Below are 144,179 nucleotides of genomic sequence, written 5' to 3' on the forward strand. Positions count from 1 at the left end.
GCAACATTTTTAGTTAGTCAGCACAAAATTTCAAAATGAAATTTAAATGTAACTCTGGACAAAGTTCAACTTTGTGCAAATTCATGTTGCTCAGCAACTTCTACAACATTCGATCCGGCCATTTTCACCAATATCGGACTAATACCGATAACGAATATCGGATCGGCCCACCCCTAGTACCAACACGTACACTGTACAATGTGCACTCCTTAGGTACAAAAAATCTGCTCATTTTCCAGCTCCCCTAGAGTTAAACATTTGATTTTGAGCATTTTGGAATTCATTCAGCTGATCTCTGGGTCTGGCGGTACCACTTTTAGCCTGGCTTAGCATAATCCATTGAATCTGATTAGACCATTAGCATCGCGCAAAAAATAACCAAAGAGTTTCATAATTTTTTCTATTTAAAACTCGACTCTTCATTAATTACATGATGTACTAAGACTAACAGAAAATTTTAAAGTTGCGATTTTCTAGGCAGATATGGCTAGGATCTATACTCTCATTCTGGCGTAATAATCAAGAACTTTGCTGCCAAAACATGGCTGCAGGAGGCGCAAAGATATTACACAGCACCCGAAAATACTTTTAATTTTCTGTCAGTCTTAGTTCACCATGTACCTACAGAAGAGACAGAAGTTTTAAATAGAAAAAATAATGAAACTATTTGGTTATTTTTAGCATGATGCTAATGGTCTAATCAGATTCAATGGATTATGCTAAGCTATGCTAAAAGTGGAACCGCCAGACCCGAAAATCAGCTGAATGGATTCCAAAATGCTAAAAATCTAATATTTAACCCTAGGGCGCTGGAAAATGAGCATATTTTCAAAAAAGTGGAGTGTCCCTTTAAAAGAATACAGGTTTTGTACCTGAGAGTGTAGATTTGCCAGAATTGCATTTAATTCTCCCCCATAAATAGTGAAATTCCTTTAGTTATTGTGTTATTGCTGCAGCACATTTATGGAGATTATTAATGATCTGTTGTGGTCAATGTTTTGTTTGTATTTCACCAGCAAAGTGCATTCAGCCTCGCCTGTCTCTTCAAAGTTGCTCTATTGAATGCACCTTTTTGCTTTTATGCCAGCTTGTATTTGATCTAAATTGAGCTTGTTTAGGTCAATTATTGAAATGGATGTTAAACCAGTCTGAAAAGTACGACACAAACAGGTCCTATCCAAGTTTGAAGCCAACCACATTGGGTCAAGCCACATTAACTTGAGACAAACTGGATTACAGAACTGGGCAGTGCCTCCCACTGTAACTCATAGCCAATTTAAACACTATTATGCACCTGCGTACGGTTATCCAGGAGGTTGTTGTAGCATACGGCATTACGTAACACGAAAACACCACTATGACTGAAAGCACTTTTCCAAATGTACAGAAATGTTGTTAGAAGGGAATGCCTGCCTTGCTTGATGTACAGCTCGGTGTACACCAACAGGGATGTATTCATGAGCTCTATATGAAGTGCTTATGTTCCAAACTTCATCATTCAAAGCAATAGCTGTAATTTCTTGTCTGACTGCCCTCTACTCATTTTCAACCATTTGCGTCAACTTTAAGCAATTATTGTTTTGATGGATGGTCGGATAGACCAGGGTAAAGAGCCTTAGATGTGCAAGGAAACGTCTTTTGTCAACCCGTGCGGAAAGGGACTTGATCATTGGTTCAAAGCAGGTCGAGTTTTGCCGGGAGAAGTGCCAAGAAAATGACTTTGTTTGACCAAACTGTCAATCAAACTCCTTTACAAGTGCCAGAATAAACATGGTCAGTTTTTAGCAGGACATGCTGGCGACAGTATCTGATTTTAAAGCTGTGGGCAGAAGGTCTGAGGGGAAAAGTTGGGGTCCTTTTCGGGGAGCTACATACAGAAATGGTAAACACGTGCTGACACAAATCCAAGTGTCCAGAATACACTCTTAAAATAGAGCTGCAAGATGCACATAGGAACCAATTTGTCTTTATGTATCCATAAGGAATCACATTAAACATTTAGAAGTATAAATGAAATTGCAGTGTTTCCCACAGATCTGAAATTTACTTGTGGTGGTAGCTGGTGAAAAGGGCAATCATTATTATCCACCGACAAAAAATGGTCTACTATACATGTAACAAAGAACTAATAATGTGTGACACAACACAATACTTTGATTTATAAAACATTCATATTAATTTCACATTATAGTTCATTAATCTAACCACCCCAAACTTTTTTTGCCATAAACAAAGCTGACACTGTTTGTCAAAGCACCACGAAAACACTTTATGTTTTTGCACTGATATATGAAGCAATTTGATGACCCCTTTTATCAAACTCAATTATATACAATACTATGTATACTATAGCCTATATAGACAGTGCAGGTCTATAGATTATAAATGTGACTGATGTTATAATGTTAATAACTTCTATAAGATGCACTTTTACTGCTTCTGCTTTCTATTTCTCTTTTGCCGATTAAAAAAAGCTTAATCCACTAATTATTTCAGATTTAAAAGTCTACTTGCTGTGCTGTCCCGATGACAGACTTTACATTACAGCTTTGCGTTTTTTATATCCTGAGTCAGCTAGAGCTTTGCTCATTCAGTATTAGCACTGCTTTTTGCTACAATCTCTGTGCAAACTGTTTAGATTTTAGTAAAGATATTGTCTATTAATAGTAAGACTATTAAAAAATGGGATAAAGAAAATGAAGCGGCGCGTGGTCGTGACAAGAGCCAGTTGCTATCGCCATAGAAACCGGAGGCACGCTAAAACAGCACTCGAGCTTTAGCGCGGTAGCGCTCACGGCCGTTCTCCGATCGACTCGGGTTTTACACACAATATTAATCAGACTTGGGACCCGAAGTAATGAACTAGGACCGACCCGGACCCATCTGACCATTTAAAATATAAACCCGGAACCGTACGGGTCCCGCGTCCTCAGTGAAGAAAGACCTCTAATGGTAAAACTCTGCTCAAGTTCAGAAACATGAAAGGATACAATGTGACACTGAGGTTGCTTCGCGTCGCGCCCAATTCATTGAGAAACAGAGAGCACGTCAACGGACACTCAACCGGAGAGACACAACGTGCTTGCACGCAAAATGAAGCCAACTTAGATGCTATAAACACATATGCACATAAGCACATGCGACCATTGTGGTCGCAGTGTGTTCCCTGGCTGCTCCGTATGTGCTGCTGCAGTTGATCCAGTTTGCCGCGCTGGATGATGAGTTTATGACGCGTGCATCATCTTCACGGTCACCCGACCCCCACCTCTCTCTCGCGCTCTCTCTCTCTCTCTCTCTCTCTCTCTCTCTCTCTCTCTCTCTCTCTCTCTCTCTCTCTCGCTCTCTCTCTCTCTCTCTCTCTCTCTCTCTCTCTCTCTCTCTCTCTCTCTCTCTCTCTCTCTCCAAAACACGGGTCATCCAGTCGAGTTCAGAAATACGGAAATTCGTAAAGTGATTTTTTTTTACTTGGGCGGGTCGCAATTTAACTGGGCCTATGTATGGGAAACGTCTCGGTTACGTATGTAACCCTCGTTCCCTGAAGGAGGGAACGGAGACGTCACGTCGTGACCGACGAATTGGGAACTCGCTTAGAGAGACCAATCTGCTTCGAATACTACTAAAACGCCAATGAACTTGGCATTGAGATATTTGCATAATGCTGGCGCCGCCCCGCCAGGTGCGTATATAAGCCACAGGTGCAAATATGGAAATTAGCTTCTTTTTCGCTGAGAAAGCCGGAAAGTGTGACCGGCCAATAAACAGCAGGGAGCAGCCCTGTGGCGACGGGACGTGACGTCTCCGTTCCCTCCTTCAGGGAACGAGGGTTACATACGTAACCGAGACGTTCCCTTTCAGTCGGTCACTACGACGTCACGTCGTGACCGACGAATTGGGAATCCCTACCAAAACGCCACTGAGGGCTGACCTCTTCCAGTGTCTGCGTAAAGCCCTCCGGTTCCACTTAAGGATAAGGAGAATTAGGTTTTAAGGCAGAAGGCCGGGCACTAGATGTTCCTTTAACCCCACAGTAGTGCCAGCGACTGGGAAGCGCCCTATCTGAGCGGTATAGGGACGCTGCGGAAGCCACCGCCCCGTTAAGGGCTATTGGTGGGCGAAGTCAACCGTAGTTGAGGTATAAATGACAGCCGTGGCTGTGTAAGCAAAGCAGTTCTCTGCTGAGGGAAACGTGGGCTAGTAGGATTAACCCCACGGAAAAATACTCACAAAGGAACCCGGTGGGACGCAATGTGGATGCCCGAGCCAAACACAGGTTCGCGAGGATGCAGCTAGTGAGAGGCTGGCAGCGGATGCTCCGCAACATCAGGCTGCCAAGGCAGCGGAGGAAGGCAAAACAATTTATTACGCGTTTTTGCCTCGAAGGCCTTCCATACTGAGCTCAGTTTGGAGCAGCAGTCGGAGGCTGCAAGCCGACCTGCGAGCCTGTTCTCTGTGCTTCCCCTAACGAGGAAAGAACACGAGAGGAGACAGGCTCGACACGAACACTGTAAAATCTAATGAACGTATTAGGTGTCGCCCAACCAGCAGCTCTGCAGATGTCTGTTAGCGAGGAACCACGAGCGAATGCCCAAAATGAGGCTACACTTCTAGTAGAGTGAGCTCTCAAATTAAATGGACAAGGAATGCCCTGCAGATTATAAGCAAGGGCGATAGTATCAACTATCCAATGAGACATCCTCTGCTTAGTGACAGCTTTCCCTCTCTGCTGGCCACCATAACAAACAAGAGCTGGTCTGAGGTCCTGAGGCTTTGTGTGCGATCCACGTAGCTGCGTAACGCTCGTACGGGGCATAATAAAGCCATGGTTGGGTCTGCCCTCCTCCGGGGAGCAGCGCTTGCAAGCTCACCACCTTATCTCTGAAGGGAGTGGTGGGAACTTTGGGCACGTAGCCTGGTCTGGGTCTCAGTGAGACAGCAGGACCAAACTGAAGGCACGAATCGTCAACAGAGAATGCATGTAAATTCCTTACTCTCTTACGGAGACCAATGCTAGCAGGGTCAGAGTTTTCATTGACAAAAACTTCAGACTCGCAGACTGCAAAGGCTCGAACGCGGAACCTGTAGTAGGGCTTCAGCACCATGGACAGGTCTCAGGAGGAATAGAGGGAGGGCGCGAGGGGTTTAGCCTGCGAGCGCCTCTTAAAATCTAATAACCAAATCATGCTGCCAACTGATCTGCCATTAATAAGCGAGTGATGAGCAGAAATAGCGGCGATATCAACTTTAATGGTGGAGGGTGACAGCCTACCATCTAACCTGTGTTGAAGATATATAAAAGCACAATGTTAAGCATTCTCTGGGGTCCTCGCGTTGCGAAGAGCACCAGGTGACGAAAAAGGGTTTCATTTAAGCGCGTAAGCCCGTCTTGTGGACGGTGCTCGTACCGCGTCGATGGTGTTAGATACCGCTTGCGATAAATCACCTAAACCTTGCGCGCGCTCAACGACCATACATGGAAATCGCACAGGTCGGGGCGCGGGTGCCAAAATGTGCCCCTTCCTTGAGAAAGAAAGTCCTTCCTCAGGGGAATTCGCCAGGGAGGGGCTGTCGCGAGGAGCATTAACTCTGAAAACCAATTCCTGGTCGTCCAGTACGGGGCGACTAATAAAAGGCTCTCCTCGTCCTGCCTGACTTTGCACAGTGTCTGTGCGATTAAGCTCACTGGAGTGAATGCGTATTTGCGCATCCCCCGCGGCCAGCAGTGTGTCAGCACATCCACGCCGAGGCTGTCCTCGGTTAGTTAATAAAACAGGCGACAGTGGGTATCGTCCGGTGACGCAAATAGATCTATCTGCGCACGACCGAACTTATTCCAAATTAGCTGGACCGTCTGGGGGTGGAGTCGCCATTCTCCGGGGCGCGCAGCTCGGGAAAGCGCGTCCGCCGCTGTATTTGAGCGTCCCCGGAAAGTGAATGGCACGAAGGGACCTCAGATGCTTCTGACTCCAAAGGAGGAGATGACGAGCGAGATGCGACAGGTGACGAGAGCGCAAAAACCGCCTTAACGGTAAATAACGCAACAGTCGCAATGTTGTCGGTGTCGGCTAATACATCCTTCCCTCGCATCTCCATAGCGGAGCGTACAAGTCCCAGATATACAGCGCACCGCTCGCGGCAGTTGGGGTGCTATGCACACCCCTGAGACTGCAAGCCCGTCATACGTGGCTGCTCATCCCGTGCTGGGGGCATCGCATGCTACAGAATGCCAGGAGACCCGACTCAGAGGCATATATTGCTATCAGAAATGCTGGGTCTGACCACGGGGTAAAATAGAAATGACACGCAGGTGTAATGGTACACGGTGTATGCCATTGCGCCACGCTCTCCTCGAGACTCGATCGTAGAACCAATGCTGAAGCGGTCTCATATGAAGCAGCTCGAGCAGATGTCACGCCGCAGCTGCTGCCATATGTCCAGGAGCTTCTGAAATTGTTTCAGAGGGACCGCGTACTTCCTCGAATTAAACCGAGGCAAGTCAGAACTGACTGGTTGCGCGCTCTTGTAAAACACGCCAATAAATCGATCGAGTCTATTTCCATACTGAGAAAAGGATCCTCTGCACGGGGCAAAGTTGCTCTTTTCCCAGCTGACCTGATGACTTAAACAAGCGAGATGCTGAAGCATTAAATCTCTGTGTTCGCGCACGTTTGCCAAGAACGAGCCATTATAGTTGACGTAAATATAAGCAGAATGCGAACAACGCTCTCTCTCTCGGAGATTTAAATGCCGTGACTAGCACATGGAGACACGGGGAGAGAGAGACAGCTCGAATGGTGTACTTAGTATTAGTATGTCCACTCCATGAACGCAGAGCGAAAAACGGTCTAAGGCGAGGGGAGATGGACACATGAAGTACACGTCTACAGGTCTATGCTGCAACCCGATCTGAATATTGAAATACGAGCCTCGGCGTATCATCCTAAAGGATCAGATTTGTAGAGCCGGTGCGTAAATAAATCGGTCGTAACCCACCGCGTATTTTTGGGTACTATGAGATAAAGGCTGGAAAAACCCTATCATCATTCTCGGTAAGAGGGACCGGCTCGAAACGTCCTTCGCCAGCAGGACATCGACTTTTGCACGCAGTACATGTGCATCGGACGCTTCACAATAGTGAAACGAATGCCCGAGAATTTGGGGGAGTGCCGGTAATTGTATTACGTAACCGAGGCGGATAGTGCGTAAAACCCAACGAGACGGGCTGGGAACTGAAGCGAAGCATCCCGGGACCGTACGAGGAGAATTAACGACACTACCGAAGTACCCGCGGTGGGGCAGCGAAGCGAGACAGGTGATACTGCCGGTGCGTCTGCTGTGACAGCATAAACATCTACAGTATGTGTGTGTGAGACACTGACCTGAGCCCGCTGAGGGTGACGGTCGTCTGGTCTCCTCTGCGGAGAGCGCAGACTCCGATGAGGGTGCTGGTGGTCCGGTCTGCTCAGTGGAGAGCTCGGACTCCTCAGGACACCCGCTGGCGATAGAGGAGAGGTAGGGTGAGCAGGTGTACGCTCACGGCTCTCTCGATCCTCCGGAGACCTGGAGAGGAAAGAGGAATGCACTCTTATGTGTGGTTAAGTGGGTACCGGCTGACAGCCGGTGGAACATATGCAAACCAAGGATTTTCCACCCGACCCTCTACCGGGGGAAGGAGCGAATCACTGTCTCCTGAAGAGTGATCCTCTGCCACTCCGGGTCGCCCGTCTCTGGCCACTTAAACTCCCGATTTTCACGGGAAGCGGCTAAGCGGGCGGGGCGAGCTGCTGACGATCGGTTCCCCTGCGCTGCCGAGATGGGGTCCGAGGAGGGGAACGGAGGTGGCCGCCGCAGGACGCGGACGGCGAGAGGCAGACTGAGGAGCCGGCGTTGGTGGACCAGGGCAGCTCTCATCCGCCGGGGCACGACCTAGGAGATCGCCTCAGTCTGCGCAGCGGAGCTGTACGACTCCCCGGGCTCGCCGAAGAGGCCGGTCTGTGAGACAGGAGCATTCATGAAGTTGTTCCGTCATATAAGTCAGACATAGCCAAGGGTGGCGATCTTGAACACTGTGGTGGACATCGCACGACTGAAGGTCGCGGCTTCCCTCGTATATCTCTAAAGCCTCGTTTGGTGAACCTGCAGTACGTTAATGCGTGCAGGGCTGAAGCCGCGTCTCCGCATGCCTGATGGGCAGCGCCCGTAACCGGACGACTGTCTATACAAACACGGGAGGGAAGGGTTGGGAGGTCCCTCCAGGAACGCAGCTGCATCGCAACCCCCCGCTCAACTGAAGGGATCCCCCCCTTAGCGGCTCCGTTAGTGAGGGAGATGAGGGGTGAAGCTGAACGGCCGAGACGGCCGCAAATCACGTCAGCTCTTCGTGCCGTCGGGAAAGGCAGGCACAGGAGGTGAGGACCGTAGAGGCCCGGGCAGCTCCGAAGTACCAATCATGTGGGCGGGACGGTTCGGGCGGAGAGGGATTAACCCCTCCAACTCTACCGTTTCCGCCGCTCGAGCGGGCACGGCCGCCATCTCCGGGAAGACTCCGCCTCGGAGGGAAAAAATGGGCACCCCTCTGATGCTGTAGAAGTGACGGGACCAGAAGGAGGTCCAGTGGATTCGGCAGAAATCGCAGAACACGACTCTGCAGTCTCCACCGGAGCCTCAACCGGCTGAGGATGAGAAGGCCGGTAGGTGAAGGACGCATCCTCCGTCCTACTCAGCGTAGTGATGCGAAGAGCGTCCTGCGAGCGCTTGACAGCCGCACCATGGCGGCGTTCAGCACTGCAAAGGCGCGGACGCCGTTCCCGTAGAAACGACAGTCGTCTCCGCAATCCAAGAGGGTTATGCTCTCACAGAGAGAGCAAAAGCTCTCCACGAACGCAGCCTCGGAGTGCTCGATGCCATAGCACGAAGACAGCGCTCGTGACCGTCACTGGAATCCCTGTACTTCTCGCATCCAAGATCGCACGGAGGAAAAGCTATCCTGAAAAGGACGCTGATCTCCGAATATACGAGAGAGTGGCTGTCTTTAAAAAGACACAGAGCTCTCACGTATCACTCTTTAGGGAAATCACTCTTAGGTGCTCAGCTGATGATGCGCACAGGGAGAGGCAACGCACACACTAAACTCAAAACAAAAAAGATGCAGAGCAGTGGAATACTGCGAGCGTCCGCTGTGTCAGTACTGCTTGTCAATCAACTTCAGCAACCGTTCCCAGAAGAGCAGAGAGTAGCTTCTCAGTAGCAGATAATGCCGGCTTTCGAAGCGAAAAAAGCTAATTTCCATATTTGCACCTGTGGCTTATATACGCACCTGGCGGGGCGGCGCCAGCATTATGCAAATATCTCAATGCCAAGTTCATTGGCGTTTTAGTAGTATTCGAAGCAGATTGGTCTCTCTAAGCGAGTTCCCAATTCGTCGGTCACGACGTGACGTCGTAGTGACCGACTGAAAGGGAACACTGAATTGCATGCACTGAGATTTACGAAATCTGGCCATCACATCTGAGCGCTTTCCATATTAATAATATAATTAATTTGTGGTGTGTTTCAATCATTAGATGTTCAATTAAATATAGAAAAACACTGTTTAATCTTGATTGACTGCATTAGTTTAAATGCACTGCTTTGCTTACAATTATGAATTGTAAATATGTTAAAATTTAAACCCTATTACCTATTTAGCAGGATTGGCTATAACACAAAATTGCTAAATGGAACACCAGTAGGGTTTGTTAGTGTCCGTAACAAACCCTTTAAATTTCTGGAATTAGTCACGCTCTCCCGTGATAACTTGTACTTTATGAAAAAATACATGTCGTAAAAGCCATCCTGAGTCCGAGAGAAATATGAGTGGAAGGGAAAAATACTATATATTGATAATTTCTTGCCCTACAAAACACCGCTTCCAAGCGCTACATCTAAAAAAACATCAATACTTTATGAATATCAAATGAACTCGGGCTGAAAATAAACAAGCATCAATGTGGCTAAATAAAGCATTGTTTCAAGATCAATGCTTGTGCCATTTCAAAAGGCTTGTGATAGCATTCATTAGATTAGCCTTACAAAAAATCTAATGGCATTTGAGTTTCATTACTGTCATTGTTAATTACTTTCTTTGTCTGTGGCTCAACTGGGCCTAATGTTAATTGCTTACCAGAATGTCATCCATTAGAGGTTGATTCCCAGTACAAGAAGACTGTGTACATGCGAATGAAAGAAACTATGATACTAACTGCAATCCTCACTAATATGTGCTCTGATCTTTCTTAATGTTTTTCAGATGACGACTTTTGTAAACAGTATTGGCCTTGATAAAGACATTTCTTATTGAATTGTATTCTTCTTGAGAAATTGCAAAAGTCTGGAATTTTCTACTGAGGCAGATTTAGCTTAAGCCATAGTGATGCTTACAATTTAGTTTCATCAGCTGACATATAAAAAAAAAATTCCCTCTGTTTCATGCAATATAATTTTACACGCAATCCCAACGCTATTTCACGAGTATTCATACATATTTTACAAGTTGGCTAATAACAACATACTTTGTACTTTGACCTTAAGAACTATTTAAGAACAAATTCGATGGTATTTAGAGCCATTCAAATCTTTATTATTGTTTTTTAATAATTTATACAACACCACTGATCTAGGTTAATGAGAAAAACAAATGGTGGAATTACAAACGTTTATTCTCTAATTGTTCTTCTTCCTTTATTTCTTAACGCCATTCCAGCATCTACGGCTATATTCCTGGGGAGAACCAGGTAATCCATACACACGTTTTATTCAGACAAGTTGATTAATACACAAGTTGGGGGAGGGACAATTTGGTATCTCCAATTTGCCTAACTTGCGTGTTTTTGGCCTGTGGGAGGAAACCAGAGTACCTGGAGTAAACCCACGCTGACACAGGGAGAACATGCAGAAACTCCACACAGAAAGGCCACCTGCCCTAGCCGGGGCTCGAACCGAGAACCTTCTTGCAGTGAGGCAACAGTGCTACCCACTGAGCCTATTCTCTAGTTCCAAAAATAAATTAATATGCCGATCTGAAAAACCAAATATATAACATCAAAAACATTTTTTTTTTAAGTTAGCCTAATAACTCATTTAAAACTGTTTTTAAGATGTAGAGGGCTCTTTGCTGTTTTTAGGGTGTGTGCTGCAAATAACTATTACAGAACATGCATAATGTGTCTGATGTATTTCCAAATTTTCCCCATAGCCTCTTATGAATAATATGATCCGCTTTCCTCCAGAACCATTCTAGATCACAGTAGATTTCGGTTCAAAACAGAACTTCACTTTAGTTACAATTACTCCAGGCTTTACCCACAACTACTGCAGTGAAAAATAACGACCACATTACCAAACGTGCTGGTGCCACCATCGTAACAGCGCCAATGAGCAACAATGAGCACAGAAGAAAATGTTGAAAGCCATTTTCAAAAACTTTGATAAAGTATTGAGTTCAGTGGAATGTTTAAATTAAAATCTAAGCTAAATAAAAAACTAAAATCTTTTAAAAGACTCAAGCTGTGTCTCAAATGACATACAGTAAAGTGCATATAATTTAAGTGCATATATGTACTCAAGTGTCTAGTGCTGGGGTCTTTAACCTTTTTGTAAGCAAGGGCTACCACAATGGATAAAACAAAAATCTGGAGGGCTACTTTTTGATATTGTCTACTCAAAACTTTTTTCTTTTATTTATTGATTTTATTTTATTTTAATTGTTGATATGATTTATCATTGTTTAAAATGTTGAATACATAAAAGAAGCCAAGCGAATATAAAAATATGAAATAAATAAATATTAAAATTGAGGCTATTAATAAAATGTGCTTTATCGGGCAACAAACAGATTCTGTGTGGGCAACCTGGTACCATGTTGAAGACCACTGGTCTAGGGTATGAATTTAAAAGAGTGATATCGTCCCAAATGGAACACTTGACAGGTTTTTACTAACCGGAAGCGTTTTCCCAGACAAGGGCAAATGACGTCAGATGCATAGTACAATGAAAGTAATTGAAAATCAAAGTGTACACTGTTCTTTTAATGTCATTGTTATCTGTTTTGTCCAGCAGGACCTCAGGCACGATCAGATTGAAGTGTAATCTTCTCTGTATTTGCAGCCCAGTCACAAGAAATTACATACCTATAGTCACGTAATTTTTTGTTTCTTTTTCGTGATACTGTCACGAATTTCTGATTGTTTTTCGTGACCGGATCACAAATTTCTGTTTATGTGTCATTGTCACGTATTGGTTACTCAACTGTTTTGTCCTATTTTCTTACCATTTTCGCTTTGGTTTAGGGTTAGATTTACATAAAATGACATCCTTATCCAAACCCAACAATAACCCTAACGCCAGACGACAATGGCTTAAAATTTAGAAAATATAAAAAAATAATTCTGAAAAACAGTATAAACCAATACTTAAAGTGACATCCTAATGCAAACACCAAATCTAACCATAAACAGAAGTGAAAATGGTTTAAAAATAGGAAAAAGCAGCTGAGTAACCAATACGTGACAATGACACATAAACAGAAATTCGTGATACGATCATGAAAAAATGCGGAAATTGCGGATCGTATCACAAAAAAGAATAAAAAAATTATGTGACTAGGTACATCATTTTGGGGGACTGGGTAGGCATTTGATAGCTCCGCCTTTTTTCCATCATGTAAGCAAAACTGCGACCAGTGCATCATTCCGGTACTTAAAGGTGGAATACGTAGATTTTTTACCACTAGATGGCGCCAAAACACAATAACATCAAATGACGTTGTTTAATGACGCTCTGAAGTAGCGTGGAATTATGGGATTTGTAGTCTTTAACCCAACCGCTGATGGCCATCAATCAGACGAGAACGAGAAATCACGTTGACGGATAAGGTAATCAAATGGTAAATGGTAAATGGACTGCATTTATATAGCGCTTTTAACAGCGCTTTACAATTAGCCTCACATTCACCCATTCCCTCACACATTCATACACCGACGGCGGTGTCAGCCATGCAAGGCGCCAGCCAGCTCGTCGGGGTTTCTTGCTCAAGGACACCTCGACACTTGGTCCGGTGGAGCCGGGGATTGAACCACCAACCTTCCGGTTTGTAGACAACCTACATGAACCACTAAGCCACTGCCGCCCCTAATCAAGTCTTATAAATGTTGCATTTGATGACATCGTTTATTTCATTATGTAAGTTTATATGTGATGTTCAAAACGAAATTGTTAGTCATAGATGTTACAATATTAGTCCAAATTCGATGGTTAACACAGCACAGAATTACGTTTTCAACTTACAATCTACAATGATTTTTCACATAATGTATTGACAGTACAAATCTTATTGTCTAAGTGTCTTAAAATGACCATTTATATTGCTGTACAATACCTCTTGATGTGCATATTTTCTGCGGGAAGACGCGCTGATTACAATCTACGCACTAATGTTGTGATCAATATAATAGCATACGTTTTTTGAAGGGTTACGAATCAAAACAACTCACCCATCGCGTAAAACACAAGCAGGATCAGAATCTCTGTCTAGTTAAATGTTGTCGCAAGGCTCTCTCCATCCAGATTATGCAACACCAAATTGATCCTCTCTCGTTTTGTTCCAAACTCTTTGTTTGGTATGTGTCGTTTGGTTGGTTCGTACACTTACAGGAGCTGTCTTTGCTGACAAAACCAGCGGCCGACGGTAAAAAGTAAGTCCATAAGCAAGCGCGTAGCCCGACAGGCGCTAACGCATAGTTCTGCATTTGTCCACAACACTGTCTGCGTCCGAAAAGTGACTTGTTGCCTCGCTGCCTCATGAGGAAATGACTTCGGAGGCATGAAGGCAGCGAAGGCAGCGTGTTTGAAATATAAACAGAGAGCGCCTTTGTGATAACTAATCACATATTTGAAAACTACAATACTAATTTCTCGCTAGAAATGCAATTAAAATGTGTAAAAAGTGAAAATATACTTTTATTTACACTAAATTTGTGCTCCAGTCGCTTCCTTGGCCGCCATTTTATTTTTTCGAACTCGACCACTGTTGTCATGTGGTTTTTACGTCAGTAAAGGCAGTGACAAAGGGTCACATGGATATTAACGTCATTGACAGAAGACTGCACTGCCCCGTGTCAATGTTTTGAATGGCAATTTTCTCACGATTTACAAGTAGTTGAAAACATTACAGATATTGATAGTAATCAGCTGGACAAAATATATAACACTGGCCTAGTGGTTTTTGGACATTTTACTGCAAATATCTTACAAATTGCACCTTTAAAGTGCACTTTTTTTTACTTTTCTGTGTAAACGGACTATTCGCACTATTTATACTAGAAAATGATGTAGAAAAGTGCACATGTGCGCAATTTGGGATGCACGTTTATTTTGAGGCTCATATGAAGAATTGAATGTAAATATCATATCTAGAATTCAGCACAATACCACCTCAACTATCTTGGATTTCTAAACAAACAAATAAAGCATTAACCACAACACCACAGAGGAAGAATAATAATGAGCATGTATTTACCACACCAAAACTGACTGCTGTGTTAAAGACACTGAAAAATCTTTTGCCAATATTTCACAATATAAGCTGACTGTTTAATATTAAACCATGCAAAGCTGTCAGATTCATTGTAATATATTCATTGTGATTTATTCATTTTTCTCTTTTAAAAAAAAGTTTTCAATCCTGTTTTATAATTTTTTTAAACTCTTTCCTTAGGTTCTTATAAAACATAAAATGCCGTCTTTTAATTGTATATATTGTGTTTGCTTTTTTAAATTGAGTTTGATATTGAGGTCTGTTTGCCTTTTCTCCTTTCCTGTCAATATGGTAAGATTTCAAACTAATTTATTTTTCATTCGCAAATCACAAAATGCATGCAAATGACATTGTGGGCTGAGTGAATTGCCTTTCACTTGCACTGGAACGTATCATAATGTAAATTGCACTAAATCGCTCATATTTTTGCATCCAGCCACATTGTTGCCTTATCGTTTATAACCAAATTTATAGCTGCATTGCTTAGGAATCTGTGCACACCACAGCCTCTGTAGCAAGCAAAGGAAATGCAAAGTGGTCTCCCTCAGCAGTACAGCTAATGGAAACAGAGTGGAAATGGATCACAATGAAAGCTGGGGTCAGATGAGGAGAACGATTCCTCAGGGGCGGAATCAAAACAAGGAGCCGCAGGGAACCGAGACTCGGATTTCACTGCTGCGCAACTCGATTGCGCGATACCACTCAGTGCTACTATAATATTCATAATTACGGTAACGTGTTGAGAAAGAACACATTTTGTACATATGATATAATGTGATCAGTGACTCAAATTTTGCAATTACAGTGCAGTGATCATGAAATGCATGGAAAACATGGATCAATCCCCTGCCGGTTCACTGAAGTGCACTGTGTAGTTCAATACGTACACGTCCCGCTCAAACAAAATTGCATTTGGCCACTGAGATTGAATGGAGATTGAAGGAGATAACTTAGTCAAGATGAAATCAGAATTGACCCTGTTTACTAGATGCATAATATACAACAAGAATTATGGCAATGAAAATCTATATTGATAAAGATATAAATAAACACTTTTTGTAACTAATTTCACTCCTTTTTTATACTTTAGCTTGATTTGTTCTGAATCAAACTCCATCACTCCAGGGAATAAATGTTTATAATCTAATATTATAAACAAAGTAAACCAAAGAAGTTCAAAAGCAGAGCCAACCAAACAAAGAGCATATTTGGCATAACCTAACCAGAATAAAGCAGTAAAACAAACCTCGACAAAATCAACCACTCCAAGGCATTGAATACTCAAACGACTAAGTTTTTTTTAACTAAACAAATCATTTTTGCATAACCCACAGAACCAAACTTGCAGCATCCACATAATGTGGCATAAAGAACTCCAGACGTATGGAAAATATGCAAAAGCCAAAGTTAAATTAAGGCCAACTGTTAGGGAAGCGAAGCATGTAGATTCCTGGTGTTTCCAATGTTCTACCCCTGCTGTGTTACATGGCCTCAACCCCTTTTGTGTGGGGTTAACCCGTTAAATCCCACCAAAGTGGCTATTCAGTGGAGTGCCATCCACCCCAGGGGTATTGTGACTGCCCTTTGTTAAGAATAATAGACTTAAAGAGGATAAGATACCAATAGCGCGTCCTAACTTCCCCTAGCGTCGTCTCACTTTCTTCAAGTGATTGATCCCCGTTTCTGTTTAATGTTGAGGAAGTCAGATTTGATGTTTGTTTGAACTCAAATGCACTCGGATGACGTTAAATTGCTTGACAGATTTCAAACCATGAGAACTGTTTTGACATTGTGGATCAAACTGTCTTTTTATTGTGGTCTGAGCTTATGATTTTAGTCAAAGGATGCATTGGGAAAAATGCACACGAGGGAAATTGTTAAAAGCGTATGATGATATTGCCTGTTTAGAAGCAATTTTGATCATAATGAATTAATTTAGCTCGAAAACAGAAACATCAGTGTCGCAACAACCCAACCAAACTAACCACAGAGTAAAAATGCATCTTGTACTAATAAATAAGCATACATTGGACATTGACTTGTATTGTTATAATTGCAAATGCAACAATCATATATGTGTATTAACTGGCAACTTTTTTAATTTGTATAAAATTGCAAATGCTTTGAATTCTTAATAATAAAATATCCTTATCATCAAATCACAGATTTCCAAATAAGTTTGCTGCGTATAACTGTGACAATTTTAGCTGTCCTCTTTCATGGGTCACTGGTTAGTAAACACACTTCTGGTCTTGCCTCCCTCTAAGCAGGTGAACCAAGCTCAGGACTTTCCCACGATCCCCCAGTAAATCTCTCTATGCTTTGCCTCTTCCCACTCTTTAAACCATCTGTCCAGTTTTCAGTGCGCTTCTGGTGGAACAAGTGTCAGCTCCTGGGACGAGTCCAGGGTTCCCAAACAGATTTGATTAAAATATTCGGTCAGCACTACACGTATTATGATTTGAAAATTAAAATGGAAAATGTGTAAAACAACAAAATTGATGGAAATTTTGCAATACCAAGAGATCTTGTGCCTCTTTTTTGTCCATCATTCTTATCTAAAAAAATAGCAAAGTCTTCTGAAAGACTAAAAAAGTAAGTTTCACTGATTTTTGTTATAAAGAATTTCAACACAAACAGTACTATCATAACGATTATTTAATAAAAATAGGGACGGCAACCAACCATTTAAAATTGATATCAAACGTTATATGTGAGCGAAAAGAGCTGTCATGAAATCGCCCCCGCCGTATTAGCTGCCGATGATTTTTTTATCGTAAGCAAGCATCGTAGAGAGAAAAAGAACAACGCAATAACTTCCACGTATCCGCCACAACATTTGACCTTCACGCTCCTCTTTTTGTTTCGGAGAACAATGCTCATTTCGTATGAAATTCCACCTGTCGAAGCTATCCGAAAATGTACGCCTGGTTTCAAAAAAATGAAATAAATAATAAGAGCCATGTTACGCAGTCATGTGACACAGAGTCGTCCTTCTATCCACCATTTACTCTCGCCCTTGCGAGCAGCCCACGCATCATTTGAGTATTAAAAGAACCGCGCCTGGTGCCGGGGCTCTCCTCCCTCCGAAATGTGTGACATTGGCTGGCCGAGAGCATGAGAACGGAGCCTATTCAATAGCAGAATCCTCATGCTTGGCTAGTAACCATGGAAGCAGATGCCTACTCTACTGCCCTTCTTACCTCCCTGCTCTCTCATTGAAAAGAGGGCTCGCCTCGCTTTCTTCTTCCTGACCGAACTTGCTTGGCCCTCAAAGGGAGCGATTCAGCAGGTCACTGGTCTAGACTTGTTTGCACGGTCCACGGATCAGCCTTGAGGTAACCCTTGCTCCGTGTGCGCCGATCGCAGTGGGGGACATCGAAGATGTGAATTTGAAAAGGAGCTCTGTCCGATTTTGCCTTTGTGCCTTTTCCCTCATCGATCGGCTGAATATCGAACCCTCTGTCTGTGCATGTGTGAAACGGATAGCTTAGTAAGCATTTTTTCTAATCAAGCTTGCGTTGTGGGCCAACTCTCTCTCTCTCTCTCCGTCTCTCTCTCTCTCTCTCTACTTAGGCACCACTCTCTCGTTAACCCTCTCTCTTTCTCACGATTTCTTTTCTAATTTCTCTCTCTCTCTCTCTCTTGGTTTTCTTCATTTTCTCTCGCTCTTCCCTTCGCTCTGATTGTCTTGTCCTCACGCTGTTGTTTTGATCATCTGGGACATCTGGATAAGCATGTTGTGATACTTCAGATCAATGTCATTTTTAGGTGTTTTTGAGCCTGGTGTGATTTCGGCATTGTGGATTTTGCATTGATGCAACGCTATGTGTTTTAAAGAATTAACCACAGAGGGACTTTAAGACTAAAACAACTGTGTAAAATGCTTTGCTTATAATAACTCTTTTGATTACATTTTACAATCATGCAAAAATAAGGCTAGTAAAATACTGATCGCTCATAAGGTGAGTGTAAATGTTTAAATATCTTGAATTAAACTGCATGCAGAAATTTTCAGTAGATTTGTGTATATTAGCTGGTTTAAAACATTTCGTGCTGTTTAATGTATTATGAATTTATATATGCAAAACATTTACGTTGATTTGGCTGGTATTAAAGCTGTGAGTCTTTGAGCATATCTGTGTCTCTGAAAGCTATATAACATGATGTAATTATTAAAAGACTATAGGATTTCCACTATGAACACGTTGTGATCACATTTCCAGAGAACTGCATTCATACTGAAATTTAAACATAAATAAAATAATAGTTTTTTATTTTTGTTTAGCAGCTGTAAGATCCTAATTTGTACAGGAAAAGACTACAAATAAATATTTTTTATTTATTCTGTTGAAATGATTTATATATTGAATTATACACTATATACCTGTATATAGTTTAAACTTATCATTTATGTTTAAACAGACATTACCAAAAAAAACACACATTTTTATCTAATGTCTAATATAGTGTTAATCAATAATAATCATAAATAATTAAGTGTTTAATGTTCTGGAAATTGTCGAGTGTTTTAACAAAATAATAATATTAATAATAATGGAATGATTATAGAATTTGACATTGTTTATTAATTTGTGTTCTACATGTAATATTTTTATAATAAAATAAAATGTTATTCCATTATTAATGAAAGTTAATTAAATAGAATTTGGACATATTGTGACAATTCTCTGATTATTGTAAAATGAAACACCACAAAAATTTTACATATTTCTTAATATATATTATAAAATGTATTTATTAATATCAGTTAAATATCTATACAGTTGTTATTGCAATGAACATGAATAGCATTCTCTTATTAACCTCTAATTGTTGAATTATGTGACATAAATATTAATTTCTTTTTCTTGACCCACTCCACTAAGTTCTGGTGAAAGAACGTGAATGCCCTGATCTGGACGTTTAGGGGGGTGAAAAGGTTTTTTTTCCTTTTTTGAGAATTTTGATTGGACAAGACCCCCTTACAGTGCTTCACATGCGCCATGTCAGTAGTTGACGGTGAGGTCACAGAAAATGGAAGCTCAAGATCTGAGTTTACCTACGGTCTAGTATCTTTTTACTGGTTATTATAATATACAAGTATGACTTTTTTGCATTTAAATGCATAAACATTAAAAAACATAACTGGTTTATTACTTAAGCTTTGATTCTTAAATAGCTGCTTAAAAACCCACACATTTAAGCACATATTCACATTTTATTATAGTTTCTCAATATTAATATTAACATTATTTTTACTTTATTATTTACTTATTAACGTGTTATTTATATTTTCTTAATGGCATTATTTTGCCATACAAAATTTGTAGGAATATTGATGTACTAAAGCCACATTAACAGATTAATTATTTTGACAGAAGATTTGCAGTAAGAGAGTTTGAAAATATTTATTTAAAAAAATTAATTATTTATCTAAAAGAAAAAATAAGACTTATTCTTCTGCCTTATTCAAACAGCATCTGAGTTAATTATTTTAAACAAATATTTAAATAATATTATATACATTTTACATTTATATATGATTCTAATAAATGTGTTTGTAGACACAGGTAACTACATTACAAATCCAGATGACAATAACTGGTCAACAGCTCCCAATAGACATTCTGACCCAGCCAAAGACTTTCACCATAGTGCAATTAAATAATGTGCCTTGTCTAAAAGTGTCATTCAGAATGTACGTCTTAGTGTTTGACTTCGATACAAGACGCTCAATATGTTCGCCTGGCTTGCTCTGACGTGTGACTCACAATAGACAATGAAGCCAAGACCAGCTGTGAGTTTCTGTTTAGCTCCCTGTATGCATTATTTATAGTCACATCAGTAGATTAGGCTGAAAGCTTGACCCTGCCGCATGTCTCCGGCCCATTTGTGTTCTGGTCACCACTATGATAACCTGCTCTGTCTGCAGGCAAACCCACTGCTTTGTTGCCCTGATAATGCATTATAACAGAGCAGTTGTTTTGGCTCTCTATCTATCTTTTTTTATAGCTTCGTTCATTGCTCAGACACACATATAAAATTATTACATTTTTTAAAGATATTAAAGATAATCAAAAAAATATATATTTTTATGGAAATTTCCAAGTAACTGTGTTTCTGAAGCGATAACAGTGGAAAGATCATATGTTCAATTCCCAGAATACGAATAAAAAATGTATCTTTAATGTATGTTACCCTGGATAAAAGCATCTGCCAAATGCATACATGTAATCTAAATGTTAGTTTTTGTGGATTTACATCAAGTACCTTCCGTATTTAAAATCAAACAGATAGTACCCCTCAATACACAAAAACATCCCCCCTCTGCATTACCGAAGCTAACAAAACACCATTATCTGTTTAACTGCCTGAAAATGGTTAAATACTGTCTATTTACATGACAAGATGCAGCTTGTTGTGAAGTGTGGCACAAATGAGTTGTCACACAAAAGATGTAGATGGACACAACCGCCCCTGCACCCCCCAAAAGCACGGACACTGGCTCATGAATGACAGTGCACCAGCAAGCACCCTGGCCATACACACAGCACTCTCACACACACACACACACACACACACACACACACACACACACACACACACACACACACACAAACCTAATTGTTTAAAACAAGTTAGCATTTACAGATACTGTACAGCCATATTTTTTATGCAAAAATCTAAATATGGCTGGTAGAATAGAAAAGAAAATGTATTCTTTAAAGTGTTAAAAAAAATGCTTAGATTTTGCATTCTACTGGAATTTAATATAAAATGTTTCATTTTAAATAAGCAGAATAATTTAATGAAAGTTAACAATATTTAATCTTACAAAAATATTTTAAAAAGTAAATTGCCTTAATGACTGCATTTGCTAAAGCTGGGATGAACTTGATGATCCATTTTATCTCCGTTTGATTTGAAAATTGTCGAACATTTTGCATGCTTCAGTGCAAGCAAGCAAACCTTACATTTTCTATAAATAAGTTTCTTAATATTACAGAATTGCTTATTTAAGAAAAAGGTCTAGAATTTTTAATTTGCCTTCATCATTTTAAATCACAGCTGTTCTTTTATGTTTATTTTTTTTCTTAACTGTATTGTATTTCAAGGTTTAAATGAACAAAAAAATCACAGATTTTCAGACATCGGGACCCATCTGTATGATTATCGATCTCAGATGGATATAAAAAAGGAGCGATGACCTGAAGGCACGATGAGAAAAGCTTGATATCACACTGGGAAATAAAACACGAGAGAGGGAGAGAGAGATGGGGTTCCTTCTGTCCTCTCTCTCTCTCTCTCTCTCTCTCTCTTTCCCTTTCTCTCAATGTCTTTGTGTGCCATGCAGGAATGTGCTTGCTTTTCATTTCTTTCTTTGTGTCTGCCTCTCGGGCTCTAGCAGGCAGTGTCTTATGCCACAGCGGGGTCAGGGCAAACACAGAGACACATTCATGGCCACATCAAGTTTATGTGAGAATCTGGTCCTTCCCTGCCCCTAATTTCCATATGAATTGTTAATAAAATAGCAGTCCTGTGAGGGAGATCACTCTAACAGGGGAAGTCAAGCAAGGCAACCTTGGTTTCAAAATGGCCTCGTCCCTTATGTTGCCTAGGTGCTGAAGCGCTTGTGTTAAAGCCACTGCGAGCATATGTCATTATTGTCGACTGTTTACTTAAACCGAACAAACAAAGAGAGAGAGTATTTGACAATACATTGACTATTAAACATCTTAAACGTCCGACTTTTATATTTTATTAACCACGCTGACAAGAAAGTCAAGATATAAGTCTCTCACATATACACAAAATGCTACACTATTTATTAAAATGGCATTGAATATTAAGAAGTGGGGCTCCAGGACAAATATTCTTGTTAAGATGTACTCAACCCAGTCACAGTTTGGGATTTCTGGGCATGAAGCAGGATACAGCTTGAGGGGCCGGTCAGCTGATTGACTTTCTTTGGGTATTACACGTGTCCAGTGACCCCGCCACACTTTCCCATGCCCTCTGGTTCCCCATCTATTATAACAGAAATCACCCCCATCCTACATCCTAGATAGTGCAGACTTGACGACAGCAGTTTAAGGTTTCTTTCTGTGATGTCATCGAGGTGGGATGTAAAATAACTAGATGACAAGAAATAGTCTATAGGAGAAAACAGATTTACATTCATGCATTTGGCAGATGCTTGGATCCAAACTGACTTATAGTTTATTACATGGTTATATATAATGATATCATTTTATCATTATGTGCATTTTTATGTATTAAACCCATGACCCATGGCTGCTGACACAATGCTCTACCAACCGGGAGCTATAGGAAGAAATAAATGGTGATTAGACAAGGTACAGATCATTGAATCAAAATAATGCATGGGTTAGTTGTAACACGGACTGTTTACTTTTTTGCACAAAGTTGAGCGTTTTGTATTTCCGGTATTTTTTCACGCTGCCAAAAGACGATCTCCCGCAAATTATTGGAAATGTATAATGTTTTTCCAGAGAGTTATTATTGAATGAGCGTTTTGGTGGCATGTAAGTAAATTTTTTCTTCATATGTTTTTTTTTCGGTTTCTAAGTTGGGTGTGTAAGATACCAAATCCAATGCTATGTCATATTAATCAGTGTCTTGTTGACTAAAACATAGCATTGTTTTGAAATATGTCTGCAGCTCTTAGCAACTTTTTAGCTGGGCTTGAAAATATTTTGACCCAGCGGGGTTAATTGTAACGCTGTGTTACAACGAACCCCTCAGCACTTACGATATGAAAACCGCTAACGTTAGCATAAATCTTGTCGTTGTTTGAAATAGGCTACACACGAATGATTGCTGGCTGCCAACAAAATAAATGTGCCTGTCTTATCAAAAATCGTGTGTCAAATTTATTTTTGTTCATATCTTTAATATTGATTGAATAAGGTCACGTCAAAGATTGAAATCATAATGAAATGAATGGCTAAAATCAGACTTTGATGCTCATTATCTCAGAATTTGATTTTGAGACTTTAGTATGGTTATTACAGACTGGGTCACATATAAAAAATGTTTTGTTATAATTGTGCTGCTTTTTTCACATATTTAGACATTTGTATCCTTTTATAATTGAACTATTGTTAAAAAATGGCTAGATGAATGAATACAGCGTGAATACCGGTCTATTATAGACAGATATATAAACAATATCCACTTCAAGTATATAGACAAAATAGTATAAAATTATTAACCTGCAAACTTAATTTTTAACAAGTGTAACAACTAACCCCCTGCCTGTTACAATTAACCCCACCTATTGGGGTAAGTTGTAACGTTTGCACTTCTGTCACGTTTGGTGTAATTGTCTAAGAATGGTAAGTACTAGAGACAAACTTCATATGTTCATTTGTAGCAGAGATGTGTGTGTTGCTTGTGTAAAAATATAATTAATCAAAGCAAAAAAGCGTTAGGTTGTGCCCCGCTCTCCCCTACTGGTAGTTTGTCTAGCTTGAAGGCTTTAGATAAAAGAATCTGCCAAATGCATAAATGTAAATGTTTTAGGAAAATCTAGAAACTTAATGATACAGTATTTAAATTACTTTATTTATAAATGTGTTAACAATATTTATAAATGTGTTAACAATTTACAATAAGGCTATATGTGTTAACATTAGATAATGAATTAGAAACATGTACTAACAATGGACAATATTTCTACAGCATGTATTAATCTTACTGTAGTTTGTTCATTTTTAAAATTTTACTAATACATTTTTAAAACCAAAGTAACTGTTAACATTAGTAAATGTATACATTAACAAAGATTAATAAATGCTGAAACACTATGTACAACCTTAATGTAAAATAAATACAATATTAAAAATAACATAATTCACATTACAAACAATATATTGAATTTTAAAATATATTGAACTATTATTTTAATATTTGTATTGTTATTACCATCAAAAATATTTTTAGTTTCTTTATATATAAATATTCAGAGATCAGTTTGCAAACTTTTTCCAACTAATTTCCTTATACACTGTAGTTTCAGATTAAACCGTGTTAAACCGAGTTTTTTTTCTGACATGTCATGAGTATATCATAAATCTCTAGTTCACAGGATCTCAAATCTCTTAATCTCCCTCTTAATAACTCTTGTTATCATGTCTGACTTCTATCTTTTCTTCTTTGTGGCTCTACACATCTGCTATTCAGGCAGAGCTTTTCTTTCGATTAAGATGTCTTTTGTGGATATGGATGTCCTCACTCTTCAGAGTTTTTGGACTTGCGGACAGATCTCGCTGTGAAGCGAGAGTATGTCTGCCAGCTCGACGCACACAGAAGAGGAGCATGACATCAGGGCTTTGTTATTTGGAAGATCTATTCAAGGATTACAGTGAAGAAGTGCCTGCCTGGTGAAGGATTATTTAACTCAAACTCTGTTTTCGCTCCCATATTTTCTCCAAGTAGTTCTGGAAGTTATGTAGCTTGGAAAGCGTGGCTGCCCATAATCCACCTCTTTCGATTTTGACATTTTTAACCATTGGATGCTAATTTTTAATGCAAAAACCGCTGTTTCCATGTGAGATTATTACACGAAACCCCACCCAAACATTATGAAGAATACAGAAACTCTACATAATCCCAAAAACGTGTTTTATTAAAATGGTCTAAACTTGGTTTTTGGTCAATTGCTTTGTTTCAGATTATGTTTTGTAAAATTAGCTTGGTGCTTATTGTGTTTTATTGAGTTATTGCAATGCAGTTGTATGTTACGGCCTGATCTCAATTTATTTTTCAATACATATTTTACAAGTTTATGAATTTGTATGAAGTTAATCATGCAAAAATGTATGATTATCATTAATAAAACCATAACGAAACCCCACCCCAACGTCATGGTGCAAATAAAAAAGATTAACAAATGTGGTCCTTTGAATTAATACAAATTAGCCAGCTTGTAAACTACATACGGATTGCCATGAGATAGCATTGGCTGTTCATTATCAATGCTTTTTTTTCAAAACTTTATTCATTTTGAACAGTTATCTGATATTTGCTTTTAAATGTATTTTGTCACACCAAAATGACACTTTTTAATCAGTTTATAATGAAAGAACAAGCAAAATGTCTCTTACATTACATGAAAAGTACAGTAACTTTATATATTTTTTTTTAAACTAAAGGTTATCTTTTTCTTTGCTTAAAAAAAACTTTATTGGCTCTTGTTTTGATGAACATGACACTGCTTGCTGTTTTTTGTCTTTGACGGTACCTCAAACTCCCTCTCTTTCAGAAACACAGCAGTGAACATTTCCTGGGGATATCACAGAGCCATTATACACACATAGTGCTTCTTTTGTTTTGTCGTTTCCCTCAAACAAGTGTCCTGTGATATTGGAAAAATATTTTGGAAATGTTACGCTTCCTTTATATTTCTCACAGGTGTTAAGATGAGAGCATGTTCTGACAATTCTGCCATATCAGAAGTCAGGGTTTCATTTCATTGGAAAATTACCTAGTAGGACCTACACACAATAATTCTCACAGATTTGGACATGCTCAGATCATAAAACATGTACGTAGTGATAAAACCGTTTAGCGCGCAATGACTAATAACCGATTACTAATGTAGAGGCTTTATAATTTTTTAGGAAAGCATCTAATTTCCAGAAGCCATTAGTGTTTCTTTGTACTCATTTCCTCTACACAACCTACAGCTCAAGAATCAATTAAAGTGGAAATGAGAGTAAATTAGCTGTGCAGTTATTTAAAGATAAAATAAAATTTTGCTGCAACCATAAAACTTTCAAGAATCACAACCATTGCTTTTAAAACTAAAACGAAAGCTCCTTTTACTAAACTTCATTTTGCTAATGCCTGGAATAAACTAATGTTTAAAGGGATAGTTCACCCAAAAATGAAAATTCTGTCATCATTTTTTCACTCTCGTGTTGTTACAAACTTGTATAAATTTCTTTGTTCTGATGAACACGAAGGAAGATATTGTTAGAAATGTTCGTAATTAAACCATTCGTGAGCCCCATTCACTTCCACAGTACTTTTCCTTTGGTTACATACATTCATCAAAATATCTTCCTTCGTGTTCATCAGAAAAAAAAACATTTATACAGGTTTGTAACAACATGAGAGTGCGTAAATGATGACAGAATTGTCATTTTTGGGTGAACTATCCCTTTAACCTTTTCATCAATAAAACCATTAACCAAACATTTGTGTAATTAATTTCTTATATGTTACCCTGGACCACAAAACCAGTCATAAGTAGCATGTATATATTTGAGGCTAGCCAACAAATACATTGTATGGGTCAAAATTATTGTTTTTTTTTTAATGCCGAAAATCTTTAATATGTTAAAGATCATGTTCCATAAAGATATTTTGTATGTTCCCTACCATAAATATATCAAAACTTTATTTTTGTAAGTGGATGCAGTTGCCAAGGACTTCATTAGGACAACTTTAGAGGAGATTTTCGAATAGTTGTATCCCATCCAAATGTTGTCCTATCCTACATCAATGGAAAGCTTATTTATTCAACTTTTAGATGATGTATAAATCTCTAATTTTGTATAAATAAATAAAAAACTGACCCCTTTGGATGTTATTTGTGGTCTTGGGTCACATATTGTCTTTCTAAAAGCAATACATGCAATTACATTAAATGATTAAAAAATGATTAAATGATTCGAAAATGATTAAAAAAATCCATAATTAGGAATTTGAACAAGTTTATTTTTAATCTGATTTAATTTAAATTCAATTCCTACACTGTAAAAATTTTGCTGTAATATGCAGCTGGTTGCCAGTAACTTACTGTAGAAGATAAAGACTGAAAATGTTTCATGTTCATTTAACTTTAAACAAACTGTTGTCATTAAATAACATAAATGTAAAATCTACAGTAAGTTAATGGCAGCTAGTTGCCAGTAACACTGTAATTTCTACAGAAATTTTGTGCAGTGTATTGTCTTAATCTACACCTCTCACACATGGCACCCCATACCAAGAACTTATAACTGGGCCATCTTGTTAGTTCAATAAACCCACAAGAACTGCATTTTCCGTAGGATTGTTTATAGCGTCTCTATAAAGCCGATTTTAAAAACATTTTCACACAGATAGAATGTCAATCACCTTTGGCATACATTTGATAATTTTACAGTCAATTTTTAAAATGATTAGTCAGGTTGACCATGCAGGTACAGCATGGTTAATATAACTTAAGATTTGATGTCTAGATCGACTACACAATTATATACCAAAGGGTGTTAAATAAAAGCATGCAGTGAGAACACCCAGAAAATATTTAAAAGAATATAAAGTGCTTAAAGGTGCCGAAGCTGTGCTACTGTAGTTACTGTTTATTGTCGGCAAAGAGAAATTAGACAAGCCACATGTGCACACTGTAAAAATGCAGCATTTTTTGTCAAAGAAGCATAAGTTGTTAAAGTAACATAAAAATATAAGTTAAACAATTCCACTTATAACAGGTCAAAACTTTTAATGTTGAATTGACATGCAAAATCAAGTTGTTTTAACGTCATGCTTCATTTTCTTTTTACAGTGGAGCTGAAAACTATTCAATACATAAAAAGTGTGTAAAACCATCATTTAACACCAAGAAAACTAATAATAATATAATTATAATTTCATGATGATAATTTTAAGAACACCAATAGGATGATACAATGAAAGACAATATGGAACCAGGAACTGCTGTGAAAAAAAAACTTACAATACACCTCTTGTTTTCACATCCAGCTAAAAGTTAAAGACTGAAATTCCAGACAGGGCCATGAACTTGTCTGGAATTTAAGCACAAAGCTGGCTTTTCACCTCAATTACAGCCTCAGCTGATAAGGCACAGAGCGCTTATCGATACAAACAAGAAGAAAAAAATCTTCTATTAAGAAAAAAATATTTGTTCATTCACACGTGATCACATGCATATATTGACACACACACACTCTTTACTCTCCCTTAATGTCAGACCCAAACTGTATACAGAAGGAAGTGTACACTTACCATGATTTAGCTTGTGAGTAACATGAAAGGTAGTAAAGCATCCTCACAGCCTATTCCATTTAAGGTTTTCGAATAACTGCTGTCTAGACCCCGCAAAAACTTGGACTACAGACCTTCCCCCTTCCTGCGAACAATCTATTACACACACACGCGCGACTCCCCCTACCTCATCCACGAGTGGAATCGCTTTAAGTGCCTGTCAAGCAGAAAACCGGCTTCGGCATTGTGCAGCTGTAATGTTTCTCCCGGTCCGCCCTCCAATGAGATTGGCCCTTTCTTCACCACATGACTTAAAAAGGGCTGAAAGTAAAGAGTAGAAAAAGATGTCCGGAAAGTATAATCCTGTCCGCGGGGTTGTGTACCTGAGGAGCAGGTTTAAGTTTACAGTGCTTTTCCGACATACTTTATGGAGCGAGGGCAGGAGGGGGAGGAGGCGAAGCTCGCGAGTGAGGAAACTGCGCATAATCCCTTCCCCGCAGAAACTTCCTCTCTCTCTCCCTTGCTCATAAGAGCCGCTGGCTCTTGTCTTAGCGCTGGAATGCAAAGGCCATGCTTCAAGAGGCCCAGTCAGACAAACCCCTAAGTCACTTCTCTATGACCTCGAGCTTAACATTAACACGTGTATGTATGTGTGTGTTATGAAGGCCCAGATGGAATATGCTGACTTTTTAGCATTTTCTGAGCTGGTGGGGAAAAATGTGCAGAATTCTGTGCAAGTATCCATCAGTGCATATTTTCAAAAATAATACAGATGCCTGGCTTCGTAATCGTTTATTAAAAGAATAAAAGGTCTCCAATTAAAAGATTACAAGGCTCTGCCTCTGAAACAACGCTTCTTTTTTGCTGACATCATGAATTTCTTTAACTTTACAACATTTTAGGCTATGGTATGAAATCTACTTATCACAATTAAATGAATTTCTATACTGTCAGAAAAAATGGTCACTGGGGCTATACCAATATGAACCATTAAGGTACAGATATGTATACATTGGGTACCTCTGAGGTACTAATTTGAACTCTTTAGGTGCAAAGGTGTACTCTTTTGGCGCTTTTCCATTGCATTGTACCCCACGGTTTAGTTTAGTTTGGGTCGGGTCAGCTTACTTTTGGGAGCTTTTCCATTGGGTGCAGTACGTAGTACCCGATACTTTTTGTCGTACCACCTCGGTTGGGGTTCCAAGCGACCCGAGCTGATACCAAACGTGACGCGAAAACAGTGTAGATCACTGATTGGTCTGAGAGAATCGTCACTTCATCGCTATAATGTAAATATTAGCTTTAGCTTACTGCTAGCTTGCGCTGTCTCAAGCAAACATGTTGTTATCTGTGTTCTGCTATAAGTTTCCAAACACCCTTTTAGCGATGAAAAACATCCACAGGTTGAGAATCCGGGACACCATTACAGTTTTTTCCAGACTTGCAGTTTGTGGCGGCACATTCGCGACGTGCACGTCCGCATTATATTTGCTTAAATGCAACTTGAATGAGGCTCAGCGGAGCGCCGTCGCCTGACGCCACGGGTCGGGTGTTTGAACAGAAACTGTCATGTTAGACAGAGGTAGTTATAAACGCGATGTGCAAACATCTATTTGTGGTGGCCAATTTTAATTTTGTGGCAGACTGAGAGATAAATGAATGTATGGGAATGTACAACAACGCTCTCACGTGTATGATGTCACAGCAGTAGGCAGCGTAAATATAACGACACACCTATAATCCCTCCCACTCCGAAGTGATACTAAACTCGATGGAAAAGCTAACCACGCCAAAGTGAGGTGAGCTGACCCGACCCAAACTAAACTAAACCGTGGGGTACTATGCAATGGAAAAGCGCCATTTGAAATCTAGGGACCATTTGTAGTGTAATGGATACAGTGTGTTGGATTAAGTCGCGGCCAACAGTTTTGCTTTTCATACTGAATATTTTTTTTTACTTAGCAATGTATCAGATTTTAGTCAGAAAAATCCAAAAAATTGTGATAATGCGATAGCATGATCTAAAAGATAATCAGCCAAAGTCTGCATATTTATGCAGGGGACGCATTTTTTAAAATACACCACAATTTTGCAGCATATGCGGTATTGCATGATTTCATAATCCCCCCATTTTTGTAGCAAAAATCTCATATTTCTTAGCAGAAAGTTGAAAAATGTTGCATTTACCTCGCACAAGCGCAGCCATGTCCCCTGTTGCCATGGGAACATTATGAAGTGACGTGATTATGTGACGTTAAAAAGCTGCAAACAGTTTTTGCAAGTTAATCGCATAAATATCCCACATATTTCATCGCATTTTTAAGAAAACATGCCGCAAGATCAAGGATTTTTGCCCGCAACAATCACAAAAAACTCTGCATTTTTCTGGAAGGACTGTTTAGTGTGTAAAATGGTTTGTAAATGGCTTTTAAACTGTTAAACAAGTTACACAGTACTTAAAATCCTGATTTAAAAAATATAAAACATTAAATAAACATCCAGAAGTTTTTGAATGCCAAGCGTTCCAGTTGTCTGCAGAGTTCTGCGTTATTCTCTGTGGACGTACTGTAGTTAAAACTTATTCAGACTCAATATTGACTTTACTTATTTCTAATTTTTCAAATTACATTTTCAAGTGTGCAGTGATTTTGCTCCTGTACTCCTATCGAATGGTTCCTCTCCACTCAGCATTATTAAACTTTAAGTTTGCATTCATTTCCCAGCAACGATTATAGCAGTGAAAATAAAGTACTATGCCTAGAGGTGGGTTGTGAACCCAAGCAGACATTTCCATCTGGTTTCACACAATCCCACGATGCACAGAACTTCAGTGTTTGACCATAAACACAAACTTCATGCTCATATGATCAGGAAACGCTTCCTTTGGCCTTTGCCTCCCTCAGATCAGATGGTCTCATGGCAATCACAAGACAAGACTATCTCTCACAAAAATAACACCAGCCTAACGCCCTTTCACGTACAGCTCCAGATATGCAGAACTCAAGTGGGTTGTAGGGCACAAGCAAACGCGCTCGCTCTGGTGCCGCTTAGCACTTAAATTAGAATCCACCTTGTCTTCACCGTGCCCTTTTCCAGAATTATTCTCGAGACTAATCAGACCCCGGGGATCTAGACCTTGGTGCCGAGGGCCTAGAATAGGGTCTATTAGACGTCCATTTGGACTCGAGCCAACGTGGCATAAATGACAAGTGGAGTGCTTGCTCCACCCATGAGGCCCTCATGAAAAAGGCGGTTTGTCGGTATGACCGCATATTTTTGTGTGCTGTATTTTTCCTATGTAACCTCATGTTTAATTTTAAAAATATATAATGTAAATTAGGAGATTATACACTTCAGGTTCTAAAAGGGTTATTGACATCATAGAAGAACCATTTTTGGTTCCCAAATGAGCTTTCAGTCAAAAGTTCACAAAATAACTAAGAAACTTTCCACTACAATGAACATTTTGTATAACAAAAGTTTTCTGTTGATATTAAGGTTCTTAATAGAACCATACATCATGAAAAGATGCGTTTATATACGTTTAATACTTTAAGTCCTCATGAAATCAAAATTAAAGGGATAGTTCACTTTAAAATAAAAATTCTGTCATCATTTACTCGTCCTCATGTTGTTCTAAACCTGTATGAATTTCTTTTTTCTGATGAGAACAAAAGAAGATATTTTGAGAAATGATGGTAAACACACAGCAGTAAGTGACAATAGACTTCCATAGTAAAAAAAAAAATATTTTGGAAGTATTGTGATAAATGACTAAGAATATATTTTGATAAATGATGGTAAGCACACAGTTGATGGTACCCATTAAATTCCATCATATTTTTTTAGTCCTACTATGGAAGTCTATGGTCACTTACTGGTGTGTGTTTACCATCATTTCCGAAAATATCTACTTTTGTGTTCATCAGAATAAAGAAATTCATACAGGTTTAAAACAACATGAGGATGAGTAAATGGTGACAGAATTTTCATTTTAAAGTGAACTATCCCTTTAATTTTTTTCCTTTTATAGGCTTAAAGGGATAGTTCACCAAAATGTGAAAATTCAGTTTTCAATTAATTACGCTCACATTGTTCCAAACCTGTATAAATTACTTTGTTCTGCTATTTTAAGAATGTTTGTAACAAAGCAAAACTTGGGCACCATTGACTTAAAAGGAAGAAATAAAATTATGGAAGTGAATGGTGCCCCTGATCTGTTTAGTTACAAACATTCTTCAAAAACACCTTGAGGGTGTGTAATTGATGACAGAATTTTACTATCCCTTTAAGGACATATTTAAACTTTTACAATTTTGTATTTCCCAAAACGATGAAAAATTAGCATACAGAAGATAAGAAGATATACGCATTTAAAACTTACAGTTTTCCACATGCCAAAGACACTTCAGAGTTAGGATCAGTCAACAGTTAATACAACATTACATTTTATATATGCTGGAGGGTTCACAACTTAATACATTATAACTTGCAGGGAATTATAATTGTCATATCTTAAATTTCCCTCAGCTCTGAGATGTTTATATAAGGAAGGTGAGGTGTAGAAATATAAATCTTAAGTGCTTTACCCTCATAATGACACAGTAATTACTCTGGGTAATTTTAGAGGTACTGACCAATGTTGAATTTGGTCCCAATTTACCAGGTGCACATGGGAAGCAAACTTTAAATGCATAACTTTTACAAGCTTTTAATGTGGTCATTAACTAACAACACGCTGACTGTTTGAAAATATAAGATTGTGCAGTTTGTTGGGTTTTTTTGTCCTGGTTCCCCTTTGCACATGTTGCAGTACTTTCTCTGGATAATATTTCATAAAGTGCAGTTCACAACTTAGTATTCGTAGCCAAACTACAAGAACAGGCAGAAATGTGAAAATATGACAAATGTCCCTTACTTTTTTAGTCCCTTACTGTCTAAAAGGGTTCTCTGTTTGCTTATCTTTGTTGTTAGCTTTATAAAAAAAAAGCAGAAGCAAGAAAATTATTTAATGCACAAGTAAAATATGCATATGTGGATATTGATCATAAAATGAACATTTATTATAAAGTGTATTAAACCAAAATTGCATTAGTTTCAGACAAATGGGGCTTAATAATAAGTATGAGTGTTTGCTGTTTTTCCATTGAACAGTAATGTCAGTTTTTTGCTTAGTTGAGCTGAAGTCGAGCTTAGACATTTACGTGATATTTTAAAAGGTCAACGTATTGCTTAAGTCTGATGGAAATCAAACTTTTAGAGTGCATGCAAACACTCATTGTCTATAAGAACACTGCACCAGGAGACGCAGATTTTGACTGAACAACTGAAAAGCATTATTAACTGTTGAGTGTTTGTAATAAATCTGTCATGTTATTCAAACGACCACATTATCCTACCATTCAAAGACTATAAAACTGAACAAAGGTAGTCAGGGCACAACACATTTATGAGCATCTCAACAATAACTACTCACTGGGCTGCAGACCAATCATACTGCCCAGGCAATGAAACTGATTGGATGGTTTGTGACAGTAAACAGTCCCACTGAGCTACGTCTCCATGGAGGTGCAGTTTTCAAATAAAGCGTCCCGCCACCCCTGATGCTCCTAACCTTGTGCTGCGATGACCCCCGTGATAATGAGCAGAATGATGGAGGACAGTTTTTCACTGGCTGGCTTAGGCTAATATTTACAAGAAAAATATATCCTGCCATCTAAAAAAAGATAAAAATACTGTCAAAATCACTACAAAAATGCTTTTTTATTAAATTCTATTTAGATTTTTATTATGAATTACACAAATCTTAACAATTAGCAGAGGCGGACACTACTTGAGTATTTTAAGTAAATTTTCCAAGCATCTGTGCTTTATCAGAGTGTTTGTCTTGGGAAAAAAAAATATTTTACTAAAAAATGTTCACTACATTTCAAAGCATATAATCATACTGTGTATTCATTTAATATTGCTTATTAAAATAGATTTAATACCTAATTACAAAAAATGTGTACTTTTACTTTTCTTGAGTAAAAGTACAAAAGTACTTTTTACTTAAGTAAAAGTAAAAAAATACTAGATGTTTCATGTACTTAAATATTAAATATAAACCAAAAACTTTAAATTATGAAATGTAGTGGAGTAAAAATTATGTTTCCAAAGAAAATACTGATAAAATACTTATATATAGAATACTTAAAAATGTACTTAAGAATACTTAGGTAGTGTCAGCATCTGACAATTAGAATGTATGTTAATTAAAAATTTTACATGAATTTAGTATTCATAGATTTTTTTTAAGTCACTTGTCTTCAGTGAAAGCTCAGATGTTTAATTTTATTGCACACTGTAAAAAAATTTTTGCTCTTAAATTTTTTTGTTTAATAAACTTGGATTTACAAGTCCTTCCAACTGTATTGACTAGTGACAAGTTGCTGTAACTTATAAAATAAAGCTGGGATAACTAAGCAAATTCAACCTGAATTATTAACTCATCACTTGTCAAGACAGTAGATATGACTTGTCAATCATGATTAAACATAAAAATGTAAGTGCAAAAATATTTTTACAGTGTACATCACATGTTTGTCTTTCTTTTATCCCCAATGGTTTGCTTAACAGAGCATGAAAGTATGACTATAAACTCAAAAAATGCTGGGTTATTTTTTATTGGGGCATTGGGTCAAAAAGGGACAGAAAATGGTTATATTTGACCCAACAATGGGTTAAAACAACACAGCACTTTGGGTTGAAACAACTCAGTATAGGTTAAATTACAACCTAAGGGGCTGTAATCTTCCCTTTTTGACCCAACGCTGGGTCAAAATAACCCAGCATTTTTTAGAGTGTAGTGCAACAAAAGGTAAACCTTGTACCTAAAGGGGGCCTGTTAGTACCTCAAAGGTTCATAGTGGTACCTCAAATGTACATTTCTGTACCTAACACTCTAAAAAAATGCTGGGTTATTTTCAACCCAGCATTGGGTCAAAAATGGACGAGCCCAGCCGTTGAGTTAAATGAACCCATAAAATGGTTACATTTGGGTTATTTTCAAAACAACGTTGGGTCAAAAATGGACGTGCCCAGCCATTGAGTTAAATTAACCCATAAAATTGTTACATTTGGGTTATTTTCAACTCAACGTTGGGTCAAAAATGGAGAAGCCCAGCCGTTGAGTTAAATGGGTCAAAAATGGAGAAGCCCAGCCGTTGAGTTAAATTAACCCATAAAATGGTTACATTTGGGTTATTTTCAACACAACATTGGGTCAAAAATGGACGAGCCCAGCCGTTGAGATAAATTAACCCATAAAATGGTTACATTTGGGTTATTTTCAACACAACGTTGGGTCAAATATGGACGAACCCAGCCGTTGAGTTAAATTAACCCATAAAATGGTTACATTTGGGTTATTTTCAACACAACGTTGGGTCAAAAATGGACGAGCCCAGCTGTTAAGTTAAATTAACCCATAAAATGGTTACATTTGGGTTATTTTCAACACAACGTTGGGTCAAATATGGACGAACCCAGCCGTTGAGTTAAATTAACCCATAAAATGGTTACATTTGGGATATTTTCAACCCAACGTTGCGTAAAAAAGTAACGAGCCCCACCATTGGGTTAAATTAACCCATAAATGGTTACATCTGGGTTATTTTCAACCCAACATTAGGTCAAAAAGGGAAGATTCCCACCGTGGGTTAAATGAACCCATAAAATGGTTACATTTGGGTTATTTTCAACACAACGTTGGATCAAAAATGGACGAGCCCAGCCGTTGAGTTAAATTAACTAGCCCCACCATTGGGTTAAATTAACCCATAAATGGTTACATCTGGGTTATTTTCAACCCAACATTGGGTCAAAAAGGGACGAGCCTAGCCGTTGGGTTAAATTAACCCATAAAATGGTAACATTCGGCCCAACAATACTTTAAAACAGCCCAGCATATGTTGAATTACAACCTAACAGGCAGGGTTCATCCCTTTTTGACCCAAGGCTGGGTTGAAAATAACCCAGCATTTTTAGAGTGTACATATTAGGAGCATCTCAAAGGAAACTATCAAAATGACAGCTTTTGTACCTTCATTTCTGACAGTGTAGAGAATCTCAAGTCTGTGAAACCCAGACATGTAACTTGAAACATTTAAGGACTGTTATGATTGTATTTGGAAGCACTCATGTTTAACCTAGAAGTTCTCTCTGCCGGGTCCATAAAAAACACCTTACAATGAGAACAGGAAAACCCCTCTTTCTTCACTCGCTGTTGAGTTTGTCTTGCAAACTTGGGATTTCCCTTTATTAATCGACACTTTGGAACCTTATATTAACATGAAATGAAATATGTAGTGGAATAAATCCAGATGTACTATATAACCAATGCCCAAATTGCTTGCAATCAAACGGGACTGATTAAATCCTTCAAGGCGAACGCCATTGTTGTTCCTCCATCCCTTTTTTTGGTTGACAGATCAAAGGCGGGGGTTTTAGCATTCCTTTGAATAAGCTTTTAACTTAACAACACAAAGCAATTTAGATCTTTCCCCAGCCAAGACAAAGGCTTCTATGGATCGGCTAGCTGATATTCTAGGGCCTATTGTTGCCCTGAACCTGATAAATTTGACAGAGCCCAAGAGAGTGGACATTGTGATTTCACAAAGCTCTCCCTCAATAACCGTGGGCCTAATCTCCTTGCCTGATACCGTATTAATAACCTTTTAATTAAAACAGAAAGCGACATTGAACAAGGACTAAGCTGCACCATGCTGGGAAGTATAACAAGAATCAATACCTATACGCACAGTAGCCCGACTTCACGAAACGATGAAAAAAAGAAAAACAGGTCTTTAAAGTGAACGATGTCAGTGAAGAGCAAAAATATTTGCTTTTCAAGGTCCTAAAAGATCAAAGGGAAATCAATTCATGAAACTCGTTCATTTCTAAAGAAATAACACATTATAATATGTCTCTACACTCTCAGAAATACAGGTACAAAAGTTGTCACCTCGACAGTACACTTTCAAAAACAAATCTGTTGATTTGAAATATTAAACGTAAGATTACAAGCCAGCGTTGGTTCAAAAAGGGATAACCAGCCTGATCTCATGAGAATTTGTACGTTTTTTATGAGTTGGTTAATTTGTACAAAGGAAATCATACAGAAAAACATACGATTATCAAAAAAAAAACAATAATGAAAGACCACCCCTAACCCCAATGTTACAAGGGCAAAAACAAATCGTACAAAAATGTACAAATTAAACTTCATAAAATATGTATGAATTTCCATGGGACAGCATTGGATAAACCCAATTGCATTTAAAAAAAATATTTATTAAATTTTTTTAAGGTAAGTGGTTGCAATCAATTTATTTAAACTACATTTAAACAAAACTTTTTTATTTTACTTTACTAATATTTTTTGTTTAAATGTAGCTTAAATAAATTGATTGCAACCACTTACTTTAAAAAAAATTGAGTAAATTGAATGAATAATTTTTTTTAGTGTGTTGGGTTAAATTAGCTCAGAATTTTTTTTATATTTGACACAGTAATGGGTTAAAACAAGCTAAAAAATTTTGTTTAAACAAATCAGCACCGGTTAAATTACAGCCCAATAGGTACGCTTCGTCCCTTTTTGGCCCAACATTTGGTCAAAATTAACTTTTTCAACTGCAAAAGATAGATATGAAATGTGGCTTTAGATGCTTTTTTAATACATGTTTCTGGTCTCTTATTTCTTATTGTGAATTTATCTGTTTTTCCAAAGAAAAATTTTCATCTTTCATCAAACTGGAATTTACTCCACCTCTGAAACCATTTTTCATATTGTCCAACATAAATCCTTTTTAATTTTAATCCCCTTCTTTCATGTTCTAATGGATAAAATCCAACCCAACATTCATGAATATCCTGTTTGAGTCCAAAATGTGTCGCATTACTCATTGCATGTGCACCGAGCCACACAACAGATCTTAAAATGAAAAGGAAATGCAAGTAAGTAAAAAAGGAAATGGTTCAGTTTAAAGTGCACTTGAAAAACCTCGATAAAGATCTGGTTTAGACTGAGTGCAAAACCAGCTCAGGAAAGCTGCTAGTCTGTCCTTAGTCAGTGCCTGGCACGCAGGGGTCATGACCCGGTCAGGAATCGCTTCAACCGGCTCCTAGCTGCGACAAGAGCCCTGAGCGCTTTTGATCTCGGTTGGCTAGTCAAGCAGTATGGGTAAGAGATCCCTTTGCCTTTCCTTCAGGTCAGGCTCTATGGGAGCGGGGCTGAGGGCAGGTCAAGAGCACTGCGCTATTTTTCCTCATCACCGTGTCCCCGCACCCTCTCTGACCCGGTTGAGCTCTTATAGCTTCAAGTGTTGCCGTTGCGGTACTGGGATATTGGAAGCAGTCCTTTTATGGCTGTTTTCTCAGACTTAAAAGTGCAGTCCTGGACAAAACATGTGCAGGTTTATTTCACTTGGATTCGAGGTGTTGATTAAATCTCAGAAACGTGCTTATATTGGACTACCCAGGCCTGTCAAAGCAGATTTTCCATTGCAAATCTTGGTCTGCTGGCTTGATGACAAGCACTTTTCTTTCCTGTGTTCTTGTATTTCGTAGTGCAAGTAGGGGCGAGACATAAAAAAGTCTCCATCATTTAACAACCAAACAGTCTGGTTTACATCAGAGATGTGAACGATTCAATTTGCTAGAAAATAGGTGGTATAAGTGCTCATTCTAGCGAATGTTTGATCGGACGACAATTTGAACACGCCCCGAGTGCATAACAAGTCATCAATATCTGGCGTTTTGTTTCCCAAGAACAGAAAGACTGTTGATTTTTAATGACGTTATCTGCTTCGGTCAGCTTTTAGGAGTAGCGTACAGATGGTCTCAAAGTTACAAATATACAGTAAACTAAAAGCCGTGGTTTGATTTTTATGGTGTGAAGATGGCCCGGTGCCCATCTGTCAATACACTTGTACAATACACAAACTTACGTCATTGTAATCCAATACAAAAACAAGCTCAGAAACCGAGTGTCGTGCTGGAATCAGCGTGTGGTCTTCTTACTCTTCCATTCACAGTGTCTCTTGACAGTAGAGGCTTTTTAGCTCTGGATATCTTCAAGCATTAAGTGGCTAAGAGTAACGGGATACATTCTGGGCACGTGCTAGAAGCCCAGCGTTTTAAGATGGGTGAAACGAGGACAATGAGAACGGTTCCTCATTGTGTTTACATTTACACCACACCTGCATTCTGAATATCGCCGCACACACTCTCAGGAGCTCTTTGGAGAGGATTTTCTGCCAATTTCTGATAAGGGGTAGTCCAATATAAGCACTTTCCTGAGCCATACGCCCGAGATGTAATCAACACGTCGAGTCCAAGTGAAACAAAATGTCCACACGTCTCATTTGCAGGGCATTAATGAACTGCGGCCTGTTTTAACTGATCCAAAAAAACAGAATTGGTATCAACACCATTTCTCATTTTTGATTATGCAGTTGATGTGCTTGCGAAGTAAATGAGATACAGAAAGCGCTCATTGTTCTCTTAGGAAGAATTAATGAGTTCATTTGCCATTTCAAATCACCGAACTTGGGTAATTTTGACTGCTTTACGCAGTAATAACTGTCAAATGTTGGTTCTTACAAGTTGGAGATCCATAAAATTGCATTTGAATGGTCAACACAGACAGAGGAGATACATTTAAGTATGTGCTGCCACCTAGAGTCTAAATGTTGATTATGACTTCTTGCTTGTTTAATAAAATGAGACACATTTGAAACATGATAATTAAGTTTAAACACGATATTTAAGTTTAAACACACTATGTATTTTATATCTTATGTCTAGTGTAAACTGTGAATAGTGTGATGAAACTGATGTTACTGGCAATGTAGGCTTTCTCAAGAGGCTTGCTGGTAAATCTAGGAGTGCTTCAGAGGTCATCATTGCTCACTGTCTGGACTTTACTAATAAAAGGAAACACACGATTTCTTGGAATCAAATCAAGAAGTAACTCAAGAAACTTTTATGTCATGTTGGATTAGGACTGGGCAATACTGACCTGACTTTTTACTAGCAATATGCTTTACATATCTCTGTATTTTCTACAAAGTGCAATAAATGTTTACATGCAAGTAAAGTAAAGCCTCATATGAGTTGTCATAATTATTTAAACAGCACATGATGGAAATAAAAATCAAAGACAGGGTTTTCCTCCTTGTATGAAAATATCAGTGGCGGCACGTGACTGCTCTTCCAAGGGGAGCAAATTAAAAATAGGTTTTCGGGGTGTCATGTGTGTTGCTCGTGTTTTCCATGTGCATCACGTGTTTTGTTAAAATAGTTGCCTGCTGCACACGCGTCAAAACCGTTTATAATTAAAGAGAGGTTCACGTTCACAAAATACATGCAAGACACTCCCTTAACAGTAAACTCTGATTACGCATGAGATTATGCGAGTATCTGGCAAACACGAGCATCTCTTTTGTCATAAATCCTTTAGACGCGTCTGCAGCAGGCACTTATTTTGACAAGACACATAGGTTCACTCGACGTGCCGAACACATATTTTGAAATTACGAACCATGCAGAGAAGAAAAGTCCGCACACAGTAATCCAAATAATGTCAAACATTTATTCTGTGCCAAAATAATCCAGTGGCCAAAGATGCAGAAATACAAACGTTTCGGGCTTACATTGATGACGGGCTAAGCCCGAAACGTTTGTATTTCTGCATCTTTGGCCACTGTGTGCGGACTTTTCTCCTCTGCATTGATCTAAAATTATTTTTGGAGTTACGCACCGGAGTAACCACTGTATTGGACTAGAGGCGCGGACGCCATCCCTTCACACGTGAAATTATGAACCACACACACAACGTTCTACATACATGTTGTGACAAACTTTGCATCAAGCGCCCTCGAAAAAAAAGTCGCTGGCCTCTACAACATGCAAGCTGGTTGGAAAGCTTAAGTCTGACCTAAGTGTACATTTCTGGTCAATCATCTGTTGCAAAGAAGAAGGGCCATATCAGACCATACTGACATTGACGGTTTTGTCTTATCCCATATCCCGCTAGGGGGAAAAATACTGATATTTTCCAAAACTCTATATACCGTCCAGTCCTAGTTTGCATGTTATGTTAAAATATTCAAACTGTTAGAGCAATCAAAACTTTGTTTTAAAAAGCTATTAATTTCATAAGTTTGCATTAACATGTAATCAATTGGGAATAAGATAAAGCATATTTGGCATGCTGTCTGAGCTCAGAATTTTAGCCCAAACAAAAAAAATGTAACCCCCTCTTTAACTGGGATAGATGAACAAGCTGAGAGTAAGGCGATGGGGTGGAGTAGGGATGCTGCAAAAACTGTCATGGGACAGAGGTGAGAGACAGCTATATATAGACACCTCTTTGCGCTGATTGGTTGGATTACATGACCATTCTCCCCCAGAACTTAGTTAAATAAACTTCATTTAAAAGATAGATACACTGTAAAAAAAATTGCAGCACGAATTAAAACAACTTGGTTTTGCAAGTTCAATCCCTTTTTTAAAGGAATAGTCCATTTTCTTAAAAGAAAAATCCAGATAATTTACTCACCACCATGTCATCCAAAATGTTGATGCCTTTCTTTGTTCAGTCGAGAAGAAATTATGTTTTTTGAGGAAAACATTGCAGGATTTTTCTCATTTTAATGGACTTTAATAGAGCCCAACATTTAATACTGATCTCAACACTTAACAGTTTTTTTCAACGGAGTTTCAAAGGACTGTAAACGATCCCAAACGAGGCATAAGGGTCTTATCTAGCGAAAAGATTGCCATTTTTGACAAGAAAAATAAAAAATATGCACTTTTAAACCACAACTTTTTGTCTAGGTCCAGTCCAGCGTGACCTAACGTAAATGCATAGTGACGTAGGGAGGTCACGTGTTACATATATAAAACGCACATTTGCGGACCATTGTAAACAATAAACTGACACAAATACATTACTTAGTATCAGTTCACATACAACAATGTAGGAACGGTCCTCTTTCTCAACACTTGTAAACACTGGGGCGGAGTTTCGCGTTCGTCCTCTGTGACCTCTTGATGTCATGACATATTGCGTGGGGTCACGCTGGCGCATCACGACCGGATCTAGACAAGACGTTGTGCTTTAAAAGTGCATATTTTTTATTTTTCTTGTCAAAAATGACAATCGTTTTGCTAGATAACACCCTAATGCCTCGTTTGGGATCGTTTAGAGTCCTTTGAAACTCCGTTGAAAAAACTGTTAAGTGTTGAGTTAAGTATTAAATGTTGGGCTTTATTAAAGTCCATTAAAATGAGAAAAAATCTGCAACGTTTTCCTCAAAAAACATAATTTCTTCTCGACTGAACAAAGAAAGACATCAACATTTTGGATGACATGGTGGTGAGTAAATTATCTGGATTTTTCTTTTAAGAAAATTGACTATTCCTTTAAGTTTTGGCTAAAAAAAGTTGACATAACTTATACATTCAAGTTGAAATTATTTAACTACATTTTTTAAGAAAAAGTTACATAAAAATATGTGTTGATTTGACAAAAATGCTGCATATTTACACTATTGCAGTGTACATTTGGCAAGTTTGGGGATCTTGATACTAGAGGATTTTTCTTAAAAAAAGACGCAATGACATGAGAAGTGTTGTAATACAAGGGAATGGAATCCTCTAGAATCTTTGTATTACAACACTTCTCACATTATTGCGTCTTATTTGTTGATGAGTCGTTTCGTAGTCTTCCTTTTTGGTCGATTTGGTTACATTTCTGCAACATTTAAAATGTAATGATCAGAATGAAATGTTCCCCTTATGGCACATAACAAGACATGTTCCAATTTCAAATAATTACAAAATACATATTTATACGTACAAAATAAAAGTTTATCTATATCATTTCTATTACAAATTTTAAAAAATATATATAATTGAGCATTTAATTGCATTAACAAGCTTTCTTTATGTTAAAAACAATTAAAACCATAACAGTATGATTTAATGATTATTAAATAACACATTTATTCATCATTTCATTATGTGAGGATATAAACGGGTTTAAATCTGAATCCAAATAAAGTAAAAAAAAAAACACACATTTGAGCCTCTAAGGGCTTGATTTAGCAAAATGATGCATTTGAATACAAATATTACAGTAAGTAATTAGTATTTTTTTTTTATTATAAAATGTTATCAATAACAAAAGCTTATAATCCATGATCATCCCCTTGAAATGGAATCCGGTGACCTGGAGATGGTAGCTGTGTCCCATTTCAAGGGCTGCGACCTCAAAAGGCTATAGCACTCGGCCCACCGTGCCTGTCAGCGGGACATAGCGGAGACATTTCTGACTTATTAAAATAAATATGGAACCAAAAAAATATACATTTATTTTAGAAAATATGACACGATTAAACTAACCATCTGTATATCAAATTAATCAACCTTAGAAATATACGAAACATAAACAGAATAATTTTAATAAAAAACATAACTTATAAAACAGTGACAAGAAACTTTTTTCTGCTAAATACACAATTTTATTTAATAAAGGTTTTAATGGTTTATTTAAAAAATCCAGCCATTATATTCAGCCGCTACAGGCGCGCAATGAATCTTGGGATAGCCTAGGATTTGACGGAGAAATAAGGACACACTTTGAGGCTTCATTTTAAGCATCCTTCAAATTGACCTTCTGACCTTCAATCGCGCTGCTGTGACACAATCAATCGGTCTTAGCATCAGGGGCGTCAGTTTGTGTTGAAAAGTGATGGGGACAAAAGATCAGATGAAAAAAACATTACAGCAAGATGGGAAAAATATTGAAGAATGGTGCATCAAAAATGGGCATAACGTAGGCCACACTGCTAAAAATATTACTTAGTATTTTTGTCTTGTTTTCAGTAAAAATATCTAAACATTCTTAAATCAAGATGTATTTTACTGATGAGCAGAATGACCTAAGAAAATAAGTCTTGTTTTTAGACCAAAAATATCAAATTTAAGTGATTTTGTGCATAAAACAAGCAAAAAATCATTTTCAATGGGTTATATTTTTATATTAATATTTTTTATAGTATATTTTTCTTGAATTTTTCTTGAATTTAGTGTTTAAGAAAAATTTTCAATATTTTTTGCTTACCCCAGTGGCAGATTTTTTTGCTTGTTTTATGCACAAAATCACTTAAATTTGATATTTTTGGTATATTTTCTTGTGTAGTTTTGCTCATCAAGAAAAACTATCTTAATTTAAGAATTTTTTGATATTTTGCTGAAAACAGGACAAAAATACTAAGAATTTTTTTTCTTGAATTTTTTTTGCAAAAAAATATTTTCAAGAAAAAAAATCTTAGTATTTTTGTCTTGTTTTCAGTAAAAATATCTAAAAATTCTTACATTTAAAGCATTGCATGTTTTATTTTTTTGCAAATAAACTTTTAACATTTCTTGGTTCACTTGATTTTTCAGAACATTTTAACCAAATGCTTCCAAAAAGTGGTGGGGACTTAATCAACCATTTCAAAAAGTGGTGGGGACATGTCCCCAGCGTCCCCAGTGTAAATGACACCTATGCTTAGCATACATCCCTAGAAGGTCACAGCCTTCGAAATGGGACACAACCAGTGTATCGTGATTACTGGTTAGATATGTGTTATGTTATGATGTAAAAAGTCTAAATAAATTGGTTTGATATCACATCTGAATAAAGACCCCTGAAGAATGCAATTTGCTGTAGAGTCACCTAATCTGTTTTGAATAAGTATATTCTCTGTAACTCTTACTGCCAAAGTAGTGATATATACATCACATAGTCCTCTGGAGTATCCAGTTACCTTAGTGTCCTGTCTTCGAGCACTGCTTTACTGAGGAGCCAAGTCTATCCGCGAGAAGAAACGGGCTGAGGTGGCAATACTGGAAACAGGAAAAATAAATAAATGTGACATGAATAGTCAATAATGAACCTGTAAGGACTTTCATGTATGGACAAAATTGAAAATAAATAAACACGATAACAAAGAGAGACTTTTATCATGGGGTATTTTTAATCATATCAAACATGTAATCGAACACATCAGATTTACCTGTGGGTTGTCAGATAAGTTTGGGTCTGGAGTGTCTAACATCACGATACTAAAGTCAGCAGAGAAACGCGTGTGCTGGAGGACTGCAGCCATCTCTGCACTCACCTCCACTGGAACATCTGTCTGCACACAACAACATCAAGCCGATCTGAACACTGTATTACAGAAAGTCATGCCTAGCAGCAAATAAACTTTATTTTTTATTTTTTTGACCTGCCTTACCTGGAAAGTATGAGATGCATCAAACTCAAAATAGTCAGCGCAGTCAGGCACGGTGCCTTTATAAGTCACAAGTGCTCTTGTGTTGAGGGAATGTTGAGGCAATTTAAAGATCCGGTAAGTTCCAGATGCGTATTTAACATCACCTAAACCGAAACATCTCAGGTTACAGCACTGTAGATCGTACAGATCAACTCTATAATATGCCTATCAAATAGGTTACCTATCTTTTTCTGAAGTTCTGGGTTGTGAACCACAATGTGACTTCCTGCAACCAGGTGAGGAGCGCTGAACCCCGTCTCCTTCATCAGAGTGATGAGATCCTGCCAGTAGAGGGCGCCAGCCATTCCCTCACCTGATAATAAAATGCAGTGGTTTAGATCCACTTCTTATGTAATCCCTAGGGCCACACCGATTGCATGCTTGCATTCATTTCACATGTTTATTAGAAGTGTGCAATAAAATTTAAAGGCAAATTTTTTGCATCTGTGTGAACACATTAAGATCCAAAATGCTACAATGGTTAAGTCCTATTAGACCACAATAATAAAGTTGTAACAGATAAGGCAATTTAAATTGGTAAAAACAAGAAGAAAACTGTGTTTACCCCACAAAACTGGATCTTCCTTGAAAGAGTCTGGAACAACTTGGTTTGCATACATGTCACTATAATACAACTCTCCACCCTCCTATGGGATAATTCAGATGTTAAGCATCATCCAAAAATAGACTTTAAGGGTTATTTATAGTATAAATAAAATTATAGGGCATAGAAATGTATTTGTAGTGTTGTGGTGGAAAAACTGACCTTAAGAACTTTGTACGCTTCCCTTATCACAGTTTTCTTATCTGGGCATAGACATATCACACAATTTGACCTGAAAAACAAAACCAAAAGTTCTGCAAGTACAACAAGCAAAATCTAATGATAAAATAAATTGTGATAAATATGTTATATATCTGCAAAAGTGCATACACAACTACATCCAAGGAGTTGTTCTGTATCCCTGCATCACTGAGATTCTCCATGTATCCTTTCACAAACACAGTGTTTGGTTTAAAGTATCCAAACTTCTCCTGGTGGTACTGGACATATTTCTGTGAGGCAACTATCTAATGAAATAAACACAGATGTTATTGAAATTGTTTTTTTACCTAAAAAAAAATCTTCTACTCAAACTATGACGTACCATCTCGTCTGTCATGTCCAATCCAATGACTTGACCCCTCTCTCCCACCAGTTTACTTAGGACATAGCAATCTCTGCCTGATCCACTACCCAGATCAAGAACTTTACATCCCTCCAGTTTCTCTGGAACCACTAGACCGCAACCAAAATACCTGCAAAACAGATTTACACACTGCACTTAATCAAAGTCAACTTTAATGTCAATACAAACACAGTCACATTGTTTTACCTCTTGCACACATCTGGGTGGACTTGTTTTAAGGCTTCACATGCACTTTTGGGCATCGGCCTGCAAGGCATGACGCATGCAGCATTGGTCTGCAAGTCCTCTGAAGTTTCCAGGCGTGAGCCATAATAATTCTGTAAGACATTTTCTTTTATGCATTTGACAGATGCTACTGTAAGTCTGCTATTATTTTCACAGCAGCAGTGCAATTGTCATCATAAATGGCAGATTTCTGTTGTATTGAGATTACCATTGGTAAAATATGGTTTTACTACACTAAGTGGTTTAACCATTATTTTATTTTTTTGTTGCATGGTTTAGGGGTTTAAACAGTAGGGTTACCCTTATGAAAATTAACCATGGTTTTACTACAGTTAAACAATTAAACAAACAAAAAAATGGTTACTGTAGTAAAAACATGGTTTTGCCAATAGTAAAAAAAACATAATTACTACAATTTTAACACCAAAAAAAAACATCTAAACAGAAAATAGGTCAAGTGATTTAAGAGCACGTATATGTAATCTCGGTGCAAGCAGTATACAGTACCATCCAGGTATTTCTCACATACTTGAAAACAAAGATTACTAATGTATTATAGCATTTAATATAGAAAAAGTTATGTTTCAGTTCAGTTTGTGACAGCTTGACTTACCTTTACGTTGTCATGTACAGCAGTAGACATGTTTGTAGATTGTAGTTTTCGTTGTAGTACAGCCAAAGTCCAGACAAACTTGCTTGCGTAACACTTCACGTGAAACCGAACAGCATAGATGTAGGTTTTGCAAACCGCTTTGTTTGAACCGCTACAGTTAATATATCGGGTAATGATGACTTGGCTCTATATAGTTAAAGTCTCTTCAAAAATGCACCTACTACACTAATTTACGAAAACAAAAGCAGTACACTCTAATTAGGGCCCGAGCACCGAGGTGCGAGGACCCTATTGTCCTTTCAGGAGTTATTATAATGCAGTCTTATATTCTTGTCATGTGTTACGTAGACCACCAGTGATCCCCAACCTTTTTCATTTTAAGGCCCCTTAGTTGCCCACAACATTTAAAGGCCCCCTGCTCTACATTTTTTCCACATAAAATTAAATAGACTTGGAATGACTAGACAGATGCATATTCATACTAAATGGCTACTAAAATAAGAAACATCTTGATTTTTGCTTGTTTTAACTTATTTTAATAATTTTAAGTCATCTTGAGGCCCCCTTGGAAATCTGCCAAGGCCCCGTTTGGCCCCCAACCACCTGTTTGGGAAACTCTGACATAGGCTTCTCACTGATCTCTTGGATGTAAAACAAGTGTGATTAGGCCACTTTAAATAATTCATCCCCTGTTAAAAAAAAATCCAGAATGAAGTTAAAACAACTTTTTTTCAAGTCAATTCAATTTACTCTTTTAAGTCTTGGCTTGTGATAAGTTCCCATAACCTATAAAATCAAGTTGAAAATGTTTAACTTTTTTTGTTGTAAGTTAAAGTAACATAAAAATTCATGTTGATTTGACAAAAATGCTGTGTTTTTTTTACAGTGTGCCGAAATTATCTAAACTTGTTATTAACATTATTCAGCAGCAGAGGGCGCAATGCGTCCATGTGTTTGGTAGACCTTTTTTAGGCCATTATGCATAGATGTGTTTGGTAGATCATTCTGCAATGGCCACCAATAATCTACATTGTTCAAATAAATGTTGTCATTGACATAATTATGTGAATTTAACAGAAGATTTTGCAACTAAACCATGGTTACTGCAGTAAAGCCATGGTTTACAATAGTAATCAATACGCCAAAACACATTGATATGCATTTTTTATGTTTGAGACCACTGCTTTTGCTTGTGGAAGTTCACCTCGAAAGCCTAGCACTCATTTTACGCCACACCCGTGAACCACCGACAGTCACAAAACTATTCCCAATCCAATTCATTTTACAGACAAAAAAGTATTACTTGATCTAGTAATTGCTATTTTGCAGAATGTGGGCCACTTTTGGAAGTAAGGGCACACAAATTTTAGCGGCAGTTTTCCAGACAGGCTTTAAATTTAGCCAGATTTAGGCCTTAGTTATATTAGGACATAAGTAGGGTTTCCACTAGTAAATTACTACCGATTTCTGCGTTCTCTGACTCGTCTCGGACTTGTTTCTAAGACTCGGTCTTGACTCAGGTCTCAGACCACAATGGGAGGAGAAGGACTCGTAATTTCAAACCGAGTCCTCGAGACCAACGCATTTTTTTTTGTTCGTATAAAAACCACAGAACACACAACAATAATGGTAAATTGCAATGTTGACGGGCCTTATTTATAAATGACATCCCATGGTGGAATCCAAAGATACTGCCATCAGAGCCGTTTATTTATTTCTAGAAATATAGTCAGAAGATGATGCATGTGGTAGGGATTTGTTAATGATAGTTAAAGCATAGTCCTTATTAAGACGTTTAGGCTGCTCCTCTAAACGATTCCCAATCTAGCTTAGTCTGTAAGCCTAACTGTTGATTATAAACTGGGGTGATATTAAATCATGAATATGAAAACTGACATGTTTTTATGGTCTTGGTCTCGACTCCTAAAGGACTCGGTCTCGACTCAGACTTGCTTCCTCAAAGACTCGGCCTTGACATGGACTCGACTGTATTTGAAAACCAACGGACCTGGTCTTCAAAGACTCGGTCTTGGCATAGGCGGTCTCATCCCCATCACTAGCTTACACACTTACCTTACAAAAAACATCAATGTTGTGCATCTTGAGACAAAACAATGCCACTGATATTTTAAGATATGTCAATGTGAGCTGTTTTGAGATAAGATGCATTTTAGCCTTAGACTAGACTTAATCCCTTTCTGGGAAACCACCCCTTAACGTATTGCACTGGATTAGCCGTTTCTGTACAAATCTTTCTTTGATCCGGGATACATCTCTGATATCCCCGCCTCTAAACTGCAGGTGAAAACAATACAAATTGTGATTGATCACATTACATGACAGTTAGACAGCTCTCTTTGTCAAAGCGGGTTGTTTTAACTGCTCAAAACACCCAGACCTTAAACTGCAGTCAAAGTCAGGAACTTCTAAAAGGTCAATGATGATAAGGTCAAATTCAGTGTCCGGGAAAACACATCTGCCTGAATCACTTTCCCGTAAATCTGTAAAGTATTGTTGTTTAGATGCGGGTGGTAGAATGAGTACGTCTTTGCACAATTAAGACACGGTAGTGTGAAGCGACCTCCTGTGATGAATACATACATTGTTATTGTCCTGCGTATGTGTGTTACGATGGAAACTCTTCCCACAGTGTCCTGCTTGACATTAAGCAGAATCAGTCAGCTGTGACCTTACACTGCCCTCACAGTCCTGAGTCTTTTACCAAACAACAGCCTGTACGCTGATTTAAGCGTGGTCCAAATATGTCTGGCTTCACCCCCCTTGAAAGTAAATATCTGTGGGATGAATCTTAAAGGTCTTTGTTGTCAAAGTCAGGAGCATTTCTATCAGACAGATGAGTCTAGGTTCAATGTTTGTTAGTTTAAAAGATCTATTAGATACATCACATAAACATAGCTAGAATTCGCAAATAAGGTTTACACTAATACAGACCTATTAAAGGAATAGTACGTTGTTTGTTTAAATTCACATGCACCCCGAAATAGATTACAAAGTTAACCAAACCATACTTGGCTGTTTATCAAATCTCTGCTTTTTAAACCTGTGACCCTTTGTACTTTAGCTTGTGACCACTTCACCGCGGACCAAGAGATCAAAGCCAGCGATCTCCGCTGCGGCATTTCCACCCCCTCCGCTTCCCCTGACAAACGAATACTTGTCAAGCTCCAAAACTTGACCTCGGTCTTGCTCTCAGACTTATTTGTTTAATTTCTGTTCCTTTTTTTGTAGTCGTGGCTAGCAAAAGGTTATTGTCAGTTCAAGCCTGACAAACATCTATGCTGGGAAGGGTTCACTGCCAGACTAAAGGTTATGAGAAGTTGAAGGAAAGGGTAATCTTTGGAAGATCAAATAAAGTGGAATTCAGTGGAGGGGAATGTGTACAGTGTCACACAAGCGTCCTTCTCCTCGGCAAACAAAACCCCACTGTTCAACTTTTTGTCCGACATGCACGCATACAGTCTCAGAGGTCTTATTTAACCTCTCCTGGCCCTTTGAACCGATCAGACCATGTGGTTGCAACACGTTCGAGGTTAGTTATTTCTTGTTAACAAGAGTGTAAGCTGGAAGTGTTGACTCACTGCAGACATTCAGATTGCGACAGCCATGAAATGAATAGATAAACTAGAAAAAAAGTGATTTGAACATAAAGGATACATCTAAAAAAAATTCGCTCTGTTTAGTAATCTGGCATATCTACAAGCTGCATATCTTTCACTTTAACAGCAATGAAAAGATAGAGTAACAACGACTTTAGTCATTTTATCGGTATTTAACAAATTTGATTGTCTTTCACTGCAGAACCCTCTAAGTACGTGCAAATCTTTAAATGTATTATTTATAAGGGGGTTTTCAACAATATTTCATGCATTCTAACTTATTAACACAGTTTATGAGTTGGTTTCTCATGCTAAACGTAGTCAAAAAAGCAGTTGGACGTGTTAAAGAGTATTTCTATGCCGAATCCACTTTTCCAGGGTTTGTACAAGTTATGGAACGTTTTTTTTCGAATACGTGTCCAGCTGATGTATCAGGGGTAAGCCTTACGTATCACTTCTCTTTAATGGCACTTCCTCACGCCAACACGTCAATCAGCGGGAGACCGAGGACACTAGAAGTCACAGGCATCACTTCACATGACAGCTTTGTTTTATATCAAGACTTGACAATGGCATGAAAGAAGAAGTGTGTTTTTGGATGTAAGGAGAAGTAAGCCAGCATTATGGAAACCATGGATATAGTTTGTTTATCCGGGGTAGCAGCAAGTTTTGTGTGTGTGTTTGTTTACCGCTGCATTTCATTGACAAGTCCCAACCGGGTCATGAGTTGCATGCGGTAAAACAGACTTCCGTGTTATCTTGGAAATCTGTGCGTAAGTGCATATAATATAAATGACACGAACATGTAGGGAATAATAAGTTATGGTATAAAATGTTGCATGACTCGTGACTCGCTCCTCCCGCAGTTCGTGACTCATCCTTTCGAATTTTTTGGTACGTTATCGGAAAGAATCACTAGAGCTGATCTGTCTTTTATAATCTGATAAAACGAAAGACTCTTTGGAGATTTGAATGATGTAGTACTACTCTATAGGTAGTCCAGATTGACATCAGAAATGCAGAAACAGCGTGTTTTAAGGATAGCTCCTCGAGATGCACCATCTCTTTTTCAAGGGGTTCCTAGAAAAAGGTTAGACCATCTAGAAAATCCACATCTATGAAAAGTTACTCTTCACTGCCCTTTCTGAATTAAGGTAAAAGGCTCAAAATTTGGTCCATGTCCTGATATACATATGCGCACCAACGTTCATCCAAATCTTCTTCTGTGGACGCCTTTGCTGAAACTTGTCATGGTGTTTTACAGATTCTGCCAACAAACCAGTATTTCTAAAATGGCCTGAGGCCGGGATTAAGCTGATTTGAAGCGAAAGTATTTGATGTATAATACATGCTGAGAACATTCGCTCAATACCATTATCTAATTTTTAGCAGAGGTGGCATGTAGTAGAGGTTGACCATACGTGCCAGGATTTCGGGTGCGTCTTCCGGAAGTCGTATTTGTCGACCGCATACACTGAAAAAAAAAATATTCATTCAATCTACAAAATTTTTTAAGTTAAGTGGTCGCAATTGATTTATTTAAGCTACATTTAAAGAAAAGTTTTTGGTTTTGTCTATTTTTTTTTTTTTGTTGTTTAAATGTAGCTTAAATAAACTGATTGCGACCACTTACTTTAAAAAAAAGGAGTTAATAGAATAAATAATTTTTTTCAGTGCATGTCCTCACATTTGGGTGGTCCCCAGACTTAGAAAGTGTCCCTTGAAACCAATTTTTTGCACATATAAGATTAAGGTCTGAACTTACTATAACCATTATTTTTAGAGGATTTAAAAAATATTTCCTATAGAATTATTTACATTTTTTTTAATCATCATTATCAAAAATGATCATACCCCAACATGATATTACATTAAATATATGCATTCACAAACTCATGTTTTGGTAATGAGAACTAAAAAGTTTGTCTAGGTACTATGACAAACAAAATTTCTGGAGAGAAAAAATAAGAACTGCTTACCTGGTAGCCATCTTGAGTGTCACAGTCAATTATGTCCCTTACAACAAATTTCTTATTTTTTTTTTGAAAATGTTAGTTCCTTGAGGGCTTAAACAATGATTCAAAATTGTTGCAGAGGATGAGAAAATTGGTCTTGGACACATTTATATTCCTTATTATTGTCTTTACATTTACCAATGATCACCAAATACCACATATTTCTTTACTGTAAATGTTTATAGTATAACATGCACTGAAGCTTTTTATTTTTTTTAAATGTATTCATTATAAATATTTCCATGTCAAAGAACCCAAATCCAGTCATGGACACGTTGCGGTAATGAAAATTTTCCCCTTAAATTTGGAAAAAACTAAATTAATAACGTATGCAGTAGACAAATATGACTTCCGGAAGACACACCTGAAATCCTGGCAGGACGCGTCCCGGAGAAAATGGTGCGTATGGTTACCCTAATCTATCGGTTTTGCATTTGAGCTCTTTATATATTCCTGTCATTTCCATTGGCATAACTGGGTCACATGAAATCCCTTTTATGGCTTTTTTTATCAAACATGCAATATGCATGATCTATCTCTCCCACGCACATTTTCTCCTTAACACATAAAAGAAAATGAAGTGAAATGATTTCTAAATTTGTACATCATATTGTGGCAGAAATAGCCAGAAATGTGATACAAATGATGAGAGACTTAATGCACAGAGGCATACACTAAAGCCCTATGCTTAAGGTTGCAAGCTGTAGACTAGCTTGGGCTGTAAGGGAGCCAGGATGCTGTATTCCAAGTGTGAATGTCATAGAGCCATAAATCACAGGTATGATTTAGAATTTCCAGTTTAAGCACAAGGGTCATTAGCTATCATCAGCCAAGCAGAGCACACTTTATATGTATTGTTCCACATCAGCGAATTCATGCCAACTGTGCAACTTTCCTTGATCCATCAAAAATGCACGCAAGCTCTTGTCCAATTACGAGGGAGAGGATCTGTAAAAGAAACTCAGCAGGAATGTAAAGGAGTGTCCTCCGCTTTATCAGCGACACCGCTGTTTTACACACTCTCCCGACATTATCTTTCAGCTGTTCGAGCTAAGCAGAGTGGGGTAAAATGTGTCGCCACCATAATCTATCGCAGAATTTTGGTCATGGCTATATATTTAGAAAGGGCACATCATGTACAGCTGCCTGAGGTGCACAAAAGTGCATTGTTTAACGCTACACTTGAAAGGGACATTTCACAAGACTTTTTAAGCTGTAAAATAAGTCTTTGGTGTCCCCACTGTGCATATGCAGGGCTCAACATTAAGGACTGCCCGTTGGCCTGGGGGAAGTGTGAGAGACGCTCGGGCTACGAAACAGTATTGTCACTTGCCCAATTGGGCCAGTGCTTCACTCTAAGTCACTTAAATATATTTTCTGCCTGTAGCTGTATGTCTGTATGTATAATTATGTGACAGACACTGATCATTTTTTTAGTGGGGCCAGTGAAAATTTTAGCAGGGCAAATACCATTAAGATAATTTATTATTGCATGTTAAAATTGCCACTTTGTAGGTGTGAGCAAAAATGTGCCGTTTTTGGTGTGTCCTTTAAATGCAAATGAGCTGATCTCTGCACTAAATGGCAGTGTCGTGGTTGGATAGTGCAGATTAAGGGGTGGTATTATCCCCTTCTGACATCACAAGGGGAGCCACATTTCAATGACTTATTTTCCACATGCTTGCAGAGAATGGTTTACCAAAACTAAGATACTGGGTCGTTCATTATCACATTTTCTATGTTGATAGAAGCACTGGGGACCCAATTAAAGCACTTAACCATGGAAAAAAGTCAGATTTTCATGATATGTCCACTTTAAAAAAAAAGTTGGGTTGTTTCAATGCATGTTTGGGTTAAATTAGGACAAACCCAAGTGGTTTAAAAATGATGGGTTACTTTAAACCCATGGTTGGGTCAAAAAGAGACAAACCTAACCATTGGGTTATAAAATAATTAACCAATGCTGGGTTGTTTTAGCCCAAAATGAAAATGGTTGTTTTAACATGTGGCTGACTCAGTTATGGTCATTTTATATGTTTATTTAAACCATTGGTTGGGTTAAATATGGGTAAAAAATAACCCAGCATTATATGTCAATTTATATGTCAAAGTACGTCTTAAACAGGCAGGTAAAATGAATTTTGTGTCAAATAATATTTAAAACCATGTAAAATAAATTATTTGGGAAAGGATTGGCCAGAAATTAAATTTTTTTCCCAAACTGGAAGTTGTGGGTTTGACTAACCGCTAATGCAAATGATAGAAAGCTTTGCTTCCAAATTCAGTGAACAAAAGCCAACATGAATATTGACAGGATTATGAAAATGTGAAATAATGCGCTGCTAAAAGTGGCACATATCACGCTCATTTCAGTCTTTTACAAGCAAAATGATGACTGCCATTTACTATGCCTTTTAACATTTAAAGCAGTGTAAAAGATTTGATTTCTGGGTATGTTAACATACTTTCAAACCCTAAAAGCATTTCTGATTCACGCTCACGTACGACTCAAGTTAATCCCATCAACTCGCACTTCAGCCGGCCCCCTACCCCCTCACTTTGACACATAAAAGGAGGTAGGCCTATATTATATGACCTAGTTTTGGAGGAAATCATGAAAGAACGATGATATTCAAAGGGAGGCTTGCATGCTTCTACCAGCTTTGAGCGTTAAAGCCCCTCATGACATAGAAATGTCTGCATGTAGTTTTTGAGCTTTAAAAACTAAAATATGGATGTGAGAGCAGAAGTTAAAATAAGATTTCTCTCTTTCTGGAGAACAAGCAACATCGTAGGCCTGAGGCAGGTTGTTTTGTGAGAAACAGTCTCTTTCTTCTGGTATACCTTTTTACAGACCGCTGATCTGTTTTGATGTTGGCCCCGGTGATGCACACAAGGTCATTTCTACCCAATCACTTCCTCTCGCATTTATGTCATCGCAACCAACAGGAATTAAGTTTATGACTCAGGGCCCAACAGATAAAAATTAGGTCAACAGCAATGTTTAGTCAGCCAAATGTTTTCATGTATATCAGACATGTTCGAACAGATCTTCCTAACACGTCTTTCTACTTCCTGTTGAAGCTTGTAAATTCACTTTAGTTATGTGTATATAATTTTTTTACCGACATAAATCACTTGACGTGCTACGTGTAGGACAAAGTAGTTTAAAAAACAACTTTACAGCTTCCTACCGGCCCTTAAACTGAGACAAAGAAACAAACACTCAGTTCTGATTGTGCATTTTAGACCTTTATTCGAAATCTGTGCAAGTGAACACCCAAATGAAATGCATTTTTAGAAATAATGATACACAGTTATACTCAATATGCATGGAAACAATATTAAAACCGATGTAGGTCTTCAGCGTTATCCACCTGTGTACTGTACAGTACATGATTGTTTACCTGTTTGGTTTTCTCCTTGTAAAAAATAAAATTGTGTAAAAACAAAATATCTTCATATGCACATTTGTTCAAAAGTTCAAACGTTTTTGCCCAGCGGTCTATTTCTCATGACAAACATACAGATCACATTTTATGTATTGGGCTCCATGACAAAATATATATATTTATATATGTTTAAGACTTTGAATTTTCCCATGTCCAGTAATACATAGGAACCTTCTCATGCATCTGCATGCAACAGGCAGCAGTGTACTCTTAAATATCCGACATAACACAAGATATTGCAGAACAGATTATCATAGTTTCATCAGGAGACACATGCAAAAGAAGGACGAAAATCATCCTCTATAGTATGTACATATATTTTACATGGCATTTACTTTGAAGTCTCTTTAAGAAATTTCAAAACTAAAATGCTTCTCTTTTCATTCATACAAAATAGCGTCTTTCATAAAGAGTATGCTATGTACATAAATATAGTTTATTAAGGTGAACGAAAAATAACATGATGTTATCATGTTTAACGTAAGACTGTAAAACGTCACATTAGCAAACATGTTTTTGTGGCAATGGCCTAAATAACGCTCCTCTCATTGTGATGGACAGCTGTGATGGGGTTGATTTGTCTCAAGTCGATGCAACAATCTCTCGCATAATATAACAAACATCATATGACACATGCTTATACCAAGACCTGTTCATAAATACACGAATACAAAAGAGATGAGCAAAAAGCAGTCATTTGTAGTAACTTTTTCATTAGGTCCATTCATCATATTCTAGGTGTATCGTAAAAATCAATTACCATCTTGAAAGAAGTAAATGCTAAGAAGCAGAAGAAAGAATAAAAGCACATTACCGCATTGTTTTTAATGCGAGAGAAATGAAAAAAAAAAACATCAATAAGAAAGAATACACACTTCACATACCATACAGATATCAAGATAGCATGTTTTAATACTGATGGATTCATGTTATTCAAATATCTTTTTTAAATATTACCAGAACCCAAACCTCTCTTTTTTTATGAAAAGGCAACGGATTTCATTTCTTTGAGTGTTTGTATAAATAGTGACATTTAAAACCATTCTGGCAGAGATAAAGTAACAATATATGGTTCTTTTTCCAGCTCCAACCTTGTAAATTAAAGAATATTTACCCACATATGCTGAGGCACAATCTGTTTATACATCATGTGCATCATAATTTGCTGCCTGAGGCCAAACGTCTACCCATGTGTGGAAAATGGAGTGGGAACTGATACTGTTACGAATACACGAGGGCAAATCTGTCACACACCTTTCATAAAAAACGTTTTCTTTTGTCGGGTAAAACATGAGAAAGAAAACAACCATAAAGCAGTGCTTGGTTTCATGGTATTTTTGCAAAGTTACTGAAATTAAAAAGTAGAAAATGCTTGATGGCTCAATTGGAAAACAAAGCATCAATCAAGGAGAAGCACATTTCTAGTCCAAGCACAGCTGATGGTTCACAGTCTCATAACTAGCATTTCTTCAAAGACCCGTTTAGCCGTGGTGAGTCACAACTTACAAGTGTTAATTCTAGTTTTAAAGTTCAAAGGCCTCGCTATCACCTGAGGACCCGTTCTTGACCTTTGTCTGAATTTGTCCTGTTCCTACATCCAGCTCCTTGCCCTCTTTAACTAGATGTGCATTACTCCTCTGGAGCATATAGTACAAAATAGGGTTAGTCTTGGTAAACCGAGGCAAGTCTGCTTTATACGTTTGTGTCTGATCATCTTCGTTAACCATCCTTGTAGCACCCTTCAAATCTTTTATTGTGGTGTAATCGATATTGGACTTTGAGAGTTCATGCTGTGTAACATGGGGAGATTCTGGTCTGTGCATGCTTGGCCTTTTAAAAATAACATTGTTGGGGCTTACGCTCTGGTGAAAGTTCTGGACCTCGCCATCATTACACGGCTGCTTGATTGTATTTCCATTAAGCACAGTATGTGATGGTGAACTGAATGTACCCCTTGGCTGAGACAACTCCTTTAAGCAGTTGTCTGAAAGAAGCAGCTGCTTTAAAACATTGAAACCTCGATTTTCGTTAGACTCATATGGTGGAAACCTAGCGGGTGGACTGTCTGCCTCTGGAGGACTAGATGGGACACTGGTCTCTTGATGTCCAGCAGCAGAACAAACACTGTTGTCGTTTATCCCACCAGAGCATTCCAAGTCCCCATTATGCTGACTTGAAGAATCACTGTCTTCTAGTTCCTTTAAAAATTTTCGCTTTTTTGGGATTGTTGGTCCCTGGAATTCTACTGATTCTTCTTTAACACAACCCTTGTTTAGGTCATCTACTTTGTTTGGCAGAAGGGATTTGTTGGCCCGTTTTTTTAGGAGATGACAAAGAATACCATCTCCGTGGGCAGCCTCTGGGGAAAGTGGTTCCTGCTTAATGTTTCCATGGGAATTATAACTGGTGCTTTTTCCAGGCTCTCCTACTAAATTCTGGCAATGCTTGATGTAGTTGAATGTTTGACCCTCTTCTAATGGCTCAGTTTTGATTGAAATGTCTAAAGAAGGTTCATTTGATGTACTTTGGCCTACTGCCTGACTTGTCTGTTTGTCTATGGCATTGCTCCTACCATGATCTCTTTTTCTTTTACTGCCTAATTTTTCTTTTGGAGGAGCATTCCCTAAAAGAAGCTGTAAAACTGTACGCCTTTCAAGCAGATTCTCAATCTCTGAGACATGCTGAACTGCCTCAGGCACGGGTAAAGTTTTTGTCTTCGTCTCATCCCACAATGACTTGTCATTTCTCTGAATTGGTGCTGTGAGCCGCTCCAGTAAAGTTGTAGGATGGTTAACTTTCATTTCTTGGGTCATGAGTTTGACGGGGGGTAAAGGTGTCTTTACAGGAGAAGAAATGGTTGGGTTTTGTTTTCCACACTGAGCTAAATTCTGTAACAGTTTACTAGCACTAAAGGCAGGTTCTTTTACTTCACTTGAAGGTTGTTTAGTTTTACAAAGATCCAAGGGGACAGACTGTGAATGGGGAGACCCGTAAACAGTATACGGAGATACACTGCTATTTGAGTCTCTACTTTGAGCATATGTTGGCAAGAGTTTGGGACTTCTACAATTCAATCCACAGTGTGAATTAAGTTCACTTGTTTCCTTACACCTAGCTGTACTGAAAACACTTTGGCTACTTGTTAATGCGCTAGTGACATTAGGGATTACAGATTGCTGCAAATCTGGATTATCCAGACTTTTGTTTACCCTCTCGTTATTTTTATGATCCAATAGCAACTGTAGTAGAGTGACCTTATGATGAGGCTTCATCTCAGAACAGGCATCCACCTCCCTGTGATCCATGTTAACTTTGACAGGTAGACTATCAGGCTTCCACCTGTTTAATGAACACTCTGGGATCTTTTCCGGTGCAGGTGAGGAGGAAGTAGATACAGGTGTTTGTATATGCATTCTTGTCTTCAGAGACAGATCAATAGGAGAGCAACTAGAGTACGTGCTCTCAGCATCACTGCTGTCTTTTGTGAAACTGCTGTCAGGGTTTGAGTGCTCGCTGTCTGAAAAAAGAGGAGAGCTTAGAGTTCCAAAGGTGCTGAGTTCATCTTTCAAGTGACCCTGTCCATTAATTTGCTGTGATGTGTTGTGACTGTTAAGAAGTTGAAGAAGGAGACTACTGCAGTTCTGTGAAGGTCTGCCCGGTTTCTCAAAGGGTCGACGCTCCCTAAAGCGATCACTTGTTCGCATGGAACCTTCTGCCCTTCTTTGCCCTGAAACAAGGCTTGGACTTTGACTGCTGGAGCTTATCGACATTTGTGATGGTATTCCATTCTGATTGTGTAAGAGGCTTAGCCCATGAGTCTGACCGGAAGTGGCTGGTTGTTTCTTATCTTGAATTTGCTGTGTGGCCATGGCTGAAAGTCTTTCACTGGCCAATCGCCCAGAGAGTTGGGCTTTTAGGGCATGCTCTCGTGAGTACTGCTGCAGGTGAGCTTCACTGGAGAGCAAAAGAGCCAGCTGACTGCAGGCAACACTCGGTTTGGGCGATGGAGCAGGACTTGATCTGATATTTACCAGGTTTGCCACAGCTTTAAGGCGTTCAGTACAAGACAGAGATTCCGGGGATGGGGAAGGTGTACTACTCTTTAGGGCTTTAGGAGATTGTGAAAAACTTTCGGAAACTTTCAGGCTAGATCGTCTACGTTGATAAGGCACACTGTTGCTGTGGTTAGTCATTTTGCTCTTGCTTACTAACCCCTTAAGGTGGCTTGAGGCAGGTCGGTGGCAAGGCCCATCTGGCCTTTCCTCTTGTAAAGGCTTGCTTATTTGACAGGAGGTGTCTTGTGGCCTCAAGCCTTGGATAATCTGCTGTGGCAGGGCCACATTTTGAAGTCGGGAACTGAACGATTGGAGCAAACTGGCTAGCAGCGTACTCTCTCCTTTATCCAGAGAGGATCCATTCTGACCACTGTGACGCTCTTCATTTTGCCCATTGAGTGCAACAGGAGGTGCTGACCTCTTTTGACTCTCACTGTCTGTCCAAGCCTCTGAACTAAGCAGACGAGCCTTTCTGAGGTGCTGTGAAGCTCCACAGTGGGAATTTGTCCGGTTCTGTTCCTGTTGAGTGCCGTGATTAGACTGTGCATGCCCTCTCCCCTCTTTATTCCTCTGCTCCTGGCTGCCACTTTGTGTTGCTGCGGCACCCTGTCCTCCTGCTACCTGATGCATGAGTAAGCCTTCCAGATATGTTAATACAGCAGAATCCTGGTGCGTTTCAGGGCCAGGCTCTTCCCCATGAGTCATGTTCAATACTATAGTCCCTTGTATGGTTGGTTACCACAATAGAGGGGAAAATTGTTCTGTTACTCGCTGTCAACAGACTTTACAGTTTTCAGCTTCCAAACTTTGTTTTTTTATGTAAACAAAGGGCCTAATGTATCTTCGCAGGCCATTCCTCCATTCGGGAGACTAAGCAAGACTGTTAAAAAGTGTACAGGATCATCGTGTAGTCAGGCTCACTAGATTTCATGGCAGAAGATGTGTACTCCAAAGCTCCAGGATTATGATAACCACCATTTACATCCAGTAATTCTGTCCACGGGGTTAGTTGATGGTAGTCCTGTAGAAGAGAGAAAATTGTGGAATTAAAATAATGAAGTCACATACTCGTACACATATACACTAATGGAAATTAATCTTTAACATGTAAAAATACAAAATATGTAAAATTTCAAAACATAACATAAAAGTGACATAAAATAATTTCTCTATCTTTAAGGCTTTAAATCCCACATTGAAAGGGATTTAATCGGCACTCATTTTGTCCAATCACAACTACACAATCAAGACCCATACAGGTTTGGAGGGCATTCTGGAAAAGAAAACTCGACCACAGATCACGCTGGTTTCTAACAGTTAACATTTTTCCGAACATCATAACATTTCTCTCTAGATGGAAGAAAGGCATGAGAAATGGAAAGCCTGCAGAATCTCATTAGAACTAAATACACAAATCTCTTAAGACTACTTGATTGATTTGACAAATATCGTGGTAAAATAAGAAAGCACAGTACATCAAAGTAAAGGATTAAATGTTTGACAGAAATCTTGCCAAGAAAACCTGGAGATCGAAATCCACCAAATTGCCAGCAGAACTCACTACCTTTTCAGACAACCAAAGATGGCAATCAGAGTTATCTGAGATATTTGATGTTACTTTAATTTTTTATATTAACATATATAATTGTTAAAAATGTATTAATTAATGTATTCAATTAAGGTATTTGACATAATAAGTTGTGATATTGAAACATGTACTTAAATGTTGCTTGCTCTTTTAAGAGGCATAGGTCAAAGGTTTATTTAGGTTTAAATAATATCTATATTTTCCTGAGATTAGACACCTGTGCTCTGTATTTCTCTGCAGTCTGTGTCAAAACACCCACATGCTGCACCCTTAGTCCTTCACTCCCATGTTACCACTGTTGCTCTCACTACATTATCTCAAAATATACCACCTCTGGATCACAAAGTGCCATTGGCTTTGTGGAATGACACATTTATCACGTATGCGTCATCCTGTTAAACGCTGTACTCGCCACACATTTTTTCTCCCTACCGAGGCATAGTAAAAGTCACACGTGAATCTCTCGGTACAGTAGTAGAAACATTATCCAGCGTCATCATAATGTCTGCACTTTGCAGGAAAATTACACATTATTTTAAATAGAATTGCAAGTACTTAATAATAAGACTACACGTACGGCTGACCTTGGCCGAGCTCTGTGGTCAAAGTGAAGGTCAGTGGACACGGTTGATTTGTTCGGCTGATAATTGGCACCTCTGTTTTCACTTTGCTGGGGCTGACAGAGGGTGGACGCTAGAAATGACCTTCTCAACATTACACAATGAAGACACAATTGATTTTAATGTTATGTTGGTGACAAATCATTATAAAACAATTTATATTTATATGGAACAGAAAATCTGTGTAATGATATGAATTTATTTGTCTTGTAGTGTTCTTCTGTGAGATATTTGCATTAAGTGGGACAGGTTAATGTAATTATAGATATATAATTGTGGGTTATTGTATATGGGTCAAAACACAATACTGGTTTAGGCCTTTTGGTACCATAGATAATGAATCAGTATCACAGACTGAACACCAGCACTATCTGCAAATTAAATTCTTGTTTTTGAAGAACTGTCAAGTCAAATAGACAAATGACACCTAAAACAACAAACTGTTGTTTCATAGTGGTGGTGCAATGACATCATAAATGGATAATATCTCAAAGTCCCTCTCCTAATCTAATAAGGGCCCAGATTTTATTTTGCATTTACATTTTAATATATATTTCAACTGAAATTTTGAGTGATTTTGGACCTGTAGTTTTGACACAGATATATTTGGATATAGTAGGTAGTGGAGGCCAAATAATAGAGCCAGATTTGCCATGGCAAGGTTTGAGATAATGTTACATATTTCTATTACTTAAGTCTATTTAATGTTTATCTAAATCTTATATACTTTGTTGAGTTATACACTGCATGTGTAGTGAAACAAAAGTTGTTAAGTAATTTCATTGAATGCATTATCTGAGACTTGGTTGGGAGGTAAATGTTGGGAGGTTAATTTGTCCCTGGCTGAGCATTGTATCTAATGTTTTAAACACATGGTTACCACTGTAAAGGGTGTCACACACCGGACGAGAAGCGCCGTGAAGCGCCATGAATCTAAAAACAGAACACATTATTTTCAATGAATGTACGCACACTGGCAGCGTCTGTCCGCTGTGACTCTGGACACTGCTCAAATCCCTGTCGCGCCACAGAGCGCCACTCACATAGTCAAATAATAAGTAACATCATATTTGTCCCAAATCTTTAGCGATTAACATTGGCTGCTAACATATATTTGACATTTTGAATTAGAATTTATTTGACTAAGCTTGCGCTATTTAATGTGCACTTTGGGTGTACGATACCTCAGAGTTATTCTAGACGCGACGCAGCACTTCTCGTCCGGTGTGCGACTTTCACCGACTAAAAAGCTGAATTTCCATTACCCATGTCCGGGATGCCGTGTGCCTGGATAATGTACTGTACACTGGGAGTTCATAAAAATTTATCTTTAATGCATGAAATGAATAAACAGTGCCAGTAAACAGCTGTTTAAAATGTAGTCATTGGAGGCTTGGACCCAGAAATTCCTTACGTCACAAGTTAACAAATGTATTGCATTTTGATAAATAGAAACTAGAATTTAAAGTAACAAACAAAATCCCTGATATTCCATGACTTGGATAAAAAACATAAATTCCCTGACTTTTAAAGACCTCTTAAAATTACATAATATTCCAGAAATTCCATGACCTGTAGGAACCCTGCAATCAGTGGGAGAAGGTAATTGGTTTGGGCGAATAATGACAACACTTCATCCTATTTACTTCTGCCAATAGGCTACTGCAACTTGTTGGCTCAAGGCCGAAGTACAGCATGGTCCATTTTGTACACTTATGCAAGGGTCCGCGTACAATGCGTGCGACGCAATTTTCGTCATCAGAAGAGTGCACGCGTACTGTACGTGCACTGCCAGATTTTTAAAGCCTCACCTACATTGTATGCATAGGACGAGCATGCAAAAAACACAATGTTACAATGTATTTACTTCAATGTGATTGAATGTGTTTTTTGAAGATTTTTTTCAGATATTTTAAGACAAAATTACTAAGCTTAAAAAAAAAATTTTTATTATGGGCTTTGCAATCAAAGCTTTGCAAACAGCCAATCTCTGACAGGAGTGAGCTTTGTCAGAGATTATATCTTAGTATCTACTTGTGTACAAGTCTGTTCGGTCTGCTCAGGGTTTTGTCGTCACAAAATTATCACCGTCAACCATCCAGGATAAAGACACTCCTGAATAAGTAACTCCAGGAGAAAAAAAGAGTGTCCTGATATAAATGAAGAGACTTTGATATCTGGAGTGGATCCTTCATTTCTCAACTGCAAGGTAGAAGATTAATTGACCCGACCAAAAAAACACCAGATCATAAATTACATCCACAGTCCAGAAACTGTAATCCATTTAGGCTATTTAAAATGCATGATGAGGCAAAAGGAGCAAAACCTGCTGCATGCCCTGTTTGAAGTCAAGGTCAAACTCACTCCGTCGAGGCCGTTTGAGTTGATTCAACAGCTGGCGTCCATACAAAGCATTAGGTCTTAATAAAAAGCGACAATCCTGCCCTTGCAATGTATGCTTAATTCGGCGTCTGGCAGGTTGCTTTGCTGATGCGTTCTTGGCGTAAAAAAGAACCTTGGAGATGGATGCGCAACACTGCGACACACAATATGCTGTTGTTATCCTCTAATCACATACAATGGCAAGCAAACAACACAACAAATTCCTAAGATAGCATCGGTTGACTCGGTCAATCAGGGCCACGCACAACTCGAACTAGGTCACTGTGACCTACTTATGGGCAATCACGCATTGACGTTTCCCAGCTGGGGCACACCCCGTAGTTAGGGCTTTGCCAAGCGGTATCTCTGAATCCTAGTAAAAGCATGAGGTTGACCTACATTAGGATGAGCTGCCCTTTCACATGAGCACAGGGAGATGCCAGTGTGCATAAAGCAAGCCAATCTTAACTATATTGTGATCTCTGCATCTACCATCACATGACTCAAAACATAATTCCAAAGTTACGTAGTAACAAGTTACGGTCTTGACCTTGGGATTGTAAATTTTTGACAGCAGCATAACGGTAACAGGAACACTTAGGGAATGCAATGAAGGTTCATCTTTAACTTCAGAATAAACATGTATCTTTGTCTATATACAGTCAGCAGTTCCCTTTAAAAAACAAATGACATACTGAGGAACTACTTAAGCTTGCCAAGATAAAATGTAATTACTGCTCACAACCAGGAAAAGAGGACAAACTAAATATTTGTACTCTTAATTGACTGTAGTAAATGGCTTAGTTTCCGGGATTGACAATTGCTCGGGAACGTCATGGTGGGAATTGGTCCACACCCATAAAGCAGACCTTGATAATAGCTCAAAACATTTAAAGTGCATTAGGGAATAATTTTCACTGTGTTTCTCACATAAAGCTGTCAAATGGCTGTAAAAGACTTGTGGCAATATAACAATGTCAAATGAAGACATGAAGGTGAAGGAATTTTAGGTGAACTATTTCTTTAAATCAAGCTTTTGGCTCTCTTTTAACTAGTTGTGATCTAACTTTTTCAAGGTTAATACAGAAAAACTGCGTTTTATACAAGTCAACTACCCTCTGCCCTAACTCAACAGATCATGTTTATCAGAACAGTAGTTTGTGCCAGTCACTACGTAAACAACACTATCCAAGTACAGCATATCTATTGCCAGTATTGTAAAGTGCCACTGTACTTTGGCAAACCAAGTTAAATACAAGAAGTGCACATGACAACTTCAAAATAAACAGAAGTAGTCACATGGTGGAGACTAGAGCGCAGTATACCAGTGGACTGTAAGTTATGCCAATGTCCAAATGATGGGGGACCAAGTAGTACTTTTATCATTAAAGTCCTACACGGGTGCATTAGGGGTCAAATAAGAGGTCAACATGTGCGTCATGACCCTCACATCATCTGTTTGTGTCTACAGAGATAGCAAAGCAATGTCCTCATCCAAAACAGACAGCTTCCACTTTTTCCAGGACGTGATGTCATTTGAAGTTACTGGCAATGTGGGGTTTATTTCAGGCTATGTGTTCTGTGTTCCTTTGCCAATGTTTTCTTTTTGACATCTTGACTACAAAATTATAAAAATGGAGGGGTACTTCAATTGGGTTACATTATTTGGTCTCATTACACAATGTCCTAAAAGTTTAATATAGTTATGTTTGTCTATGTGATTTTTTGTTTATTATAGATTTTGTTTTATAAAAGTTACTCCATTAAGCGATCTCAAAGGACGCTACATTGCACGTTTGAAGTAACTGAATCCCTCATGTGGCACATATGGGATATGACCCACGAATGCGTAAGCAGTAAATATTCCGATATTCTCCCATCAACAATGTAAGTGGACAGATTGGATATTCCCATGTAAAGACGTTTTGTGCGTCACTAAAAATGCGTCACTGGCAAATGACGTCAACTCGGGTGCATACCACCTGCGATCACATGACTCTTCTTAGCAGCGCAATGGAGGATGACGGCTCCACTTAGCGGAGTAATGTTGAGATTTTAGGTCTTGTTACACAAATTAAGCTTTATAATCTTGTATAATATCGCAACATTTGACTTTCTCTGTGGTTTAAGGTGGTCGCGGTCAGTATTGGTGCTTTTCCATTGCATAGTACCCCACAGTTTGGTTTGGGTCAGGTCGGGTCAGCTTAACTCGCTTTGGCTTGGTTAGCTTTCCATTGAGTTTAGTAACACTTTGCAGCGGGAGGGATTATAGGCGTGTCGTTATATTTGCGCTGCCTACTGCTGTGTGATCATACAAGTGAGAGCGTCGTTGTAAATTCCCATACATTTATTTTATTTCTCAGTCCGCCAAAAATTAAAATTGGCCACCACAAATAGATGTTTGAACATCGCGTTTATTACTACCTCTGTCTCACATGACAGTTTCTGTTCAAACACCCGTGGTGTCAGTCGACGCGCTCCGCTGAGCCTCATTTAAGTTGCATTTAAGCATATATGCAGACGTGCGCGTCGCGAATGTGTCGCCACAAACTGCAAATCTGGAAATAAACTGTTATGGTGTCCCTGATTCTTAACCTGTTGGTGTTTTTCATCGCCAAAAGGGAGTTTAGGAACTTATAGCAGAGCAAAGATGACAACATGTTTGCTCGAGACAGCGCAAGCTAGCATGAAGGTAAAGCTAATCTTTTACATTACAGCGATGACGCTGGTAGTGATGATTCTCTCAGACCAATCAGTGATCTACAGTGTTTTTGCGTCACATTTTGGTATCAGCTCGGGTCGCTTGGAACCCCAACCAAGCTGGTTATAAAAAAAGTATTGGGTACTACATACTGCACCCAGTGGAAAAAAACCCAAAAGTAAGCTGACACGACCCAAACTAAACCAAACCGTGGGGTACTATGCAATGAAAAAGCGGCATTAGTCTACCTTGAATTGTTTTTTCAAATGTTTAGTGTAAATGCTGATATAGCATTTAAGTTGCTTTAAAAAAAAAACCGGAACTGGGCATCAAGATTTGCAGTGTAAATCCAGCCAAAATGTCAGCCGCCATAAGGCTCCATGTAAAATAAAACTGACGTGAAGTGAGTATGCACGATTGAAAACACTTTTCGAATAAGGTACTATTTAGTACCTTTACAATGAACAACATAAAAATCCTTAAACATTTCAAAAGGATGAAACAAAAAATGACAAAAAGTTATACATATAAGATTTCACTGAATAATATTAAGTGAAAAAGAAAAAAGCACTATCCTGCAGAAACCTTGAGTAACGACAGTATGCCAAGAGATATATCTGCCATCCCCATGCTGATATACTGTACAGTATACGATCTTACCTTCTTACGAAGCTGTGACACCAAGAACAGGTACAATGTAGTAATCAATTTGCTCTGCAGGCTGTAAGGCTCTGACTGAATACTAATACATTTCAACAGCATCTTCTCTCTCTCTCTTGAAGGATCCTACCTTAGATCCTCACGTGCAGAATGTGTTTATTATTGTGTTTTTTTATGTTTTATCATTTATTTACATAATCATCATAATCATTTTATAATCATTAGTTATTATCCATTTAATTATTGTTTGATTATTTAATATTATTTTATCATTATCAATTTCATTATTATCATTTTTATTATTACATTATTGTTTTTTATTCATTTATTCATTATTATATTTCTATATTTTATTATATCATTCATTAATTCATTGTATTTCTATATTTTATATGTCTCTTTGTGGTTCAGTTTCACATTTGGGAAGTTTCATAGAACTGTTCTGTCTGTGTGTAAACAAGATAGATAAAGAGAATGTTTATGAAAGCCCAAGGTCTAAGGGATGATGCAGCTGAGCAAATTTGGATATAACAAGTGCATGCTGTATTCCTGGGTAGACGGGGTAGACGAGGTGGACGAGGTTTGAACATTGAGGCATATGCAACTGAAACTAACTGTCCATCAATAAAACTCTGTTCTATTTTATCATCTAAAACCTCCGTCTCACGCCTCTGTTTACGACTCTGTTTATGCTCTCTTCTAGCAACAATTGATCAGCCTTGTATCTGACAGATACTTTAACAAAGTAAACTTATATTTTCTGACGTGATCTGGTGTCCGGGGCTGGATCGTTATATTTTTTCTGTGGTGTGGAGACTAGATCTAACAGTTATGGCGTAGTCGGCAGGATAGAATAACATTTTTTAAACATTTTTGTTGTCTCTATCCGAACGAGGAGTCGGGATTTTCTCTCGCACATCCAGATGTAAATGTTTCCAGACCACTGGCTGCTGACTCCAAGCCGCGAGTGAAGACGGAGGGTTAACCACGGCTGGTCCGGTGTCCTCTCTCCTGACTCATCCACTTAAGCAAAAGCAAGAGTGAGTGTGTTCTGTTCTGACATTTTGGAAAATTCAGTACGTACTGTGTTGGTAGCTTGTCTACTGGTCAGATTATATTACTTTGATAATGGAGAAGTCAGAGACAGAGATCAAGCTAGATGATATAATTAGAAAGCTAGCTAAAACAACAGCTGAAAGAGCGCTTTAAGATCAAACAAGAGGAAAAAGAAAAATTCAGTTGCTAAATATAACATCAAATATAATATAACATCAAAGTACGTTGGGCGGTCTTTAATTAGTTCCCAAGACAAAGGTAAAAGTAAAGACATATCAAAGACGTATCTAAAGAGTTAAACAAAAGTGTAAAATTCAAAGAATGATAACCCGAGAATCGAAGCGTATCCCTTGTATTTTTGTCACTTTGTCTAAATGTAGAAATTGAAAAGTGAAAATGCAAAATCAAGACAAACATAACAGAGATAAAAGAAGTTATGGAGGGAATGCTGAAGGGGTTATAAGATAGATAGTCAAATGTTAAAGGCTCAGTTTGAAAATAAACAAAAATCTAAAATGGCTTATGTTTAAGTTACAACTCTTTGTTGATCAAAAGCAAATTACGTCGGTTTTACTAGATTTTAAATGCATGCGACACTGGTATTGACATCGATACAACCAGTTTCAGATTTTGACACAGACAATGATGTTTGTTAAAGGGTAAATCATGTCCTTCGTGAGTTCAGATGAGTATTGTATTTTGGTTTTGCTACGTCTATGCTGTGCTTGGCAATGAAGATCTGCCTTTGTAAATGCCAGTTAGTATACCATGATCTATGCTATTTAATTGTACAATGTTTAAGGAAGTTAAGTTGCTTTTCGAAATTTGCCATGTATAAACATAACAGTTAAGGGACAAGTTTTTGATCGAATTCTTCCAAAATTCAAATTAGAGTTAAGATTACAGCTGCTATCAACTGTCTGATAAAAGGACTATTTCAAAAATTTTTATGGGTAAAATAAAAGTAAAGTGTTTCAACTCTCATTTTGTTAACTAAATAAAATATGCTCAGTAAATTTATGTTCAGATACGAATGGTGTGTGTGAAAGACAGTGTGCTGTTTTTCATAGAGTTGAGGGCTCAAAGTAAGTGTATGATGGTCAGAGTAAGTGGAGTAAGTTTATGATGGTCAAAGGAAGTAGGGAATGTTAAATCCAAGATCAGTTTTAACTGTTTGGAGGCTCTGAAAGAGATTTAATTTTCTTTATTGGTCAGAGATGGGTTCAGCATAGTTTCAGTCAATCTGTTACGAGCAGACAGAAAAAGTTTGAAGTGAAACTTTGAGTAGTGAACATTTAACTGACGATAGAGCTAAAAGAGATGTTTGGATAAACCTTTAGGTTTGGTTTGATGTAAGAAGGTACAACAGTAAGTAGTTTGGAATGAATTTGCAAGTTGTAAATGAAGGATAAATGAAAGTGTTGAGAATCACTGAACGTTTGTGTGAGCGAAGGAGGGGGTTTGTGAAACGCTGTATCTGTTCTTCCAGCAATTGCTGAAGTAAAAACAAAACAATGATAAGCTTTTCTCTTCTCTCTTTAAAGCTTTGAGAGAGAGTGCTTATGTGCCTACTCTATTCTATATGTTAGGGTCCATATTTTAAATACAAATTTTATTTTCTCATTGATAAGAAGCAACAGGAGAAAGTTTTAATTTCTCAGAGAAATTCTGTGTTATGGCCTAGGCAGCAGCTTTGCTGTGCAGTACGCAGCTGTGAATTCTGTGTGCGTGATGATGTTGGCCTATCGAGATAACTTGTGTTCTATTTTGATGTTTCTCTGTGTTAAAGTAAAATTTAAGTATAATTTAAACATTTAATCACCTGTCGAGAATAGGGGAAATGAGATGTGTGAGTGAGTGTCACGTGTCATTTATGTTGCTTAACCCTTTTCCAATAAGCATATTTTAAACAGGGGTTCGTAACATAAATGGGGACTCATCCATGATGTTTAGATCTTCCTCTCATTTTTCAGTTTGTCCCACATGTAGTCACTGTTGCAATTTAGTAGGTGACGTAATTCAGCCATTACATGGTTTGGATGTTTTGATTAATTTGAATGCAGATTTGCAGTTCAGAATTGAAATGTAATATGGCAGTTATGGATCATGGAGACTGTTGATTATAGAGAAGCAAAACAAACCAATACATTGATAAGACCTCTTGTGTCTGACTCATCAACAAGTTTCAGCTTGATTAAACCGGAACACAAATGGTTTACAGTGTTTGATATGATTAATGGATTTTGGTCTATACCAATTGTAAAAGAAATTTCATCATTATTTGCTTTTACAATTTAAGGTCAAAATGATACCAGCAGTCTTTGTTAAAGACATTAAAGACATTTAAGACTTCAAAGACATTTGAAAGATTTAGATTTAACATCAGTCATCATTCAATATATTGATGATATTTTGATTTGTTCAGAAGACAAACCTGAACATGAGAGAGACGTCAGGCTGTTTGATTTCTTGTACAATAAAGAAGTAACAGAAGTAATCTTTGACCCAAATTCAAAGTGTATTGCAGGGTAAAAGACAAAATAACACCTAGTCGCTATGAGGTAATAATAATAAAAAAATCTATTAACAACTATTCAAGAGCTGAGATCTCTTTCTTTTCCGGGTTTATGTAATTACAGTTGTAATTATTTTGAAGGGTATGCAGAAAAATCACAACCCTTAAACAATTTGGTAATCCAAAGGCCCAAGACTCAGTTAACCAGAAAGTCTTTTACATTGTATGTAAACGAACAAAGGGGTTATATGACATCTGTTTTAATACAAGAAGATAGAAATAAGTCTGTACGGTATGGGTAATATTCACAACAACTTGACTTTGTTTTACAAAGCTGGGGCCTTGTTTACGAGCGATTCAGGCAGTGTATTTGGCCTTGCTTGGTCAAAAGATAACCATTTGATAAACATATTCTGTTTATGCTTTATTATCTTTTTAGAGAAAGCTGCTCGTATGACATTGAAGAAGGCACACCATCAAATCCAGCTAAACTACTTGGTCTGTCTGAAGCAATTCCAAACAGCCATGATTGTGACTGTGTAGATATTATACAAACATTAAGTGTTCTTAGACAATTTGTCACTTACAAATTCCAATTTGATTTACAATGATGTTTATCTTTTGTGGACAAAAAGGAAATGAAAGGCGAAATCACAAAAAACATGTGAATTGGCTAGTATCAGAAAACCTAACATTTATATTTAATTTTTTGTTATGCCTGGGGAGCTGTGCATAAATCTCGAGCAGGTTGGCAGCAGAGAGGTTTCCTGAGATGTCCCGGGAACAGGTTGCGGTAAAAGCCCACCTGAAGGGAGTTTCTAGTGAGATTAAAGGGAATACCTTGCTGACCAGGCAGCTACGGTTGCCAGCCGCATGAACGGCATGAACTCTTACTGCTCAAAAGTGTCATCTATGGTGACAAACAGCTCACAGACATAGCTGAGAAGCTGATTTTCAAATTCAATGCTCCAAAAAGGAGAAATGAGAATGGTTTGAAAATAGTTGCAAATTGGCAAATGACAATATTTGGAAATTTTAACACCAATTCGTAAAGCCAAAAGTCTTTTCCTTATGTGGTCACACAGATATACAGTGTCGGACGCTTAGGCGTGTTTTTCAAATGTGTTTACATTTTAATGCAAATTGGTGGGCGAGGGGTTTTAGGAAACATGCAAAAGAAATTGTTTGCGGATGCGTAACTTCTCAAAAACACATTTTGGCACCCCCAAATTCTATCAGTTGTGAGCAGAACACCTCAGGGCTGTTTTGGTGAATTGCAGAGTGACTTTATAACCTTACCTAAATGCGAGGGTTATCAAGATATTACAACTATAACTGATAATTTTCTCGTTTGGTGTAAAGGTTTTTTCACAAAGAAAGGCTTTGCTGCCTTAATGGCTAATATGCTGGTTCGAGACATCATTCCAGATGAAATGAAACATTATTGATTCTGATCAGGGTAAATACTTTACTGGTCAGGTATGTCAGGAAGTCTGTAGGCTTTTGGAGATTCAATGGCATAGCAGAAACTTCAGACCTTGCAGAAGTAAATTTACATTTAATATCAGATTCTCTTTTTACATTTTGTATGGCTTTGACTGAAGCGGTACAAAAAAGCAAAATCAGGTTCAGGATGCTGTAAAAATTATGTACAACATAATATTGTGCCAGGGCAAATAATTTATAAAAATAACAATACTCAGATCTAATACCAAGATGGGGCGATTCTTATGCGGTCCTACTAGGTACCCCCTTCAGCGAATAAAATTCTGCGATAAAATTCAGCGAATAAAATTCAACAATAAAACTCAGCAGTGCAGTTGCTAGGTAAACCTAGATGGACAAATATTAGTCTGCAAAATTAGCTTATACTCCCAAATCTTAACTAAACAATCGAAACGCTGTAGGATTCAAACATGGGTGGTCCAACGCATTTTCCGGTTAGTAAGAGCATGACCAGCATGGCTGTTCCTAGCGCCAGTTGTGTGGTTGGCGTGCTGTTTGTTATTTTAGTTTGTTATTTTTGGAGCTACTCCGGGTAGGAGATCTCCTATCTCCTAATTGGTACCCTCCGAAGACTAGCCAGCCATCAGTTAGATCGATGGATAGGTAGATAGGTCTGGGATGCGTTGGATTGTCTTGCCCATAGGTCGACGTTCAACATCCAAGTTTTCAAGCTAAGTCAAATTATGGATCAAACTCTCAGGTTTCAATGAGAATCAAAACAAGTTGTTTTCTATATTTTCTATGGGAGTCAAAACTAGTTATAGCAATAGTCAAAACAAGATATTTGCTAACAAATTTGTTTATACAAAGTTGTTTTTTGGCCATGGAGCTCTCTTGTTTTCCTTTCTTTTGTTTTTATGTTTTCGCAGAGATATATGTCGGCGGCCTTCAAGAAATTCGCTGAAAAATTAAGCTTATCATGTTTACGAGTCTCATGGGTGCCAACCTCCAGCAGACAGCAGTTGGAACTCCGCTGTATTTCGAGATTCTGCAGGAAGGACGCACTGGCGAGACTTTGTGGATTCCGGTTGATTCCATGAACAGAGACATTCTGAGTTTCAAGAATCACAACTGACATGGTTGCAAGTGTTGTCTTCATGACATGACACAGAGTCAGAGATGTGATGTGTGTTTCACATCTGTTCAGAATGATTCATGGATTCACTCCAACTGTATGCACTCAGTATTTGTATTGGATATGTACAGCATATGTACGGGGTTTTGTTTTTAAATTTAAGCCACTTGGCTGTTATACAAAATTTATCCAGATTAAAAATAGGCAAATGGGTCATTTTTAATTATGACATTGAAGTGTATGGGCCAAATTAACACAAACACAATGTTATTTGCTGTGTTGATTTCTATTCTGATTCACAATTCAGATCCATTATTCCATCTGATTTAATTTCCATCATTGAACAAAGTAACATGGGTAACATTTGTAAAATTCTAATTGATTTGATAATCGACATCTCTATTTCATCTTTAAACACTCCAAGTAGTGATCCACAGTTGATGGTTTACACAGTTGATGGTTTTGGTAGTCACCAGTTGATGGTTTTGGTATCAAAGTTGCAACCTTACCAGACAATTTGTTTATCTTACTATGCCCTATTGCTGGGAAGAGATGCTGAAAATGGCTGGAGTTGTTAAAGTTGAAAATGGCCATAGCATAGGCATTTAGGGGTGGTAAAGAGTATATTTTCATGATTTTTTTTGGGGGGGAATTATAATTGTACCAAATCACAAGGCGAAGTTGGTGTCAACGTGTATGATTATTGAACTACTGATAATGTCAAATTCGTACAGATGTGTTTTTAAGGTTGTCGATTATTCATGAGAAAGCAGTCTGCTATTCAACAAGCAGTGTTTGCCACTACAAAAAGTTATCCCATCCAAGTAATTCCTGGTATTTACCTGTGTACAACAGTACTGAATCAAGCCATCTATTTGTTCTAAATGTAAATTTGAAGGGAATTCTTTCTGATATTGAAGGAAACGGGGTAAACATCACAAACTAGAAATGCGTTTCCAGTTTTCCAGATGTGACAAAGCTCTTCTGATAATGACAAATGAAACACTAATTACTCCTAATGGTACACACTTCGTTTGTGGTAACAAAACTTATCCATTACTTCCTAAGGGCTGAAAGGTAACCTGTTATTTGTACCTTTATCAGCGATGTGAGTAGTGTCAGAGGATTATGTGATGCAGCACTTAATCATGAGACATACTAAACGTTCGATTTCTGATACTGAGAAATGGTTAGGAAGATTTATTCTTTTTATTCTTGTAACTGATTTACAAAACGAAGTGCAAGCCTTACACGAAGCATTTGAGGTTACAGCGAACGCCACTCTTATTTCTATTGCTAATATTTCGGACGAAGTAAGCGCAATTAGAAAAGTTGTTTTGCAGAATCAAATGGCACTTGACATGCTGTTGGCTTCTCAGGGGAGCACATGTAATTGTAACTGCGACCGAATGTTATGTTGCCTATACATTCCGGAAGATTCTGGGAAAGTGGTTGATAATCTGGCTAAAGTTCTGCACAAACGAATAGCTAAGCTAAATAAAAACCATGTTCTTTTCTCATCTGACTGGTTTACATCAATATTAGAACCACTTTGGAATCATTTAAAAACCACCTTTGGTAGTTGTAATTTCAGAAGTGTTTGTCATCTTGTACATTGTCATAAGAGTGTTGATTTGTCTTATTAGACACTTGACTGTGACAGGCCCATCAAGGCCATTATTCAGTATAAGACATACTCCCTCAACCGACGCTGGTATGCGGAAACACAGAAATGACCTGTTCTTTTAAGAGCATGTAGAAGGGAAAAGTAAGGACTGGCCATCCAAGCTTTTTAAAGCTGTGTTTTGATAAAGATTATGAAAGTTTGCTTGCTATAATCATTTAATTTTGTCTTATATGATTAAGAGGGGGGAGTGAAGGATCCTACCTTAGATCCTCACGTGCAGAATGTGTTTATTATTGTGTTTTTTTATGTTTTATCATTTATTTACATAATCATCATAATCATTTTATAATCATTAGTTATTATCCATTTAATTATTGTTTGATTATTTAATATTATTTTATCATTATCAATTTCATTATTATCATTTTTATTATTACATTATTGTTTTTTATTCATTTATTCATTATTATATTTCTATATTTTATTATATCATTCATTAATTCATTGTATTTCTATATTTTATATGTCTCTTTGTGGTTCAGTTTCACATTTGGGAAGTTTCATAGAACTGTTCTGTCTGTGTGTAAACAAGATAGATAAAGAGAATGTTTATGAAAGCCCAAGGTCTAAGGGATGATGCAGCTGAGCAAATTTGGATATAACAAGTGCATGCTGTATTCCTGGGTAGACGGGGTAGACGAGGTGGACGAGGTTTGAACATTGAGGCATATGCAACTGAAACTAACTGTCCATCAATAAAACTCTGTTCTATTTTATCATCTAAAACCTCCGTCTCACGCCTCTGTTTACGACTCTGTTTATGCTCTCTTCTAGCAACAATTGATCAGCCTTGTATCTGACAGATACTTTAACAAAGTAAACTTATATTTTCTGACGTGATCTGGTGTCCGGGGCTGGATCGTTATATTTTTTCTGTGGTGTGGAGACTAGATCTAACACTCTCCTTTTCTTTGGGGTTAACATCCTTCAGTGCCCTAGTCTGACCAGTAAATGGGGGGGGCAGTGTCTTGTCCTCTAGGCAGATAACCAAGGCCACTAATCAAGTGTGTGCGCACCAGGTTGGAGGATTATAGGCTCGCTCAGAGCATCTCAGCACTGAAAGCGGCTAAGTGCGCAAGCAACAAGGTCGCCATTAAACGTGTAGTAACCCTGTGGCTTGTCTCTCTCACTCTCTTTTTTCTCGCCCACACACTCACTCACTCTCGTACGCTCTCATATGCACCGCAACCATGCCGTCAGCATTCTGTCTCACAAAACAGACACACGTACACTCAAGCAAAGCCTCTTTATACACCGTCACGTACACACACACGCCCACAGACGGGCCCACTTTCTGGCAAACAGGAGCAATTTATCATATTTTACTACAATGTCTTTCTAACTCAGCTGAGTGATATTGCATCCTGGCAGCGTGACAGGAACGAAGCTCAGCCTGCGTTTTCTGCCGTACAAGAAGCTTTGCTTGGCCGCCACACACTTGCTTTTGTAGTATAAGTGTGTGTGTGTGTGTGTGTGTGTGTGTGTGTGTGTGCTTTTGTGTGATGTGTGTGTGAATTGGAGCAGAGACCGGTTGGGGCTTTGTTACTATGCACAGATAAAAAACTAAGCCATGCTGAGATGCTTCGGTAGTTAAAAGCATACAGCACAGCAGCGATAAAATTTCATTTTTTCTCCCCTCTTTATTAACAGAGTGAAAAGCTTAACCGATGGCTAGCCGGTGCGTGCAGCAAATGATCCGGAGAGAAGAGGGCTCATTTGGATCATTAGTTTGCTGCACATATGCTGTGAAATTTTAAGGTGCTGACATTAAGAAACATACAGTCATTAGCCCGGTGCCTTTAAATCCCAGCTGTTGTTTTAGTGTGTATACATACTTGCACGTTTGCAAATGTGTTTAACTTGTACTTCATCCAATAAGCAAAAATTAAGGCTAAAGGAATGATGATTAAACAATGAAATAAATAAAAAGCTATAATTTACATTAAAGGGACCCAAGGGAGTTAAACATTAGATTTTTACCGTTTTGGAATCCATTCAGCTGATCTCCGGGTCTGGTGGTACCACTTTTAGCATAGCTAAACATAATCCATTTAATCTGATTAGACCATTAGCATCGCGCCAAAAAATAACCAAAGTGTTTCGATATTTTTCCTATTTTAAACTCTTCTGTAGTTACATCATGTACTAAGACCGACGGAAAATTAAAAGTCGCGATTTTCTAGGCAGATATGGCTAGGAACTATACTCTCATTCTGGCGTAATAATCAATGACTTTGCTGCCGTAACATGGCTGCAGGAGGCGCAATGATATTACAAACTGCCCGAAAATAGTCCTCTGCCATTGAAAGTTACTAAGGGGACTATTTTCGGCTGCTAATTTTTCATCTGTCTTAGTACACGATGTAACTACAGAAGAGTTAAGTTTTAAATAGGAAAAATATCAAAAGTCTTTGATTTTTTTGTGTGATGCTAATGGTCTAATCAGATTTAATGGATTATGCTAAGCTATGCTAAAAGTGGTACCGTCAGACCTGGAGATCAGCTGAATGGATTCCAAAACTGTAAAAATGAAATGTTTACCTCTAGGGGAACTGGAAAATTAGCATATTTTTTTAAAAAAGTGTTGACGTGATCACCAATATATACAATATGCACCAATAATCATAGCGCTTATTTTTGTCTATTATAAGGTAAAGTGTATTTTAAGTGCAATTAGGTGTCCAACTGGTCATTAAACAGATCCACCACCAACTCACTGTATATTCACAGCATTCAATGAATGTTAACAGAGGTGAAAAACATAAATCAGACATAACTGTATTATACAGAAATCTAGCCAATTCAATGTCATATAGCTCACTCAGGACACCATTATATCCATAATGAGTAGACAACCCACAAAAAAAACACTGCCTCTCATTTTGATGTTTTCGACAGCTCTGGGAGAACTGAAAAGAGCCGAGGATTAACGCTGCAACAAACGGCTGTATTTTGTGAGGATGCAATGCCATTAGTCTACCCTTGACACACTGACATCAAGCCACTGTCATGTGACACTCTGTCATTGGCCACCTGGCAGATCCTCCACCTTCTCGTGACCTCATCCTCTAGTGACCTGAGGCTCTGGGCCCAGGCCCGGCCCGTCAAGCCCCTCCCCGTGCTCCCCCCGCTGCGGGAAGGTCGAACGGGTCACAGTGTCCTCATCTGTAATCCGCTGCCATTCGTCAGCAGTTGAGGCCGGAGGAGGCAGCCTCGCTACGAGGGGAGAATGCCCAATTAGGCAGCTGTCACACAAAGCAGAGGCTGCAGAAAAGAGAGGGAGGGCGCGAGAGAGAAGGCCGGGGGGAAAATCATCCCCTCCTGTTTGTGGAGAGGACAAGCAGCTGCGGGTGCCAATTACAGTGATATGTTAACCATTTCCACCCTAGAGCAAAGGGAGAAGGGTACGAGGCACTCTAACCCTTACTTTGCCTCCCAGTGGAATTCCACCGGTGGGGTCTCTGTTTACAAGCGTTGTCACATTTGGCTAAGGAACTTGACTCAAATGATAGCACCTCAACTGGTAATAGCGCTGAGCTGGAATTGCAACCCCATATTTCTTTCAGCAGTGTATGTTTGTGTGGCTCTCTGTTAATAATGCATCAACACATTTTACAACGGTTCAAATTAGCAATGGGTATTCTGAAAAAACAACAATCAGGAAAATATCTATTATTTGATAACTGCAATATTAGGGGGGCTCCGATAAATGCGGATATATACCATTAATGCGTGGCCAATAACGATTCTGAATTGCAAAGCCGATATTATTCACAACTATTTCATGTACTACGGCTTTTGATCAATAAGTCCTTGTCGATCTGAAATCATTGTTAGTTTGAGTATACATAAAAAGGTTTGAAGAACAGCAATATAAATATATTCTTAATCCATTTCTTGGAGCTGCTTGTGTATGGTTCTTCGTCTGCAGCGCATATTAAGATTCTGCACGAGAGCGCCCTCTGGCTTTTGGATGTAGCGGCATTTCACCGTAATTTATTGAGAAGCATAGCAAGCATCATCTGCCGATATATCGGAGCACCCCTACGCAATTATAAACATTTCATTCTGATCGAAATTAAATGAATATAAACAGAATCTAGAATGTCTATCCCAGCCTAATGTCATGGGAATATCTAAATATTTTACAAGATGGTTAATTCATATCATCTGAAAAAAAACAATAATGAAGCCCAGCTCCTAAACCCAACGTTACCAGGGCGAAATAAAATGTTAGTACAATGTAATTATGACATTGTACGAAGTTATACAAATTAGCATCCTTGTAAAACAATTACGAACTGTCGCAAGACTGTGCTGGTTAGCACTGTAAATAGTAACTTTCTGTTTGGTGAAGCCAAAGTGCTGAAAAGTTAACACAAACATCAATTATAATGTGGTTGTGATTCATTTAATGTATAATCTGTTTATAACTACCTAATAATGATCATAATGGAAAGCGCTCATGCCATTGTCACCTAATTCCTTTCATTTTTCCTTTTGACTTTCCACACGGCAACGGGGATTTTTATAACCATGACTTTTTTTCCCAGTTCGGCCTTTAGTCCACACGATAATGCAATATCAGGGCACTGAAAACGAACATTTTTAAAAACTCCTGCCAGGTTTAGGATTTTTTTTGCCTTGCGAGTGTGCGCCGTTATCCGCTGTGTTTGACGTCAGATTGTGTGGTGCTGACTGCTTTGTTGATGATTCTGTGCAATGGCGGACGTAGCCCAAATCTTGCTAATAATAACTGTGCTAACAGGGCTTCTAAAATGTATACAGATACATGCTCAGTTATCTCACTATATTGCGAAACAGAGGCATCAGAATGCAACTGATTTTGGTTATATCACCGCCTGCTGGTGTGGCATGTAGGGCCCTATAATTTCAGCGATCACAGAATCACGGACGGAATCGCGGAATTGCCGCGCTCATGCTGTCCTAAGTCAGATCACTATCCTTTATATGTTTGTAAAGTTATATGCATTTCAAGCGATTGTGTTTAAAATAAGGATCGCGTTTCGCTGGACCGATGTGTTTAAGGCACTTCTGAAGGCACCACTGCTTTGACACCTTGTTGTAGCCTTCTGCAACAACACTAAACAATGCATTGAATTGAGTTGTGTGTGTGTGTGTGCATGCATGTGTATGTACGTGTGTAAATGCATGTTTTACAGTCATTAAGTAATCGTGTTATCCCATTTTTCCCCAAATCATTTACATTTTAACCATTAACATTAAAGGCACACTCTTTTTTTGACTAAAATAACAGTAAAGGGTAAAAAAATTATTGCCAAAAATTAAAACGGAATTTGCAAAAATTAAAACGGAGACAATGGAATTTGTGAAAAAATAAAACGGAATTTGGGAAAAAATAAAACTGATTTTATAGGGCCCTTGGCATGCTCTTGACAGCGCTTGATAGCGTGTTTTTGCTTTTTTCATGTGGGCGGAGATTTCTTTTAACCAAGCATGTGTGTGGACAAGATTTTTTTGTGGACTAGGCCTAAAAATAAATATTGCCCAATCCAATTTTGTACGATAACAACAAAGCAACAATTACAATAATTCTGTTTGTAAAAATTCATTTAGCAGCAAGTGCACATGTGAGCTGTGTTAAAATGGTGCTTATACTGTGAGAATATTCAACTTTTAAAAACTTAACAGTTTTCTTGTTAATTTCTTAAGGGGAGTTTAAGCCTTAATTAGAAGTGTGGGACCTCTTCCGTAAAGGTCTATCCCACGAGCTGAAACCAACACACTGAGTTATCTATTTCTTGGGCTGCATTATCGAAGTTAAAACTGAAAAGAGATAACACAGTTATGAGTCTTTATCAAACTTAAAAGACCAAAGGGGATAGTCTCAACTGCAACTCATAGACGTCAGGTTCCTCTATTTTTACATGCCACAATCTCCTCGAGTACAGTTACTCAAAGCTACAAGTTTAATCAGAGATGAATGAGGCACTGGAAGGCAGCAAGCGCTGACTCGAGGCTGAATAATCGCTCCTTTTCTTAATTAAATGATTGAAGAAAAGCCAGCACATTAAAAGGAAGACAGTGCCTGGGTCTCCTGCCTTTTCCCTAGATGAGAGGAAAGTTATTAACGCATTAAAGTTTTTGCAGTCACCCGAGCCAAACGCATGAGTACAGGGGAAGAGTTTTCAAAGATGTGACAGACTATGATAGTCTTAAATGCTTAAAGGCAAAGAAAACACACAAGGCTACTACTACTTATTAAAAGAAATTAAGAAGCTTTAAAATATTTTTAGCTCATATATAAATATAAGCCAGCCTGCTCTTTATACATATCGCCATCCACCATTAAAGAAACCACAACATAGACAAGTAACTTTAAACTACCACACTAGCCCTTCATTTTAAACCAAATGTCCAGATGTTTCATTTCAAAGCATGTCAGCACACCATACTATTACACTCTTAATATTTATCTTTTACAGGCATTCGCATAAACACACAAATGAAAACACAAATCCCTGTCTGGTGGTCAAATATCCAAAAATCCAGAGCTTTACCAAATATACATCCTGTTGGTCTCGTTTGGGGATTTCAATCGGAGTGCAATTTGAGACCTGCTTAGTGAAATGTCCGGATGATGTCCTGACAGATAATAGTACGTTTATTATTTTCTGTGTGTCAAATCGAATTAAGAGATTAGGAGCATCAAAGTTTGATTTCAATCATAGATTTCATTTTTATTTCAATCTTTGACATGACCTTACTCAGTCAATATTAAAACTATCAAGGTTATATTTTACAGAATGTTCTTTATATCAAGTAGGATAGCAGTTAGACACAAATAATGACAACAGCTGGGTTTTCAAACATATATGTGCCAAATATAAAACCTCCATTCCCGTGACATCAAAGAGATTTTCTTCATGCATTAATACAGCTTGTGCAAATCCATCCTTTTTTGAGCTACTTATGATGCATTTTAAAGTGCAAAGACTACAGTGATATTACTAATCTGGCAAATGTTTAGGATATTAACAGATACAGTGTACACTGACTTTCATTTTTGACTGAAAATGTCATCCATAACGCTGGAATTGCTCAGGTAAATACAATGATCTACAGTATGCATAATCATTGCAATCATAGTATGCTAAAGTGAAGTTTATTCTGAAGAACCAGTGTTCTGATCGTCATGATAACCGGGCGTCCAAAATGTACAGTGGGCTACCCCCGATATGTTAGTGGTAGGTCTTTGCAGCACATGGGATTTTTATGTATCACCGACTGTCCCTCCTGTGTTCCTGGCCTGCTCACTGTATTGTGGTGTGCTCCCGAAAGAGCTGACAGTACACTTTCCATGGGTTTGACTTAAATAATAATAAGCACTTTTGAAGGACTTGAAAAAGACAAAAGTAATGAAGGCAACTCGGAGAGGGGGGTTATAGTTTTCCTGACACAGACGGATGGACATGGCCAAGCCTGTCAGTCCTGCAATCACCAATTAGCAGAAATGAAGTGGGATTAAAAAGTTAATGGTGGGGTGATAACAGTGCAAGTTGCACAGCTAAAGTCAGCAAACTTTTGACAGTCCTTTAAATGCAAGGTTTACGTAGTCACGCTACCTCTATCCGCTTGTCCTCATTTCTGGTTTGTCATTTATTAGTGAGTGTCAAACAGCTGAAATATTTCCAAAGCGTCGCATACACTTTGTCATGGCAATATATCAATCAAACCTTTACATTAATACACAAGGGTAATTCTTGCGAAATTAGACTTATGAGGACACATTTTGATAAAAAAAAAAAGAGTATCAAAATAAGAAGCATACAGTTACAAACATCTCTATATGTAGTGTACTATTTTGCACATGATTTTACAAACCAATTTTGTTGTTTTTTCCACATTTAAGGGGAAAATTTTCATTACCGCAACGTGTCCATGACTGGATTTGGGTTCTTTGACATGGAAATATTTATAATTTAAAAAATCTAAAAAATAAAAAGCTTCAGCGCATGTTATACTATAAACATTAACAGTAAAGAAACATGTGGTATTTGGTGATCATTGACTATAATAAGGAATATAAATGTGTCCAAGACCAATTTTCTCATCCTCCGCAACAATTTTCAATCATTGTTTAAGCCCTCAAGGAACTAACATTTTCAAAAAAAAATTGTTGGAAGAGACATAATTGACTGTGACACTCAAGATGGCTACCAGGTAACTGTTCTTATTTTTTCTCTCCAGATAAAAGTTGAAATTTTTTTGTCATAGTACCTAGACAACTTTTTAGTTCTCATTACCCAAACATGAGTTTGTAAATGCATATATTTAATGTATTATCATGTTGCGGAAATGATAATTTTTGATAATGATAATCTAAAAAATTTAAATAATTTTATAGGAAATATTTTTAAATCCTCTAAAAATAATGGTTATAGTAAGTTCAGACCTTAATCTTATATGTGCAAAAAAATTGGCTTCAAGGGCTTTTTGAAAAATCTGATGCTGGACACCTTCTAAATCTGGATTTTGTGAGAATCACCAATAAATATACACAAAAATATGAAAAAAATTACATTTTGCATAAATTATACTTTAATTCAATCAAATTTTTTATATGAATAGACTCTTTTATAAGAATAATTGCATCTGTAGCGTAAAGCCATCTCAATATTCTGAGTGCCTCGTATGGATCACATAAAAGAAGTTTAAAGGCGCAGAATTTAAAGGTGCATTAATTTTGAAGCCCGTTCGAGATAATTCAGACTTAAGTCAAATAAAAACCCCCGACGTGACAAACGGTCCTACCGAGAGGCAGCCAAAGAACAGCATGTCTCGAGTTGTCGGCAAATGGAAGAGATGAGTAAAAACGTTTGAGCAAATGAGGCCCTGGCTGCGCTCACATAGAGCAAAGTGAACTGTTTACTCAGAGCACACAAGGGAAGATGACTTTTACTGCAACCCCATCTTCCTTCTCTCCCTCTCTCTCTTTCTCTCTCTCTCTCTCTAGTGAGTGAATGTCAGAGGGTGAGCTAGCATGACCTTGAGTCGCATCAAAAGCGCAGCGAGGGTCGCGCTGCCTGCAGGCGCCCTTGAACTGCATCTGCAAGACAAAAATCCCTTCACGCTACAGTGATAGATATCTCAAATATCCTGCCTTTCTCCGACGGCTGCCTGCGTTATCGGTGCTTTGATGAAAAATTTCATAGAGGCTGTGTACCTCTAACCTCGCGCCAGAGCCGAATCGCACACTTATCTGTTTGTCTCGCTAGAGATACGATTTGCAATATGAAGGCAGTGCTTCAAATAAGACACTGATTCTCAACCAGAGGGTACTTGGAAAGATTTCGTTTTCGCTTTGTTAAATCAATAAAACAGATAGTATGACATAAATAGTATGGGTGTTAAAGAAATTAAGTTTGTTTATTTCTTAAAGCTCCCGTTCTTTCTGTGTTTTTGAAGCTTTGATTGTGTTTACAGTGTGCAATATAACATGCGTTCATGATTCATGTGTAAAAAACGTGGTATTTTTCATACAATTCACTTATCGTTATAGCGCTGTTTTCACTGTCCTAAAAACGGCTGATGTCTTCCTTGTTCTATGAAGTCCCTCCTTCAGAAATACGAATTGAGTTCTGATTGCGTCGCTTGTTTAGTGTGTTGTGATTCGATCGCAGCTTAGTTTGCCGTTAGCTTACCTGGCGACTGATGTATTCCTGTGGGCGGAGTTTAGTCAAAAACTGTTCTACTGACGCCATTAAAGCAGGAAGTAGAGGACTGTATGCCAAACCGGCCGTTCACTGTAAGCTTCGAAAGGCGAATTCTGTTAAAGAAAATATATCACCTGGCAGTGAACTTTGAGCATTATCATTTTACAGGTATTTTTATGCTATAGCAACACTAAACACTAACTAGGGTTTAAAAAATGGGATCAGGAAGAATGTGACCTTTAAAGAAAAGTAAGCAAAATAGTATAGGTAGTGTGATATTATCATTAATATTAGGTATAGAAAGTGACGCAAATGCAACATAATATATTTATAGTTAAAAGAAACACATATTTAGCCTTACTAATGATGCTGTGGGTATGTATATGACAAAAAAAGGTCAGGGAACACTGATTTAAGAGAAATACTAGGCAACGGTAAAAGGAGGTCAGGTATAGTGTTACACTAACTGAAACATCATGCCATACCATGCCCTGCGATTACGTAAAATGTACACCGGTTTACGTAATTACTGGGCGCCATCTCAAAGCATGGCATGGACTAATCAAGAGCGTTCCTGCATTAGCACTTCGTAGATGCACGCCCGAAATAGGGCGGCTTTTTCTCGGAGTTCGAAAACGGGGTTGATACAAGCAGAATTTTTACGACGTGAACGATGACAGCTTCTCAGAGGCCCGGGCCCTCTTCCGAGGAAGTAGAGTTGACCCCCTCGGCAGGTGAAACCGTACACCCTGCCTACCGTAGCCACACTGGTACCCAGCTGTTCCTGTCCTGCACTTGGGTGTGCTTGGCCGTGCGTGGAGCGGTTTATAGTTTAACCTCGGGAGGGTGATCAGGAGGGGACAGAATCCAGTGTTGATCATCATCCCAACCCGGTATGGCTTAAACATGTTGGCAAATAGCTTATCCGAAAATACCACGCATTCAGGTCAGCTTGCGTCGGTTCGGTTGTGTTTACTCAACTAATTTATAATTATGCAAGGTCGACGCTTTTATCCTTAGTGACTAATGTTGCAATTAAAGTACACTTCATGCACTTACTGGGTATCAAACCCACAACCTTGGCATTTCGAGAGCGGGGTGCTCTACCATTTGAGCTTCAAGAATGCCAGAACTCAGCGGGGTGCTTAGACGCATTTAACTTTTATAAAACTTAAGTGTAGGTACGGAGCGTGAAAGATGTGAAAAATGTAGCTTGTTAATGTAAAAACTGGCCAACGCATTACTAAGAATTCTTGTTCTTAGGCGAGAATACTTTGTACAGCCATTAGAGTAGACAGCAGAGGTATTCGTTTCTAATCTGGCAATGTGCTGAAGAAATGCCAGAGGGCTGATAAGGACCAAGACGCGGTGACCCTGAGATCAGGGGTTATGTTCATGGATAAAAAGCAAGGCTGATTAGTTAAGTCTGTCTTCTTCTCTAAGCCCAAACACAACTATAGGGGCCATGACATGTGAACGGAGAAGCATTTCAAGATATTGTTAATAATCAAATAAAAAGCGCATTAAAACCAGTGCAATATTCATAATGTCGTTCATCGCCTGCAAAATCTGCAAGGATATACTGTGAATATTTAATATATTGCCTTGCGCGATCAATTCTGTAGAAATGTTTCATACAAACAAGATATTCATAAGAACAAATTCCAATCCAAACACTGGAAACTCATTTAGGGCCTTGCTTTGCACTGGTGAAAATAGGTCACATATAGTCTTGCACTTTTTTACTGGACAATAGAAAAGTTCAGCACAGTTTTATCACATAACTCAGCAGAGACCACCTTCATTAACCCCGGCGAAGAGAGATCAAGCTCTCATATTGCCAGATGTGCTTTCGAGCTCTTATCAGGCAGCATGTATGCGAGACAGGCTGATCTTAATTAAATACAGCTCCTATCCAAAGGCTATGCAGCACATTCGTTTTTACTCACTTCACGGCTGCCTTTTCTATTCGGGGAGGAGATTATTTCAGCGGCTAATGGTGAAGGACTCTAAAAATCTCTTGCCTTATTAAGTAACATATTGTGCCTCATGCTATCTTAAGCAAATGGTTTCGCTGGAACTCGCTAGAATTCAAGGCTGAGACCTAACACCACAGCACTGGCCGTGACAGGTTACCCTATATCGCTCCTATGTGTTGATACACTTGTTAGGCAGCAAACGGAGCTTGTTGCAATTCTCAATTTGGAGTCGACAACATCATCAAACACTTGCATGTTACGGTTTTTAATTTAGGTTAAAGGGATGCGTGACCCAAAAATGAAACTTTTGTGTTATTTACTCGTTCCAACCCTGAACGAGTTTTTGCTGAATTTCAAAGCTGCTTTATATCTACAGACTGAATGTGGATGGGGACGTGGGTCAAATGTGTTCACCGCTCATTTCCACCAAATGGAAAAGATCAGCTTGAACTGATTTTATGGTTCATATAATAGAGGAGTCAAGTAGGTTTGGCATGACAAAAGTAAGTGAATAATTACCTAAATTGTATTTTGGGTCACTATCTTAATGTATTCATTTACATTTATGCATTTGGCAAAACTCTGCGATGCTAACGCAATGCTCCACCAATTAAGCTACAAAACCACAAAAATACCATAGTAAGTACAATTCTTCTAATAAAATTGTGCAAGTAGGTATTAGCTAGGGATTAGGGATGTCCCGATCCGATATGCTGGATCGGTTACAGGGCCGACCCGGGCTTTTGTTTTTAACTGCACATTTCAGATTGATAAGGATCTAATGATCAAAAGCCGTAGTACATAAAATAGCTGTGCATAATATCGGCTGTGTGAATCGTTCAGAATCAGTCAGGTATTATAAGTGCATTAATCATTCCATCCTTCGTATTAGCCGCCATGCCATCAAATTAAAACTACTACATACAGGGGATCCTCTTTTACTCCATTATGGTTTGGTAGTTGTACCAATAACCACAGTAACTATTGTACTTCTGAGAAAAGGAGTCTGTCCCAACAGGGCTCAATGTAAATAACAAGCTGTGTAAAAATAGACTTTTGTGCACTGGAAAATGTTCTTATGTCTGTCTGCGTGCTCTTTGTGTCTTTCGCATACCTTCCAGCCTGCAAACTGCCCGTCGAACCCTCGTCTGACCTTCAGCCGAGACAGAGGCAAACACGGCTGACCTGCCACTAAACTTTCCCGGCTGGATGATAAGCGCTTGTTTAATTATATTCATCTACATGGATCTGACATTGTTCCAAGATGATGTCAGAGCTCAGCAAGGTTAGCGAGAGCTGAAAGTGGATGGGAATGTTAAAGCCACCCACTGCAGCACTTTGCAGGCATCAACTTTATTTTCTGCTTTGTACCACGAGCGCAGAGGGCAGCTTCACTATCCGCTGTTATCGAGGGCACGCAAGGGCATCTGCCGAGATAATTCTTAATAAATAAATAAATGTCACTGGAATGTATATTATAACACGGTCATCTTATAAGGAGCACCATTGTTCAAATAAAACGTCAGACGTCTTATTCAACCCCAAACTGGAGGGTGGGGATGTGGGTGTCAACATGGAGGACGTGTGCATGTTTTCATGACAACAGCAGGCCCTGTGAAGTGATCACTCAAAGGCAGGTCAATTCCCTTTGATAGATAGGTTTACGTGTGCGTTCACCTCAGGGGGAAGAGTGCGCAGGGGCGCTATAAAACATCTTTAATGGCTGAACCGGGTGCTGGCCCAGTCTTCATCTCATTTACAGGCAACTTGGATGTTTTATCACCTTCAGCTCTCCTTGGTAGCCTTGCCGCCCACACGACGGTGGATGAGCAGACCAGAGCGAGAATTATATCATCGCCATTATTTACGCCACTCAAATGTTTTCAGGTCATCTGTAATCTCCTTATAATAAACCAGGTCAAACTACAAAAAGTGCATATCCTTTGAAAAGAGCAGAAACATCTAACGACTGTCAGGCGCTAGCGGCTAACTGCAGTTACATAAGGAAAAAATTGGCACGTAAAAGCTCAAAATTGTCAAGACTGCTGTGCATAATGAAGGTTAAGTGAACTGTGTCTTAAATCCTGTCACTGCAGTAGAAGTCGTGGCCTGGTTTGCACAGGGTCACGTTGACGCTTATCAAAAGGGTATTAAGGTCGTAACTGTCATTTCAGATTATCGCAAATCCCACTAGATTCACTTTGAAACAACAGACTGATTTGCATGCAAGTGTACTATTAAGACCCACTTTATGTTTATAAATGGTTATGCTTATCAAAACACTACTATAGACCGAATAAACAACGTGGTTCAGCAAGATTTAAAAATCAACAAGTGGCCACTATTTTATGCACTTTGGCCCAAATAATTTCACCATAGAGTGCAATTCTGATTTTGTGTTCTAGTTCCTTTCTGCTGATGCCACAAATGGACGCAAACTCTGCAAAAAAGTTACCATGAGGTCTGAGGTACGAACAATAACATCAGCCTGCTCATCTAGCATGGGAAAAATATAAATATAAACACAGGACAAATCAGCAAGTCATCTGTATGTGTACGTTGTGAGATATTGGGTGTACTTTATAATCTAGGAGTAAGCTGCAAGACACCTGCGCTCACAGCAATCGCGGAAGAAAGGAGCTTTAAACTCATCAGATTACATCATTTCATGGAAAAATGAATAGAAAAGATGGATCTGTCTAAAGAAATAGTAAGTAAAGATGTCTCAGTACAACTAGATTTTCCTAAATGTGAAAAATTTTTGGATTTAAATTCAGTAAGTGAAGCACTGTCGTCATAAACACATAGGAGCAGACATGAATGAATGTTTTTTTTCGACATTATTGCTTAAATTGGTTGATGTTGGACAAGGGTTTGAGCCATGACACTGGCACGGTTAAACGTAATTAAAAAAATGACACAGTAATACTAACCATTGGTTATTTTTAGCACGGTTAATCATTAAATCGATAATCGTTACATCTTTACCTTTTATTAAAGTTTATACCACAGGTCTGTTGAATGCTGTATTCTGATTGGCTGAGAAATGTTCCATGGTATGCATTAATTTCTCATAACCGCACATCTAACTTCTCAAATGTCTTAAAAATAGGCACCAGGGCAATGTTTGTGGTAACCGTGGTATAAGAGGAATAATTGACTCCGGTCAATTGAATTATTTGAAAATAATGCACACCCACGGTGTGCCGCATTGCACCTTGGGTGTGCATTATTTTCTTATAATTCAATGGCCCGTTGTCAATTATTCCTTACTTATTAGAGTTAGAATTAGAGTTTATAGCTGGGATAAAGTCATAAGCCAATTTAATGTACAATTTTTCTTAAGGCTCAGGGCATGACAATTCCCAGCCTTTGTCATACAAATCCGTGTAGTAATACATTGCATAGACAGACACTAAGGAAAACTCCCAAACCCACAAATGCATTTGAATGCATTTTGTCCAAATTCTGAATTTGTGGTTAAATCTTTGTTAAAAAAAAATGGCAGACTAATGAAACTGGTAAAATAAGGTTTAGACATAAAATCTAAACCTTTGACGTAAAACACATTTAAAATAATAATGATTTTCATCCCACTTAACCTAAAAATAAAGGAAAATTGCATGTTATGAATGTCTGACACAGCGCTTTCTTCCCAATGCCTTTTTCCTTGGCTTCAGTGAGATTGTTGTTCATAATTAACCCAAATCACTAGTCAAGGAAAAGATCATGTGTCCTGACCTGACAAAACAGCTTATTAAACCGTGCTTGACCTTGGTGTGACTCCTAAAGTGGATGTCAACCTTGAACTGCAGATGACAGACCACCAATAAACACCCTTAATCCACTCAACAACAGCGCAGGCCAGATCAGGTTTCGGCCCCATTATTGGAGATGCCCACTAAAAATACGCCAATGAACGGTGAAGTGCTGCTCCAAATCAGCCTGCATGATAATTATCTTAGTCTAGTGGGAAACAATCCTCTGGGTCGGGTCCGAGGTCGCACATAAGGCCGATGATACCTTAACGGTTTGACAAAGATACGGCCGTCATTTCCAAGGTCTCATGAAGCTTTTTTTTGTTTGCACCACTTGGGGGAAGGGTAATGAATGTTCTGATTTACCGATGACTATCAAGTGAAAAAACAGCTGCCCCACGGTGATGAATGAGTTGACACTTTCCGCTCAAAGAGCGTGGGCGCCAATAAAACCGTCAACAAAACAAGAGATTAACGTAAAGCACAAATTATCAAAACAAAAAGACTATGCAAGCAAAGCAAAGGCACCACGAATTAACATATCAAAGTGGCACGTTAAAAAACACAGTACTGTAATGTTTACCCAGCTGTCCCTGGTCTTTCCAACACCACAGATTCCTTCCACAGTCCAAACACGGAGGGCAACCAGACTATGCCAAAGAAATGTGCCATGAGCTGAACTCAACAAAAACCCATCCCCTGGGTAACATAATGAACTGCACACCCGGTACGTGTTATGGAGGGGAGCATGCTGTTGCCCAGTAACACATTAGACCAGTTTATGCTTTAGTGCAGAGAGGATCCTCTTGCTATTATAACATGTGTTGTCAAATCATGGCCAAAGGTCTATCCAAAGCAAAATAGGTCTTGACCATAAACTGACTTGTACATGAAAGAGTTAATCATATAAGAGTTAATAGCATAATACCGCCTTTTTTGATTTTAAATCGATATCAGACAGTGTGTATAGAGAAATATCGCATTTCAATAGAGCCAAGTTACCCCTTTCGGGCATTTTTTAATAAAACAACACCCATCCGTTTTCTTCTTCGTTGGATAACTCCTCTCCCTAGGATCAAAGGATAGCAAGTGTACAACGAATGAACACTTCGGGATCTTGCCAGAAATAGAAGGTAATCTGGGTACTTTTCGCCTACTGTTTTTTTAATACTATGAATTTGGTTATACTACTTGCCTACTGCTTTTTGCATACTATATAGTATGGAAGTTGGCGGTTTCGGACGCAGCCCAAAATTATATTCTGTATGTTTTTGTTTCAAAATTCTTAAAAAAAAAATTGTGTTTAAACCTACGCAGAGCAAATGAGAAAATGTACGGTAGGCTACATAACAGAACGTAAAGTCGGCATATGGTTCACTTTTTAGTTTTACATGTCATTTTATATTATTTACCTGCTTTGGTGAAAGTCTGTTCCTCATTCTGTTAACAATAATGCCGAATGCGCACATCCCTCTACGACAATAGCCAAGAATCTGGCTTTAAAAAATATTTTATAAATAACATAAACTGACTTGATACCTTATTGCTGACTTTACAAAATAAAAAGCTTAATTTCACAACAGGGGGTCATAGCGTGAAAATCTGACTTTTGTCTGTGCTATAATTGGGTCCCCAGTGCTTCTATCAACCTAGAAAATATGAAAAAGATCAACCCAGAAACTTAGTTTTGGTAAACCATTCTCTGCAAGCATGTGGAAAAAATAGGTCATTCAGATTTCGCCTGTTTTGTGACGTACTGTACACTCTAAAACAAACAATGCTAAATAGCACTAAAAGTGGTTCACTGGCTCATAATCATAGGGGAACCATTTTAAGTGCTATATAGCACTTATGTAGTACCTGTGTAGCACCTGTGTAGAAACATATCTGGAGCTATATTACCCCACGATGGTTCTTCATAGGTGCTGTACAGCACTAAAAATGGTTCCCCCATGGTTACGAGTTTAAGTGCTATTTAGTAAAATTATTGACAGCACAAATGCGATTAGTGTTTGCATTTCATCAGCTCATTTGCATGCTATTACAAATAATATGTGGGATGTTTTAAGCTAAAACTTCACATATGTACTCTGGGGACACCAAAAATGTATTTTAAATCTTAATTTTATAGAGACTTGTGGTATAAGCTCTTTTGACATGGGCTAACAAGCAACTTAGCAACCACCCAGAACATCCTTGCAACCACAAAGCAACATACTTAAAACTCTTATGAACACCTGGCAACCACCCAGAACACCCAAGCACAATGGTGAGGAGGTTTGCCGAGGCAAGCACCAATTTATATATTTATTTATTTATTTTTGGAAAGTGTAAAGACCTAGTTTTTCTTACTACCTTGTCTACCATAATCAGCCTCAATTTTGTGATAACACTACACACTATCAAACGGCTCGCTCAAGCCATGGAATACATTGCATTGCATTGCAAGTCTTTGATAATATTATTCTTTACAGATTCTTTACAGTCTTCACTCTCTTAGCATTTGGTAATAATACCAAAGTCACTAGCTGTGGAGTCGATTTGTTAAAACACAGCAATAGACAGGAAGATATAGGAAATAAAGCTTTCTGTCAGAGTCTCTGATGATTCAGATCTTACAAAGGCCAAAAGACAAGCACAACAATGCAATATAATACCTGGCACTAACAAAAAAAAAACGATGGCACTATAATCTCTTTCCTTCACTGTATTATATATATATATATATTTTGGTCCCAGAAAATACCCATAAAATTGGCAGACAGGCTTCTGTGTGAACGCAAACATGTCCCGTAAATGTTCTGGGATCGTTCCCACAAAAAGAAGACCTAGTAACATTGGCGTAAGATACCCAGAAAGCCCTCTGTGTGAATGAGGTACAAAAACAATGCGTAAGGGGCGTGCCGTAGTGAAGAGGCACGTGCCATGGCAACGCAAAGTTATGGTTCAGCTCTTTAAAACGAGGGATTTACATCCAGATCAACATTCACAACGTCTTGTTTAGTTTTATCATAAACAAAAATGCACAAGAGTGGTTTTTGGAGAGAGAAATGATGGTTAATAAGCAAACTTCAGGCACTGCTGAGAAAAAAAAACTATCAAATGTAGGACTTTAAACAAGACAAGTGTCTTTATGGGATCTTTACGTTGAATGATCCAACAATCAAATGATCCCGGACAGATGCATTTTCCATGTATTTTCCGTAATGTCTGTGTGAAAAGGGCTATAGATTACCAGCTAATGAATGTTATTCAAGTAACTTCTAAGAAACACTTCAAAGCTATAAGTTTACAGCACTGTGCATTGTTGTCCTGATGTGCATACCACAGAGTTGTCTTTCATCAATTGCGCTCAAATATCAGAGAAAGCTCTTACATATGCATGTACAAAACACTGTGCAGCATGCTTACTAACAACACAAGCAGCGGATTCTGACATAATATTAGTTTGCATCATTTTAAACCCGTCATTTTTCCCACTCACATTTGAAAACAAAAGCAGAGGGACTCACCCACAGTCCCCACAGACCAGTCCTCAAAGTAATTCAGGACAGAAGTGGTCGAAAGTGAACAAGAGAGACGGATTTAAATACCAGGAATGTGTTTCTCTCTTCCACACGAAAACACATCTTAATACAATGTGTAAACAGCCTCTTAGACACTTGTCTCTACCACAAAGACAATTCCATCTGAACATTGGGCTCACTTGCTTGCCATGATCCTAAAATGTGGTTACAGCGAATCTTGCACCTAACCTTGTTTCACGTTTCCCTCAGTGTGGCCATAAATCCCTTACCTCTGCCTCACGTCCACTTCACATACTGCTGTCCCCTTTCGCCATATATCAATCTTCTCAGCCATTCATAAATTCTAAAAATCCCCTTTTAGTTAATTGCCGAACCAATTTAATTTCTAAAAAAGCCCCGAACACCAAGTCATAATGAAGTAGGAATATGCCTACGGACCGCCACCGACTACGCCGCTCTTCACGGGTGCTGGAGTGAGTGGATGAACGGTAAAAGATGCTTGCATTAGAGGAATATAATTATGTGAGGGTAAGGCACTTCACAGCCTCGGCTTATTGTAGCAGACACAATGCCCTTGCCTGAGCTCTGTAGGCTCCAGAAAGGACAAGCAACTAAGTTGTGAAGGACAATCCCGCCTTATAGGACATCACTGCGGCGGCCTCGGACTCCGAATTCTCCTCTCGACAGGGGACATACATCAATCCGTCAGCCCGGCAAGCACAGCCCTGTAACCTTCAAAAGTCTCGGGATCGGTGAGGAATGATTGGCATTCGAGTGAGCCACTTTTCTCAGTGGACTTTGCTTCATATAACTGAAGGTAGTTAAATTAAGACACCATTGAATAACAGTCTTAAGTCCAATCTAACCATGGCCCCTACTGTGTCCTCTCAAGCCTTCAATTATGCTGATCCTACCACACCGTGACCTGCAGGAGCCTTTATCCCTACAGCCATTAAAGCTGTCTGGAGACATGAAGACAGGAGCCTGGATGATATATTTTTGAAATGATCCGCTGGACTTGATAAACTCTAATTCAAAATTGATCTGGGAGGTACATTGATCGTACATCCAAACAAAATATAGTGGTATTATTCTGAAGAGTATTTATCATATTGCAGACTTGCCCTACTCAGTATTCAAACACTGGATTAAAAGTTATGGTTGTAAAATATTTTTCCGATCTGATGCATACTGCTCACCAAAATGGATTTTTAGATTTTTTTCCCACCGAACCAAACCCATGGCTTGCGCTACGCTGGTCGACGTCACGTGACCGTTGATTACACACATCGGGTGCTGACGTGGAGATAATAATTTTTTTTCGGTGAGCCTTAGGGCGGTTCACATTTTGTGGACGCACCTGGAAAAAACTAGTGCATCACACCGCATCGCTTTCATTATGCATAGGCTTATGGTAATTGTCAAAATAGTATTTCCCACTTGTCATCGTGGCATAATGTTGCCTATCCTTTTTTTACAGTTAAAATCAAATAAAATGAAAAATACACTGCTGTGGCAGTTGTTTCCTTTATTAATGTGTTTTACTGTGTTAATGGAATAAGGATGCGAGTAGGATTCGGTATTCGGTTTCGTCCGAATCTTAAACAGTGGATTCTGTATTTGGCCGAACTCAAAAAATCTGGATTCGGTGCATCCCTAGAAAATACTAATGTCCAATCTGATTGGTCAGAACTGTGCAGCTGTAGAAGTGCATGGGCAGGTTGTGTACTGGATAACTAAAAAAATATTAATAAACTACATAAAAAATGTATCAATGAACACACATAGCTCAACTTTTTCAAGTCAGGTGCAGTCCAATACTGTGAAATCAACTACTATAGATACTTTTGTCCTAAACATGCATATAAAAACTATACAAACTTATATTTATGCCAAACAAAAGTTCTTTGTGCAAGTCAGCCATTCATGGCCAAAATAAGTCGCAAAGTGACCAAACTTTATGTCAAGAGTCTCTGGCTATGCAACTTAAAGATCTTAAAGGAAAACACCACCGTTTTTTCAAAATTTTACTATGTTCTTACCTCAACTTAGATGAATGAATATATACCTATCTTTTTTTAATGCATGCACTTTTAATCTTTGTACAGCGCGTCATGAATGTGTTAGCATTTAGCCTAGCCCCATTCATTCCTATGGCTCCAAACAGGGATGAATTTATAAGCCACATAACACTTCCATGTTTTCCCTATTTAAAGACTGTTACATGAGTAGTTACGCAAGTAAGTATGGTGGCACAAAATAAAACTTTTGTTTGGAGCCATAGGAATGAATGGGGCTAGGCTAAATGCTAACACATTCAAGAAGCACTGAACAAAGATTAAAAGTGCACGCTTTGATAAAAGATAGGTATGTATTAATTAATTTAAGTTGAGGTAAGAACATAGTCAAAAATTGAAAAACGGTGGTGTTTTCCTTTAACTCATCAAAACGTTAAGTCGTAATATGAAATGAAAGTGATAGTTCACCTAAAAATAAAAGTTGTTCTATTCCTGTATGAAATTCTTTGTTCAGTTGAACACCAAAGAAGATATTTTGATCAGTGATGGTTTTTATAATTTATCAAAATATCTTATTTTGTTTTCAACAGAATAAAGAAACACATATATATTTTTGGGTGAAATATCCATTTAATAATAGCAACACATGAGCCATAAATTGCATAGCTAATATTAACCTGCCCTATAAAAACATCACTGATACACATCGCTCGCATCGGTCTGACATTTCTATTCTACAGATGGAAAAATAATTTCTGTGGTGCACTGCTGACAGATGAGCTGGCACACGGAGACATGATTTAAGATGCTTCTTTTCCTCTTGCCCTCCACTTTTGCTTACGCCATTAGTTTAATACAAGACTCTTTGCTTGCATTTGTCTTTTTTTTCAGCCCCACCCCCAGGGACCGAAAACATGAGCCAATTTAAGAGGCACTGTAAATGTCTTCTTAAAAGCTGGTGCAGTGCTGAGATCACTGCTAGCGTGCTCTCATTGATCCCTGATGTTTACAAGACCACGTTCAGCCGGTTGTCTCCTCAACAAGCCGATGCTTGCGTGTGCACCTCTCTTCCTGATTTATCTGACCCCGATCTGAGAGTAGACGGGCTGTAATTTTTTTTCTGGCAAACTATGAATAATGTACTTCAATCGCCATAATAGACAATCAATTATGGGTTATAATTGAGGGGTGTGGTGACCCCCTGTCCAGTAGATGAACCTGTCATTATCTTATGAACAATGAGCCCCCTTCCATGAAATGCGCACAAGCAGCAGATCACATTTTCAATACATCCCTCCATTTCCTCATCCTGAATGTATTCTCATTTACCATTTCACCCTGTTTAAAATGACAGGAGTATTACTGTGTTCGCCAGTGTCAACTTCCTACTCAACAACGGTCAAAGTCCAGCTACCTACCAGAGATTCGTAATTCAGTTTATAAAATTATCAAATGAGATAATAGTTTTATTATCATAATAGTATTACAAAACAACAACAACTCATAGCAGGAGTTTCCAAACCTCTAGGACTCTGTGAACATCATGTTGTCAACGAAATAGAAAAAAAAACACAGATTGACACTGTTTTAAAAATCTGACAATAGAGATTTCACTATTTATGTTATCCGTGTCTTCTTGGTCTAGTCTATTTATCGTGACTAACAGTAAAAGGAATGTTATAAGAAATGATTCATTTAAAAATACACAAAACATGACTCAAAATGATTCAACACACAAATATTATCATTAACTGTCTGTCCGAGATATTCACGCCTTTAACGATATGACTGTTTACAAAAGCTTATTTTACGCATAAATTTAGGAAGACATGCAAATCATATTTTACAAAAAAAACCACAAGTTTAGAAAGTAGGTATTAAAGTAATGCCTGTGGGTAGTCAACTTTGTGGTTAACATGTCAATGTGATCTTAAGTAAGCCGTTCCTCCCGAAATGCAAACATTTAGGACTTTTAATACCAGTACAAACAAGAAATGATGTAAGAAGATCCCACCTCTACACTTTTGATTTAGTTATGCTTTAAACATCAACATTTACACAGCTGACCATATTCAAACCCTGATGAACTTTATAAACCTGAATGAACTTTATAAAGTTAAAGACTATAAAGTTTCATTTAATACTTCCCATTGTCCGGGTTCATATAAATATCTATTCTAACATATCCACCATGAGTCAACTGAGCATTATAAAGTTAAGCTCCTGTTGTTACTCACAACAAATGTGAACATGTAACAATACCCACAGTGTATTGTATTTAATAATCTGACATTGTTCGACACACAAAAATATTCAAAAATGATTCTGACCCTCTTTCTTAGGCATATAATAAATGCTTCAGATCCTATTAGGCACTACAACACTGATGAACCAAACTAAATATTACTTCCCAAAAGCACAAACGCTGAATGCTTTGTATCTAGTATCTCAGAGCACTTTAAAGATGTCACACAAGCATATGAAGGGTCTACACATAAACTATGAGGTAAGCAAGGTGCCAATCAGATTAATCATACTAATGGGCTACTTACTACCGCACACTTCTTATCATTTTTATTTATAACACTTTTATCATTTATTATTATTTATTCTTGTTCTTATAAGCATGCTTATGAAAAATAAACGTTTGCATGTCATTTAGCTACTACTGTGACGTGCCTTCGTTGTCATTTAACTCTACGATCACATGCGTTAGATCAAACAAGCCCACATATTATATGTGCAAGCCTGCATGTAAACACTCAATGGGCAAAAAACCCACGAAGACACAAAATGGAAACGTCAGCTCCCACCACCCCATCATCACCGTCAACGTGTGACATACATGTCCTGCTTATTTTATATATACGCACAACAATAAAATGCATTGCGGGCTGCCAATGCGTTCATACAATAAACAAGTAATGAAATCTTATTTTCGAATACAGACTTACCTGTTCATATGCTGAAAGAAGAGATTCCCGTTGAAAATAATGCTGCATTAGGAACTAGTCGCGAACATGCACGTGATATTTCTCTTTACGATCAATTCAGTTGTAATAAACGGACAAGGGAATGAGACTGAACGCGTCTATTCCCCATATGTGCGCTTTCTGCTGCTCTTGAGTCCTGCAGTCAGTCGCTTGTCTGAATTGTTTATTCAAGGTATCCCCGGCACTCTGCATTGCCATGTTCACTCCTCTAACACTCAGCATGGACGCTACATCGATTTTTTTAAACGAATCGTTCTGGAATGATTCTTTCGAGCCGATTCACAAACCGTTTCTGAATCACACGACTGAACATTTCGCAAACGCGCACTTGGTCAGTTTATATCAAAGTAACAAAAACGCAACTAACACACAACTATTTAACACGGTCTATCCTTTTAACAAGGTAAGTATCTTTTCTAGAAAAATAATAGTTTAATAATTATAGTAGTGTTGCATGTTTTTTTAGTGAACTGATAACCATAATTTTACCACAGATGTCATCGTTACAAGCAAGACCATGGCTGATTTTTGGTTATTAGCCTATGGTTTAACTACAAATACATTAGTTAAGCTGTAGTTAGCCTTCATTTTTAGCATTAAACTATTGTTACCAATGTAGTAGTTATACGGACCGTATGTTGGCATTAACTGTTTTTACACGTGACGAGTTTTGGGAGACAACTCAAATCAATTCGTGAATCGTTGTTAAACGGTTCTGTGAATTCATCGTCCAAACGAACCGACTCGCTAGTTTCCTAAAATGAATCGGACTTCCCAGTGCTAATGTACGCCACCCTTAAAGCCACAGCTTAGCTATTTGTCCTCTCTTTTACCCTGTACTGAAAATCAGATCATGACTTTTATAATCACATGGAAGATAACCTAAACACATGACTCTTTGGTTGTGACTGAGGTATTTATAGCACTTTTTCTGTAGTTTATTTATTTATTTATTTATTTATTTGCATGAGTATGAAAGCAAATTGAAAATGAATTTTAATCATTACATTACAAGCATGTACAGTCAGTGTCTCAAATGAGCTCAATTTTAATTATTCAATATTTTGACAGCTTGAAATGTAATCCATATACAGATGTCGCTAATGTTGTTATAATAACAAATAATCAAACATTTTGATTCAGCTGACTTAAGATGTAAGCATACATTTTCATTTTTAAGACTATACAAGGTTTAATGCCTTGTCCTAGTTCAGTTTCTCCCGTCTTGAGAAGTCACAGTTTTTACATCAAGTTCACACCTCTTGGGACCCCATATGATCAGCCAACAGTTCTGGCTGAAGTAAACAAGCCCCACTGAGGTTACAGATGGGCTATATCCTGACGCGACATAGTATCAACCATCAAGTTTTTCACAGCTTTTCCTTGCATACAAATACATCCCAGCTGCTCCTCTTTGAGATACTCGCTCTTCTCCTCCCAAAAGTCATGTTACACTAGTGTGAGAAGATGCGAGGAAAAACCTTTTGCTCATCTGTGACGTTTCACATTATGACTAAATATGGTTAAATTTACTGTATATGGGTATAAAGGGAAAGTTTAAGGTACTCCACATATAATAAAATTACTGTAGGAGTTTCTATATGAGAACACCCATGCACCCACATAAAATTATAGCAATATGACACTGAATATTAAAGGAATAGCATGCAATATACCATCCTAGAAGAAAATTGCATTGCTCAGAGGTTCATTGCTCAGCAGATTTGGGTCAGTTGTGTTTCATTTAAGTATCAACTTAGTTGCTAATTTTGCAAAATGCAAGTCGCACTTTGAGGGTTCTGCATCTGAGCTCTTCAATTGTTAAAGTCCATTAAAAGTATAGAGATGCAAAATTTATGTAGATTGTAGGTAAAATGATCTGGATTTGGGAAAATTTCATATTAAAATCTTCTGGATGCAGACTTGCCATCTGAGCTCTAGTTAAATAATGAAAAAAACATGGATGGTTCCTTTAAAGTTTAATTTTGGGATTTAAAAACACATCCATTTCCTCTTTGGGCTTCTAGAAACATATGAAAAACTGATTCCAGATCAGACTGCAGAGTCAAAAACAAAGGGACTTTGGCCCCCAGCATGTGATGGTCACAAAGGGAAACATTAGGTCTGCCAGAGGACAATGACCTTTGATTCCACTGATTTCCCTTGAACTTTCAATGACCAGGAAGAGCAAAGGCTCCCTGGGCAGGCAGGTGCAAACAAGGATATGGGGTGAGAAGCACAAACTGCCATCTCCCCTTTGGACTCAAATACAAAGGTTGCTGGAGAAAGAAAAATAACTGTTTAATACAATATTGACACAGTCGCTGAAAATAGGTGTCACAAGGATGAATGCTGCCTATGTAAGCAGAAAAGACCTAGATGACAATTGCAATGTGACAGTTTAATGTTGATCATAGCAGCTGACAAAATAAAACTGTCTGGAAGTGTTAATTATGCCGGGTGATTAACAAAGCAAAACAATGTTATTTGATAATTTGCATTGGATGTGTTAAAATGCTGATGATGAGTTTTTGTCACTGTTATAAAAAACCTCATGTTTAGGATGCAGTTCATGTGATATGTTCAAAGGTCACATTTTAAAACTGTTTAAACAAATTCAGTATTACTGTCAAAAAGTTACTCAGCAGCCTGTTATTGCCTGTCCCATATACGGTCACACTAAGCTCTTATATAAACTATTACCGGGCCAGACAAAAGGTCTAAGTTTAAATAGTGCGTGGGGAGATCAAGGTTTGCTGTCAGACAAGGGAGTTGTAACAAGGGCTTTGAACTAAAAGTCATTATTTACTTTTTGTGTCAGTGTTGGGGAAAGTTACTTTTAAAAGTAATGTATTACAATATTAAGTTACTCCCAAAAAAGGAACTAATTGCAATACTTAGTTACTTTTCATGAAAATTAATGCTTACATTACTTAGTTTTTTGTTACTTTTGCATTACTTTTTCTTGATCTCTTTCAGGCCTTGCAGGTGTTTTTATGACTGAAAACTCTCAGTTTCTGACTCAAACTGTTCCCACACATGCGTGTACGCATAGAGTGCATAATGTGAAATGTTTAGTTTAATTCAGTACATAATTTTTAATCAAATTAATTAAATTAAAAAGTAACTAAAAGTAATTAATTTTTTAAAAAAGTAACTAAAATATTAATGTGTACATTTAAAAAGTAATGCGTTACTTTACTCGTTACTTTAGAAAACGTAATGCACTTTACTTGTAATGCGTTACCCCCAACACTGCTTATAATTGATTTGTTGTTTCATAAAATGTGTAACTCTTAAGTCCCAATGTACTGTACAAGGAACACTTCACTATTTGACAGAAAACCTTAAAGGAACACGCCCACATTTTGGGAATTTAGCTTGTTCATCGTATCCCTCAGAGTTAGATAAGTTTGTACATACCTTTCGCATCTGACGCAGCCCCCGCTAGCTTAGCTTAGCACAAAGACTGGAAGTGAATGGCTCCAGCTAGCAAACTGCTCCCAATAAGTAACAAAATAACGCAAACATTTTCCTATTTGTGTGTTGTGATTTGTAGTCACACCGTGTAAAAATTACAAGGTCATATGGGACACAGCCATCTTTTAACAGTATACATACTGGGAACTATATATCACTCCACCCAGTAGCAGTGCTTCGCCTTTTGAGAACATAGTCCTTTACAGTGCAACATGGGAAATTCAAGAAAACATGTCCTTTACAGTGCAAAGTGTATATTTTTAAATGCTACAACTGGTGCTGAACACTGACAGAACTACAACAGAAAATCCTTTTTGAAGCTGCGACACGCTTTAGCAGCAACTATATTCTCAGAAGGCAAAGCACTGCTACTGGGTGGAGTGGTATATAGTTCCCAGTATGTATGTGTCCCATATGACCTTGTTATTTGTACACGGTGTGACTATACAAATCACAACACATAAATAGGAAAATGTTGGCTTTATTTTGTCACTTATTGGGAGCAGTTTGCTAGCTGGAGCCATTCACTTCCAGTCTAAGCTAGCGGGGGCTGTGTGGCTCTGGGGGATACGGTGAATAAGCTAAATTCCCAAAATGTTGGGGTGTTCCTTTAAATTAAAAAACAAAAATCTAAACATGTCACATACCTTTGGAAAGCTAAGATTCTTGTGATTCGATTCGAAGATGCAATTAACACAGCAAGTACAATTAGTGTCCTTTTAAGGCGTTTTTCACCCTTTTTCAGGTAGGAGGTTTATCCTTTGAGTCAGTTAGATTGTATTTAAACTCATATGGCAAAGCATTTAGGTTATTCAAATGGATTAGTTTAGCTTTCTCCCGCTCTGTGATGGCCGCACATCAATACTGGAGCATTTCTTGTCTTTTAATGCATCAGAATATCATTTAAAGTATGTCAATCTCCTTATGACTAAATGATGTGTTTATAGGACAACATGCAATCTCAGGGGCTTTTAGTTTGTTTTTCTGTCCTTCTAATGCATCAGCTGGAGGAAGCGCTGTGGCTTTTGGTTATGCTTGCTTGTTTGAGATACTCTGTGGATTTAGGCATTGTTTCATAATGTAACCCTCATCATTTCCCTGAGCAATGCAAATCAATAACTGCTGTTTATGCATGCAGCCCACATACACTGCACTACATTTTAGAGAAGGTAACATTGCTATTATGGTTGCTTAAGACCTGGCACGGTTTCATTGTCCGAAGGAGAGCAAATAATAGACAAACATTTTATCAAAGATCAGCAGCAATGCATTGTGGTCTTTATTCTTTGTGCAAAAGAGAACTAATTGTTTGTGCAAACCATTTATTGTCCATAATCGGGTGTTTAACAAAACTAGCAGGATGTCGCAGAAAGAGACTGTGCGTTTAGGGGCGACTAACTAAGTCATACATTTTTCTACTGGTCAGGGGTGCGTTTTTCCGAAACAACGACGTAACTCGACGAACCACCATAGTACAACTACCTTATCCCCGAAAGCATAGTAATTTTGTCGCACATTCGTCGTTTGAACCATATTGGTTTAACAACATAGTTGATGATGTCATGTGGGAGGTGTAGTACGAATTAATCTGTGCAAATCGATTTAATGTCCGATTATTGCTGTAAATAACATAAATTGCATCGCAAGACTGATTTTGTTATCGTGATTTAGTTATCTGTTGTTTATTTTCAAGTTATTTAATTCATGCATAAGTTCCCTCTTATGTCACTTCTCCCAGGGATTCCCCAGGGTCTTAAAGCTCGTACTGTAGGACTGCGCACATGCGCAGTTTTCAAATGCAGCGCTTTAATTCTGTTTACAAACTTAAAGATGTAAAATAAAAATTGTATATATTTAGAATGATGGATATAGAATGTACTACATGTCTTTTGCTTATTTTATTCAAAAGCATTATCAATGTAAGTCTACATATTATAATAACAAGGAACGATGCTTCTAACGACAGGTGAAGAGCTGTCATTCAAACCGCACAAGTTTGCAATGCAGCTTGCAAATGTTCGTTTGAACTATGCTTTCGGAAACACCAAATCGTTGAACTTTGTCAATAACGTCGAAACTTAAGACAGTAGTTGGCTAACAATTCCTTCGGGAAACGCACCCCAGGCCAGGATTTTAGGTCCGTCCTCCGAAAGTCGCATTGGTCGACCGCATACGTCATCGAGGTTCCCACATTTGAGTTAATTAAATCATTGTACCTTCATTCTTACCTTGAAATGTACGATTGTTTTTCTGAAATATTAAACCTCGATGACGTATGTGGTCGACCAATGCAACTTCTGGAGGACGCACCCCAAATCCTGGCCAGGACTTGCCCGGCAAAAATGGCACGTATGGCCACCCTAACCTGTGTAAAGAGGTAAGAGAGAAATGGAAGCTCATGTGTGTGTTATGTACAGGGTGGTGACACATTGTATCCCTCTGTGCTTGTGTTGTAGAATGGAGAGTGGGGGCGGAAGACTTGGCCGTTTTTTAGTAGAAAGGCCTTGCGGTGTGCACATTGTGCAGCCATGTGTGGCACCACAACAGTTCAAATTTTACCCTTCTACATCCTGTCAAATTTTCCAATTCTCATTGGCCTTGTTCTGCTTTTTTGAATGCTTAAGCATGGAAAATCACTGACCTAGCTTTAGGGAATCAAAAGGTTTAGGGATGCATGAGCTCGGCATGACCTGCTTTAAGTTGTAGGACAGGAGCCGGGTGATACATTATTACAATATCTCAGTATTTGGGGAATGATGAAATGTTTTTTATCTTCTTTCATATGTCATTCATTATAGCTCTTCTGAGTTTGGCATCGAAATAGTTTTCATTTGAGTAAATCTTCTCTCAGTCTTGTGGGCATAAAATGGTTAATATGTCTCCTCTGTACTAAAGAGGACATGTGATACTCCTTTATTTGAATTTTGAACTTTTTCTGTGACAAATTGCTTATGTTAATCTTTACATGGGCATACCTCTTATCAGTGTGCTGAGGTCCCACATTTATTTCGCCTTAGGCTACTGTCTCTAGGTAAAAGATCTCACATTATAATCCACAGATCACGTTGAATGGAGCAAGTATCTCATTTCTCATTGTTCGATCCCTCCATTTAGAGAAAAGCCAACCGAAAGAGGCTTTGAGTTGAATAGGACCGCAGGGGCGAGGTGCTCAGTGGCAGGGCTGCTAAGTCATCATGTGGCGGGTCATCTTGCTCCTTTGTGTGATTTAACGTTGGGTAAATGTCACCGGTGAATATCCTGGATCATCCAACCTCTTTACTGAGCCTATATTCAGTTCTCATAGTAATAATGTTGAAGGGTTGCAAATGCATATGTGTGATAAGCAGTGCACTGTAAGCATTCAATATTTTCAATGTGATAAAATCATTGAATTTTAAATTCCAGTGGAAATCATTTGGCAGGTCAACAATGTGAAACAGGCTTTGTGTTCTGGAGATTACCAGCACGGTTGGCTCGTTTTTTGTTATTATTTTTTAATGAGTTTCTTTTTCTGGCATGTCCTATATTCTTTCAAAAACACACGTCAGAAATGTCCGTCTATCGCTGAGCTGAGAAGCAGGTCATGTGCTGATCCACATGTGTCGCGGTGGATGTGGGCTGAGGGGGAGTGGAGCCCCGCCAAAGCGCTGCAGCAACGTTTCAGACCTGCTCGCTCTTTTGTGGCGTGCCATTCATTTTCCTCGCATGCTTTGTTTTCATGTCTTGTTGACCTAGTTTGCGCTCTTGGACTAATCCTGCCGGCTCGATCCACGGGTGGTTGGGGTGGAGCACTCTACTGTGCCTGTCCTTCATTAGAATATCAGATAGCGAAGGCAAGGCCTCTTGGAAAAGAGAGAAAAAAACAGGAAAATTACCAAGGGCTGTCTGGAAGTGGAGCACAAGGCCGTAACGCGCATTGTCTCAAGGGCCCGGGCTTGAACTCATTTACCAGGGCCCTGGACTGTAAACGCAAGGACTATTCTGAGTCAACTCATTGTGCTTTTGAGTAAGGCTATCTATTCTTAGGTAAAAGACTTAGGTCGGTCCCCAGTGCCGCAAGGTTCAGTGAAATATAACCTTGCTGGAAGCTCGACTGGTTCTATTCATTATTTAGGGCTCTTTTGGAGATTGTGAAGGAAATGAAAGTTCACCCCAAATATAAAAAATAAATTCATTATTTACTTACACTCATGGTGTTCCAAATCTGCATGCATGTTGCTGTTTCTATACTGAACATAAAAATACCAACTTTACACACATCTCACCATATTTTTTGCTTGACAGCTGTCGTTGTATAGAAACAGCTATTTAACACAACATGCAGGTTTAGAACAACATGAGGGTGAAAAATTTACATTTGGCAGACACTTTGATTCAAAGCGACTTACTCAAATGTTTTCCATGTGATCGAACCCATGATCATTTGCTCTGCTAATGCAATTTTTTACCCACTGAGCTATAGGAACACCAGGAATAAATATTGGAAATATTGGAATTTTAGTATGATTACACTTTATTTTTTTTCATTTTCTAGCTTAAAGTCATCATGAAGCAGAAAAAGCAATTGCCTTATTTTCCACACCGTGATGTATATCTGAGTGAAACGGCTTCTGAAATGATAAAAAAGTTGTGTTGGAAGTTGGGTCATGTTGCTATTTGTTAATCGCTGCGATCTTTTCCCAGGCCTCGCCCTTGAGTCATTCATCCCGACTGGAAGTATCGCAAGATCGTTTCAGGGGGGAATTAACATTTTTGATTAAAGATTATGAGGCCCCTTAAATAATTAAAAATAATGCCGCTTACAGATAAATCCGCCTGATCTCACCAGAATTCGAACATTTTACGAGTTGGCTATATTCGTATGCATTTATATGAAATGAATTGTTTATTAATCGATTATGTTTATAAAACAATAACGAAACCCCTAACCTAACAGGGCTCAAGGCAAGTCATACAAAAATTTACGAATGTGGTAGTATGAATTAATACAAATTTGCCACCTTGTAAAATCATATGAATTGCCACGAGATAACTTTGGATACACTAAAAAAATTATTCATTCAATTTACTAAATTTTTTGAAGGTATAGTGGTTGCAATCAATTTATAAGCTACATTTAAAAAAAGTTTTTTATTTTATTTATTTTTCAAATTGTTTTGTTTAAATGATTTAAATTGATTGCAACCACTTACCTTAAAAAAATTGAGTAAATTGAATGAATAATTTTTTCAGTGCAAGTCATTTATAAAAAAAATTACTACAATATTCTAAAACAATTAAAGTTTTAAAGATGATTTTAGTAATGCCTAAAGTAAAGGCGTTCCGGATTGCGTTTGGAGCACAAAGATTGTGGGTTTGATTCCCAGGGAACGCAAATAAGTTGTAACACTGTAATTCGTTTTGGATAAATGCATCTGCCAAATAAGTAAATGTAACATATAAGTTAATTAGATTTATTTTATTTTATTAGACGAAACCCAAAGTCAACATTAAACTGTTTTTTGTAAAACTTTCCAACAGATCAAAGCAAGTTTTTGATTTTGTAGAAGTTGCATTTCTCTGGTTTTTATAATCTCTCTCAGATTGCAGAGTCTCTGGTTAATAAACTGGATCTCGCCCAGGCCCTTCCCACTCCAAAGCAACCAGCATAATTACAGAAAGGATCTTTAATTAGGGCACAGAGAAGAATTATCCAGCTGTGGCCAATGCAGTCTTCTCCTACATCATTTTCTCTTTCAGTGAGCCAAAAAATCAAAGTAGGGAGAGGAAGGAGGGGATTAGCACAGAGGACGGGGAGGCACCTTGGTGAAATTTACCCAGCGATCCTGTTTTTGCTTTCTCACAATGTTGTCTAGGACTTAACCTTCTGTCCTTCAGCACAAACTAGGGATCTGATCTTCCTTCCTGTCATCTCATTTTAGCTGTTTAGCTGACCTCAGTTGAGTGTGGTTTTCTATATAGAGCTCAACAATAAGGTTTTTTGGTGGCCTGTTCAGCTGGTAGTTTAGAGTTTCTTGCCCTGACATTTTCTCTTGCCTAAAATTTGAGAAATTGCATTTTAGTGTCAAAATATTTTTGGTTTGTTAGTAAGGATTTCTTAATGTAAGGAAATCAAATAATTACATCAATATCATATTTTAGCATTGTAGTGTCCAAACTCCTGTCTTGTGGTCTGTTTTATTTTGTGTAGCTCTTTTTGAATGCAAAAGGATCAGGTGCATGACCGTTTTGTCAAGTTTCCCCAACATCCGTTTTGTTGATCCCTGCCCCTATGTTTTTAAATAATTTGTGAAAGATATATAGTCAGAGGGGATATAGAGACCCATATTAGGGGGAGGGCTGGTAAAGCTGTTTACCAGCTCTGCCACAGAGCAGCCAAGGAGGAAACGCAGGCAGGGTCAGTCCAGTTCACGCCATGCTATTGACATGCTGTTGTCCTGATTACTCATTATCAGAACAGCAGGAGATAGTCTGGGGCACAGAGCGCTCCCGTGCCCTGGCATACGGGAAAGGTCCCACCATTCAACAAAATGTACATTTCTCTCTTTTACAAGAGCAAAGCTTCATTTACACACTTCTCTCTCCCTCACTCTGTATCTGTGTCTCTCTCTCTGTGCTAGCAGGGCACAGTGGTGATACAGACGCTATTAACAGTAGAAAAAAGACTGAATACTCATTTGTCTGTGAATCTTGGTGTTAAAGGAATAGTTCACCCCACTATGAAAATTTTACTTGTATTAATGTACTTACCCTCATGCTATTTTAGCTGTATATGACTTATATAATCGAATGTATATAACCTTTCTTCAGCTGAATACAAACACATAGTTTTATATTAACAGCATGAAAATCTGACTTTTTCCATGTTTAAGTGCTATAATTGCCCCCCCCCCAGTGCTTCTATCAACCTAGAAAATGTGAAAAAGATCAACCCAGTAACTTAGTTTTGGTAAACATTCTCTGCAAGCATGTGAAAAAATAGGTCATTGAAATTTGGCTCCCCTTGTGGTGTCAGAAAGAGATAATACTGCCCCTTAATCTGCACTATCCAACCGTGGCACTGCCATATACTGTAGTCCAGAGATCAACTAATTTGCATTTTAAAGGACACGCCCAAAAATGACACATTTTTGCTCACACCTACAAAGTGGCAATTTTAACATGCTGTAATAAATTATCTATATCAGGGATTTTCTAAAGTGTGGTTTGCGCACCCCCAGGGGTACGCGAGCTGGCACCAGGGGGTGCGCGAGAGGAAAAATGTAATGGCGGTCTGTTTCTTTAAGTGGGATTTTTCCATACAATAAATACAAAAATGAACAGTAAACATTTCATTTGTAATCACTTTTATTTTAAATAAAAAACTATAATTAATTCGTTTTTGATAGAAACGTAGAAGACAGCTGCTGTCTTTTTCTACGCACTGCTCTTCTGTTATGCACTGCAGCCGCTATATGCGTGCCAACTCGTTTCATTCATTCCATATATATATATATATTATAAATATGCTTAACTGGCTGAAATTGGGGAAACTGTCAAGTGTGGGACGTCTTATGATAAAGTTGTTAGTCACGAAGGAGGAGAGGGACCAAGAGAGAAATCCTTTTTTTATGGCCAAAATAGAAATAATGAAATGTGACAAGACGCGAGCAATGTGTTTTCATGCATGGTAAAGAGACCGCCAATTAATTCTATAATAAAATACATAAATACTTACAAAGACACTGTAGAGAACTTATTAAAAGCTTTCATTTAATTTTGTTTGAAACTTGAGCTGTTATAATGAATCTGCAAACTATTATACACCTTTTGTGCGAACAGTAAAGGCTTTCGTGAATGATGGGTCTGCACGTTACGCACGCATCTAGAAGGAGAGCGCACTGGTAAACATGAGGAAACTCTCATATATCATCTATTAGCTGACGGCAGTAACTGTATGTTTTTTACCATAGTAAACTCGAATGGCATCTAAATATCACAGTGGTTAAACGCATACACGGGGGCGCGCATCATCTACACTGAGCGTAGCTGCGTCTGGTCGTAGTTTCATATGGTGCAACACGCGTAAATATTTTTCACAATGACGTAGCTAAGCTCGACGTAGGACTCCCAACTTCTTAACGTCCGGCTGTTGCAACCGGCCCCTGGTTATTTGCGCATGAGTCTTTAAAAACAAATCTTTTTAGCGTTTTTTTTTTCAAGTGGGGATTGGGGGTGCGCCAACCCGGTTGGGACATAGAAGGGGGTGCGCAGGGAAAAAAGTTTGGGAACCCCTGATCTATATGATATTTTGAGTTAAAACTTAACATACGTACTCTGGGGGACACCAAAGATTTATTTTACATCTTAAAAAAGTATTGTGAAATGTCCCCTTTAAATGTTTTCATTTAAAGATATTTCTCTTCAGAAGACATATAATACAAAATAAATCTCTTGTGGTCAGCTGAAGAGATTAGTAATTTACATTTGGGATGAAACGAGACATTAAATTATAAATTTTATATTTGGGTAAATGGATTAAATGATTGACACTGTTGTTGATAGCTCAATAGATTTTGTGTGGTACAGTCTCCACAGTTTGTGATTCGTGTGCAGCTGGGAATTTTTGCCAGCGTATGTGTGCATGCTTATGACTATGAATGTGAGCATATTAGTGCAAAAACGTTCTTGAGTGAAATGGACAAGCTTCATAGCGTTGCTTTATGAACAGGAAATAATGGAAGTAGATGTCTCGAGTCCAACTGATTCCAATTATGAAACTATAAAATTGGATTAGAAATCCTAAAGGCAATAGTGATGAAATTAGAAGGCGCCCAGCTCTATTTCACAACAGTTTTTTGCAGTTTCTGCAAAATGTTTATTCATTTATTAACCTTTGTTTAAACAAATAAAGGGGTTTGTATTGAGAAGATTTAGAAACGGATTGTTGCACCTTTCATTCAAAAAAGAATAAAAACAAATTTATAGTTTATGTGTCAATACAGCTGTGTTATTCAGTACACTTTATATAGCAAGCTTTAAAGTTTATTAAATCAAGCAATTATGCTTCCCTTTAGTCGGCTAATATTCCTCTCTCAAATTCACCTCGCTTCATTGCTTATCTGTGTTATTTATTTTGTGTTTTTATTTTTTTTTAGCAAATATGTGTTTATAGGTTGTGTGTGGGGTCATAGCTTGCCTTAGGCACAAGAGTTACCTCTATACTTTAGGGTTTCCTCATCAAACATCCAAAATGTAAATTTACCCCATGCATAATACAAACTACAATCCTATACATATAGGAAACCATTCTGTCTCACTTTAGATGGGTAATACCACTAATATGTTTTCTCTTGTACTGCACGTCATTGCTTTGTCTCTGTATCACACAAAAAAATAAATGATGACATTTTGGACGGATGCTCTGTAATGTCTATTTAAGGGTATCTCCAAATTTGTTTGTGATACTAAATAAAACACAGATGATGAAACCACAGTGGTAAAATAAGGAGGCTGACCTTGGACTGCCTCTGTAACACAACCCCAAAAATGATCTGCAGGTCAGCAACCTTCTCCTGCCCTCCATTATCATGCCTCTCTCTCTCTTTTTCTCTCTCTCTCTCATGCTTCACTTCCACACTTTTCTCTCTCACTCTGTATCTGTGTCTCTCTCCCCCCTCATTTAGTTTTATATCTTCTTATCTTCCTCGATGCAAAATTTACACGGCTCAGCTATTATACTCATACAGCAGCTTTTTTTTAAGCTGTCATCACTTTTCTCGCTATTACAATATACAGTAATACAACATTATAATGTCAACAGAGGTCATGTAGTATTATCTTCCATTATTTCTCCGCATTGATCAATACACAGCATAACCACGAAAAACTGTAGCGTACCGTGTTGCATGGTGAGGGACGTGCGTTTCCAGGTGACTGAGTGACTGAGAGCGATATTGAAATTGGTATGTTATTGCTGAAAAATGAGACCGCGTCAGCAGCTTCCTGATGTCACACATTCAATGAGTAATTACCGCAAATCGCAAAGGCAAGCGAGAGAGGGCCCGAAGACGCCTCATCCATTGCGACGCTCATCTTTGCAATTTAAACCACCGGTGATCTCTCAAAAGGGCCCCTGCAATTGCTGCGCATTTACACGCCGTTGATTTTCACTTGTCCTTGTACGCAGAGCTCCTTATCTACAACGCCCTTCGTTATTATTCTCTGAAAATAACTTTGCGCTCAAGGTGAAAGAGGCCTTGCTCACTTTTTCCTATTTTAATTCTCTTCACAAGTTTGCAGTTTTTGCTTTCAGGTGCTCATAGAGAAAGTAAAAAATTTGTAAAGGTTTATTCTTCCCTTTTGTTGTTCCAAACCTGTATGACTTCTAAAAATAATCACATAATTATCATCATTTTTGTGTGTGCACTATTTCTTTAAATCATCTGTATGTCAAATCGTAGTACCCTTCAAAAAGTACAACTTTGATCCTCGAGTTTATATTACAATAGTACCTCAGATATTGATACCAAAGAGTGCATATTAGCACTTCAAATAAATATATTAGTGCTAGGGGCCATTTTATGCCCATGTGTAATGTATAGGTTAAATCCAGTGTTGCAGACCCTTACGCAACACAAATATACTGCAGTATATTGGAAAATATCATGAACATATATTAGGCAATATATTCCCATATATGGGATTTAATATTTATATTTCCCAATATATGCTTAGAAAATATCATGTAATATATTAGGCAGTATATTCCCATATATAGGAATTAAATATTTTTTCTTCAATATATTGCAGTATATGAATAGATCATACTTGTATATATTGATACAAAATATATTGCAACCAAGACTAAAAAGGCACTATGTTTTTCCCTGTAATAGTTGGTCTTTATATGATTTAATATACTGCAATATATTACATACATTTAGAGTATATGTATCAACATATTACTCCATATATTGCCAATATATACTGCAATATATTACATACATTTAGAGTATATGTATCAACATATTACTCCATATATTGCCAATATACTGCAATATATTACATACATTTAGAATATATGTATCAACATATTTCTCCATATATTGCCAATATATTATGGGATATATTAAATAGTATAATGAGATTTACTCGATATATGAAAACAGCAGTAATTGCAGTATTGTTCAATATATTGCAATATATCACTTACATATATATACACAATATAATATATTTGTATATAATATATCATGATATATTACTATGTAAATTTCACAATATATGGAGAATATAAAATATATTCTCACGTAATATATTGGACATTGAGAAAAACCCCATTTCATCATCCAATCATCAACTAATGTCTTCTCAAGCTAGTGATGTTGGAGCATTTATGTGAAACCTTTCATCATTCTGCATCATTTGAATCAAACTACTGTATAATCCATGTTGCCATGTAGCACCTAATGAACACCGTTGGTCCAGACATGTATGCTTGGCTCATATTTCTCTGTCAATCACAGATGGCATTTACTGGCTAAAACTGGGACTGGGGAGATCTTGTGCCAACAAGGACATTCATCTGCCAAAGACAAATTGGTGCACTGAAACCCATTTAATAGATATGGTTGTTTGAAATATAGGGCATTGCTGGTTTTTGACAGCACTCAGAAATGAAAATTTGCTTGGTTTACGACCTATGTTGCTTAATATGTTTATTAAGAGAACCATAAATATCTATGATTTTCAGTGTGTTGCACGATAATATGATACTGTACCAAACAATGAAGTGAAATGACAGCTTAAGCTATATACACAATACTAGTAAATGGCATGGGAGAAGCACTGCACCAGCCTCAGGTCACCAGAGATTTAAGGATTGACCCACCACTGATAGATAAAGACCAAGGTCTCAGTGGTCAAGCTTGTTAGCCATAGCCACTCTGTTAGGACCCTTATTTGCAACATTGGAAGACCAAATACAACAGTATTGATTTTGCAATTGATAGTCGCATGCCTGCTATTGATCAGGATCAAGCATCTGCCATTTGCAGAGGTGTGCATTTTCCATCGGTAGTGGGTTTGCAATTAAGACCCGATTAGCATTCAAAGCCCATCTGTAAATTGTTGTAATGGGTGTTCATTAACCCCCTACTTTGCTTTTGGAGGTCAGAAGGAGGGTCCCTTGGGCTTTACCCTTTTGCACCTATTTTGTGACAGTCATTTTATTTGCACATAATCATTTTGCCGTTATTTATTGCATAGCAGATGCATGATTAAAAGCAAGGACTTACTTATCTGCATATATGATACATTAAAATGCAAGAGTGCTTTCATTTAATAGACTTAAGTTATTTTTAAAGTGTGTAAAGTGCTGGCCTCTTTTATAAATGTCTTATTTATAGAATTGTTATCGGTGTAGTGTTTCCCATAAATGTTTGACCCTATTTTTTTTTCCTGAAATACAGGACGTACAAATTCAACGTACCTGCTTTCATCTCTTGCTGTGAAATCAATGGAGTGATGTAGGTATCTGGTGGAGGACATGAGGACAGCTTAAGCAGACTGCTTGTCTGAGTTCTATTTCATGCATCAGCGACTACAAGCTCAGACACCACGATCAGCCTTTACTGTTCAACACAGCACTGCCTCATACTGGTATGCACTGTATGCACACACACACACACATACCAATCCCGACACAAGACACATTTGGAAGGTAACACAACATGTTATCAGATGCCACATTGATCTGCTGAATATGAAGTCTTGCTGCACCAGCACTTCGGCGGAAATGGCAGTATACCTTTCTGGAACTCAGTTTGGGTCACTTCAGACACATTTACATGCTTTTAGCCAAATCGTCATTGCATTATAAGGTATACATTTTTATCTATGTGTGTTCCCTGGGTTCAAAGCAGCAGCAAATGCAATGCTCTACCCACTGACAAGGAGCACAGGACATGAAGCAGCTATATAAGAGAAAGTACATATATGTATACTACTAAATATATAAGTGTATAGTTTGGTTAGCAAAATAAGTAGACCAGGGGTGGGGAACCCTGGTCCTGGAGGGCCATTGTCCTGCAGAGTTCAGTTCCAACCCTAATTAAACACACCTGAAAAATCTTCAGGATTACTTGGAATTGAAATTCAGGTGTGTTTGGTTAGGGTTGGAACTAAACTCTGCAGGACAGTGGCCCTCCAGGACCCAGGGTTCCCCACTCCTGAAGTAGACTAACCCCTGGTTTTACATACAGGGCTTAAGGCTAGTCCTAGATTAAAACACTCAATTGAAAATAACTTGCACCTACAGATCTTAAAATATGCAGGTGCCATTGATTTGTCTCAAGATACAAACCAGTAACGTCTTTGTCTAAGGCATATTTATAAAAGAACCTTACCCATACTGGAAAAAACTATATTCTTATAATATATTTCAAAATATACAAAATGGGCAAAAATATGTGTTTGCTGAAATATATGTTGGAATATGTTTACAAAAATGTATTTTTCCATTTTTTGTATATTTTTAAATATATATTCAAATGAAATAAATTGTAAAAAAATATATTTAGCCCCCCATATATTTCAATCAAAGGAAATATATTCACGTCGTATTGGAAGAAAATCTTTGTTTATGTTACGAACCTGTAAACATAAGTTTTAAAAAGGTTAAAATTTAATATATTTTTAACTTCACAAATATACCTTGTATTTAACATATATTTATAAATATTCAGGTCAATAGGGAATGTAAAATTAGAAATGTATTTGCTTCCACTTGAAATAATTGTTTTAATATATGTTGATATATTCAGTTAAGCATACTTTCTACAAAATGTATTTAGCATATATTTAAAATATATATTTTGGCCAGGGAAATGGATTTTTTTGCCGTATGGGTAAACACAGGGGCGGCCAGTGACTTATTTTTCGACTTCTTTTGTATCCCATCATGTGTGTGGCATGTAATTTCAAAATATGTGTTTGGTGCGTCATGTAAACTTATGTGCATCACGTGTGATGTCAAAATACGAGCCTGCTGTAGATGTGTTTAATGGGTTTATGATAAAAGAGACGCTCGCGTTTGCCAGATACTCGCTTAATCTCATGTGTAATGAGAGTTTAGTGTTAAGTGAGTGTCTTGTGAGTATTTTGTGAACACGAGCGTCTCTTTTATTATAAATCCTTTCGACGCATGTGCAGCAGGCTCGTATTTTGACGAGGCATAATGCACAAGTTTCACATGACACTCCGAACACAAATTTTGAATTTGCACCCCTCAAAAGAGAAGTCACCGGCCGTCACTGCTTATAAACATCTTAATTTTACTAATGCCTAGTCCTGGCTTTAGCTAATTCATGTCTGTGAATTACTAAAATTGAGAAACGTCCACTCTAAAACTTTGTATTAAGCACACTGGGTCTTGTGCTGTGAATTATACATAGTCCATTGAAATGTAAATATCTTTAAATATTACATTAACACATTAATATTTAACTTTGTATGTTAAACGAACTGTACTGGGTGGCCACCAGATATAAAATCATGTTCAAAATACAGGTTTGGATCCAAAGCTCTTTAACGAATGGATAAAAATAACATTAAACACAATAGCAGCCATCTTAATAGTCTTAAAACGAAACAAAACCATGTGATATCCTAATCCTCCTGGCTATTTCTGACAGCACAAATCCAAATATACCAACCCTGTCCTCTAAGTTCTAGCATAAATCTTTATTTATAAATAGTAAATCATTGTAAGAACATGCGTATGAAAGGTCTTTCTCTTTACGCTGGCCAGAACAAATAAAGGAACTGTGGCTCTGACCTGTAGGTGTATTATAAGAAAGCAAGCTGCCTATAGCTGAACCTAATTCATCATGACATGGTCAATGAGGATCACACTGGTATGGCCGGCAGGGAAACTCCAATTTATTTGCTGTCTACTGCACAATGACGTGTCTTAGTCAGAGGGTGTGACAGACTTCAGAGAAACAGATCCATAAATACAATTCATAGATCCTCTTAGTTACCCTGTTTACATGATTTTAAAAAATCCCTAATTTCAGGAGTAGGCCTAATCCAGCTGTTCCTTTGCTACCTGTCCCAACTTTTTTGGAATGTGTAGCTCTCATGAAACCAAAAATGAGCCATGACATGAGCCATGACATTTCAAAATTTTAAAAATGTCTCACTTTCTACATTTGACATGTTATTTATATTCTATTGTAAATAAAATATAAGTTTATGAGATTAATAAACGATTCCATTCGTTTTTTACTCACAATTTCTACAGTGTCCCAACTTTTTCTGATTTGGGGTTGTAGGTAGAAAACAGTAAATTCTCAAATTATGAGATTATGTCTGTTTTTTGACAATAGTATATAAGTGCACGATTATAACCTTTTTAAACAGTGCTTTTCCATTGCATAGCATGGCCCATTATGACTCCAGTTCACTTAATACTTATTATCAGTGCTGGTCAATCATCTTTTTTCACCAAACGAGTTTAGTTCAACCAAAAATGTCAATTCTGTCATAATTTTTTCACCTTTGTGTTGTTCAAAACATATATTAGTTACTTTATTTTAAAGAGCACCTATGGCCTGATTCACGATTTCCTTTGGTGTGTAAGTGTGTATAAGTACGTTAACAATATGCAAAAGCTACAAACCCCAAGGTAAACAATGATGCGAGTTATCATCTTCAAGGTAAATCTCTTTTCTTGGACTACAACAAACACACGGATTGTAGGCAACAGTTTACTTCCTGGGATTGGTGATGTAGACAAGACCGACATTATCATAATTCCTCCCGCTTTGACTCACAGCCTGTAAGTTAACTTCTGTTATGCATTGTGAGCGAATCATTCAAACATAAGGAGTGTCACATTTCCACCTGACGTCATAGGTATTCAGGCCAATCACAACGTACGGATTAGCTGGCCAATCAGGGACACAGAGCTTTTCAGATTGATGCGTTTGTTGTACTGTAGTCCAAGAAAAGTTTTCAGTTGGAGACAATAACTCGCATAATCGTATATTTTAGGATTTGTATACTTTGCAGACCCTTAAAGCAACACCAAAGAGTTTTGGCTCTTTGCTCCCCCTACAGGTTAGAAGCGTAATTGTCCATTACCCACTGTCATAAATACTGAGGCATAGCTGGCTCTGATTGGATTGTAGGTCTGCCGTAAAGCAAGTTTTTGTAGTATTCACTCGGACTACAGGACCACTACCCGACGTTTGGAAACTTCTTTAGTGCGGTTTTGGCCGATAGAGGGCTGCAAAGCGAATGTGAAAGTGCTGTTCACCCTGTTTAGAGTGGATGAACGACTGAAACTGTTTTGGAAGCGTTATTTTAAGGTAAAAAAAACTCTTTGGTGTTGCTTTAACATGTTCTAACACACAAGATAATCAGATAATGATATGAACCAAATGCTCGCGTCACGTATTATATATTCATCAAATACTTTGATGAATCTGCTTAATCCCGGCCTCAGGCTGCTTTGTTGGCAGAATCCATTCTGAGTCTGATAAAAAAATTCTAATTTACAAGAAAACATGTCAGGCGCACTTAGAGGGTTTTGCATCTGAGCTCCTCATTTCCCATACAGCAGGGATCGTTTTTACAAACTTAACTTTGTTATGCCCAAACTCGAAATACCCAATTAACACAGGGAAGGATCATTGGAGAAGTATTTGGGGAAATCAAATTCCTTTTCAGCAGGCTCCTCTTAGGAAAGCCAGCAATAAGGCCCTTTATCTAATATATGCCAAGAATAATTAGGTTATTGCTGCACGGCCTGTTGTTGCTCAGTAATTAGGCGAGTCTCTCATGGATCTACTCCAGGTCACAATGACCTTGAGGAAGAAAAGAAAATTGCCCGGTATTGACATCTAAACAGAGGATAGCGGGTCAATTCCCACAGCCAGCAGGTGCACCCTGATCACGTACCGTGCGTTCCAGCGGCGGCGATGCGGAAAACTGTTGGAAGTTGAGGATGTGGAGATGAAAAGGAAAGTATTATGAAGTGCACCAAGGTCCTTAAGGAGACAACGAAGGCTTTTGCTCCTCCCATGCCTCTTTATGCATCTTTAGTCGGTGATCTTGGCCTTCCTTTTGAGGTAACTTAAAAAGCTGGGGTAAGTGGGCTAAAACTGTCATTGCAAAGGGTTTATTCGTTGCCGTTCTGAAAATAAAAGCGAGATGCTGATTTGATAAGTGTTTGTAAACCATTTTTATTACAGTATATGCTCTGTTACACATTAATATTAATACTTTATACATTGTTGTAGGGTATAGATATTATGATGTCATCTCTTTAGCAAGACAATGCTTTCTGTCATGTAATCCATGCTTTTAAGTTCCTCTCTGTGGTGATCAATACGAATCCTGCATTTTAATATGGACATAACAGATTTCTGTTCATTCGTGCTGTTGTGTAATATACACGCCATTACAGATCTTCTATCACCTGCAGTCTGCCAACATGGCTGGTTGCTGCGCTGTAATTGGTGATATTGGATCCTTAATCAAAACGCTTATTGTTTCTCCTGTCTAAAAAGAAGCCATTACGGCCCCATGAGCCGAGATGAAATGAAACAATTACAGGCCAAAAAATCTTTACGAGGAAATCGCTAATGCTATGCAAGACCCATAATGGGACTAATATAGGTCATACTTTTTCATGTCTTTCATTCTTATTTTTATCGGTTTGTATTTATCTATTTATTATATGTCAAGATAATCAATTTGCAATTAAAAATGTACACGTTACCCAAACATTATCTTAGTCAGTCATGGTGACACATTAATGAGTTACTAGGTGTGTTGACAAGACGTATGGAGACATAAACTGGATATGTGTTAAAACCAGATAAAAATCAACAAGAGGTCATCCCTATAGGTCATATAGTCATCAGCAGGAAGCAAAAGAGGTCATGAGAGGTCACGCTGATAAACACCTTCATCGATGGGTGTGCAAGTCACCAGCAGGGCAGGAAATGAAGAACTCCACCCCTCACAAGGTCACAAAAAGTTAAAGGTCCCTCCGAGGACACTCATCTATGACGCAGGTCAACACGAGCTGCGCAGATGTGTATCGATGCAGTAAAGTTTTGAGCCAGGACTGTTATAGTATGTAAAAATTAGGTCTGTTTTAAAGTGTGCATACATTAATAAATGAATGAATATATAAATATGCATACATGAATGACATGAATAATTGAAGCACTTGAATAAATTGAAGTTTCATCCATCTCATATGTTAATACAGCTTTCATCTACATCTGAAATTAATGGATCAATAATGCGAGTAATTTACATGAGGATGGTGGATATTATGTAGTGTACTGTGGGAACCTTCGTAGAAATAAAACGTGAGTCTTATCCTTTTGACATCAAAATAAAATTTATTTGACAACCTGTTTAAAACATAATTGACGACTTTCTTTAGTTCGTAACTAGTTTAGCATTGTGTTAGTTGTGGGTTTGATTCCCAGGGAACACACTTAATGATAAAATGTACACTTTGGACAAAAGCGTCTGCGTAAATGTTAAATCAAGCTGACCCTGAGCTGTATTTAGGGACCAGCATTTGCTTTCCCAAGACCGAACATGTGCACACACGCACACATATATTAAGATGTATACAGGGAGTTCTCTGTTCCAAGTAGACTTTAAATAAACTGGCACATAGTGACCAAGAGGATGCAGCTGGACCATCTATCACTCCCAACATTGGATCTGAATAGGCGGGAGGGTGAAGAAAGATAGTGAGTGAAAGAAAGAAAGGCGGATGAAGGCAGAAACTAGCGCTAGACCCGAGAACACAATGTGTGCACCTGGATAAAGCTTCCCCACATTACTCAGCTCTCGTCCGGTCGGATCCGGATGCATTCAAAGGGGCTTCATCAAAGACCCCTGCTGTCTGAATTCCTCCCCTCCTGTGCAACTTTCCCTTCGATTTAATAACTCTTCCTGTTCTTTTAATTATTTTTACAGCTTTACGTCTAATATTTTAATGTGGCCTGAGACTTTGTGAAGACTTTGGAACAGCTTCGAGTGCCTTTTACAAAGGTCATTGTGTAGTAATAAACACAGATATCGTTACGAAGTTAAATGAGTTGACCTGGTTTACACCTGGCATAAACATCCGTCTCAGATGTTGTCTGACGTCAGCATGAAATGACTCAGATCACGCTCATTACAAATTGCTAATACATGAACGTCACTACAAGTACTGTGCTTACGTGTTGTAAACAACAGTGGGCTGACTTTTGGTAGCTTGGATTGGTAGAGAACTGCGTTTGCAATGCAAAGGTCATGGGTTAGATTCCAAGGGAACACACATACTGATAAAATATACAGTATGCAGTATAAGTTGATTTGGATGAAAGCGTCTGCGCTGCAACTTACTATTTTGAATGTTGACTAAAAATGAGTTGGCTTACCTTATAAAAACAAGATGAAATTGCTTAATTTGATAAGGGAAAGGAAATTCTGATAATTTATTCACCCTCAGGTCATCCAAGATGTTGATGTCTTTTTTGTTCAGTCGAGAAGAAATTAAGTTCCCTTTCAGTCGGTCACTACGACGTCACGTCGTGACCGACGAATTGGGAACCGCTTCGCGGGTGACCTATCTGCTTCGAGAAACCTTTAAAACGCCAATGAACTTGGCATGCAGATAATTGCATCTGCCGGCGCCGCCCCGCCGCACAGGTATTTAATGAGCGGCAGGTGCAGTTATCAAATCAGCTTTTTAGCTTCGAAAGCTGGCAGACTGACTGCTCACGAGAAGCTACTCTCTGCTCTTTGGAGAACTCTGCGTGTTTGATTTGGTTGGGCAAAGGCATTTCAGCGGAGGCTCGCGGGTGTTCCACCTCTCTTTTTAATTTTTTTTCTCACTCTTAGTTGAGTGTGTGCGTAGCCGTTCCCCTGTGTGCTTCATCAACATCAGCACATTAAAAGAGTGTTTCCTCTAAAAGAGTATTGCGGTGTTCTGCGTCTTTTTAAAGACAGCATTTCACTTGCACTGAGGCAGGAGCGTCTTTTTAAAGACGTCTTTCTGTCCGTGTTTCTGGATGCGGCAAATGTATGGGTCCCCGGGTGGCCACGATCGTCCTCTCTCGTGCGCAAGAGTGCATGCTGAGGCGGCGTTCGTGGAGGGTTCATACTCCTAAGAGAGCGTGAACCTCTTGGATGGCGGAGACGGGTTTCGTACCTCTGGGAACGTCACCCCCTTTTTTCCGTTGCGGAGCCCCGTTAAAGGTGCGGTGGCAAAACTCCGGAAATCTTATCTCCGTATAAACGGTGCTGAATCGGTTAGCTGGTTCGTCCAGTGACTCTCAGCACCCCCATCCACAGCCAGAGGTGCCGTAAGAGACGGGTGGCGCGTGTTCTACGTGCTCTCGTCCTCTTTCAGTCCTCACGAGGATTCTATGTCTGTCACAGCATCGGAGAGGGGGTCGTCTATTCGGTCGCCGACTCGGACCCACTCCCGCCTTCGGGTTGGGTAGGGGCTCCCGTGCTCGACCCCGAGTGGCGGCCATGTACGCTCGGGAGCGCGGAGACGGTCTGTGTGGAGCGGAGAGCTCCTCCCCCACCCGCACCGTCCCGCCTAGATGATTGGCACTTCAGGACTGCAAGAACAGCCCCAACCTTCTGTGCCTTTCTTCCCGGGGTGCATGTTGGTTGACACGGTCGTGGAAAACTCGTTTTCCTCCCGGAACCGACCGTTCAGCCATCACCTCTCACCTCTCCTGACGGCGGGGCCGCTAAGGGTTATGCTGCTCCAAGAGACCAGCCTCCCTCCCCTCACAGACCCACGGGCTTGTGAGAGGCGGCCTCTGCCGTGCGCGCCATGGCGCGATGCAGGTCCGCCAGGCTACGGCACTGAAGGATCTGCACAGGCGAGGTCACGGTCCGGCAACTAAAGAATCCTGTGTGGCTCTGACCTGGCGCTACGAGCGACTGGGTTCACCCCACAGGCCGCCGGACGTGCTATGCCCACCCCCCGGTGGTCCAGGGACGCCATCTCTGGTTGTGTCTTGCGGGCATTAAGTAGGTCATTAATAATCGCCCTAATGTTCCTTTTTAGACCAGCCATTTCGGCGACGCGGCTGAGAGTGTCCAACAATGATCGGCCGCTTTAGAGCAGACTGAGGCTTCATGCCACGTCGGAGCCTAGCTGCCCCCTCCGTTACGTCAGTATATTGGTCTGCTTTCCGCCGAGGGTGTCCTGCTACGGCTTTTTTCGTTCCTTCATCCCGGCAGCTCTGAGGAACCTGTCGTAAGCTGCTCACCCGCCCACTCAGCCCGCTACAAAGGTGGAAAATGAAACTTAGCGGCTCTGAGTCGGGCGACCTGAAGATGGAGAGGATCGCTCGTCAGGAGATGGTGAAAACATCACTCTCCCCCCCCACCCCGTAGGAGGGCCGGGTGGGGAATCCTTGGTTTCGTTTTGTGTTCCGCCGACTTCAATCGGCACCCACTAACCTCAAAGAGCGAATTCCTCTTCTTTCTCCAGATCCCCGGAGGCATATAGGAGCTTCGGACGGGCTCAAAACCCTACGTTCTCCTCTTCCTCATTCGCCAGCGGATGTATCGAGCGGGACACTACAAGGGAGCCCCTTTGCTCAGCATCCATCAGCGGTTTCGGGTGAGTGTTTCATTACACACAACATCTCACAATGCGGCCAAAGAGCACGCGTCGTTGAGTTCCCCGTCTCCGCTCGCCACGGGTACACATCGTGCCGTTAATTTCCTCTCGCTCGGTATCTGGGGGCCTGGAAAGAGCTTCCCAGCCCGTCGCGTTGGCTTTTACGCACGATCCGTCTCGGTTATACATTCAATGTGCCCGGCTACCTCTCAAATATTCAGGCTTCACCACGGTGAAGGCTGCCGATGCGCACGTACTGCGTGCGGAAGATTGCTGTCCTATTGGCGAAGGACGCGAGCGAGCCGGTCCCTCCAGCCGAGATAAAGTCGGGGCTTTACAGCCCTTACTTCATTGTACCCAAGAAGAGTGGCGGGTTGCGTCCGATCCTAGATCTGCGTACTGAGTCGAGAATTCACAGAATTCACATTCACAGAATGCTGTTCAAAATGTTTACGCAGAGGAGCATATTTTAATGCATCCGCCCCCAGGATTGGGTTGCAGCCTTCAACCTGAAGGACGCGTACTTTCATGTCTCCATACTTCCCCGACACAGGCCGTTTCTCTGCTTTGTGTTCGAGGGGTGGGCATATCAGTACAAAGTCTCACCGTTCGGGCTTCTCTCTCTCTCTCCCTGTGTCTTCACGAAAGTTGCGGAGGGCGCACTGCAGCCCCTGAGAGAGAGAGAGCGGTGTTTGCCTTTTGGCGTATTGGCTCATAATAGCTCAGTTTCGTCAGATGCTGTGCACACACATAAATCGTGTACTTAAACACCTCGCTCGTCTCGGTCTTCAGGTAAACTGGGAAAAGAGTAGCTAAACTTTGCCCCGTGCAGAGGATCTCTTTTCTCGGAATATAACGGGAGTTGGTCGATTTAACAACACGTCTCATAGAAGCGCGTGTTCAGTCAATTCTGACTTGCCTAAACATTTAAAGGCAGGGTTGCGGTTCCACTAAAATAATTTTAAAAAAACTTCTGGGGCATATGGCAGTAGCTGCGGCTGTGACACCGCTCGGGCTGCTCCATATGAGACCGCTTCAGTGTTGGCTTTATGACCGAGTCCCGAGGAGAGCGTGGCTCACCGGCTTTCACAGTATTATAATTACATCGAGATGCCGTCACACTTTCACCCCGTGGTCAGACCCAGCGGTTCTCAGGGTGTGGATGCCACTGAGATAGGTCTCCAGGCATGCTATTGTTGGCAAAAATGTCTCTACAACGGGGTGGGGAGCTACGTACGGCGGGCTCGTCGCTTCGGGGGTCTGGTCGACATTCCAGCGACATTGGCATAAATTGCCTCGAGCTGTGCACTGTATATCTTGCGCTCGTCCGTTTCATCAACGCGATTCGATGCTTAAGATGTATTAGTGCGCACCGACAAAACTGCGGCTGTAGCGTATATCTATCGCCAAGGCGGTCTGCGCTCTCGTCACCTGTCGCATCTCGCCCGTCTCTCCTCTTCTGGAGTCAGAAGTATCTGAGGTCTCTTCGCGCCATTCACATATCGGGGTCGCTGAACACAGCGGCAGACGCGCTCTCACGAGCAGCGCGCCCCGGCGAGTGGCGGCTCCACCCCTGGTCGGTTCAGCTGTTTTGGAAATGTTTCGGCAGAGCAGTTAGATCTGTTTGCTGCTTCAGAGACAACCCATTGTCGCCTGTTTTATTCATTATCCGAGGGAACACTCGGCGTGAATGCACTGGCACACAGCTGGCCGCGGGGTTTCCCCCCAGTAAGCTTTATTGCGCAGACACTGTGCAAGTCAGGGAGGACGAGGAGCGCATTCTATTAGTTGCGCCGTACCGGACAACTAGGAATTGGTTTAACAGAATTCACTCTCCTCGCGACAGTCCCTCCCTGGCTGATTCCCTGGCACATTATGGCACCCTCGCCCCGATCTGTGGAACCTCCATGTGTGGTCTCTGGACGGGGCGCGGAGGTTTTAGGTGATTTACCCCAGGCGGTATCTAACACCATCACTGTAGCGCGAGCGCCGTCTACGAGGCAGGCGTATACGCTGAAATGGAACCTGTTTGTTGTATGGTGTACTTCTCAACGAGAGGACCCCCGGGAATGCTCGATCAGTATTGTGCTTTTATATCTCCAGCACCGCTTGGAGAAGACACTTATCATTAAAGTAGATATCGCGGCAATATCCGCGCATCACGTACCCATAGACGGTAGATCTGTGGGTCAGCACGATCTGGTCATTAGGTTTTTAAGAGGTGCACGGAGGCTGAATCCTTCGCGCCCTCCCTCTATTCCTCCTTGGGACTTGTCCATGGTGCTGAAAGCCCTTCAGGACTGCCCTTTCGAGCCTCTGCGGACTGTGAGCGTCAGGTTTCTCACTATGAAAACTTTGACGCTCCTCGCATTGGCTTCTATTAAAAGGATAGGGGATCTTCATGCATTTTCGGTCAACGATTCGTGCCTTCAGTTCGGACCGGTTGAATCCAGCGTTACACTAAGACCCCGGCCGGGCTACGTGCCTAAAGTTCCCACCACTCCCTTTAGAGATCACGTGGTGAATTTACAAGCGCTGCCTTTGGAGCAGGCAGACCCAGCCATGGCTTTGTTATGTCCTGTGCGTGCATTACGTGTGTATGTGGATTGCATTCAAAGCTTTCGGACCTCAGAACAGCTCTCTGTCTGTTACGGTGGTCAGCAGAAAGGGAAAGCTGTCACTAAACAGAGGATGTCTCATTGGATTGTAGACACAATCGCCCTGGCTTATGAAAAACAGGGCATTCCTTGCCCTTTTGGGTTGAGAGCCCATTCAACCAGAAGCGTGGCTTCATCTTGGGCTTTGGCTCGTGGTTCCTCACTTTCAGATATTTGTAGAGCTGTTGGCTGGGCGACACCTAATACGTTCACTAGATTCTATAGTGTTCGTGTTGAGCCGGTATCCTCTCGAGTTCTCTCGTCAGATCAGTGAGAACATCGAGGAACGGCTCCTGTGTCGGCTTGGTGCCTTTCTTTTCGGTGCTGCACGACCGCACCATTATGGAAGGCAGTTAAGGCAAAAACGTTACAAAAAGCTGTTTTTTGTCTCCTCCACCGCTTGGTGGCCGATGTTGCGGAGCATCGGCTGCCAGCCTCTCACTAGATGTATCCTTGACTATCTGGGTGAGGCTAGCGCCCACATTGCGCCCCCTAGTGGTTTCTTTGTGAGTATTTCCGTGGAAAGTTTCTGATTTACCATGTTTCCCTTAGCGGAGTTCGTTCCGCGGCTCTCTAGTGTTGCTAAGAGAGTGTATTTTTTATAGACCTCGTGTCTTTTTATCCATCACCTTAGTGGTAGACCCCTAGAGGGTTTTCTTTCCGCAGCGATCTTAGTCCCGCCTGACGAGTTCGCTTCCCAGTTCGCCTAGTCACTATCGTGGGTTAAGGAACAAGTAGTGACCGGCCTCTGCTTCAACCCCATTTCCGTTCCCTTAAAGAGGAGAGTCGGAGGGTTTATGCAGGCACTGGAAGGGTCAGCTTCAGTGGCGCTTTGGTAGGGATTCCCAATTCGTCGGTCACGACGTGACGTCGTAGTGACCGACTGAAAGGGAACGTCTCGGTTACATATGTAACCCTCGTTCCCTGAAGGAAGGGAACGGAGACGTCACGTCCCGTCGCCACAGTTTGCTGTTCCACTGCTGATATCGGCCGGACCCTTTCCTTCTGTCCAGCTTTCTCAGCAAAAAATAGCTGATTTGATAACTGCACCTGCCGCTCATTAAATACCTGTGCGGCGGGGCGGCGCCGGCAGATGCAATTATCTGCATGCCAAGTTCATTGGCGTTTTAAAGGTTTCTCGAAGCAGATAGGTCACCCGCGAAGCGGTTCCCAATTCGTCGGTCACGACGTGACGTCTCCGTTCCCTTCCTTCAGGGAACGAGGGTTACATATGTAACCGAGACGTTTTATCAGGAAAACATTCCAAGATTTTTCTCCCTATTGTGGACTTCAGTCGATCTCGGTAGTTTGCCGTTTCAGTGCAGTTTAAAATTGCAGTTTCAATTCAATTTTATTTATATAGCGCTTTTCACAATTGTTTAAGTGTTTCGAAGCAGCTTTACATTAATGGAAGCAGGAGAAAACACAGAAAATTGGTGGACAACATAAGAACAGAGTACAGCCGCTAAGATTAAACCGTGCTAGCAAGCGTAGTAATAATGTAACAAATAGAAGACAGTTCTAAAGGGGGTTGCACACCGGACGCGCCGCGTTGAGTTTCGTCTAGGACAACTTGGAGGTATCGTACACCGGAAGTGCACATTAAATAGCGCGAGCTTAGTCAGATAGCGTCTACTTCAAAATGCTAAAAATATACGTTAGCAGCCAGTGTTAATCGTTAATGATTTGGGACAAATATGAGGTTATTTAATGTTAAACTACGTGAGTGGCGCTCTGTGGTGCGACAGGGATTTGAGCAACTTCCTGAGTCGTAGCTGGGCGCCGCGGACAGGCGCTACCTGTCGGCGCCGGTGTGTGTATACTCATAGAAAACAATGTGTTTGATTTTTTGGGGAACGGCGCCGCGCTGCACGGCCGTCAAGCCAATGTCAGCTAGGGGTTGAAAAAATGGCTTTTTAGTCTGGAGGAAAAAGTCCTAGGAAGACAAAAAACTTTGAGAGAGAGCCAGACATAGCTGATTCTATCAAAGGGCTCTTAACAATCCCAACTGAGGCATAGGGGTCTTATCTAGCAAAACAATAGTCATTTTTGCAAAAAAAGAAGTACTTTTTAACCACAACTTCTTGTCTTCTTGCACTAGCCTTGTAATGTGTCAGCGTGACCTAAAGTATTACGTTATCATGTCGAAAGGTCAGGCATGATGTTTGCGAAACTACCACTCCAGAGTTGAGAAAAAGGACCTTTCAGACGTTGATGTATGTGGAATGATACAAATTAATGTCTTTGTTTCAGTTTATTGTTTAAAATCGTCCACAAGTGACCGTTTCACATACGTAACAATGTGGTGCATTGGCTAGTGCAAGACGAAAAGTTGTGAGTACATATTTTTTATTTTTTGGCGAGAATGACAATCGTTTCACAAGATAAGATCCTATGCCTTGGTTGGGATTGTTTTGAGCCCTTTGAAGCTGCATTGAAAGTTCCACTATATGGAGAAAAATCCAGGAGTGTTTTCCTAAAAAAAAAAAATTATTTTTGACTGACTGAAGAAAGAAAGACACAAACATCCATGGATGACATGGGGGTTAGTAAACAATCAGGATTTATAATGAAAGTGGAGTAACATAAAGCATATGTTGATACTTATTGATCGCATCATTTTTATTTGACCTGGTAATGGTCCATATTTCCTGGTCTATTTAAGTCAGTCATCATGTAGATGATTTTTTCCCATACTTGTTGATTTAACTCTTCTGAAGAGAAAAAAACGAGCCCATTTGTCTGTCCTGTTTGTCTCTCAGCATGCTTCTGGGCTGGCTGCTCTATAAAAGGCAACTTTAACACTGAGGCAGAGAGGCCAATGGCTCTGCATAGCTCTGAGGGACAGAAGAGCAGAAGGTCATCTGCAGCATGCCTGATGAGTCTCTGTCTGTAACCCAACTCACTGAAGGAACAAAAGGCCACAGAAGTCATGACCTTTCAGCTGACGGGAGAGACAGAAGTTCAAAGAAAAGACTGGGATGTGGGTATGATGAGTCATTATCAGCTATCAAGAAGTGTCAGGTACACTAACTCAGAAAAACACACTATTTGAACATTGAAAATATACAGTACACTGTACTTATAGTATATATATAATACATATAGCTATAATATAGTCTTAAAGTGACTTTACAAGGTACAGTATGTACTGCATGTTCCCTGGGTTCAAACCTATGACCTTGCTCTACCACTGAATTATACCGGAGCACATGTTTTGAGTCCTTTTCTAATTGAATACAAACTAAATTACTAAAACTATCTGAGTAAAAGGCTGCAATAATGCTACATGAGTTGTATAATTTCTTAGTACTTGGTCTGCCCCCCCCCCTCCCCTTCCCCAATTACTGTGAGGGCAGGCATGCACTTGATGAACCATGCAATCCCAAAACTGGAATTTTCTAAAAAGGCTTTTCCTCACTGGAAGCAAGGAAATCAGACCTTAAGGGATAGTTCAATTTAAAATGAAAATACTGTCATCATTTACTCGTCCTCATGTTGTTCTAAACCTGTATGAATTTCTTTTTTCTGATGAACACAAAAGAAGATATTTTGAGAAATGATGGTAAACACACAGCAGATAGTGACCATAGACTTTACCATCAACTGTGTTTACCATCATTTATCAAAATATTTTCTAAGTCATTTATCACAATACTTCCAAAATATTTTTTCCTACTATGAAAGTCAATGGTCACTATCTGCTGTGTGCTTACCATAATTTTTTTTAAAATATCTTCTTAAAAATTTTAAATTCACAGTGCTTCAGGAAAAGTAGGTAAACCCTTGTATTTAATAGCTTGTTGGACCTCATTTGGCAGCAATTACTTCAAGAAAGCACTTTCAGTAGTTCTGAATCAGACCTGCACATCGTTCAGAAGGAATTTTCTCCCATTCCCCTTTACAAAACCTCTTCAACTCAGATTTATTTGTAGGATGTATGGTATGAACCGATCTCTTGAGGTAATTTCTATGAGGTTAAGATCTGGGCTTTGACTAGGCCACTCCAAATGGCGCATTATCCTGTAGGATATTTTGTTAAACTCAGGAATTCATTTTCCCCTTGATGATGGCGAGTGGTCCAGGCCCTGAGGCAGCAAAGCATTCCCAAATCATGATGTTCCCTTCACTATACTTCACTGTTGGGATCAGTGGCAGAGATGACTTCTTTTTTCGAGAGTACTCGATGCGAAGTTCGTCACAACATGTATGGAGCCCGTCATGTGTGGTTCGTAATTTTAAAATATGTGTTCTGCGCGTCAAGTGATATATGTGCATCACGTGTCTTGCCAAAATAAGTGCATGCTGCAGATGCATCTAAAGGGTTTATGACAACAGTGTTTTTCAGGAGAGCAGTGGCTTCCTCCGTGGTGTACTGTCATAGACACCGTGCCTGTTCATAGACTTACATATGGTAGACTCTTGAACAGAGATGTGTGCCAGTTCCATTGTTGTCTTCAAGCATTTAGCTTTTACTCGTGGGTTCTTCTTTACATCATGGAGTATTCTGCATTGTGCCTTAGGAGTTGTCTTGGCTGTGCCCCACTTTTAGGAAGAGTAGCTACAGTATTAAACTGTTTCCATTTATAGACAATCCGAAACCGCTCCCTATCTACTATATAGTGCACTATATCAGGTGTCGGCCATTTTGTATCGGTGTCCGAAACCTGAGTGAATAACTTCATTCCCTACTGTACATTCATTCACTACTTTTAACCCACAATGCATTCTGATTTTGAGGGTACATTCGATGTACACTGGCTCACTCATATTTCCCATGATACAATGGGAGATGAACACGTGACTGGAATCAGCTAAAGGATACTGACAGTAAACACCAAAAATGTACGTTTATACACATTTTTTATTCTTGTTGTCAGTTATTTTCTACATTTTAGAAATAAACAGTTAAAAAAATTGCAATATCTTTTATTTAAAATATAATACACATTTTATTATTGAACAATAAACAAACAACATAAAAAATGACATTCAGTTGTTTTGATCTCTTTATTATCAACTAATACAATAAACATGACAAATGTGATAAACAGTAAGAAAGTAAACTTTAGCGTTTCACAGATCAATCAATAAAGCCACACATGTGTAAAGGTTTATGACGAACCCCTGCGACAGCTCTCTGACGCATGCTATTAACGTCACTGTCCGAAATCGCTCACTCATTTTCGTTCACTTCTTCTCCATATAGTGGACTCAATTGTCATTTGCTATATAGGGAATAGTGAATGAGTGAACGAGGGAGCGGTTTCGGACGCAGCTTCGGTCAAACGGTCAACTGATGGATGTCTAAACATTTTGAGATTGTTTTGTATCCCTTTTCAGCCTTATGAAGTGCAACAACTAAATAGACAGAGCTATGAGAGCATGATTTATAAGAGCTGATGCTTCTAAAGGACAGCAATCTTAAAATTTAGTGGCTTTTAATCAATCAAAGTAGCACTTAACCACACCTTTAAACAAATTTTATTAATATGACTCCAGTTTGCCAGTTTATGACACAAATTAGCTTTCATTAAAGTCATTATTTTATGGGTTCACTTACATTTTCCTCCAGCACTGTGAATGTTTAATGGGGTGTTTTCAAAAAAGACACAAGAAACTAGAATTATTTGTGAGTTGTCAGCTTATGCACATTGTGTTTGTCTATTGTTGTGACCTAGATGAGGATATAATTACATTTTATGTCAAATCGCTGAAGAAAACCAGTTCATTCCTAGGGGTTCACATACTTTTTCTTGCCTCTTTATTTAAATTCAAGTTTTGAAAAAAAGAAATAGGTTTTTAAAGTAGTCTTAGACTTTAAAGGGACACTTCACTGATTTGCATTAAGCTTTGTATAGTTAGAACCCCAGTCATGTTTTTGAATGGTCATGCATAATTTCCTCAGTTGGCGCTGAGACAGGAGAAATACAGATTTCAGTGTTGCACTTCCTTCTTTCAATGATGTAAAAATCATCATTTTGCATCATTGAAAGAAGGAAGCCTAATATCTTTGTTGAGGGGGTGAGACTACAAACACCCCTTTTCTAGGTCAAATAAGCACCAAATTCAAAATTTATGTTACATTTCGACTACAAATATGACACACTTTCAATAAAGATTAATGTTTCTACGGGTGAAATACTCCTTTAAGAACCTATTATATACTGTGAGCATAAAAAAATTAATTTATTCATTTAGCAAACACTTTTATACATAGCAACACATAAAAAAGCGTTTAACACTTTGCCTAAGGAGCCCACAAGAAAAACACGAATATCGTAAAAGATTTATTCCATAAATGTTGGCAAGGTTCATAAAATAACACACAGCAACGAAAATGAAATTATAGTGATAAAAAAGTTTTTCTTCCGTCAAAAATAGTTCTCTAGAAACAATTCAAAACAATCTTTCTACAGTACTGTAATTTTGCAGCTCAACCAATCATAATTAACTTTTTTCAACTAAACAAAAGTACTTACATTCTTGTCACAAAACTGACAGAACGAGTTACAAGTTGGTGCCATTATATCACGATGCTTCATTTTAAAAGCATAAGCTATACTGCAAAATAATGCTTGCTTAAACTGCTTTTCACACCAAAATGAATACGCACAACAAGCATCCATTCCTGCTGTTTAACTGTAGAAGTTCGTCCGTTTTATATGAACAGGATCTTCCTATAAACGATATGCTAATAGGAATCACAATTTACCATCTCAGTGTGTGAGAAGCACACTGCAGCAAGATGACATTAAACTCTCGGCTTGTCCCATACAGTACATGTGTTCCTCTTGTCCTTGCCTCTGAATTGGAACAGAGCTTACTACAGCGAGACCTGGCTGGCGCTTTATCACATAAACCTTCGGTATACCTAATCAAATAAGCAGCCAGGCGTGAAACCATATTCCACTCTGTTCACGTAGCCCAGCGATGAGTGCCTTGCAGAATCAAACAGGACACAGGATTAAGTGATGGAGTCAGAGTCTTACTAAGGGCCTTGTGCTACAGCGATTAGGTGAGAGGCATTACTGAGATTGTGGGTGGTACAAAGGATGAGCGAGAGTGACTCTTAAAGACTCATCTGTTTACATATATTACGAAAATGTATTTATTTGCACAATTCCAACATCTATTCCTATATATTGCCTATAGAGCAGCATGATTCTGTGTGTCATTGTGTAATCAGAAATCGGGCCACAGTTGAATGATGAATGAAACATAATGGCCTGGTTTGTGTATTGAGCATATTGAACTTGTGGATAAACATTATCATTAACGTGTCTTCTTTAATTAAACTTGTCTGCCGCTGTATTATTGATTCTTGTAAATGCTACAAACTTTTTCCTTGCAATGCTGCCCATCATGTTTACCACTATTGACATACAGCAATGTCATCTTGCTCTTGCAGTTTTCTGACTCTGAGAATAAATGTTTGTGGGTTTAGCATCGGTGGTAATCTGTTAAGTTTTCTGTTAACCACATTCAGTCTTGCATTTGGCCGGAACAGCGTTCAGTGTGATACCAGAGGCCGAAGGCAGGCCGATTAGAAAGCCGCTTCATTACCCTTTGTCACATCAACTCAGATTTATGATTCCTAATGGATGACACTCTGTTTCGGCAATTTACCAGGGAAGATGAGAAATCAGAGGCTTTTTGCTATCCGGTCACCACATTGTTCTGTAGAATAGAGATTGAGTTTTTTCAGCTGTGAGACATTGACTACAGACTTGCACTGTCGGGTATCATCTACAGTATATGAGAGATGCACATCTTATATTTTGGTTTGTTAAAATTGTAATTGTAGATTCTTTTGACCAAAATCAAGATGAGATATTAGTTATTCTAGCTCAAGTGCAACATCTGCTGGTGATCATTTGTAATGCAGACCTGTTAATCTATAGCATAACATATCATATCCAGGGGGGCCCCGAGATGGTGTCAGGGGGGCCCCAGTTTTATGACATTTTATGAAACACATTAATTTATCATGAGTTCTGTGTAATTAAACACAAAAAAATAAGGCTACTAACCAAAAGCACTACTTTTCTGTATAATTTAATGTTTTTTTTATTTATTAAAATGTTGAGTGTTCGAACAGTTTTTTGTCACAACTTTTCTTTGGGGGGCCGCGAAGGAATGCACCGTACACAAGGGGGGCCGCACGCTGAAAAAGATTGGGAACCACTATCCTATTTCTAACAAACAGGATATATTAGTGTATAAAATAAATTTTTACTTTTGAGTCATATGACTTTTGCATCAATGATATCAGTTTGTAGTTTATGTTCTTGCCGTGTTCGTTTTGTGCTTACAAACATCATGAAGTTCTTTGATGCAGGACAGACTGTTCTGTTCCCGTCGTCTTCATTGACACATGGGATGAATGGTGAGATATCACTGTAAGATCACCTTCAATAGGTCAGATGAAAGTCAACACAAAGTATGGAACACCCAAATTTGTCTTCTGAGATTCAACCGTTCAGCTACTTTGAAAGCATAGCCTACTAGGATTTGGACATGCCTGTTGGGATTTAATCCACAGTGTAAAAAAATGCAGCGTGAAGTCAAAACTTGGTTTTGCAAGTCAATTCAACCTACTATTTTCAGTGTTGGCCTGTTGACATAATAAAAATAAAAACTAACTTAATTTGGTAACACTTTTTTGAAGGGGTGTTCATAAGACCCACATGCACATGGGTGACTGGGATGACATTTTCATAATCATGACATGACACGTGTCATGAACATGAAGGAGATTTTATGCACATTTATGACAACTGTCATTAAGTGTCATTTGTTTAATTATGTCATTTATTTTTAATGCAAAGATTACATTGTTTAAGATGTCTTTGTTATGACAAATTTACCAATAACCAATAAATTATAACTTGTCAAGACAACTTGACATTACCAAGATCACATAATTGACTACTTTTATAGAATTTGTCATTAAAATGTTATTAAGTGTTAATACTCTGTCAAATAGTTTTATAACCGGGTCATGAATATTCTTCAGTTCATAGTGTTTTTTTTTAAGTTTCCTCCAGGTGTTAGAGAAATAAAATCAATCATCCAATAATAATTAAAATTTAAATTATTTTATTTTATTACATTTGGAGACAGATTCAACTAAAATTAAATGAAAACAACAATAATGGGTTAAGCCATGCAGCGTTGAGTCCATATTGCTGCAAAACAGTTAATTACATTAAATTAATTAATAAAAAATATATTTCTATGCCAGAAAATTTCTGAACCCTATGTGTGAGGAAGAACAAGTTCTGTTAGTTGTCAGGTTTTTTTGTCCTCATACATAAAGTTAAGTATATTTTTTTGACGTGTCTGTTGCATTTTGTTAAGGTTTTAAAATTTCTTGACATAGTTTTTGACATTAACACTAGTTGAGGTCAAGAAAAATATTCATGATGCTGTTATAAAACTATTTGACAGAGTATTAACACTTAATGACATTTAAATGACAGTTTAATGTAATGTTAACCTATAAAGCTAGGTAGTTTCTTAAGTTTGATAATTATTCTGCTATGTCAAGTTTATAACAGATTTATGACAAGTTATGATGTATTGTGACATTGTGTCATCAAACAATGTCATCTTTGCATTAAAAATGACATAATTGAACAAATGACACTTAATCTCCTTCATGTTCATGACACGTGTCTTGTCATGATTATGAACATGTCATGTCAGTCTTATGAACAACACCCATTCAAGTAAAGTGCTACCTTTAATTTTTTAAGTTAAAGTAGCATAAAAATATAACGTTGATTGACAAAATGCTTAATTTTTTACAGTACACTTTTTAGAAGTTTAGAGGAGAGACAAAATATGTACAGGCAGTCACACATTACTTACTGTAAGGGCACAGTTACCTGTATTCATAAAGAAACTCATGCTGTTTTATTGAAGTGATTATTTAGACAGGAATCCAATTGCTTAGTAATTCCAATTGCTTTCAGCAATTCGTTTAATGCATCGAAAAATTGCATTAGGAGTCCAAGATTTCATTTTGTTGAGTGGTGTAGCACAGGACTGTATGCTTTCCAATAAATTGCTTTTATTAAAAAATGAATTAATGGATCGATAGATGCAGTATGGTTGTTTGATTTATGAATAAATAATGGCTGGGTTGAAAATGCTTTCTTTTTCAACTAAAGACTCAATCAACTTCATTTCCAAATAATGATGGTATGTTAGCAAAAAAAATTTTTGTTTCTGCTTATATATTGATACATGATATCCATATGTGTTACAGTGTAGTGTTTCTTTCTTTATAAAAACCAAGACACAATTGTTGGGTGTGTCTAATTACTTTTGATCTCTGTTGCCCTCTGCTGTCTGTGCTAGTTCTCTTATTACACCTCTTGTGTAATGATCTCCATTTTGGCCTACAACTTTACATTTATGCAATTTGTTTTCTCAGGAACCTCTTTCTAGATGAGACAAATGCATTTACTAAAATTACCTTTTGAATGTACTGCTCAATAACTCGCACATTCATTTTATTTCTGCCCTCATTATGACATAACTATGATGAGTGAGCTATTGTCCTTTTTTTAAGGTTTGATCTAGAACACGATGCTGTCCATTATCTCTCGCTCTAAAGTTGTTCATCCATTATCATAAGCTGCTAAAGCTGTGAGAAACTTTATCTCATCCACTTGTTTCTCAAGAGTAAACATTATTCATTTTTTTGGCAACTTGAACAATGCTGAATCTCATAGCAGAGCATTGCCAAGCTGTCACTCCTTAGAGCAATATGTGACCTTTGTGGAGATGCCAGTGTGTCAAAAACAATACAATATTAATAGTTAGACTTTTTACCCATTAGATCTACTTCCCATATCATTTCTGCTTTTGGATCAGATTTGCATTTTTAATAAGAATTAGGAAGCTATGAGAGGTTATGCAAACTGATTGATTTAGTATGGTGGATATGAGGAGAACAGAAATGGTTAAAGTATAGATCCTCGTAAAACATCAGTGAATTGTTGTGGTTAAAAATTAATGCAATGTTTTCTACGTAATAGCTTCGTTATATTACTATGAAGAAAAATATGTACTATGTAAATTGCAGAAAATATAAATAAAAATTAGACATTAAAATAAGTAAAATTATGGGTATTTATAATGATTGTAAGGTTATGAAGTATGGAAACAACCAGAGATGGTGAGATAGGGTTGTGGTGAGGTAGGTAGAAAGTATTAAACCTCTGTGGGGAAAGAAGTGACATTAGTAAGTGGTTTATTCCTGAGGGTGTGATGCAGTGCTTTAGGTTTTGATAATGGTGTAAAATGAATATTAATGGGCTCAGTCTTATCTTTTATAACCTATAAGGATTAAGTGTGTGGTTGTGGAGGGTTGAGATGTTAGAGGGGCACTGTAAACCACACTGTAAATTAAAATTTTGAGTTTAAACAACTTGAAATTACAATTAATGTAAACTTTTTTATAGTGAGGAGTTGCTATAAATAATAAAGTTGAATTAACTTAAGCTAATTCAACTTAAGTGTTATAATGTATAAAAAAATGTGTAACTCTTTACTTGTCAAGAGAGTTTAAATTATTTGTAATGTGCAAATGTGGAGTGCAGCCAAAGACTTGCCAAATATGCAGTTTTGTGCAAAGGAAAAGTATCAAGAAAAGTCATGCATGAGAATTCCTAAACCTGGTCATTTTACTTCCTGGTATGAGAATTAAACTGACTTTTATAGTTGCGAGAAACCTGTTGTTCAGCATTACTTTTGTGCATGAGCGTTTTCAGTAAAAGGTGCAGAAAGGCTTTATAAAAAATCATTTATACCTTTGCGACCAGGCCGCTTCACCATGAAGACACTAGTGTGTGCTTTAATTGTGGTGCTCTTCTGCAGTGCCTCAGGTAAGCTGTCTGTCTTTCTGTCTGTCCGTCTGTCTGTTTAGTCTATTTGTCTAATATTGTCTCTTATATTTATTAGTCCACTCTTTGACATGCTAAACTTGTGAGAATGGGAACTGTTTGCCCGGACACAATCAATTACTGCAAGACTGTTTCAACAGGTACAGATTTTTCAGTATAGTCAACTTCAGGTTTGTTATCCCAGGTGACTCAAATAGATAAATAGTAAGTGATATGTGCATATTTTTTCTCTTTGTTTCGTAGCCGAGGTCTTCACGCGCACCTGTGAGGAGTTTTGTGTGCCTGAAGTGAACGTCCATTGTTGTAATACTGACCTATGTGACTGATGTTCCCTCAACATAACCAGTCCTTTTCATTTACCATCTGCTTATATAGTCAAATAATACTCACTGTAATCATAACAGTATAAAGATCAATGTGTTACTGTAGGTGGTGGTTATATTTAAAACCTGCTGTCAGGACTTTTTTCCATTCTGACTCAATATAATTTGTTTTTACACAACATGCGCTGCTTGGGAAAATGTCTTGTAAGCGTATACTTTCCTAAATCTGACTGATTTATAAACGAAATAAAAACTACTTGTGTGTAGGTCATGTAGGGCAGAGTTGATATGAAGCATCTGTAATTTTTTGCTGATTAGGGGATGTGCATTTGGCAGATGCTTTGATCCAAAGTGGCATAAAGCGCATTCAAGGCATATTTTCTCTAGACAAAATGCAAATGTTGGTAAATGTCGGTTCCAGATAAATTACTGCATGTAATTGTCTGTAACATGCTTAAATCAATAATGCTCTGTATGGGTGTTTTGGATGCTTTCTATATGTTTAGGAACTTACTAAATACTATTTACATGTTATAAAAACAATGGAACAAAGATGTTATTTTCAACCCAGCACTGGGTCAAAAAATGAACAAACCCAGCCGTTGGATTAAGTTAAAGGTGCAGTGTGTAAATTTTTGCGGCATCTAGTGGTGAGGTTGTGAATTGCAACCAATGGCTCAGTTCGCTGTTCTTTCCTCGCTTTTGAAACGCATAGAGAAGCTACAGTAGCCATCACCAAAAAAAAAAAAAAAATGACATTGATGGAGACAACTTCGTAAAAAAAAGTTTGTCCGTTAAGGGCTTTTGTTAGAAACATGGCGGCACAAAATGGCGACTTCCACGTAAGGGGACCCTCGGGTATGTAGATAAAAACGTCTCATTCTAAGGTAATAAAAACATAACAGTTCATTATAAAAGGGTCTTTATACACCCCTAATAATATAGTTTTCTATATTATTTTGCATTTCTGTCAAGAGATTCTTTTAAAAATTACACACTGCACCTTTAACTCAGATTTTTTTTTTTATTTGACCTAACAATTGATTAAAACAACAGGAAGTCAATTCAACCTACTACTTTAAATGTTGTAATATCTTGTAATAAGTTGACAAAACTTATAGAAACAAGTTGAAATTGTTTAACAGTTTCAGATGTTTTATCCAAAGTGGATGTTTTATCCAAAGTGACCTACAGTGCATTACATGGTGTACATTTTAGTAGTGTGTTCCCTGGGTTTGAACTCACAACCATTTGTGCCGCTAACGCAATGCTCTGAGCTATATAGGAACATAAATATATATGTTGATTTGACATTTTTTGCAGTATATCTTAAATTACAACCCAACGACTGGGTGCGTCCATTTTTGACCCACTATCATGCATTGTCTTTAAAAATAAAACCGTACACAAATGATTTGTTCTGCTTCTAATAATCTTAATTCAATGAGGAAAATTTGGGTCAGACATGAGTTAATCCCCATGTCTTTATTTCATTTTCCATAGCAACTGGGTTATTAAACAGATTGAGGATTTTCTCTCTTTTTTTCTAATCAGCTGGCAAACTGCACACCTTCTCACACTGCATCACGTGCACACGATCCCCGGCATAGCAATTTATCTTGTCATGTTTACTAATGGACGGCGGAAGATTAAAAGCCAGAGACCTCCGTGCGTTAAACTGACATGGCGTTTCTGTCAATTTACAAGTTCTAAGAAATGAGCGAGTGAATGAACTGTCCTTTCTGAGAATCTGGGCTCTTTCACTGATTAAGAAAGAGATCCAAGATTAGTCATGAACAGTGAAAGGATTTAAAGACGACAGCGCACATTGATGGATTGAAACGTAATTGAACTGAAACAGAACACGGCGCACTTCTGATTTTGCTTTTCTGGCAATATTAAATTCATATTAAAATAAAACCTGTGGATGCCAGAACAATGCTGTTAAAGACACAATAATACATTTTGGGGGGATTTATAGAAACAGGTACAAAAACCATTAAACTGACAAAATTCTAATTAAGTGCATTAGTTTTAAGTGTACTTTTAATACCGGTGTTATAAATCACATTGAATTGCCCTTATATACAGCATCTAGGAAATGAACAGATTGCATAATTTGGCAAATTTCCCAAAGTCAAAACAAGCAGATTATTACTCAGGCAAAACAAACGTCTGATGACCTTCATTCTGTCCCCGGCACAGCCGGAGAGAAACCATAAACCACCACTTTCATTTTGAAACCAGTCAGGTTGAATCACTTCTGTTCTGAGGACTGCACACCTGCAATATGTGTCATAATCCTCTGGGCCTTTTTCAAGACAATTCTACATATAAAACCCTAAAGTTCTGTAGACAAGACATCGTATGTGGTTTGTTTAAGAAATACTCTCTGTGCTAGCAGGTAGTGTCATATGCCAAGTCAGTGTATCCAAAACTTGGTAGATTTCATCTCGCCCAAAATGGCTTAAGATGAGTTTCCCGAACCTGAATAATAAATTCAAGCAGGCACCATGCCTTAAAACCTCTACTTCTCTGTTTTGTTTGGATGGATTTAAACAGGGCATTTATTCAATAAAGTATTTTCAACACAGTACTTACATATTTCCTCAATATTACCAGTGAGTCTACCCATATATTGTATTAATGTACTAAATGTGGTGCTTAACCATAGTTTAAAACCTTTTGCATCGAAATGACAATAAAGGCATTCTCTTTTATGCACTGTCAGAAATAAAGGTACAAAACTGTACCTTTTCTGTCACTGGGGCTGTACCCTAAGTTTCTGTTTGGTACCTTTACAGGAATACAAAACAGAATTCAATTTTGGGTAGATTACTGTACCTTAAGGACCTACATTGTTAGAATAAAGTCAAAATATCTACCTTAGCTGTCGTGTCAGTGGGACAGCACCCTTTAAAAAGGTAATTTTATGGACCATTAGGTACAGATATGTAAACATTTAGTACCAATTTGTACCTTTGAGATACTAATATGTATTTTTGAGGTACTAATAAGCTCTCTTTGGTCCTAGCAAGTGCCTCTGAGGTACTAATATGAAATCCTTAGGTGAACAGCTGTACTTTTTGAAAGGGTACAGCCCCAGTGACAGAAAAGGTACAGTTTTGTACCTTTATTTCTGACAGTGTAGTTCACATTAGTATGTCAGAAGTACATGCTGCTACCCAGTAGTGCATATAAGAACCTCAAAGGTACATATTGGGACCAAATTAATATACATCTGCACCTAAAT

General features: G+C 38.5%; 4 protein-coding genes across 6 annotated transcripts in view; 2 read left to right on the top strand and 2 right to left on the bottom strand.

The window, feature by feature from the left end:
* Nucleotides 1-43,798: 43,798 nt before the first annotated feature.
* On the bottom strand, nucleotides 43,799-48,143 carry LOC135770959 (arsenite methyltransferase). Of its 3 annotated transcripts, XM_065280923.2 has the most exons (12): nucleotides 47,992-48,143; nucleotides 47,340-47,470; nucleotides 47,112-47,262; nucleotides 46,898-47,034; nucleotides 46,730-46,799; nucleotides 46,529-46,610; nucleotides 46,145-46,276; nucleotides 45,925-46,067; nucleotides 45,703-45,825; nucleotides 45,454-45,532; nucleotides 44,321-44,354; nucleotides 43,801-43,939 (listed from the first exon to the last, which is right to left on the bottom strand). In XM_065280923.2, exons 1-10 carry the CDS (start codon nucleotides 48,019-48,021, stop codon nucleotides 45,455-45,457), a joined length of 1,077 nt encoding a protein of 358 aa, XP_065136995.1. In that variant the 5' UTR covers nucleotides 48,022-48,143; the 3' UTR covers nucleotides 43,801-43,939; nucleotides 44,321-44,354; nucleotide 45,454. The 3 variants fall into 3 exon arrangements, with proteins under 3 accessions (XP_065136993.1, XP_065136995.1, XP_065136994.1); XM_065280921.2 differs by lacking the exon at nucleotides 44,321-44,354 and having other exon boundaries at nucleotides 43,799-43,939; XM_065280922.2 differs by having other exon boundaries at nucleotides 43,935-44,354.
* An 8,710-nt stretch (nucleotides 48,144-56,853) lies between these two features.
* Nucleotides 56,854-101,129, bottom strand: nrip1a (nuclear receptor interacting protein 1a). The gene is made up of 2 exons (XM_065280917.2): nucleotides 100,855-101,129; nucleotides 56,854-62,151 (listed from the first exon to the last, which is right to left on the bottom strand). The coding sequence occupies exon 2, from the start codon at nucleotides 61,833-61,835 to the stop codon at nucleotides 58,599-58,601; it is 3,237 nt and encodes a 1,078-aa protein (XP_065136989.1). The 5' UTR covers nucleotides 61,836-62,151; nucleotides 100,855-101,129; the 3' UTR covers nucleotides 56,854-58,598.
* A 15,707-nt stretch (nucleotides 101,130-116,836) lies between these two features.
* samsn1a (SAM domain, SH3 domain and nuclear localisation signals 1a) overlaps nucleotides 116,837-144,179 on the top strand; it is a 41,775-nt gene continuing 14,432 nt past the window's right edge. Inside the window, exons 1-2 of the mRNA XM_065280918.2 lie at nucleotides 116,837-117,015; nucleotides 131,448-131,709. Of these exons, the coding sequence (XP_065136990.1) occupies nucleotides 131,557-131,709 (153 nt within the window). The 5' untranslated portion in view covers nucleotides 116,837-117,015; nucleotides 131,448-131,556. The remainder of the gene's footprint in view (nucleotides 117,016-131,447; nucleotides 131,710-144,179) is intronic.
* On the top strand, nucleotides 140,332-141,174 carry LOC141282476 (uncharacterized). The gene is given in 4 exon segments (XM_073815466.1): nucleotides 140,332-140,585; nucleotides 140,662-140,701; nucleotides 140,703-140,743; nucleotides 140,847-141,174. Coding segments are annotated over 4 exon segments (216 nt in total). The 5' UTR covers nucleotides 140,332-140,533; the 3' UTR covers nucleotides 140,930-141,174.

The sequence above is a fragment of the Paramisgurnus dabryanus genome, chromosome 8 (genome assembly GCF_030506205.2).
Source record: "Paramisgurnus dabryanus chromosome 8, PD_genome_1.1, whole genome shotgun sequence".
Lineage (NCBI taxonomy): Eukaryota > Metazoa > Chordata > Actinopteri > Cypriniformes > Cobitidae > Paramisgurnus > Paramisgurnus dabryanus.

Coding starts and splice junctions, on each gene's coding strand:
- nrip1a (XM_065280917.2), bottom strand. CDS start 61,835: ATGACTCATGGGGAAGAGCCTGGCCCTGAAACGCACCAGGATTCTGCT.
- LOC135770959 (XM_065280921.2), bottom strand. CDS start 48,021: ATGTCTACTGCTGTACATGACAACGTAAAG. Junction 47,471..47,991: donor CTGTACATGACAACGTAAAG/GTAAGTCAAGCT, acceptor AATGTCTTACAG/AATTATTATGGCTCACGCCT. Junction 46,068..46,144: donor AGAACTTCAGAAAAAGATAG/GTAACCTATTTG, acceptor GTTTCGGTTTAG/GTGATGTTAAATACGCATCT.